Raw genomic sequence first — 144,179 nt, 5'->3', positions numbered from 1 at the left:
GCTAATTTTCAGCAGTGTGTTGATTGCTAAGTAATGTTTGTTATCTCCTTAAACACTTTTTCCTCGACTCCTGTCATATCTATGTGCATTCAGTATAGCAGATGCTTCATTACAGTCCAATGCCCCCAAAGGGGCCTTCTGTGTTCAGTTTTGTCCCAAGTTTGCTAGCGATTCATTTTGATGGTCTTATGAACTGCATTAAGGCAAAGCCTGTTTTGTTGTTGCTGAAAAATGTCCATTTTGTCCTGCTCTTAAGGGCTTTGTCTTTCTTCCATCACTTCCCCTTTTTTGTGAGGCTGTAAACCTGCTAGACTTAGAAACCTCACTTCATGGCACTCCCCTCCCTAGGAGAAGGATACTGAAGTGAGAGTGATGCAAGAAAACAAGAACTTACAGAAGCACATTCTTAAGAACAGATGTATTTTTTTTGTGTTTGGAGCAAAATGACAAAGAATGCTTGAGACTGGTAAAGACCTCTGGAGCTCATCTTGTTTAACCCCTCTGATCAGACAGATTCCAAATAACCATGCCCTTTACTTTTGCATATTTTTTTTCAGATAATCTGTATTAAAATGGAAAGCATACTGACATGTACATAGCAGCTGCAGAAGACCTGGCAAAAAAAAAAATACAGTACTGCACACAAGTAGGGTCAGGTCCTCAAGGCTAAGGTAATGCTTTTGGGAAAATACAGATGAAAATAATTACTTACATTTCCAAGATTCTTTAGTATTACTGAAGAGTTTTTCAAAAGCATATACGCATTGCTTTTCTGGTTTTTCAAGTAGTACTCTAAATCCATGAGCATTTATAACAAATGTATTTTGGGTACCTTAAGTCACAGATGCTTACACATAAAGTGCCCGGAGGCTTAGAGTACAGTGAAGGATGGAATGGGAAGAATGCCATAGCCTAGCCATTAACCTTTCTTAGATCTATCAGCCTTTAAAAAATATGTATACCTCTCCCTCTAAAGCAAGAGACTCCACTTGAGCCTACCAACAATGTTTCTCACTCAGTGAATTTGCTTTCTTATCCTCTTTGCTTTTGTCCTGGCTGCATATGTGGCAGATGTTTCATGAACATTGTAATAATGAGCCTAAATTAATGACATGAACTTCTTGTCTCAGATCTTCACAGTATAGCCTAAGCAATGGTTTGGGCTGGCTGCCCTCAAGTGCTAGCAGTTGAGAATTGGACCTCAGTGAGAAGTGAAAGTTCATTCTTCTTTTACAGTCATCAGTGTAAGGTCCATACCATTAAAACTCAGTTAAAATCTCCGTGAAAAAGCTGAACTGGATATGATCACAGCTGGTCTCATGTAATGTCCATAACTGTTTTGTTGGCATGTTTTTGTTGTTTTATTTTTTGTTTGGTTTGTTGGTTTGGTTTTTGGGGGAGTGTGTGTTTTTTGCTGTTGTTGCTTTGTTTTGTTTTCCAAAAAGAGCTGTATTTTCTTGTATTTTTGTTGTTATTCCCTTTGTTTAGAATATGACTCACTTCTCTGGGCAAGGACAGTGTGATCCCTCAGAAAATGTTTTTCTTCAAATGCTGGATTCCTTGCTGTCACAGTCTGAAGAACAGGCAACTTTTCAGTATTTACACAAAGTAGTCTTAAGTGTCATTCTCAAACAGAGGAAAAATAGCAGCAACGACATGAATGAGAAAAGAACAATGAACTGTTTAGGTTAATGCTGTCCTGAGTACAGGAGCATTGAACTGTTTTGTCAGTTTTGAATTATACAGATGGGAGTCGGCTGACCTCAGCTAGATTTCCCATGTGTCATTGACTGTTGTTTTTACATTTAAATGACTTCTTATCACAGTTTTTTGGGTTACTTTTTACATCTCTAGGCTATGTCAAGAATACTAAGTTGAACTATACCTTGCAAGTACATTGATGTGGGCTCATCTAATTTCCTCTCCAGATGTGAATTGTTGTGGTTTTGTTATAATTTTTATGCACTTCAATATAATGTTCAAAATTCAACTAATTGTTCTATTAGGCTTTATAGAAAAATGAATCAGATAAAAAGTAAGCTAGAATTTCAGAGAGCTTTCAGTCCTGAAAACTAAAACTGCAAGTGAATGAAAACAGTAATGAGATGGGATGAAGGAGTAGGATTACTTGGAAGAATGAAAGGAAGGAATGTGAAAATAAGCCAGTATGATTTCTTAAGTCATACAGACATTTAAATGTGTACTTCATACAAAATATATGAATAGTTTCTGTAAAATCACAATGAAGTGCGTTGCAGGAATGAATCTTACTTGGCAATTTTATAATACAAGTCCCAGAAAATTGATGGTAGAATAATCACTTTTTTTTCCTTTTTCCCCTAGAAGAGAGGTGCTAAACCCCTCCCAGTACAGTGTTGTTGTTTTGTTTTATTTTGTGGTTTTGTTGTTTTTGTGTCTTTGTTTTCCAAGAGCTGAAGTATGATGTAGGTGTTATGATTAGAAATTGGGACTTGAGGTACACAAATTCTATTTCTTGCTTAATTGCAGATTTTCTGTTTGACTATGAGTGTCAGTTATTGGCCAGCACTGCAGGAAATAGGAGACAATTAGAGAAGAAAGTAAAGCTGTTCATATTGCATCACAAAGATGTGTTATTTAAGACTTGCTGAAGACCAAAAGAACCCATGTACAGTAGCAAGACTGCTGCAAAAGAGCCAGCGTCTTTGATCTATGCCTTCACAGCCTTTATTTGAATTTGATGAGGATGATATCAGACACTTCTGTGGTAATTTGTGCCCAGATTTGACTCTGGCTTTGCTGTGGAGACCAGGGGTAGCACTGATGAAATGTAGAAAGAAGGTAAAGGGGAAATACAAGTATTGGAGGGAGTTCTGTTTCCTCTGCACTGTATTTTCTGTCAGAGAGAGTGAGGATGAATAATTCAGGTAGAAAATAAAGAGTGGCCTCCTAGAAAAACAATTAATAGAAATAACTAAGGTTGTGTGATTGTGATATAGTACAAGAAATGGCATCAGGATGCAACTCCTGGTGCAATAACAGAAATTGTCTCCTATCTTCTCCATCTATCTCCAGTTTTTCCATCAGTGGTGGCAACACCCAGAACTTAAGATTTAATGAAGATGAAAATGAAAAATTGGTTATTTTTTAACTGCTGGCTTAAAACTGCTAGCTAAGATTTTTATTCCACTGAGAGCACAAAGGATTTGCTACACAGTCTTTTTATCATTGTTCAAGTTGCCTCTTTGGGAAAGCAGTTTGCTCTATTTTACTTTATTTTATTTCTATTCTGAATGTAAAATCTTGTTGTACAGTACAACCTGTTACTGATTCAGCTCTATAAGAAATAACTATGTTAGTTTCATATCTAACAGCAAATTCCCTTAAGAAGTCATCAAAGCCCTGGGTATTCACTTGATGATGTTTGGTCACGATGACCATTCTATCAGCATTGTCACTGGAATGGACTGCCCAGGGAGGTGGTGGAGTCACTGTCCCAGGAGGTGTTTAAGGAAAGATTTGATGTGGCACTTAGCGACATGGTCTAGTCAATGTAGTGGTGTTAGGTCATAGGCTGGACTTGATGATCTCAGAGGGCTGTTCCAGGCTCAGTAATTCTGTGATTTTGTATTAGTAAGCGCAGCTTGAATATCATTGAAACCTCAAGTTTAAGCACAAAGTCCAATGTCTTTGTTAGAAAGCTGCATAAACTCTCATATAAAAGCAAGAAAATAAATCCAAAATATTTCATCCAACATTGCAATGCAGAAGGGGGAAGAAGGAAAAATCAATTACCAGAAATGATTGTCTGTTCAGGACCGCTTACTTCATTGGCAAGTAAAATGGGCCACATCCAGATGACCAAGTGTGTGGAATATATATCAAACATTACAGCTGACATATTCTATTGTCCTGGTTGATGAGAGCATGTATTTGAACAGAAAGGTCATGCCCAGTCATGTGTGCTAAGTGTTTAGCTGGTAGTGCAAAGTCCACAGTTCTTTTTTTTCTTCTTTCTTTCAGGATATTGACTAGATTTAAAGATTCTGCCACAGAATCTTTAATTTTGAGATTTAAAAAGATTCTGTTTCATAGCAAAATTTTCTTACCGATATGTATTCTTACAGTAGTAAGGAACTTCAATTTGTCAGAAATAGTTTTGCTGATGTAACTCCAGACCGAATAAAAACCTGTGATAAGGGGCAGTAGGTAGTTTTGTATTTCAAATATATTTATGTGCATAATTTGAAGAATCCAGAGCTAGATCCATTTGTGTTACTTGTGCATACAAAAGAGAAGTTGAAAAGCAAGGATGATGCAGGTGAGTGATACTTTGTTCAAATGATGGTGTTAAGATCATATGGGGTTATTAATATTTAATAGGTGGGATGATTAATAAAAACTATGAATAAATTTATTAATAAAAAAATCCCACAGAAAATATTCTAGCCTTTTCAGGTTGGATATTAGGAAGAAGTTCTATACAGAAAGAGTGATTGCCCATTGGAATGGGATGCCCAGGGAGGTGGTGGAGTCGCCATCATTGGAGGTGTTCAGGAGGAGACTTGATGGGGTGCTTGGTGCCATGGGTTAGCTGTTTGGGTGGGTTGGATTGGTTGATGGGTTGGACACGATGATCTTGAAGGTCTCTTCCAACCTGGTTTGGTTTATTCTATTATTCTATTATTAATGAAACCTATTTACTGGTTTGAAATATTTGGTTGCGGAATCGGTACCTTACCAGCAGGAACATGTAACAATTTAAACAATATGAGCAAAAATCCAAACCCAACAAACTGTAAAGAAAAATGAGAACATTGGCAATATGCCAACATGAACAGTTCATGTCAACACAGAATCTCTCATTCTCTCAAGGAACTGTGCGACAAGTGTGCTCAGATTAATCAGTTTGCAGGTTTAAAGTGTGTATACCCTAGTAAGTTGTAGGGGAAGATTTGCCTTGTTCAGAGTAAGGAGACAAGAAACAATCTACAACAATTTTTGGAAGTAGAACTTCATTTTGGAAGTAGAAAGGACTGTCTGCTGAGGAGGAAATGAATGCAAGATGGATTTACTAGACATAAATTGATTCAAAATGACATCTCCAATTGAGGCAAAAAAAAAAACTTTCTCAAAGTTTTCATCAGTAAGTGCCACTAAGCATCCATCATCTTTCAGACAGGAGATTAATACCCAAAGGAAGTACTTAACCTCACAAATTTGTTTGGAAGAGTAAAAAAGAATAATAATAAAAAAGGGATATACATTGTCACTGCAATAAAAGCAGAGGCAAAAATGGTGAAGATGTCTATAGAAGCTACTTGTTTGCTCTGACAGCTTTTCTTTGATTTCTTTGGTAGGTTCATCCTTTTGTTGACAAAACTAAATATTAAATCAGATCTAATTAGCAGTATAATATTCATGCATCAGGAAAGGCCATCTCACAAGCCCACACTTTTCAACTAAAAGGTGAATGTTTGTCCATTTCTGTAGAAAACATATTTTTCAAAGAAAAATAATAAATCCTCAGTCTGCAGTTACTAGAATTATACTGTCTTTTATCAGGTCAAAGGCTAGAAAAGGGAATTCATCAATGACAGGATACAGTAGGTTTTCAAAGTCATCACTGAAAACTAGAATCCTCATTAAAAGAAACAAAATTATTCTCTGCCAGGCAAATACAAGATTTTTGGATTTTTTAATTAAGTTATACAAACATTTCATTTAAAATAAAGGAAGCTAGAGGAAGATTTAAATTCTTTGTTTCTATCTATGCCAATTATGGGCTGTGTTCTGTTACTCATTTGACTTGTATCAGTATTTTTTAATTCATCTCAGTCATTAAATTCAATAGAACTATATAATAAGGCACTTCCCTGCATAGGGGTGATGTATTTTATCCATTGGACTAATCAGCAGGATAGCACACTGATCTTCTGGAAGGGTAGATTAATAAAGGTCTGATGTCAAAAACCTTAGTACCAAGCACAACTATCTGCTAAACCTTGATACACTGACATGCACACAACTTAGGAGGGGCTTTGAAAGCATTCAGTAGTATGTAAAAAGGGGAACACCTTTATGTGTACTTTGAGGCTGCAGCCAAGGACACTAACCAAATAAGACTGTGTTCTAAAACAAATTTTCACTTGATTAATTGATGTCATCTAAACTCCTTAAGCATTTGCTGGTGAGGAACAAATCTCAGCATGCCCATAGTCTGGTGTTGGTGCAGAAAGTATGGAATTCTAGAGCCTCAGAACAAAGATAATTCACAAATTAGATAAGGAATACAAACAGGAATTTGATCTCTGCAGGAACACTTCTCCATGTCTCTAAGTGCTGCTAGAAGCTATTATCTGTCACACATACTGAGAGATGCTTTTTCCATTAGGTGAACTGTGGCCTTTTTAACTGGTACTTCCTATCTTGTGCTGCAGGTATAACTAAATGCTTCAGTCTGTGGATTTTGTAGTTACAAAATTGTTTGCCTATTGATGTTTGGTACGAAATGAGATACTTTCAGCATGGTGATCTGCCGCTTGTTCAGTGAAAATTCTTCCACTGTCTTTAGTCAATGTTGAGTAAATGAAGTGCCTAGACATGCCAATGTTCTTAGAGTGAGCTCATAGTGATATGACTACTGAAGGCAGATGAGAAGAAAAACAAAGTTCACACTATGCTTTATGAATATTGAGATGATGTGTAATTACAGAAAAAGGAATGTCAGCTGATGTCAACAAAAAAGTTCCTTCAATTGACTGAGTCATTCTATCCAAGGTAGGGAAAAAGTATTTTCTAAAAGTATCTGCTTCTTTTTAATAACAAAATGAGACCAGACTAGCAGCTTAACAGTTCAAATCAATGAGTTGAATCCTATATAACTGCTGAAGATGTTGTCAGCTGCTGGGCGTGAAGCCTCACAGGCAGGAGATATGCTAACTTATACATGGATATAAACTGTGTTGAATATGTATTAAAAAGAGCAAAAACATTTAACAAAAAAGTGCAGAACTCATTTCAAAAGTTGAAAGGGTAAAAAAATGCTACAGCTTTTGATAACTGGTAACAGGAGCTTCTTAATAATTCAGCATCTATTGGGAGTGATTAGAAAGGTAATGAACAATAATCAGATGGTTTTGTCCTTCCAACTTTAGAGAAAGGAATGGGAAGAGATTAGACTGGTATTTTGATTTGGCTGAGAAATAAAATCTGATTGTCCTGAGAAATGCTAAGGCCCTTGTTGATTCATCAGTGGGTAAGTTTATATAGGAATTATATAGGAATATTTTTTAACAAAATTAACCAGTAAACTGATGGTATAAATAGAGGAAGGGAACTACCATCTGTTTTCCTGCTTTAAATGACCCCTCTTGTGGATGGTAATAATAAAGTCAAAAGTATCTGTGAGTAATATGAGGAAAGAAAGCAAACAAACAGAAAAATAAATAAACAAGTGAAAAAAAAATCCTTCAAGCAACAGTCTCTCTTGCCGTCTTGACAGAGAAAGAAGTCTGACACGAAGAAAAAGAAGAAAAAAAGAAGACCTGAGAAGACCTGACACTGTCTTTTTTCTTAGTCTCTACTTGTATCTGGTTTTTAAAAGATTATTTTAATTACCTACCTCAGTTATTCTAAGATATATTAACACAGGAAGATTCATTCATCCCACACATTATCCATTCATCTAGTCTAAATTTTCCCCTCCCTATAATATCTTCCAAAAGATGCAGTGTAAATGGGATCTTGGTAATAGAATCTAATAAAATAGTGTGTATTGTGAACAGATTAATTTTCTATTAAATTATCCTTCCATTAGAAGAATATCTGTTGGATATTTTTTTACCTTGGCTTTAATGTGCTCCATGTATTTATTTAATGAAGATATGGATGACAGTGCATTCATTCTAAATTTTAGCTTTTATAATGGAGTGGCCTTTTCAGACCTCAGCAGAACACATAGTTTCCTGTGCTGAGGGCTGTACAAACATACAAAAAAGGAGATTGCTCTTCCTCTGATTAATTTATTATCTAACAGATAAGACAAATGTAGGATACACCTGCATGGGCTCCTGCCCTCTGAGCAGACATGAGCTCATTCTATTTGCATCCAAAGCAGATGGAAATTTTCTCTGCCTGTGTTGCACATTAACTTGTGAATACAAATAACATGGTGTTTAGTGCTGATGTAAGATGCTGCATCTTAACTTGCACTTAGGGTATCCTACTGCATTTGCTCAGGAGTATGGATAAAATAAGATCTGGTCTTTCTGAGAAATATTGTACAGATATTTTGGAAGACTGGAAGATGTCAATATAGAAGAAGGTGATACAATTTTTACAGATCTTTGGCTGGTCAAGATAAATGATAGAAGTAGCAATTTCTTGTCAAACTGATGAGTAAATGTGGGTTCAAATACTATGCCCAGTCTAAGGCAGAGTCAATGTGCCTGAGTCTACTAGAGTTAATCATGACTGAGAGTCATTTAACTCTTGGATTAAGCATTTAACTGTCTAATAATTAGCTTTATTAACTCAGCTACTCATTTGTGTTACCTCTAGAGTGAATGGAGAAAAACAGACACTCCTGGACAATCTACCTGACCAGTCGTCTCAGACACTTAAATTATGATGGACTGCGTCATTGATGGACAATGCTTTTTTCTCCCTTCTTACTACTGGGGGAAAAAAGATAAAAAAAAAAAAAAAAAAAAGAAGGAAAAAAAAAAAAAAGACTGAAAGACTTCATTTCTCATTTGTAGGTTACAGAAGTATTTCCCCATGATTTTGGAATGTTTGATGTTTCCTTGAACTTGCAATGTCTCTGTTCTGACCCTCAAGTCATCACTCAGCTACTGCAGGGTATCATTTTTATGCTGCTTCCTTCAATAACTTGGTTTCCTGGATTTTTTTTCCCCTCTATTTTCTGCTGCTCTGCTCTGTAGTCACCAACCCCATTTCTAAGGATGGGGGGGAAAATTAAAATATCATATAAGGATGGTAAGAAAAATAAAAGTGATTACAAATCCATTTAACACTCACCCTCACTCCAAGCTGAAATTATCCTGTTCACTGAGGCACAGGTGGTGATTTTCCTAACTTGATTTGGTCATTAAAAATCCTCTAGCTGCTTCAATACTTTCTCCCCGAGGCCCCTATCAGCAGTCTCTTCTCCAGTGATTAGAACAGAGCCGATTGGCCTTCTGAACTTATTACAACCCTTTTTCTAATGATCTCATAATGACTGCAAACCTGAGCCTTGCAAACTGACAGATAATGATGTCAATTATGCAAAACAGAAATGATGGCTTTGAATCTAATATACTGTATTTTGAGCTGAGGAGGGGGGCAGAGAGGGAGGCTTATTTATAGTTTCACTGGCTAACTGTCATATTTCAAAATGTCAGTAAAACTTAATCAGGGGAGGTTGGGGAACACACACAAAGATGCTGATTATAGGGCCCTTGATAGAACTTTTAAAAGGGTTAGTTCTTTTTTTATCCTATTCTTCCCTAAAGAACTTCTGGGAGTCTTTGACTCCTATGCTACTCTAGTGATGTTTTACACCATTAGTTCCTTCTTTTTGTTTTCCAAAAGAATTCATATGGGAGACCCTAAGGCTTGTAGGCATGTCAGCAGTCAATGTAAATGAATTTGTTTTTAATGACAACTTATTAGTAAAATCTCTTTGCATTCATTGAACTATTAAGACTCTTAACTCTATAGCAATATTATTAGTAGTTTTTCTTAGTTATTATTTCAATATATTCAAATGACACAAGAAATTACCACCTTGTTCTTGGTTGTATACAACAACCTCAACTCCGTAGTAAGATGTTTCATCATATCAGCAGTTATGAATTAAAATATGAGCAAGTATTTCAGGAAAAACCTATAAAAAATTCACTTTCAGCCTTGAATACACCAAAGCTTATTCAGCTTTCTTGGAAAACTCCTGTAAATTCACCTGAGAGTGATGCTTATACCAGCTGTGTGATAAAGCTCAACGTAAGTTAGGACATCACATCACACTGCCAGCGACAAAAGTGGAATCCATGACCCAGCCCAGTTTTCTCTACTAATCTGCATTGTCCTAGTCCCAGTTATTTCCACCATTTCATGGACCCCAGCTTCTTTGCTCTTAATTTTTGGAGTAGTTTGAAAAGCTCCAAATAAATTGTTCTTTTTTAGACCTCAAAAGTTATGTTCCACAGTTCTAAAATTTGATACATTTTTATCACAATAGGAATCTGTCCCACAGTAGCTAAAGAAGTCACAGTTTCAGGACATGTTGTGTGATTGCTTAGTGTGAGAAAACGAAACTTGAGACCTGTACAAAGGAAACTTCAGTCTTAGAGATGCAAAGTCAATGATACAGACAGGGACAAATATGTGATGTGAATAATGGCATTAGGAAAGAAGGAATGGGCATTGCAATAGTGTTTTAGTATAAGACTGGACCTGGAAGATGTGGAAATTACATCTGAGAATTCTTACCTGAGGCAACCAGAAGGCAATAATCTTTCAAATTGACATGCTACATTGCCCTTTCTAAAAATCAGCAATAATACTGCAGCCAGTTCCAGCAGTGGGAATAAAAGTGCCTGTAATCAATGTAAATAGATGCATAATATTCTGCAGGACTGATCCAGTACATAATGCAATTGACAGAAGAACTCTTATTGATTTCCATAACATTAGACCAAACCTCAGGTGGAAGAGGTGTATCCCATAAGATGATTCAAACTTTATTATTTTTTCTCGCATTATGAAAAAATAAATGCATGGATTTCTCAAAATCAGATACTTTTCACAGGGATTTAAGATCCAATAATTTGTAGTGCATCATAAACACTATATATAATTTATAAGAACGCATTTTCAGATTAATATTTAAATGGCGATATTTGTAGTAGCATAGGAAATTTAACGATCTCAGTATTTTCAGGTAGAAAAAGATGGTGAGAAATCCTATGCAGGGGTAAATTCAGAAATCAGAACTGGAAAAAATAAAATGATTGAACAATCCAACTGTTATGTCACCATAAATGCTGGATTTTTCTTTATGTTGGTGATACTGTGTTATATGGGTTTTAGCACGAAGGGTGACAGTTTCCGTCACTGCTACACACAATTCCTAACATACTACCTGCTCTGCAGATAAGTATTTCTGCTCTGGATGATCATATGGCCTGCATTAGGAATAGTGTGGCCAGCAGGAGCAGGGAAGTCATTGTGCCCCTGTACTCTGCTTTGGTTAGGCTGCACCTTGAGTACTGTGTCCAGTTCTGGGCCCCTCAGTTTAAGAAGGACATTGAAACACTTGAGCGTGTCCAGAGAAGGGCAACAAGGCTGGTGAGAGGCCTTGAACACAAGCCCTATGAGGAGAGGCTGAGGGAGCTGGGATTGTTTAGCCTGGAGAATAGGAGGCTCAGGGGTGACCTCATTGCCCTCTACAACTACCTGAGGGGTGGTTGTGGCCGGGAAGGGGTTGGTCTCTTCTCCCAGGCAACCAGCACCAGAACAAGGGGACACAGTCTCAAGCTGCGCCAGGGGAGGTTTAGACGCGAGGTGAGGAGGAAGTTCTTCACCGAGTGAGTCGTTCGTCATTGGAATGGGCTGCCCAGGGAGGTGGTGGAGTCACCGTCCCTGGAGGCGTTCAAGAGGGGATTGGACGTGGCACTCGGTGCCATGGTCTAGTCATGGGGTCTGTGTTTATAGGTTGGACTTGATGATCCTTGAGGTCTCTTCCAACCTAAGTTATACTGTGATACTGTGATACTGTGATATTTGTCCTCCATGCCAGCCTCACCTTATGATGCTGAGTAGAATCCTTAGGGAGATTAACAGAATACCAAAACACACAAAAACCTAGAGGATAAAAAAGAGAGAGAAGAGATTGAACATGTGAACACATAACTCATGGAATTTTTATATGTTGCACATAAGTTTTCTAATAATAAAGCAAACAAACAAATTAAATGTAATTCATTCTTTTGCTACACAAATTACATTTAGATGAAGGTAATAACATGGTATTTTTATCTAAAAACATTTCTTTGCTATTAGCTCTCTTTACACTGAGTATTCTTACCCATTACTGCATCTCTGTAGTTACTCCATTTTCCATACAATGATAGCTCCAGCAAGACTTGGATATTTGTTGAATGTCCTGGGATCAAGAAAGTGAATTTACCACTTACTAGTGGCAGAAGAGGGACAGGTGACAATTATTGAAGAATGCATTTTCAAAGATGAGTAGTCATTAAAAAAAAAAAAAATTGAAAGAGGGATGTAGATTTGTTGTATAGCTTTTTTTGTGAGGCAGTTTTCAACATCTAAACCCATTTGATTTATTTATATGAATTTACTGGTTTGGTTTCTTTGATATTTGCAATTGGAGATAAGATTCTAGGCATAGTCTGGGTCAGAATCAACCAACATAGTGGTGTTGGACTTGATGATCTTAGAAGTCTTTTCCAGCAGAGGCTATTCTAAATTCTAAAATCTAAACTTACCACTCATATTTTTCTTACTGCAGCCCTAGCAGAGTGCTACCAAAAGCTCTTTTTTGTTGTGGTGTGTTCATGTCTAATTTGTTCTACACTACCACTTTTTAGTGTTCTGCTATAATAAGAGCAGTCATTTAGATACAAAGCTGAGATGCAGTGCTTTGAATATTATAAAATCTTTAAATGTTGCAAGAAAAACTACTATTTTGGTGAGAAGTTCCACTTTAAAATACTTTTTTTTTTTTTTTTTTTGGTAATACTTCAGTGCAATGAAGATGCACAGCACATGTAATAAGTGTTGTAGCAGTCCAAAGGCAAGGAGATTTAACTTCTTACATTTAATTGATTGTTTAATATTAGCACTTATTGCTGAAGGGTATATTGGAAGTAGAACCAAAGATACATCTGTAATACCAGTGCTTTTATTTTCTTTACATGCAGTTATGTCTTGTGTGATGGACAGAAGAATTGCTCATTCTGTCCAGAGGAAAAGCTATATAGCAATAGTTACTAAACAGCAACAGAGGAAATAGGCATCACATACTAAACATGTCTGACACTCATATTGTGGGAAAGAAAAACAACATCTTAGGTACCAGGTGTAACTAACGCTCCAGCTCAGCTTCTGTACCCACTTTGCTTAATATTTCATTTCCAGATGTAATAGCTTTTTTATTTTGAAAACTACAAAGAGCTATTTGTTTTCCTATAAGCCATAAATCCTATCAAATTTGGGAACAGGCTTTTGCATCTCTGAGAATGTGGTTAACCCAGACATTGGTTGATTAATATTTATTATTCTCTACATGTCAAATAGTACAAGTCCAGCACAACTCTTAAAATAAATGACTTATGTGTTTGGCACTTTAGAAATACATGTCAAAAGAAATCCTATCCCAAAGAAACTGTGATGCAAAGATAAAACATAACACATCAGGAAAATATGACAGACAGATGGTGGAACACAAGGTACCAAGAGGACAATCATTACCGGTGTCATAAGCAGCAGTCATGACCCACCAGCTGCCTACCTGCTGTCAGGAGCTTCAGAGACACCCTTACAGAGATCAGAAGAGGAAAAGAAGTGAGGTGGCTAGAAATATGACAAAACGACTTCAGTGGGAGTTTTGAGTTGCTGTATCTAATGGCTTGGCAAAGCCCTCAGGGATCAGGGTGAATATGATTGTGTATTCACCCTTCCCAAGACTTTTTATGTTGTAAGCTTTTATTAATTTTGTTTTGATTTGTTTTTCTTGCCTCCTAATAAAACAGCACCATTTATAAAGGATATGGGCATTAGAAATCTACCTCACTGGTTTCTTAGTTTGCAGTTATATGAATAAGTTCTGGGCCATGAGGAGATGGAGATCTTGTAACCAGCAGCAGATACAACCATGAAACTTGTATGTTACCTTCACTGTTGTTCAGCCACTTCATGGTCTTTGTCATCTACTATCCATGACAAATCCATACCTGCCTCTGTGTAAAAAAAAAAAAATCATCTGGGACTTCACAGATACCAGGGGACTTCAGAGAACACAAATTTGTGCAGCTGCTTACACAGTGTCAGTGTAGCTTTGATCCTGGCTGGGAAGTCTCAGTGACACTCCAGCATTCAGTTCATCATGCAATCCTCCAGGATGACCTGTGAGACTTGGAGAATGTGTATAGGACTTGAAACAATTTGTAACTAAGAGTATCTCCTTCCATTTGTCAATGATGACAATGAATTTCCTTCCCACAGGCTTGCCAGCAGCTAATTATTTCCTCCCTCCACCAGTCCACAGTAAGCAATGATACCTTAAGCCACAAATAACAGCAGTTTATTAATACAAAAGGGAAGCTGGTGACCACAGCAGGTTCTTGTGTGGCTTAGTGGGATGATGATTTTTGGAGGCAAGCTGCTCTCTAAAGGCTGGTCTTCATGAAAGGTAAATATTTAGTGAAGGGAAGGAGAAAATATTAGGGAAATATTGTTATAATTAATTCACTAAAATTGCTTGGGAGGAAACACTAGAGGCCCTTTAATTCAATTTGGGTGGGTCTGCTGTTGTTACTGGGTTGACAAAGTGTTACCTAGCCAGATTTGGAAGATTTCCCAGGAGGGAGATCCCACAAGGATTGTTGCTTGATTTGAGCAGCTGATGGCAGTTATGTTCTTATTTTCATAATCACAGCTACCACAGAAATATAATATGGGACTATGTGCACTCTCAGCATGATCTAATGTGACTTATTCACACATTTTCATACTGTGGTGTGGTTTTTTTTGTTGTTGTTGTTCTTTCCCCCCACCATTGATAACATTGATAGCAATGGATTCTTACATCACAGAAGACAGTCATATCGTAGCCAAAGCTGAGCCAACCAGTGGCATTGGTAACACTTCTGTGATAACATGTTTAAATAAGTACAGAAAAGGCTGTGCAACAGAAGATAGGAGTGAGAGAAACAGCTCTGCAGGCATCAATGACACTGAGGAAGGGGAAGGAGGTGCTCCAGGCATGGAGCAGAGATTCCCCAGCAGCTTGTCATGAAGAGCATGGTGAGGCAGGCTGTGCTCCTGCAGCCCATGAATGTTCATAGTGGAGCGAATATCCAACCTTCAGCCCATGTAGGATCTTGTGCCAGAGCAAGTGTTCTGAAGGAACCTACAGGTTTTCTATCAGGACCTGTGACCCCATGAAAAGGATCTTCAGGAGCAGTTTATGAAGAATTGCAGCCCATGGGTAGAACTCATATTAGAGCAGTCCGTGAAAGACTGTAACTCATGGGAAAGACCTCACACTGGAGCAGAGTAAGAGTATGAGGAAGGAGAGGTGGAGATGAAGCATTATACACTGACACCCATTCCCAATCTTTCTGCATCACTCAGAGGAGGGAGATACAGGATTTGGGCGCAAAGTTGACCCTGGGAAGAAGGAAGAGATGAAGGAAAGGTGTTCTCAAATTTATTCTTATTTGTCAATAACCTACACTGATTTTCATTGGCAATAAATCTACTCAATCTTCCTCGTTTTGAGTCTGTTTTGCCCATGATGGTAACTGGTCAATAATCTCCCTGTACTTGTATCGACCCACAAGCTTTTTGTCATATTTTTACCCCCTGTCTTATTGATGGAAGAGGAGTTATAGAGTGCCTTAGTGGATCTCTGTGGCCAGCCAAGGTTAACCCACCACAGAACCTAACTGCAGATCACTACTCCCAGTGCTCTTAAAAAGTAGCTAATAATCTGAACTTTTTAATTTACTTATTTATTGGTTGTTATATAATTAGTTTTTTTTTAAACACTGAATTCTTCAAAGGAAAACCCAAATGATCCCAAAAACAGTCTAAAAAGAAAACAGACAAAGCCACCCCTAACAATAATAAGCCAACATTTCCTGTGCTGTGCATATTTGGCAGTGGGACTGAGACAAATGGATCCTTCAGCTAAATGAAAAAATGCATGGTTTGCTGCACCTGTGAATTAGCTGCATAAAGATAACTGAGGCAGGTAAATGCTGAATAAAACTGGATGATGCACATTAAAGAATCAAATGCATCTCTTAGCAAATAGTCTTTATATTAGGGTGTCCATTAAACACTGATGCCAAGATAGCACTTGAAATGAATGGCTGCAGATTCTAATTTCATAACTGGTATAGATATGCTGCAAGCAATGGAAATACATTGATTTGGACTACTTAGCAAAGAATAACTGATGCCTTAAAACAGAACACTATCCTGTAAATGCTGAACATCTGTGTTCTCCCTATGACTGCTACAAGTGAGATGAGATTTTTTTAAATATAGTTTGCAGGATGTATTTAAATTGGGAAATTAGGCCTTCCGTGGACTCCACATATATCTAAACCTTGAACTTCTGAACTTACAGCTTTTTAGATAGTCAAGGTTATCTACACTCAGACAGGTTTTCAGCACAATATTTTGTCCAAATTAAAGGAGCTTTGGGGGAATGGCTTTGCCATTTTAAGTCAGATATCCTAAATGAAATTATATCATAGGTGATGTGTGGTGGTTTAGGCTGGGTGCTGGCCTGGATACCACTGCACAGAACACACCTGGGAGGTCCCTATGGGTGGGCCCAGCCCAGGGGGTGGTCACAGGCAGGTATTCCATTTCCCATAATGCCCTGCTCCCCTATAAAATGCCCATGTGGGGTCTCCACTTTCTCTTTCGTCCCCAGCTGCAGCCTAGGCAAAATGGCATGAGCCGCCTCCCTTGGGCCTGCCCAGGCCCGAGGCTGGGTTGGGGGGGAGGAAAGAGCCCGGGGTGGGGGGTTGGGTGTACCCCCAGGTGGGGATGGGATGTTCTTGGGCATGTTCTGGGATTTCTCTCTTTGTCACGGTGCTTGTGGTTCTCTGTAAAGCTTTCATTGTTGTTTGTTCTTAAATTGTTTTTTCCTATTTAAACTTTCCATCACTTTTGCAATCCCTTTGTCTGAGTCGTTGTTTCTGCCCTGTGGTGGGGAGGGGGTCTGCCCCAACCCATTACAGTGATGTCATTGCTCTTTGCCCTCAAAAACATGCTATGGTGACAGGAGAGAGTCCATAACACAAGCATACACACGTTCATGCCTTTAGATTAACTCCACTGCAAGGCTGTGAGAAGCCTGACTCCATTTTCTTGATCCTCGTTATGATTTCCTGAGAGACTGCTGTTAGGTCTTCAGAGCTATCCCTTCTTCAGGCTGAAGAAGCTCCAGTACCTTAGCCTATCCTCACTAGGCAATTGTTCTAACTCAGTCCATCACAGTGCTCCCCAATGGATTTATTTCAGTTTGTAGATATTTTTCTTGTGTCATGGAAGACAAAACTGGACACAATATTCTAATGTATCCTAAAGTGTGGACTGGTTCTACATATTTGATCAATTGAAAATGTGATATTAGTCTAAAACTCATCAATAGGATGAGCTTCTTGCTCATCATAAGAAGCAAACTGACAAATAACAGATCACCTATATTGGATGCATCTGTTAAAACCTTGTTTCTCCATTGACTGTAGAGAGCAGTAGAGGCTGTAAAGTCTAGTGGTTTAGGTTAATATGTATGGTAAAATATTCAGTGCTTAAAGATAAAGAAGATGAATATCATACTTGTAGACTGCTCTGTAATGTCCAGTCAAAATTGATTCTTCAAGTGCACAGTTGAGGCAGCATCTGAAGGCTCATAATGGCACATTTTGTGCTTGGTGTGTTGTGAGGATAACTGGAGGCTATTAGTTTACAGGGCTGTCAAGCCATGAACCTTTCACTAAGATGAAATTGACTTGAAAACAAAAAGGATATTTTAGCTTTTTTTTTCTTCAACAAAGGGACTTTCTCTTTCAATCATGAAACACAAAGGACTTTGGGTCTCCAGCGACAGTAAGGGATAGAAGGAAAACCCAGATTAACAAAATATCATTCATGATTTATACCATCTTTTTCACTAGCCTACAGGTGTCCTTCATAAAACAGAAAGAAAATGAAAGAAAGAAAATGAAAGCTGAGATTTTATGAGGTAAGAGAGATCTTTGCAGGAAGTGAACACTGTATACAACTGAGCTACAGATATGGAGTATCTCAGTCTAAATCCCTCACACTATCTCTTCCCAACAAACCTTTGTCTTGCATTCTTCTTGTTCTTTGTTTGGTTGTGGGTTTTGTTTTGTTTTGTTTGGTTTGGTTTTCTTCACTTTCTGCTCCTGTCCAAGAATGCATATTCAATCACTTCTCAAATACAACCACCATCAGCTCATTAGACATAAAGAACACTGTCAGCCCTCAAAACCTCATACACTTTTCTATAGATACTAGGTTCCATGAACCACCAGGGGACTACTTGCCCATGTTTCTTGAACTACTAACACCCTTTAAATTACAGCTGGGGAAACAGTACTCTGTTTCATTGTCTCTTCAATTACATGTAGCCCTGATTTAGCAAATATTTCAAAATAAGTTTATTTTGTTTAGGCTTTGTTTGATTTCAGTGGGGTTTAAAATAGTTTTTAAGGTGGAGTTGTTTGCTTAATAATTGTCCTGGTTTTGTGCTGTTTTGTTTTTCATTTCACTTGAATGTTGTTGTTTAAAAAATTTCTTTCAGCCTTTGCAAGTAGAAGACATAGAGAATAAATTGGTATTATAAAGTTAATGATGACTTAATTCCACAGTTCACAGAAAAAAACTTTTCCAAACTTGGGGTGCAAGTGATACAATAACCTATATCTTATTAAAAGGCTTGAAATCTACAATTAAACATATGGAAACCTCTGAATATTTAGTGATTTTATGGAACAAAGGACATAGGATATATTCCTGTTCATCCATTTCATGCTTAATAAAAGAACTTTGGCTCTTGTATCATTTAAGCGTGTTTTGAAAGTACAAATTCATCTGTTAAAAAAAGTATCCTATAAACTCTTCCTGGAGACTTTTCTTCTAATCTGCTCTTTGTAGTCTTTTCTATTCTTATGTATCAGTATTTAGGCTTTTTGCTCAAGCTTACATTCTTCCTAGTCTTGACTCATCTTTACTCCTCTTTTCTTTCCAATCCAGAACAAAAGCACACCCAGCAATACCTGGAGTTCTAGATGAATGCTGCAATTCTTAACGCTGAGTTTGTTCACTCTTAAGACAATCAAACTCACTCATCTCTAAAAATCATCACTCTGAAGTAGCGAGGGTGTTAATTACTGCCAGTGTTTGTTGGAGGCAATTAAGAAATTAATAAGTTAAACTTGATCCTGTTTCCTGGAAATGCTACACTGCTGATTAACTACTTGTTAAAATGAAGAATATATATGGACGATTTTCACATAATTGCTATTTTCTATTCTTTATTTCTTCCCTATTTATTGAATAAGGGTTGGTTGGATGAGCCAGGGAATTACAGGCCTGTCAGCCTGACCTCAGTGCCAGGCAAGGTTATGGAACAGATCATCCTGAGTGCAATCACACAGCACTTGCAGGATGGCCAAGGGCTCAGGTCCAGCCAAATGAATTTAGGAAGAGTAGGTCCTGCCTCTCCAAACTGATAGAATAGAATAGAATAGAATAGAATAGAATAGAATAGAATAGAATAGAATAGAATAGAATAGAACATAATAGAATAGAATAGAATAGAATAGAATAGAATAGAATAGAATAGAATAGAATAGAATAGAATAGAATAGAATAGACCAGATTGGAAGAGACCTTCAAGATCATCGCGTCCAACCCATCAACCAATCCAACCCACCTAAACAACTAAACCGTGGCATCAAGCATCCCACCAAGTCTCCTCCTGAACACCTCCAATGATGATGACTCCACCACCTCCCTGGGCAGCCCATTCCAATGGGCAATGACTCTCTCTGTATAGAACTTCTTCCTAACATCCAACCTAAACCTCCCCTGGTGCAGCCTGAGACTGTGTCCTCTTGTTCTGGTACTGGCTGCCTGGGAGAAGAGGCCAACATCTGCCTGTCTACAACCTCCCTTCAGGTAGTTGCAGAGAGCAATAAGGTCACCCCTGAGACTCCTTCTCTCCAGGCATCTCCTTCTATGATCAGATGACTGCCCGGTAGATGTGGGGAAGGCTGTGGATGTAGTCTACCTGGACCTCAGCAAGGCCTTAGATACTGTCCCCCACAGCAAACTCCTTGCCAAGCTGTCAGCCCATGGCTTGGACAGGAGCACTCTGAGGTAGGTTAGGAACTGACTGGGGGGCTGAGCGCAGAGAGTGATGGTGAATGGTGCCATATCCAGCTGGCAGCCAGTCATTAGTGGTGTCTCCCAAGGATCAGTGCTGCACCCCATGCTCTTTAATATCTTTATTAATGATCTGGATGAAGGTATTGAGTCCATCATCAGTAAATTTGAAGACAACACCAAGCTGGGGAAAGGTTTTGATCTGTTAGAGGGTAGGAGAGCTCTGCAGAGGGACCTTGACAGGCTAGACAGAGGGGCGGAGTGCAAGAACATGAGATTTAACACATCCAAGTGCCTCGTTCTACACATTGGCCACAGCAACCCCATGCAGTGCTACAGGCTGGGGTCAGAGTGGCTGGAGAGCAGCCAGGCAGAGAGGGACCTGGGGGTGCTGGTTGATGGTAGGCTGAACATGAGCCTGCAGTGTGCCCAGGCAGCCAAGAGGGCCGATGGCATCCTGGCCTGTATCAGGAACACTGTGGCCAGCAGGAGCAGGCCACACCTGTACTCAGCACTGGTTAGGCCACACCTTGAGTACTGTGTCCAGTTCTGGACCCCTCAGTTTAGGAAAGATATTGACTTGCTGGAACGAGTCCAGAGAAGGGCAACGAAGTTGGTGAGGGGTTTGAAACACAAGCCCTATGAGGAGAGGCTGAGTGAGCTGGGGTTGCTTAGCCTGAAGAAGAGGAGGCTCAGATCTGGGAGACCTTATTACTGTCTACAACTACCTGAAGGGAGGTTGTAGACAGGTGGGGGCTGGTCTCTTCTCCCAGGCAGCCAGCAACAGAACAAGAGGGCACAGTCTCAAGCTGAGCCAGGGGGGGTTTAGGCTGGATGTCAGGAAGAAATTCTTCATAGAGAGTGATTGCCCATTGGAATGGACTGCCTGGGGAGGTTGTGGAGTCACCATCACTGGAGGTGTTTAGGAAGAGACTGGATGGGGTGCTTGATGCCATGGTTTAGTTGATTAGATAGTATTGGATGATCATTTGGACACAATGATCTCAAACGTCTCTTCCAACTTGGTCCTATTCTATTCTATTCTATTCTATTCTATTCTATTCTATCCTATCCTATCCTATCCTATCCTATCCTATCCTATCCTATCCTATCCTATCCTATTCTAATTTGTCCTCTAAGACATGCTTTTGAGAAAACAGGACTTATGCCCAGAAACAGTAATAGCACAATCTTCTGAACTCTGCTAAGCCTTTTCACTGTAGGACTGTTATATGTATATCTTTTTGACATGTTGTAGTGAGAAGATTGGGGAACTCAGGATTAGTCATGTTTTATTTGCAAGAAGAGTTTGTGGGTTGGTGTAAGCTATTCAGCCTAGAAATATAGGGTGGCAAACAGTTTTGGATGAAGTCAGATGCCCACCCACACAAACTACCTTCACTGAAGCTTCACTGCACTTCAGTATCTAAGTTCAGTCAAGCAAAAACCAGCACATAACACACTTATCTCAGCTGTACACTTAACTCCATAAGAAAATGAGGCTGTTCTCATGAACATTTGATATTAGCCATTAAGAATTCTAACTGTTCTGAAACAGGGCAGAACTTTTGGATTTGCCTAATTCTCACTTAATCTTTGAGAAAGATTTGTTTACAGGGAGGAAATGATGGTTTGGTTCCCAGTCTTGTCATATTCTTATTCAACTTATGAGGAAAAAAAAAAGCAAAAGCAGTGTAAGAATACTTGCTGGCAAGCTTTGCTACCAGCTAATAGCAGCCTGGTTATGGCCTAGTGACTCAAAGTGATATATTGAGAGGTCTTAGATCCTCTGTCAAGCTTCATTTACAGTGAAAATAAGCCAATGACTCTTGTCTATTTTCCTTCCCAGGCTATCAGAGCAGCCATTTCCTGACCATGTTTCTTATCCCTAGGGAAGAGCACAATTATGCTGATAATCACTTTCTTGATTCAGTCTGACATACAATTTCTCTTCTGCTCCAAATCCAACAAGTACTTTTTAAAACACCCTTCTTCCAAAACATACTTAAATATTAGATCTCCTACAGAGAGACAGACATTACCTGACTGATCCTGGAGATCATGAATAGTCCATTGAACTGAGGAAAATAACATAAAGTAAGTCTGACCCTCTGTAAGATAGTAGCATAACTTTATAATTTAATTGTGCTCTCTCCATTTATTTCCACATTCTTACTTTTGTTGGGGAATTGCCTGTTTTAAATAGCAGCCACTCATGGCAAGGCTGATTCACTTCCCACAATTCTAAAAAGCACCTAGACAGCTGGAGTGGTAACAATAATAGCTAAGTAATAACAACTAATGAGCACTGCTGGTGTGGGAGTTTTGTTACTGAGCAAGCTTTAATAAATAGAAGTTGAAAATTGTTCTGCAGAAATGATTTTTGAGAGAATTTTTTTTTTTCTGTGACAGAAGGGATATTTTCATGGAATCGTACTGCTTTCTGTGAGAAAACAAACAAACAAAACCAAGCAAACAAACAAGCCACCAAAACCAAATATAAAACCAAAATCAAACAAACACAAACAAAAAAAAAATATAATCCAAACCACAAAAAACCCCACCAAAACAAAACAGAAGCAGAACCTTTTAGTTCCTGCAGAACTGATTCCTAAAAAGCCCTCTCTGACATCTTTACATTTTCAACCAAAACTGTATACACAGAGAGATAAATATGTACCTGCACAATTCTTTCTTTCTTTCTTGGAGCAAGAAAGAAAGATTTTGGGGAGGTTAAGTAAGCCCCCTGATTTTTACTGAAATGGTTTGCTGCAGAAAATGTTAATGTTCTGTTCCGCTGAGATGCTAAATGCTTTTGCATTGCTTTCTCTATTTGTGCATAGTAGTATATATTCCTCTATTTCAGTGTAGTTGTGTATATATATGTGTGTGTGCATACGTATATGTCTCTGTGTGTGTATATGTGTATTTGTACATGCCCAGGATACAGTGGAGTTAAATTTCTTTGGTTTTCCACTAATACATCTGCATACATGCACAGGTAAAATACCAACTCTTAGGACCCCCATCCATTCTCTCATAATAGTTTGAAATCTTATCTACGCTGGACCAGGAAGGAGGGAATTCTTGCACTTATACAGTTGAATATTGCCCCATAGCTTGTTCAGAGGTGTTGGTTCCAGCCTACACCATCAATTCTGGACTGTATTAAGCCTCACTCTGCAAGAAAAACTTAAGTGAATTCTAAAGCCCAAAGGAAGACTTATCTGACGCTACAGAGATTTCACTTGGTTTTTAAGTGAAAGCCATGCTAAACCACCTCTGTTTTGAATGGTGAATGAGTATGCATTCACTTTGAATTTATTTAAATCCTGCACCATTACAGCTCTGCAAAGATTCGTTCGTATGTAAGGTGAATGTGGTTTTAATTAATTATTTTTTTTTTTCCCAATCAAAATAAACAACTTGGGAAAATTTTGCCAAAAATTGTTGGCTTACATCTGAGAGGATGTACGTAGTCCTAAAACTACACATTCCACTTTTTCTTTCACTTTAAATTACCAGAGCAGATACACATGAAATCGTTATACTTCTGTTTTTTCCTCTTCCTACCTTTCTGCGCGAGAGAAGCAGCTGTGTTGAGGGAAATTTTTGTCTGTCTAATTTAAGTTGTTTATGAAGCACATATCAAAACTTAATTTCTACCTCAGTGCTTTGTAGAAAATCTATTTTATGGAGATGACAGTTTATTTCAAGACTCAAAGGTGCTATAAGGGATACACAATCTTCGAAGTCCAGGCTCTGAAGGAAAGACTTATAAATGGTTTGTAACCAACAGTTTTGCTCACAATTCAGACCATTTAACAGCTCGGGATGAAAAAGCCATGTAGTAAGGCCAGGGATAATTTATGGCAAAGGCCCAAGATTAAAATTTTGATTTATGAAATACACCTTTTCTCAGTTGCTCCTACAGGACTGCTAACTATTGTAAATGTGCCTTTCTGGATTAGGTTGTAATGATTAACATTATGTCTTCCACTGAAAGTAAGTGTTTAACACTGAATATGAAATAATGTACTTAAAATTTTCAGTACAAAAAAATGCAATGATAATCACACTTTACAGCATAAAACTACAGGGCCCGATTAAGTTTGACGTTAGTGAGAACTCTAACAAGACATTACCAAGAAAAATAACACACTCAAATCATACAATTCAGCTCTTACCACATTAAGGAAGTAACAAGCTTCTAATATCTCTAGTGCAAGACAAGATAAAAATAGAAAAGTATCTTTCCTGTCAGATGTCTTAACAGAAAATCTAAACAGAGTAAAAAAGAGAGGAAATTTAGCTTAAGCAAAGCAAGAGCAGCCAGAGGCTGACCTACATTTGGAAAAAATAAAAGAACCCAACAGCAGTGCTTGCCACTGCTCTAAATGCAATTTCAAGTATTTTCCATGACTTCCTATGAAATGGTGATGGTCTAAGTCTGAATCAGTGCAGCAGCTGGTGCAATGATCTACAGGAATTATCAGTAATAAGTCTCAGAGGAGGTTGAAAATGTGCACTGTGAGCAGCTGAATCCTTCTCATCTCCTGCTGGACAGCAGTTCCTTCTTACTCTGACCCACATGCGAGGCATACCAGAGGGCAATACAGTTGCCTTGTTATTTTCCTAGTCTGTGAGCAACATTATTTTATAATGAACCTCAATCAGACTTGATGATTTTTGCAAGTCTATTAGTCAGAGAACTTGCTTCATCTTGCCCCCTTGTAATGGGATTTGCAAAGCAATTATACATCCCCGTCTCACCTGACATGCCTCAGACTAAAACCTTACACATGACTGCATTAGTTTATCACAGTAACACATACACTCTATAGCACACCTCTGCTACCTCTCAAAACAGTCAAAGAAATTAAAGAAAAAAAAAAAAAAAAGAAATCTAAGAAGATTCTAACTGTTGCTGTAATTATTTTACTAGTGTCAGTTAATTTCCTTTAAGGCTGACAATATCCTGTTTTCATCCACAGATCTTCAAGTGCATTTGAAAGGTTAGGATATGTTGATTCTTCTTTACAGAAGAACTGAGGTGAAATAAAGGTTTTCTGATCAAACAAATGAATTCTGCACTCTTCTGGGCAAGCACAGAGACAGCGCAGGGTGTTGCAGAGCAGTGGAGATATGGGAGAAAAAAAACTGTCTGTATGAATGGGTTTTTAAGCAGAGTATCTTTGCACACTAAAATAGTCAAGAAACATAGCTTTGTTGAGTAGTTGTTAGTCTGAGACTCTTGGCAAACTAAAGTGGAAGGGGTGCTGACTAAACTGATGATGGGTAGTATGACTGTACATGAAAATAGACACAAGGGTTGAAATGTACCTTAAAGATTTCTCATCAATCCATATTCCTTTCAACATACACATTCATCCAGTTCAACAAAGTGTCTGCTGAGCAGGTTGCTGAGGTCTGTAGTTATCAGAGGAGAACACCACCGAAGGCAATATAATATAAGAAAGATGGACAGAGCTGCTGAGTTCCAGATGGTAGCCTCTAAAATAGGAAAGAGCTAAACAAGATGAGATACTGTTCCTGAGTTTATTATACTTGGAGACTCTGAATCATAAAACAGATCAGAATTGTTTAAGTTGGAAAAGACCTCAAGATCATCAAATCTAACGGTTAACCTAGCACTGTTAATTCCACCCCTAAACCATGTCCTTAGGTACCACATCTTTTACATAACATCTAACTTGGAGTATAATGCTTTTTGAAATGTATGCCCCCTCCCTTTATTTTTCTTCCAGGAGAATGGAGAGGATGCTCTTATAATATTTAAAGGTCCAGATGTGACAGCTTCACAGCCAATATATTTATCCCAGCATTTTACCTTACTCTCTCTCTGTTGATGTCTTCTGATGATACAGTACATCTGTGGCTATTTTCACTGCAAGCCAGCAGGATTTGTTTCTTTTCAAATATAGTGAGTTAAAAAATAAATTATATTGCATTGTATTTAAAATGCAATCTCATGAGACTAGCCCTATCTTAAGGAAGTAATTTTGGGGGGATTTGTTTGGTTTTTGGTGTTTTTTTCTTCATATACCAGATACTCTAAGATGGTATTAATTTGCAGCTAGAACCACAATTGACACCTGGCAGTGTACTAAACAATACAGGGCTTTCAATCTACATCATTAGTTGCCCATGCTTTGCTGAATCTCTGCTCATTACACTCCAAATCCTTTCTCTAGTGGAGCCTCAGCATCTTGTTGGCCACTGGAGAGCTCCTTCTGAAATAGATAGGGGCACTGTACAAATGCCACAGAAATGGAGGACTGGAGAAGCTATCCAGATGCCCATGCCTCTGGCTTCATCTATTCTGGCAGAAAAGCTGGATGACAGGCATGATGGTGGACCCATTATTGTACTTCCCCCTTCCCTCATTTTCGTTAAATGTCTGATGCATGTTGGTAGATTCAGTCTTTAAAGACAAGTTGGAGATACCCATTGCAAACATAGCATCCTCTAATCAGCAGAAACATTAACAGTGATGCAGAAATATCTATCACTTCCCACAGAGATAAGGACCAATGGGAGATACTTCCAAAGTTGTAAAACCCACGTAATATGAAGGTGAACCATAAAGCCATACAAATGTAGTTCTGGAATCAAGCAGCTGCAGAAATTTGTTTTCCTGCCTTATTGCTTTACAAATTAGCTGTAAAGATATCTGTGACTCAGATCTCAATCACAGGACAAATCTGAGTGATGATCATAGATGCTGACACTGTTTCTGTTCATGTTTGTGGATGTGGAAACAAGCAGGTGTCATTTAATTGGAAAGTGAACCCCCCTGCTAGGTAATCTTAGTTAACTTTGTGGTCTAGTATTTGTCACTGGTGATTGTTTCTAAGAGCAGACCTTTGCAGGAACATTGAATCATTTATCCCAGATGAGACAGACTATTGGCTTAGTCAAGAGGTAACGTTGCCTTGACTCATTCAGCAGTTTCTGAATCAGCAAGCTGTGTTGCTAGATTAAGTCTTACGTGAGGCAACATAAAAAAGCTGCTTATGTAATAATCATCTGTGGGCTAAGAAACTCATTTCCAGCTTAAGCTCTCTGGTGTTGTGTACCACTGGGCAGATACAACAGAAGTGATAGCAGAAGTAAAATTTGATACAATTCATATAATGTGCTAAAGTAATTCATGTTCACAGTACAGAAAGTAGTTGCAAAAAAACCCAACCCAAACCAAACCAACCACCACCAACAACAAAAACCCACAAAAAAAACCCCAAAACAACAAAAATGTATTAAATAGAATTCTGAATGCAGAGAGAGGAAGTTTTGAAAGTCCTTTCAGAAGCAATGGAGTTACTTGAGGACTAGAGAACAGCTACAGATTCTACACTGGTCACCTTCAGCCTTGTAAAACTAACCTTTGCAGCAAGGAAGACACTGGTGATGTTAACTGGAGACAGTTGTCCATGGACATGTTTTAGCCTGATATTTGTTCACCTGTGCTTAAGCTCCTCCACTTTATTGTTTAATGGACAGTACATATAGCAAGTTGAATGGGATTCAGGAGAGAATGAGGACACTGTAGAGTGTCCTGCCTGAGAAAATCTTAACAGGCAAATTTCCAGTGATGAAGAGCTGTAAACTATAGATAACCAAACATAAGGCAGCCAATATAAGTAACTACTGCTTTGAGCTGATAAAGTGTAAGTTTTCTTCACTGCAGCTTGTATGGTACTGTGGGCTGAGCTGCCTATTTAGGTTAAATGACAACAGTAAACAAGTAATACTAAAGAAAACAATGAAGTAGAACTTCTGCTAGGACTGAGTAGAGATGTTTTACTTGTATGGTCTCCCTTTGATCTTCTTTTGTTTCCATCAGTTTCCCATTCAGCTAGAAATGACCCAGTATGAACAACAGCTGTAGACTCCCCAGATAAATATGTGTTAAATAAAGAGGTAATTTAGAAAGCCAGTGAGAACTCTGCTGTATTGTCTTTGAGTATCATGACCAGAATGATGGCCTCATGCTGATGCAATATGAATAATATTTTGATTTTTTGTAAGTTTTCCATTTAGCCTATAGAAATCAACCAGAACCAGGAAAGGCAGTATAGTGTTCTACTCAGATTCCCGGGTGTATGTGTCAGGCTACTATAAGCACTTATTTTTCATTTTTCCATAACAAGAGTTTTTTTCTGCTACGTCTGTGAAAGATTCTTCCTTTCTAATAACTCTGTGAATCATTGAAAGGTAAAAAACAGTCACACACAGTCATGTGAAGTCTGTTAAAGAAAACATTCATAAGGAATGTAGTTCATTAAAGCACTTGGTTGTCTGCTTTCTTTATCCAGCTTTGAAACTGCTGCAGATAACAGTTTTGCATTTGAAAAAGAGTGGCTTGTAAAGAAGGTGCTTTAGTTCAGGGTGAGAAACCTATCAGCCTTCTTCACTTAGGAATGTATTCAATCCAATATTTTATCTTTTTTTTTTTTTTTTTTTTTTTCCTCTGCCATTCAAGTTCCAGAAGATGCTATTAAATCTTTAGCAACAGAAATGAAACACCAAGAAACAGAAAATAATTTAATATTAAACTCATTGAAATTGCCTGACTATCATTCTGCCACTGATCCTGGTGGCATGGGCTCTATGATCACTGCAAAATGTATTTCTTGTGATTTTTTATCTCAGCCTTGCCCTGTGGGTAGCTACACAAAAGTCCTTTTGAAGCTCTTCTATGGAGTTTGGACATAATAACAAATAACTGAGATTTTGCCACTTGTGTGTCAGTATACAAGGTACAATAGCATACCTGCTTCTGCAACCATTAAATCAGAAGGCTTCCTTAGCATGAGTAGCTGTTTTCTGTCCCTGCAATAGGCTTTAATCATATGCCTCTTACTGTAACCTCTATCTACTTCTTCAGGAACCCTCTTAGCAATAAGATCAATATCATCCCATAATTCTTCTTTAAAGACTCATCTTTGCCTGCATTAATGTCCCTCAGTTTGCATTCTTGTTCATCCTACCTTCAATGCAGTTTTAGAGTAGTTTCATATTTTGTTATTTCTTTGTAATGACAGTGTAGGTAGACTAAGCTGAGGTGAAGTAACTGGACATCCTGCACAATATTAACATGATTTTTAAGTTAGCTGACTCTGTAGGATCATTTTCTTTTTATCTGTATATTCCTTTCATCTGTTGACATCATAATACTTTATCCTTGGAACACAAGAACCATCAGAGTGTATATATTTGGTCTGAGGTTGTTTTGGTTTGAAGTATTGCTGTTTGTTTTTGTTTGTTTGTTTGTTTTGTTTTGTTTTGTTTTAAGTTGGAGAAATTGAGGTAGATAAGTAAGGAAAGAGGAGTAAGTGACCCAGAAAGCCTTGCACTTCGATCTAAATTTGGTCCTAAGGCTGCCAGGGCAGAAAGGTCCCTTTTCTCTCTTTGCATAGGTCTATTAAGACCGAGATTAATTTGTGCACCGTGGAAATACAGCAGCAGCTTTTCCCTTACTGTTTCTTCACATACACTTTATCCATTGTGCAATCAAAATAGTTTCTTGTCTTCCACAAGTCTCAAAATCTTCTACAGTTACTTACCTAAGTTTATACATCTGAACGAAATCCTTGATTATCTGTCAAAATGTGTCCCTTTCTTTAATATTTTGCTTAATTGGCCCACTCTAATATTTTTATCACAGCATTCTTATAGGTCAGGAATCAGCAAATTACCTTAATCATGGGCTCATATTATCAGTATTTGGCTCAGTTTCTACATACTCAGTGAGACATGAGTATACACTTCAAGTTAAGGACATACTCAAAAAAACTTTCCTAAATCAGGGACACTGTTAATAAAGTTATTTCACTTTCAGTGTTTAAAACAACTTTTTTCATATGTTCTGTGATTAGACAATAGCAGAATTCCTTTTTAAATAATTGGAAAACCAAGGGCAGTTTCTTTAAAAAAGAATATTTTGTTTCTTTCTTTCTTTCTTTCTTTGCTTTCTGTACCACTTGTTTTACATGTAGAACACTTTCTTTGTAACTGAAGAAATTAATTACTACAGAGACATTGATCCTACTTAATTTTCCTTCAGGTTCAACACAACACTTTGTTCATTATGCAAATATCTCCTTTGAGTTTTGAAATGGCACATTCATTGATGTCATACTGCCACTGTTCTTGAAATCACTGCAGTGTTTTTTGGGTCCTTGGCCTTGGACATTTCTATGGATACTGCATTAGGTTATCATTTTAACATTTGAACTACTTACCTCATAAGAGGCATCATGATCTAAGAACAGGGAATATTCTCACTGTGCATAAACAGTTGTATATTCTCACAGGCAACCAGCACCAGAACAAGAGGACGCAATATCAAGCTGTGCCAAGGGAGGTTTACGCTGGATGTTAGGAAGAAAGTCTTCATAGAGAGTGATTGCCCATTGGAATGGGCTGCCCAGGGAGGTGGTGGAGTGGCCATCACTCAAGGTGTTTAGGAGACCTGATGGGGTGCTTGGTGCCATGGCTTAGTTGATCAGATAGTGTTGGATGATAGGTTGGACATGATGATCTCAAAGGTCTTTTCCAACCTGGTCTATTCTATTCTATTCTATTCTATTCTATTCTATTCTATTCTATTCTATTCTATTCTATTCTATTCCATTCCATTCCATTCCGTTCCGTTCCGTTCCGTTCCGTTCCGTTCCGTTCCATTCCATTCCATTCCATTCCATTCCATTCCATTCATCTCACACTAAGCATCTGTGCAAGCACAATCACCTTAGGGTACTTGAATAATTATTTTTTATTGTTTTTGTTTTGCTTTCACAAAGAAAATCACCATACTTAAAATGCATAATTTAAAAATAATAATAATGCAATTCTGCTGCCAGAACTTGATTGGCAACAAGAGCTGCTTTCTAATGTGAAGAAATCACTTTTAACACAGTCATTAGAGCCTCCACATACAAACATGAGAAAACTAAAATAAGATTTCTGATGCTCAATGATCTAGTTTTCCCCAGTCCAATGATTAATTAGTTTAAGAAACAATATTGGTATTAAGTGGAGAAAATAAACTGCCAACAAAGCAGATAAGCAAGGCAACATGCAGTACCTAATTCATAAACACTAACTGCAATATTTTCAGTTGTTCTCTCTGGGGAAGCAACTATTAGCCAATTCTGCAGTTCTTAGGTTTTCCACTACACAGGACATCTATAGGGATCTTCTTGGAAGAATCGCATGGGAAACAGTCATGGATAATGGAAGGATCCAGGAGCATTGGCTGATTTTTAAGCATCACTCCTCCAAACTCGAGAGTAGTGCGTCGTGATTTACAGGAAGGTAAGCAAAGGCAGCAGGAGTCCTGTGCAGATGAAGAAGGAGGTCCTGACTAAAGTCTAGCACAAAAAGAATTGTACAAGAGCTGTAAGGAGAGACAGGTCGCACAGTAGGAATGTTAGAGGCACTGGTCGATCATGCAAGGGTGGTGTTAGGAAAATTAGTTGGAGTTGAATCTGGTAAATTTTATGGAGGATGACACGAAAGATTTCTACAGCTACATCTGCAGTAAAAAGAAGAATCGTGAAAATATGGATCTGCTGCTAATGGAGCAGGATACTTAATGACAAAGCATATGGAAAAGGCCAAGTAAATCAGTGACTTTTCTGCCCCATCTTTTACTGACTAGACCAATGTTCAGGTACCTCTGACCACTGAGAGCCAAATGAAAGTCTGATCCAAGCAGTACATGAAGCAGCAGGCAATTGTGGCAATGTTCAGAGGGGCTTTGACAAGCCAGAGGAAAAGGCTGATGAGAGCCAACAGGAAATGCACAGTCGTGCACCTGAGAGTACCTATGCAGGAGTTTAATTGCTACGGTTGGTTCCTCCAAACACCCGTATTCTGCTTGTGAAGCTAGAAGCTTTTAGATAGGAATACAAATGAAGTAAGGAGAGAGGGATTTGCTGCCTGAAGGCTTTACATAACAGAATTCTCCATATTGGCTGATTTGAACTAAGTCTTGTAGCCTTATCATTGACTTTAAATTAGCCAGCTGTTGTTTCCTGTTGAATGCTACCAGAAAGTAGCTGATTGCTTAGTAAATCCAGATTTCCTCTGAATAGGTTTAAAGAGATTGAGACATTCAATTGCAAAGTTGGCTGTATGTTTGACAACTAATTGGTAGAACTTATTAATTGAGCTTACTATCACAGAAAGAAACAACTTCCTCTATGTCTGGTTGTGCTGCAACTTTCTTGTCTCATTTCTTTGTTACCCCATCAGGCAAAGAATAAAGAGGGTACAGATTTCTGTTTGCTCCATCAAAAAGCAGAAAGCAAAAAACACTGAGGCACTTCAAATAAACAGGGAGACATTGTTTGAAGGGCTAGCTTTATGATATCTATTTGTGTGTATCTATAAATTCTATAGCAGAAAACAATAATAGTCTAGAAATGTTGTAGCTTTCAGTGCTCTTGAAAGTGGTGGCAGAATTCTGTTGGATTCTCTGTATCCATAATGACATCCATTGACAGCAAAAAGAAGCACAAATTTCCTTCTCGTTTGCTCATAAGGGTCAATATGCAAATAGACATGTAAAGACATAAATGATTAATTGACATTTTCTTTCAGCCTCGCATTTCACAACCCGAAAAAGATCTCCTTCCTCCCCAAACATGTTGTATTGATTTATCCTCATCTTAATAAATTTTAAACTAGTACATATTAGTATATGAGAATGTAACAAGCCTTGGGCTACATCCAATAAAAGATGTAGGTATGATAAAAAGGATTTGGTTAGAATTTAGGCACCTATGGCAAGTACTGTGAACCAAAGAGCCCTGCTGGTGTTTTCTCCTCATCATCCACGCTTCCCTTGTTCAGATCTTATTTTGATTTTTACTGTTTTACTGATAAATTCCCAAACTGGTTTTCTAAGTTACAGTCTGAGGCAACATGTGAAATTAGTCATTCAACTAGCTGTGTAAGCTTCCTCCTAAAGAAACTTTGTTCCAAGTTAAGACAGTTATATAATTAATTATTTTATCAACCATTTTTGTTTTGTGATTTGGTTGGTTTGGTTGGTTTGGTTTTGGTTATTTTTTTTTTCTGTTTCATTGACTTTATTTTAACTGTTTGATTTTTGAGGTAGTCTCCTGTCTACAGTGCTCGGAATTAATTTATACTCTTATGAATACTTAAAAAAATAATTAAAGACACCAACAATATAAAAGAAAATTTATTTTTAAACATACATTTTCCTGTCTTGTCCATAGGGAAACTTAAACAGTGCAAGTCACAGTTTCTCCATTTTAAACTGAAATTTGCTCTGACTACAACATGGCTGTGTCTCTCCCCACCATTCCTTAACAGCAAGTGATTTTCTGAAGACATTTCCTATGTCAATGTACTTTGGCTATTGAAATTTTGCTATGATGCCTACAACATAATTGTCAAGGGCTACAGCTCTGTTATGTGGAGAATAAACAATGAAGGAATTAATGTTCTTGTTTTTGTCATTGTTGCTGCTGTTGTTCTTCTTGTGTTCTTTCTTTTGGAAACTGTTTCTTAACTTGTGTCTTAGACACTCTTCTTGTCCAGCACTGGTAGGACATAAAATGCCATCACAACTTAGCAGAAAAGGTGGCTATGTAAATAACATTGAATAAACTTATTAAAAATATGGTTTAATTAAAATACGTTTTTGTTATCATCAAGGTTCTTTAGAAAATAGCTGTGTGGTGCTAGTAATGAATTACCACACCTTACAAATACAGAAGAGAAAGAGCGTAGGACTGTAGTTAATGATAATTATTGAACACTGTAAGTTGCATTTTCCCAGAGGAGTCTACAAATATTGCATGGTACCCACAGCTGTAACCCATTACCTGTTGATCTTTCTGATGCTCTATATTTCCACCATTCCTTCTAAGGATTCCTGACAATGCCTCCTCCTGTGCACTGGCTTTGATGTGCAATGTATTTATTAAACCGCTTTGAAATTTGCCTTCTCTGTAATGTAATAGGTTACTTTCTTGTCAGATGTAGTTAGCTTTCCACCTTTATGAGATCTGTGGCTTAGCTGACAAACTGCACTTTAGCACCTACCTTTTCATCTCATATTTGTTGTTTGTTTGTTTTTTTTGTCTGGGTACAATGACATTCATCTGGGATGGAGCTTATTTAACCTCATTGTGCTAGTTGGGCTTCACTCTTCCTTTGTACTAGTTTGGATTCACTTCTATCTTTCCCTGTACTTATTTTAACAGTTATATTTATTATTGTGTCTCATAGACATTTTTTATGCACTTCAGAAGACGGTGATGCTAATTTTAGCACAATATTTGTTAGTTCGTCTAGACTCCAATATTATGTGAAGTTTTCCCCTTACTAAGGGTTGTTCTATATTTGCAAGGAAAGACCTTGGCTTAGATGGCAAAATGTGATGGCTTCTTTGTCACACTGCTCTTCTCTGATCAAGATTTCCTTGTTCTTGTGCTGACTGGATTTTTTGCAGTACATTTGTTTGTTCAGTGGCTTATAAATAAGTCATGATTTCTTAAGTATGGATCACTTTGCCAAGGCCTGATTTTGCAGCAAAGTGAATTTCTGTATTCAAATTGCTTTGGAATTGATAGCATTGTTTGAGCAAAGCATACATAAAATATGTCTTCCACTTTAATGTCCATGTGGAACACAAGGGCACAACTCCTTGTATTTGGGACTGAGAGATCAGCTGTAATGCACAAATTTGCCACTTGGGGATTGGGAGAAATGATGTGCCAAGTGACTTAATGCCAGAAGCAGCACATAAATATTGGATTTGGGTCAATAATATCTGCAGCTGTTATTTTAAAGGCCATGGCGAATTTGTAAGGGCAGAGAAGAACAACTATAGAGCTGATTAAAGGAAATGTTTGTCTAGCCTATGAAATTCATGCCCACAATAGAAAGCAAGGGTTTCCAATTAAAATTAAGGAGCTCAATTTTTGGTCAGAAAAGAGACAACTGAAAGTTGTGTTTCCTTCTTCATGACACTGGTAGAAACTATTTTCTCAGTTTACTTTTCCAGGTTTCCAAGAGTATAATACATTTCTGTTTGCTTTCTTCAATCCTTAAGGCACAGCTTCTAAGAGCTTTTTTATCCTATGTTTCCATTTAAATCCAGGTTTCAAACCAATGGGTCTTTCTTCCATTCTTTCTTTCTTTTTCATGTCACCAAATCTTCCATAACCCTCAGATTCAGTAAAGACATATTATTGTCCATAAAAATATCATTAAATTAATGCACTTGGAATATCTATGCTGAACAAAATTTAGTAACAAGTAATTGAAGAATGGTATTACCTCTCTACAGTATGATGCTGTATAGGATTGGTGGATTGAAGCACAACACTACAAGTGAGAGCTCAGAGTTATAAATGCCCCTCTGCTCTCTGTTCTGAAAAGAACATTTTTTTCTTGTGCTGGAAGGAGATCAGGGAGGAGACTTCCATAAAATACAGACATAAAACAAGATCTAAAGAGATCCTTTCAAGAGTGTGCCATGAATGGGAACAGTTGCTTGTGTGATACATTCTCATAAATATCTATCTAGGAGGCTCTGGCCAGCCTGATCTAGTGTGGGGTTTGGAACTAGATGATCCTTGTGGTCCCTTCCAACCCTGACTGATACTATGACACTATGATACTATGATAATGTTGCCAGCTAGACAAGGGCTCAATAAAATACGTGGTCAAATCTCTAATTCCTCAATGCTATTTTGTGTGTGTGTGTTTGAGTCAACACAATCAAGATCTTTATTTCTTCAATAATAAAATATATAGAGAGATAAATTTCTGCTTGTGAGAAAAAAAATACATACAATGGACTTTTATTGATTAGTCTGATACATCAGTCTCGAAGGAAGAAAGACCTTACCTTTTGTCTTCTCCTTGTCGTATTTTTGTTGACATGGGTTGAAATATTTATTATTTCTGGCTTATGCAATAAATAATTGATATTGTGATGCCATAAGCAGTAAATATCTTTTCTTATATTGAAATATCTTATTTTTTTCAGCCCAAAGATTCTTTTGATGGTCTGTTTTTCTCTGTTTTAATAGTTAAAAAATCTTTATATGTATTCTTATTTCAAACTATCAAGAACTCTAAAATAATGTGAATTTCTAAATTACTCGAGAATATGTGGAAGGAAAAAACAGTAGCTGATTTACTTTAAATATGAGTTACGCTTATTTTGTTATAGCTCTTGTGATTGGGTTTCTAAGATAGATCTCAAAACATCTGGAGAAAAATTTGATCCAACAGCTTTATCAGTCTTACCACAGTCACTAAGAAAGTTGTGGAATGAATCCTTCAGGAGGCTATCACAGGACAGATAAAGGATGTGACTGAGAAGAGTTAACACAGATTCACCAAGGGCAAATTGCTCTTGACAAACCTGATTGCCTTTTATGACAAAGTAGCCTACTTGTCTGACATGGAGTTAGTGGTGGACATTGCCTACCTGAGGAAGTTTACTGGTGATACCAAACTGAGTGGGGAAGTGGACACTTCAGGAGAGCTGCCCTGAAGGAATTTCTACTTAGGTTGCAAGAGTCAACAAGAACCTTATGAAGTTCAGCAAGGCCAGTGTGAGGTCTTGCACCTGAGGAAACATAATCCAAGAATGCAGCATAAACTAGGATTTACCTGTCTGGAAAGCAGCACTATGGAAAGGGATGTGGGGTTCCTAGTGAACAACAACTGCAATAACCTCTCCAAAGAAGTGGTGAATTCCTTAATATAGGACCCCTTTAAGATTCCAATGAAGAGGATGCTAGGTGATCTTGCATAGACCATGATTTTACTAAGAAAGGTTGGACCAGATGATCCTTGTGGTCTTTTCCAACCTGATAGACTATGATTCTATGATAATGGAAAACATCTGGTTGAGTCCCAGCCCATATACTACCCCAGCATTAAGTGCATGTCAGGTCAATGAGGAAACCTACCTTGCCTCTGTACACAGCAGATAAGAAAACATTTTCTTAGGGAAAAGATTAAGATACTGGCACTTCAGGAAAGGCACATCAGATGGTTTAAAGTGTTACAATCACTCTTTGGCTGGTTGCTACTTTCTAGAGGGAGTCCAGGTGTCCCTGAAAAGATGGCATCTGTACTGCAAGTTCTGAAAAGGGAAACAGATTGAAAAAACTACCAAGGAAAAATGAAAAAGTAAGAAGTTTGCAGCACAGAAATGAGAAAAACAAAACAAAATTCACACGAAGGACAAGATCCCGTATTGTCATACTATTTCTGAACTATATTTTCCCAGCCTAGGCTTAAAAATCTAATTATTATGATTACACATGAATATTCCAGTACTTAACTTCTTACCCTTCTTTCTCCTAACCAGAGCAGACATGGCCAAGCTTTATGTTCTCTATATTCCCTCTTATATTCCAAGTGTGTTCGTCTATCAGTCATCATTCTTCTAAACTAAGCAGTCATGACTTTTTCAGTCTATACTCACAGTTCATATTCTCAGGGTCTCTGGTTATTATTTTTGCTCACCTCAGTCCACTGTTCAACAGTCCAACAATCTTCCTGAATTATTTTGAGCAAAGTAAGGCACACAAACAAGGACTCACCATGTGAATTTCATTTTACAGATAAGGAATTATCAAACCCCCACATAACCTAGCAGTGTTAAATTCAGTTACCCACACAAAGGTGGCTAGAACCAGGTTGGCCAAACTTGGTTGTGAAGAGATCAGATAATGTCAAATAGATGCTCCATGCACTACCCTAAGAGTAAATTTTCTCATAACGTAAATTAGCATAGCTCCATTAAAATAACTTATTCAGTAAACCAGCTTCAATTTATAGCAGTTGAACAGTTTAATCACAACATCTTTTGGCTTCTCTCATCTTTACACTGGCTTGGGAAGTGTAAATAGGTCACCCAAACTAAATCCCAGATGAAAGAAATTTGGCAGGAGTGTTCAGAATGACAGAGATCCCACTTTTATTTTGGCAGTGTCCTTCAAAACATTTAAAGAACTGCTTCATGTCGGAAATTCCATTATGAACTCCAATTCTTGTGTTCAAGACCATAGCTGTTTCAAATTGCCTGTTTTTTGAAACCTGAAATATATATGTCAGTCTGTATGAAACTTTTTTTTTTAATTTTACAAAAAATGTTTTCAATCAGTCTTTGAAGAGTGCCAGGAACTCTTTATGTTTGCTGAAAGTGGGTTTAAGACATTTGCCTTGTTATAGCCTAGATCAATAATAGTCTTTCACCGTTAGGTAAATTATAGAGGAAGTAAGCCCTTAATCCCTTTCTAGTTCTTACATTTTCTTCCAGTCAGTCACACAGGAGAAAGAAAAGGAAAAAAAAATAAAAGAAAGGAGGGGAAAAAAAAAAAAAACAACTCAATAACAACTTTTGACAGTGTTCAGAGGGTAATGACTATTGCACTTTTGTACATTATTACTGCAACATCTGAGAAGCACAGACTTCAACATCTTCAGATATGGAACTTTTGATGCTTGGAGATCTTCAAACATGTCGAGAGTTGTCCAGTAAGTTCCTTATCAAGTAGATGAATATGGTGATGTCTCTGCTGTGTGAGTACGTCCAAGCTACGGCATTCAAAGCTATACTCTATAATGTGGGAGCCAGAGTGTAAAGCATAAGATGGTCATTGGCCCAAGCAATGTGGACTAACATATGTCTATACAAGTCTTGAATATCCCTACCAGGGAAGCTAATTATTATATACACAATATAGGTGATAAGTAGAGAAGGTTCACTGCGTAAGACGAGTGCCTTTTGGGATGCAGCTCTTTCTGTTGTGCAAACCAATGTCACCCTACTATAGTCAAGAAAAGCTAAATGGTTTTACACAATATAAATAGCTGCCCCCAAACATTGGCATTTAGTAACATATATTATTGATGACTACTTGTACTTACTATTTCTGTAATCAAGTGTTTCCTGTGCATTTTTCCCAGAGAAGGCCACACTGCTTGATCTGTGACCACAGAAACTTACAGGCTGATCTGTAATTACTAAAAAATGGTGAGCTCTGGCAAGAGCTAATTTTATGCAGGAGGCACCGTAGTGTCCAAACAGCTTCATGAAAGGGAGGCAACAGAGACTGGAAAATGACTAATCCTGAACAATTGTGTATTTCATTCCTAAAATGAAGTTGTCCAGTTGTTGTGTGCGTGGCAAAAAGATTGCAAAGTGCATAGAGAAATAATTTTATCAACTCTTTTGTGAATGTTTTGTTTGTTTTGGGTTTTTTGCTTGAACATATACTACTTGTCATTTGGAAAAGCATAGCACTCTGTGTTTGCTAGTATACCCATCAGCAATCCACCTTATTCTAAGCTTCACAAAACAATGTGAGAGAAGCAGAGTTGTACTTGGCCCTAGATACCTTACTTTGATCCTCTGCCTAAAGAATAATGGATCTGTGCTCTTATGCCATTGCTGCCAGAGTAAAATCCATGACAGTCTGCAAAGATCACTTGAGATACTTATGGCATTTCCCAAACTGTGACATTGGATGGGGGAAAAAAGCAGGACACAGCTTTTCTAAATCAACCTAGCCCTTTTGAGGACATTCTAGTTAAAGGGGGACAGAATCTGTGCTAACAGCCCAGTCTTCATTAATTCACTTGCTTGTGATAGAAGTAAACATACATAGGTATAAAAATGTTTGGGTTTCTTTGTAATAAAGGCAGAATTCAGGTTACCAGTCTATGGGCTAACCATTCAAACTAATGCAGGAGCATGCTAAAGTATGAGAATTAAAACAGCAACACAGGCAATCGTGGATGGTCTGAATGTACTAACTGATGGTTTATAGCAATTGATTATTCTCTAATTTCTAGAAATTTGGTCTCATTGTATTTCAACTGTTCAAATATGTAAAAATAAAAAACTATCCAGTCACATATGTCATTATATAAGATGACAAAACCAGTAATTTATTTGGGCCTGAATGAAAACAAAGGATCATCAGCCAGCTTAAGTAAACTCTGTTTAATGAGGTCACACACAATGCATTGTCTGGTTTCATTTTTCTCTCACTCCTCACATATAAATACAAAGACATGTAAATTGAGCCAAAGTCTTGATTACCACAGATTGAGTATTGTAAACAAAGATGTGGGACAGCGCAAACCCAAGGCATGGATGATACTGTGACACAGATGAGAGTTTTACAAGGAAAAAGTTAAAATACTGAAACACCAAATTCACTTGCATTCCTTCATGACAAGGACATTTAAATATAGCCAGCTAGGTTAGCAATATTGCAATTTGGAAAGTGAAATCACAGTATGAGGATGCACATAAGCAAGGTAGGAAATTATGAGATTAAGTAAATTACAGGAATCTCCCTTCTTTATAACAGGAAGCTTGGCAAGCAAAGTTATAAGCAATTTATTCATCCCCCATACAATATATATTGATTTGTTACTTTGTTTTATTTAATCTGACAATAAATTAATGTATCTCAAATAATTGGAACAGTCTAGGATCTCACTTACTCCTACTTGTCTATACAAAATTGCTGGCTTAACAAATAGATCTTATATCTCCATTCTATAAATAAGGAACTTGGCCAGAGAAAGTTGAAATATGAGCTTATACTGCTGCCAAATGCCCAACACAAGCTTAAGTATTTCTATTTAACCTAATTTTGGTCTAGCAGAATACAAACTACTTCTGTCATATTTGCATAGCTTTAGACTATAGCATAAGCCAATCTGGAGATTTATGACAGAAGTTGCCTGCAAAACTTCAATCATCTAAAAATCAGACATTTACTGTAAGCTTATCATCACTGAAGAGAGACATCATTATATTTCAAGTACTAGTTATTTCCTTCTAAATGACCATGAGCTTGTACTTTGATAGCAGTGTTACCTACATTTTGCATGCCTTAAATTTGTTATCTTCCCTCCCCTAGGAGTTTAATTTATCTTTTCTAACTACTTTCATGAGTAAATTGTCTCATTGTATCTTCTGGTGACAAGCCTTCTAACACACTGTCATTCTCTATATTAATTATGTTTTGAGGCTGACTGAAATTTCAGAAGGAGGGTTGTCATATAGTGCTGCTGTGGCTGCCTTGTTATATCAACATGGCTTATATCATGTGGCCCTATCAAAGGAACTTCCATACTTTTGGTTCCTGTCCTTTCCAATTACAATAGGGTTTGCAGCATCCAGCAAGACAAAGGGAAGACTACTGTGGAAGGTGTAAAGCATGAGTTAACTGGGGTGCGGGGGGTGGGGGGGAAGGCCTAGTCTGCCCATGAACTCTTTGTCTTCAGTACTTTGATGACAATGTGCAAATTTTAAATGTATAAAAGTCAATAGAATCATGCAATCATAGAATGTTGTGAGCTGGAAGAGATCCTTAAAGGTCATCTAGTTCACCCACCCTGTAGTGAGAAGCAATATCTTTCAACAGAACATCACTCTGAGCCCTGTCCAAACTCACCTCAAATGCCTCCAGGTATGGGGCTTCTACCAACTCTCTGGGCAACATATTTTCATGTTTCATCATCCTCACTGAAAAAAAAAACAAAAACAAAAACACCACAACAATTTAAAAACAACAATTTTAGCTCATGCTAAAAACATTGTCCCCATTTTTCTTATATGCCCCCTTTAAGAATTGAAAGGCTACAATGACATCTCCTGAAGCCTTCTCTTTTCCAGGCTTGAACATACCTAGTACTCTCAGCCCTTATTCAGAGGAAAGGTGTTCCAGGTCTCTAACAGTTTTTGTAGCCCTACTCTGGACCTGCTCCAAAAGGTCTGTCTTTCCTGCGCTGAGGACTTTCTTTCCAGCTGGACATAAGACTCCAGGTGAAGTTTCACCATGGCTGAATAAAGGGGCAGAATCATCTCTCTTGATCTGTTTGGCCACATTCTTTTGACACAGCTCAGATTATGGTTTACTTTCTAGAGTGCAAGTGCACGTTGACAGCTCATGTCCAGTTCATAGTCCTCCCAAATGTTGAGTACAAGCAAATACTCTATTAATTTAGTTTTATTTGAGACTGCATTTGTGAAATACCACAAATCATTGCTTTCCTCTGTACTCCCATTCCTGGCCACTACCAAAGTGTGGTGAGGCAAAAGTCAGGCTCTCCTTTGTCTGTTAACAGAAGTCCAGTCTGTCTGTTAACCATCTCGGATTTGGACACCTACTTGCACATTCTTAAAGTCAGGTGAAATAAATTCCATTTTAGAGCTTGATTCAACTGTCAAAAGGCACATGTCTAACACCCTGGAGTACTTGGAATACCAGTTAGAGGGCTGGCAATTGTCCCTCCTGATGTTACCCGGAAGTTCCCTAGGGAAGGTGGCTGAATAGTTTGTATGGATACACATGATACAGAACATTCCAGAGTGTCAGCTAGAGTCCAGAAAGGGTGTTTTTGAACTTCCATGTCTGTATCTAGGTAATCCCAGTTCTGGTACTCAGCAAGTCAGGGATATGATTCCTTTAACAAAATATTAGTATTTACATTAAGGTAGGACAACTTGTATTACAAATATTATTGTCATTATTGACACCAACTCTTCACCAAGTAAAAGGGAAGTCAACAGGGGCTTGCAGACTACTACACTGTAGAGGTCCACATTTAGCCAGTGAAATGAATCCCATTTTAGCTATTTAAGACAAAAGGCAGAAGCCCAAAACACAAACCCTGTGGTCAAAATAGGAGGAACATGTTCATTAGTGTGATGTTCTGAGGACATAACTCTTATCTTATAGTTCTCAGCCCTGTTTCCATCAAATATTAGTTGAATTTCAGTGACTCTCAAATATGTCTAGGCTTCTACTTACCTGCACTGCTAGTGTTGTGAGTAAAGCAATCTGGATGTGCAGTCAATTTACTTGAAAGAATTTATTCCCCTTTTTCTTTGCAGTTTCCTAATGAAAGACAAAAGGCATGCATCAAACAAGACTAATGGAATTCTTTCAGCAGATTTCAGCAGTTACTTGTTAAGGTATGGGTAAAGGATAGATCCAGGACACCTGAACAGAGTTTGAGTGGAGGCTTCAATATACATCTGAATTATCATTTGATTAAAGACTGATCTCTTTCAGAAGATAAAAAGAAAGGCACTTACAGCACAGTGCACTTCTATTTTAAAAGCCCTAAAGAAGGCTGAGAGGTGTCAGTAGATGTTTATGTCCTGCTTCTGCAAGAATTCACATACAGATGGACAGGACTTTATTGTGTATGAATAGGAAACCTTCAGCTTCCCTCTTGCAAATCAGAGCAGTCAGGCACATGCTAATGCACAGTATCCAGGGTCTGTGAGGTGTGAGGATGAGAGTGGAGTGCTGCAGCCTTAAAGGTCAAAAACAAAGGGGCAATATGTAGGGAAAATGGACACACATCTCAAATTGAAAACAAAAACTTATGGCATATTCATTAGCATGCTTGTTCCCCCAAAGTCTTCTCTTCTCCAGACTGAAGAACCCCAGCTCCCTCAGCATGTCCTCACAACAGAGGTGCTGCAACCCTTGGACTATCTTTGTAGCCCTTCTCTGGACATGCTCCAACAGCTTTGCATCCTTCTTATGATGGAAACACTAAAGCAGGATCTCAGTCCCCTCTCTTGCACTGCTGCCCACACTCCTCTGGATGCAGCCAGCACACAGTTGCCTTCTGGGCTACGTGACAGCACTACTGACTCCTGGGGATCTTTTCATTAGTCAATACCTACAAGTCTCTCTCTTCAGGGCTTCTTTCACCCCACTCTACACACAGCCTAGATTGGTACCACCACCCTTCACCTGCCCCAAGAAGCTCCTGTCCTTCCCTCACCATCCTCCACCCTACCTAAACAGCATTTTTACACCCATCCAAGAGCCTAGGGCAAGACACTCAGCCAGCCAAAATACCACACAGGGGAGCTCAGATCCAGTAAGGAGGCCCAGCCAGCGTCTATAGATGATGTTGGAGTAACCATCAACCCTGTTCCTACCTAACCAGGGGGCCACCAGGCCCCCCGGCCTTTGTCCTCCACCCAATCACCCAGTGTGCACCATGGGGACTCACCAGCAATGACAGGCAAAAGATCTCTCAGCCCAGATAGGCTCAGCTTGGGGCTTCTGCCTTTCCTGAGAGCGATTAAAAAGGGGAGTGGAGAGGGAAGGGAAAGTGGCCACACCTGGGGTGGGAGGAGACTCCAACAGAGCCCAGGTGCTCTGGGATTTTTAGACTGGATATTAGGGGAAAAAAATAAAAAAATCACAGAAAGAGTGGTCAGGAATTGGAATGTGCTGCCCAGAGAGGTGGTTGAGTCACTGACCCTGGATGTGTTTAAAGGTCATTTAGATGTGGTGCTTGGGAATATGGTTTAGGAGTGAACTTTGTTGAACAGGGTTATCAAGTGGGACTTGGTGATCCTGAGGGTCTTTTCCAACCTGAATGTTTCTGTAATTCTTGTGATTCTGTGATTCCTGTAATGTACTTACCAGAGGAAGACAGAAATGCACTATATGAATATAGCTTATGTGCATGTATATACCGATACATTAAATGTGTCTGCATATACATGGATACATTGTACTCATTTTCTCAAACATCTATTTTTTCAACGAACATGGTTAACATCTTGATTAGCAAGTCTGACAACAATTTCTCTTCCATGCACTGTCTAGAGACTGCCTCTAACCAGAATTGCATTTTAAATAATAAACAGGAACTTTCCACTCTAATAACTAAAGCACATTAATTTTTACATGATCTATTTTAAGAAACTGGGCCTATGTAATTCACACATTTTTTATTAGCTTAGGATTTTCTCTAAGAAGTGTTATGCAAAGATTACTCTCTGACAGATAATCTGTGTTTATAGTATAAATTAGTATGAGTATGTTAGTTGAAATTATACACCTTTGAAAGAGAAAATTGTGAAAGATAAATTTTGGCATGCACTGTTTGTTTTTTAACAAAAAAGTTTTTGGAGTAGAGAGTAGAAATTTGGGGACTGGTGAAAGTTATAATTGCTATTAAAAATATCTTAATAATATACTTATTCTGTAATTATACAGACCTCATACATTTTCTGTTATGTGGCAAATGATGCTGCTGCTGCTGATTATGTTGATTAACTTTTAGAAGACACTGTGGGCTGTCTGTCATTACAAGGAATTGCAATTTACTCCGAGAGTAAGTTTGGTGATTTTATTGTGACTGCTCAAAACCTAAAGCAATATGGTTTCTGAGACAGACTCACTGTTGGTTGATTACTTAGCTGCAACCTATAGTCTGAGACTATGACTTTAGCTCCAGGCTGTGTTTAAACAGCTTAAAATCATAAATAGCTATTGAACATTTGAAGCAGTTTCTTGCACTTTCAGGACATGGTGCAAAAGCAAAGAAGGCTGACTAGGAGAGCAGTGATCTCATTCATCATCATGGGAGTTTGTGCAATCCGCATATTAAAGAAAGTTTCAAACTTCTTTCTCCTCTATTTTTTTGGCAAGAAAACCAGGCAGCAAATTATGCTTTAAGTATCATCATGCTGTTGCTCTCATTGCTGACCAGGTCTGCAGCAGAAGCAACGCTGAGACTGCAATCAATTCTGGAAACTCATGAGTGAATCTGTCATTTTACTAATAGCTAGGTGTTTGGCTTAGCTCCAGCAGCACTTACAGTGCCTATATATGATGCAAAGAAGATTGAGATTTTTTTTTGCATCAAGTTTCTCTTTACTGTCTTCCCCAGGAACATTAAAGTCTTCAAGAAAAGAATAATGTGGCTGAAACTCAGATGGATTCTCCAAGCATTTTTGCTCCTTTTACACATTGGAATATTTATTTCTTTAAAGATTGTCTCACTCTTACTTTCACTCTTACTTGCACACCCAAATCTGAAATGATAATGATAATTTGCCCTATGGTATTTTCTACTATAAAAAATAGCCATACCCCTGTCATCATGTACAGTATTTTCTTTAGTTTCTTTATCAGTTTTTAACAGCTAGATTTCATGAAGTTTGAAAAAACAATTTCCTCTTCAAATGCCTTCTTTAGAACTATCAGACTGTACCGGTACCATCTTTGAAGTGCCTGTTGGGAAAAAGATGAAGACATCTTCCTAATGTATTATTTTGTAAGAGTAGCAGTGAAGGTGTTAAATGTGTAAAAACATGTGGAAAGAGCATGTCAAAGTGCCAATGTGATTAATCACCATTGCACATTTGAATGATTTTGTCAGAAAATGCTAGTAAGCTATTTCTATCCAATATCAAGAAGTAACAATAGTTATGTTGCATATTAACATGAGTTACTGTGTCAGGAATTAGTATACACCATATTCCATTAAATATATATTCATATATTCCAAATCATTGAAAGATCTTCTAAAAATCTAAATAAGAAAAGGCCAGCTCCACAAGGGCTGACATCACAAAACTGTGGTGACAAAGTGTGCTGTTTCCAAAAACTCTGATCATTTTAAATCACCGTTTCAACATACTCTTTTCTTTAAACACGCTTTACTGAGGACATGGCACTTTTGTCACAGATGGTTCTAATGGACCTGAAGAAAAGAAAATGCAGACCACAGTATTTCAGACTTTCTAACAGTTGAAGGGAATTTTAATCTGAAGTCCAAGCTTTAAATCCTGATTCCACTGAAGCTAATGACTAAATTCTTATTGTCTTTAGGAAAGCAGAAACTGTGAATTTTGTGTGAGTTCCCCCTGGAATAAAAAGACATTTTTGTACTTCTTTCTTTGACTTCTATGTATTTGAATTATAATCATTCACAGATCTGGAAGATTTGGTTTGGCTATGTGTTCTTTGTTTCCAGGTAAGGCAGAAGATAATGGGTGTGGTGTTTGGGTCTGCAAAACATCAGCAGCATTTTGTGTTACATTCCTTTGTGCTTCTAAGACACTCATCACTCTGGCACACCAGCTGTCACTTGCTGGTAGTCTGATTTTTTTATTTTTTTTTTATTAAGAGCTAAATGCTACATGTCATCATTCCAGATTTGCTATTGTATGTCTCACAGAATGAAAGCCCACAAATAATTCACTCCTCAAAGGCGAGCTTTTAGCAGCTGAGGTCATTTAAGAAAGCTACATTTTAAGGGGACTTTTTGTTGTTTTATTCCCAGTGAGAGGCTGTTGAAATGAAGCATATTTGCTTCCAGAGAAATCCTGCCAAAGCAAAATTACAGTACGGCTCACTTTTAAATTTTGCAGTAAAGTAGCACTTAAGGCTTATTGCAGTGCATTAGATTTAAAACCAATTAAGTACAATGCTAAATCAGTGTAAACCACATTTCTGAATTTATCTACAGCATAATGAATAACATCTGCATCTGCAAAGAGAAGATTTATACTGAGCAGCAAACCAAAATGTGTTGACAATTTGAGCAGTTTTCATTCCCTTATGTCATATGTCTTCATTATTTGGTAAAGCTTTACTATAATCCTTCATTGTTAGAGCAGTAAAAGGTGAAAACCACCCAGATCACAACAGCTTTACATAGTTTCTTCCACAGTTCATTTCCTTTTCTTAGATAAGGTACATTTTATTTAGGTCATGAGCTTTCTCCATTTGAAATCTGTTCAGGATTTTCCAAGGATCAAGTTTCTTCAGGCATGTTGGAGGATCAAAAATTATCTTCTGACCTCCCATGGACATTTCTAGTACTGCTCTCTCCAGAAAACTAACATTCAGTAAAGCCACCCTGCTCCTTTATTCTTCCTAGTTGACAATGGGCAGAAGGTATGACAATGGGAACCAAAATGCTCCAGTGCTCTTTCATGGGATAGATACCACCTTCAGCAGAGCTGAACATCCTTGCTAAGTCTGCCTGAATTTCCACATGTACCCTTTAACAAATAATGTATCTACTAAGCTGGATGGAGTTTGCACAAATATGTTTTATGGGATGGCTCCTTCTTGTGGCTCCTTCTTATTACAGACACGTGCAGCATGTAAATCAATGGAAAGGGAGCTTGGTCTGGGTGTTTGTGCCTTGTGTTCAAAGAGTAATTATTTCATGTTTATGACTGGTTTATGAATGTCCTACTGATGATATTGATAATGTACATATAATAATACATAGTAAAACAGCAGAAGCTTCCACTGCTGCTGCCTTTCAGCTCTTTGGCAGCAACATATTTCTTTGGGTAAAACACTCTTACTCCCATTTAATTTTTAATGTCTTTCAAGATGGAAAGCATATAAGGAGAACTGTTCTTAATGGTGATATGTTCTGTGAGTCAGAATTGTTGTCCACAGAAAGGTCACTAACAAGAAAATATTAGGGATACCTCTATATTTAAGGATTAGACTTTTGTGTTCATAAATCAGAGTCATCAATTCAATCTCAAAGAGGCTTTAGATTAATATTGTCCTTATTTATTTCCCAAGTTGGGTCCCTTGCCCTTATTATGGGCCTGTGTTACTCTCATACATCTAGAAAACACATTGTTTGTTGATGATATTTGAGTTGCATGAGGATTGACTGAAATGGATGTGAAATGCTTTTGTGAAGCTGAAGTCTTTCATCCTTGGTTACTCCTACATCTTGGGTTTTTATTCTTCAGGACTGAGATGTAGCTTAAACTACACAGCAGGGATTTGATTTTTTTTTTGGTGTGAAGCAGAAGATGTAATGTTGCTAGGAGGTTTGTTTAGCAGTCTGTTCCTACTGGATGGCATTATGTACTGCAAACAGACGACCAAAGGAAAAAGAGACTATGGCACATCTGAAACACAGGGTGGTTTCTGAATATCCAGGGTAAGGGGCTGGGAAGGAGGTGAGAGGGTAGGGGTGGAGGAAATGGGGGAGACCAACAAATGGAAATATCAGAAATGGATTTGAAAAAGAAAACAAAACAAACAAAAACAAACAAGAAAACAAAGAAACAAAACCTTACCATATGGCACTGATCATAGTACGACAGAGAATGTTCTGCTCTACTTTTTGAGTGATGGCATATGTGGCTTTCATCGTAAGGCCACTGGTCAGACACTCCTGTTTTCTTCAAACATCCATTTTGATAACATTAGATGCTACGCAGACAGTACCTCTGCAGATCCAAGAGCGGAAATTAATATTTTTGCCACATGCTTTATTGTGCTTCAGGGATGGTAAAAGCTTATTCAGACTTATCCCAGCTTGCACTGAATGGAGTAGAACTACCACCCTGTGAGTAATCATTATGGACTGGTTATAAAACAGTATAAATGATGAAAGACAAATCTATAGAAATATACTTCTGGTTCTCATATATCCCAGGAGCTCACTGATGTTAAGGAATTTATCCTATGGAATATGAGGGAGTTTAAAGCCATTTCACTAGTAAGGAAAAAGAGGGAAGTAAGGTCTCAGAATAAAAGCTGATTAATGTGCTTGTCTATCAGGGATGTAACATTCTTCTATAAAGTTAATGTTTTCCTCTGCTGCATAATATTTTGCTGTAAATATTTTGACTGGCATGCTTAAAATGTGAACACTAGTGATTTCAGTCCTAGTCTGCACACTGATTTATGCCAGATTAGCCAAAAAACCTGCCTGAGTTGGATTTCCTCATAGTATACTGCTGTGGAGGAAGCACAGAAAAAAAAAAAGCACAGTCCCTCTTTTGAAAAGGCTGTTTTAGCTGTTCATGCTGCTGTACTGGTTTGTGCTTTTTGCTGTGGAATCATGTTTGCAAAGCAAGCTCATATGAAAAGATATATTTTGTGCTTATTGTCTGCAAACGTGCAGTCATGCCGTTGGCCAAGAAATACTTTTTTCTTCCATACCTCAAATGATCTCCTGTGGCCTGTGAACAGGTCTGACTTTCTCTACTAATCTGTTGTAAGCCTTACTAGGAACATTAATTATTCACTAAGTTTGAGCAGGAATTTACTTTTGCCAGTGACTTTTTTCTTTTTTCTTTTTCTTTTTTTTTTTTTTTTATTTTTAATTACCCAGTGTTTTATATCACTGGGGCTTAAGGATAGCTTCATTTACCAATATCAGGTAATTGCTACAGTAGCAATTTGCTACCAGAGAACTGAGCAGCTGGAAGGTATTGATGTCTTGATAAAAGGTTGTTATTTGTGTTATTTTTTCCTCCCTCATTTTCATTTTTGGCCAGACAAACATGGTATCATGTGCCATTGTTAATGGGTATGTTACCTGAAGCTGTTACAAAAGTCCATGCCAAGTTCATCCCAATGAATTGAGGAGTAATGTAGTTTTAATTTTAACTCCAATTTTATCTAGAAAGATTAATTGTTGGGGGCAAATCCTTGTGTGGGGCCAAAAGGGAGTTATAAATCATTCAGTTAGATGATCAGATAATTTTCATGCTCCCATGGGTTTCAGAAAATGGACAAGAATAGCTTAAATCTGTCTCTTTCAGAAAGAACCAGTAGCTTGTGATAAATTGGAATCTGTCTTTTTCCCCTCTCCAGTGATCTCCATGGATGTGGGTGAAATGTCCACTATTGCTAATTTTATTGCAAGTGGAACCCTCCACTGCCTGCAAGTAATTCACATTTTTCAACAGCAGGTAATGGCAATAGTGAGTGTCTCCTTGCTGTCAGGTCATTTTATTTTTAAGTCAATGACAATGAAACTATTATGTACCATCTGATGAGAGTTTAATTTGTTTAAGTATAGAAGAGGATTTATTAGCAGTAATATGCCAGCATTACTATAGCACTCTACTCATACCTCTTACATATGCATTAGACAATTTCCCCTAATCTAAGCAAATCTAAACTAATCTAGGTAGATGCATAAGTATGAACTTCATTTCCCTTTCACTGAGACAAGTGTTAATCAGAAGGCACTCAACGGACCTAAAGCAAAGTAACTTAGCAGAGAATCAGGTCTCATATATTTTGTCAAATCTTAATATTGCATGAATATGGTCATGGTTTTAGTTGTAATTAGGGTCACAGAATATGATTAATTGCTTCTATGAAAGTGAGTTTACCCCTTAGCAAGGCATGCATCTGTGTCAGCTGCTAAACAGCAGTACTGTAGAGCATCTCTGACTAAGCCTCTCTATACTACTGCATAAATAATTCACATTTCCCCTCAGTACAAATTAAACAGAACCTAGGAAAATCTAGAAAGTTTGAGATGGGTGTTGTGATCAGTCCATCACAGTGCTTCTCAGCCACTCCTCCCTCCTCACCCCTCCCTTCTCCAGCATCGGCCCTCCCCAACTGGGCTCTCCATGGACACAGCTTCTACAGGAAATATCTCCTTGCCGTGGCCTGGGGCCTTCCCTGGGATGCAGGGTGAGTCTTGGCTCTAGAAGGGTCTCTCACTTTTGTCACTGGGACTAAATGTTCCTCTAACATTTCCTGATTATTTCTTTTTTAAACTAAAAAGGTGACAGATGAGTGGGAAAACAGAGATTCTTTGGAGCACAGAAAGCTCTCATAAATGTCCCCACCCTCCAGATCATAAGAACTAGGGATTTGAAAGGAAATACTGAACAGTTTTGCCTTCTTCAGAAGGGAGTAGATCAGTGTGTTTTGACAGTTTATACTTCTGAATCTTATTCAAATCCATTTGTTTGAAATTTGATAGTTTTTTCTAGACAGATTAGTTGAATTATAGATTTTTTTTGGTTGGAAAAGACCACTAAGATCATCGAGCCCAACCATTCACTGAACGCCACTGTAGACATTAAGCTATGTCCCAAAGTCCCATGTCCACATGTTTCTTGAATACCTCCAGGGATGGTTACGCCAGCACTTCCCTGGGTAGCCTGTTCTGATCACTCCTTCAGTAAAGAAACTGTTCCTAATATCCAAACTAAACCTCCCCTGCTGCAACTTGACGACATTTCTTATTGTTCTATCACTTGTTACTATGGGGAACAGACCGACCCATACCTCACTACAACCTCTTTTCAGGTAGTAAAACGGATTTAAGATGGTATTGGGAATCTCATTGTCTGTTTTGGTTCTAGTCCTCTGTTAACAAAATTGGAGCAGTTATAGTGATGATTAAAATATGCATGTTTATGCATTTATGTATTCATTTAAAAATACTTTTACCCAACTGGATGAAAATATACATCTTTTGTGGTGAATATTTTGTTATATGGTTTTTTTTTTTCACCTCAGAATGAAGGTTCATTTTAAGTGTTGAAAACCAGCTTCTAATGGATCTATTTTTCTTGAAAAGTAATTGAGAGAAGATACTAAGAAATTCCTGTGGTTGGTTTGTCTGTCAATGGCTGATGACTGATGCAGAATCGGGGGCTACAGTCTAATATAATTTGCTCTTCACTGAAGCTGCTGGAATTATGACTAGTTACTCTGCCAAAGATAAGGTCAGATCAGATCTACATCCAGATTCTCTTGGCAATGGATATTTTAGCCTTTTTGCTTTTGAAGTTACAAACTTCTGGATTTTGTAACATTGACAAGATAAGTAAAAATCAGACAGTACAGAAGTTACCAGTTTGAAAAGCAGTCTAGTAATTTCAAATTGACATCTTTATTTAACAAGTTCGAATGAGAAAGGAGTAGAGTGTAATAAAAATTGTTCTAAATATTTTTGGTTTTACCCTGTGGATAATTTGATTAATCATTAAGTACAGATGAGTCCCTGCTTCAAATCATCTTGATACATGTAAATGGCTTCCTAGTTACAGACAGATATTCATAAATAAAAGCATGAGAACCCTAAGATTGTAGTGTTTAACTAAAAGCCAATATTCCATACTCATTTGATAGCCTGTTTTCCTTTATCTTTTTAGCTTTGCCAATGATTTCCTTGTTCAATCACCTGATCTTTGAAGTATCCGATTTCAAGTAGAGAGGGAAAAATCTGCACCTGAACACAATAAAACAAGAATACTTTGCATACAGATCCCTCTCTTAAAGCAAATTGGCCAAAGGAAAACACTAGTTTTCACATGCCAGAGAATTACATTGTTCCCTAACCAATGGTTATAGATGGTTATAGATGACACAACCTGAGTCCATGGACCCTGAGTCTAAGTTCAATTTTCTTTTCTTTTACTACTCAAGCTTTTCCCTTCTTCTTTCCCCTTCCCCTTCCCCTTCCCCTTCCCCTTCCCCTTCCCCTTCCCCTTCCCCTTCCCTGAAAAGCACCAACCACCTGAAAATATTTATTTCTCTTTAATTCACCAGTTAAAGAACTAAAATTGTGTGGAATGTTTTGTGCACTGTGTTGCTTCACAGAGATGTTATTAAAAACCTTTTTTATCCATAAAAAAAAAAAAAAAAAAAAAAAAAGTTTAAGTAGCTGCTACTTGGTTTTGTTGGTTTTTTTTTTTTTTTTCCTTCTTTCCATATGTATAAATTTGTTCATATTTATATACGGACCATCCTCGACTGTCAGCGTCAGCGTTCCATGGGTAACACAGTGCAAAACTGGAATAGATAGTAAGTCTTGAGACTTCCTCTTCATGTTGTTCTCAATTACTATTTCTGTTGTGGTTGGTTTTTTTTTGTGTTGTTTTTTTCTTTGGGGGGGGTGGGGTGTTGTTTTTTGTTTTTTTTGTTTTGTTTTGTTTTGTTTTGTTTTCCTGTTTGGTTTGGTTTTGGGTTTGGTTTTGCTTGTTTTGTTTTGTTTTGATTTAGAATAGAGTAGAATAGAATAGAATAGAATAGAATAGAATAGAATAGAATAGAATAGAATAGAATAGAATAGAATAGAATAGAAGAGAAGAGAAGAATAGTAGTAGACCAGGCTGGAAAAGACCTTCGAGATCATTGAGTCCAACCCATCATTCAACATCACATCATCAACTACATCATGGCACAAGCAACCCATCAAGTCTCTTCCTAAACACCTCCAGTGATGGTGACTCCACAACTTCCCCGGGCAGTCCATTCTTCCTAACAAAAATCCTCCCCTGGTGCAGCTTGAGACTGTGTCCTCTTGTTCTGGTTCTGGTTGCCTGGGAGAAGAGATCAGCCCCCATCTGGCCACAGTCTCCCTTCAGGTAGTTGTAGACAGCAATAAGGTCTCCCAGATCTAATTCTCCTCTTTTCCAATCTAAGCAACCCCAGCTCCCTCAGCCTCATAGGGCTTGTGTTCCAAACCCCTCCCCAGCTTTGTTGTGCTTCTCTGGACATGTTCCAGCAAGTAACATCCTTCTTAAACTGAGGGGCCCAGAACTGGACACAGTACTCAAGGTGTGGCCTACCCTGTGTGGTGTACAGGGGAAGGATGACCTCCCTACTCCTACTGGCCACACTGTTCCTGGTACAGGCCAGGATGCCATTGGCCTTCTTGGCCACCTGGGCACACTGCAGGCTCATGTTCAGCCTCCTGTCAACCAGTACCACCAGGTCCCTTTCTGCCTGGCCGCTCTCCGGCCACTCTGACCCCAGCCTGTAGCACTGTATGGGGTTGTTGTGGCCAACGTGTAGAACCTGGCACTTGGATGTGTAAAATCTCATGCCCTTGGACTCTGCCCGTCTGCTGTGTTTTGTTTTGTTTTGTTTTATTTTAATTCCTGTGTTATTTCATGGTCACTCTTAGATCAAGGCTGCTTATTTTTCAGAAAATGAGTTGCAAATAATCACATCTGTGAGAAATTCTGTTACTTCCCTCCAGTGCCCTCCAGCCCAGGAATACCAGTGAGACAAAGTGCATGAAGGTAAAATAATAAATAAGTAAATAAATAAATAAATAAATAAATAAATAAATAAATAAATAAACCCCACGAAAGAGCAGAGCTCCCTGTTTGGGATAGCATTGGATTGATATATATATTATAATCCTCTTTGGAGCTGGACAAAACATGGCATATATCTAATAGAGAAAGATAGAATATGAAAGCTTTTTAAAGGGATTAAACTGATACACTAAAATGCTAAGAGTTTCCTCAAGCACAGCTCATATTTGCAAGCATTGCAATTTCACACACAAGTCCCTGCTTACATGTGAGTGAAGGGAGTCAGTCCTGATCCTGATTAGAAAGCTCTGACACATGTTTAGGATATCATCCTTCTCACTCACGAGATGCCAGAAATGGTTCATAGGCAGTATTATGAGATTGAATGAGCAAGTCCCAATTTTTAAAAGCAGAGAGCCACCATTTGAACATCTTTGGCCAGTAAAAAGAATATGCTCTTTTTAGCATTTCTGCTCAGTAACTTTTAACATGCATTCTCTTCAAGTTGTATCAAAGTTTGTAATAATTTGACCCTGACAAGATGTACATATAGATGAGAATTAAATGTGGGAAGGATACTTGATTTTCCTTTGAAAACACACCACTTAGATTTTTCTTCCACAGCAGCTTAAAAAGCTTCAGTAATAATGTTTACATAATTTTCTTTGGAAAATGAACCAACAGAACAGACTTTGTTTTAATCGTTTTTCCCTCTGCTCTTTATCCTGAGTTAAATAATTCTGATTTCTCATTAGTAAGATGATACTTTTAAGGCTATCCTCTTATCAATGCTTTTTAGTCTTCATTTATCCTCTTTCTGAACATTTAATCCTTTATTTAAAAAGCAAGCAAACAAACAAAAAACAAGCCATGAAATTAACAGACATCACAGGGAAATGGTACTTTTAAAAGGTCTATCCCTTTTACATGACAGAGCGTGTCATACATCCTCTGATTTTAAGCAGATTTGAACTTTTATGTCCCTGGCTTCCATTCATTTTCTTTTTTCCTTTCTTTCATTGCTTTTTCTTTTAGGTTCCACTTTACAAATTTCCTTTTGTAGCAATCTTTTGTAGCAACAGGCATTTTCAGTTTATTCACACAGTCTCCATCCAGTCCATTCTGTCTAAGGTTGATAAGCTCCAGGTGTGTGTGTGGCTTTTTGGTTGGTTGGTTGGTTGGTTTTGGGTTGTTGGTTGGTTTTAGGCTTTTTTTGTTTGTTTGTTTCTTTTCTTTTCTGTTTGGAAACAATTAGTACTTAACTGGAAACTCCTGTTCTCCTCCAAACTGATTCAAATCTAACGCGAAGAGTGAGGCTTAAAGTGGAAAACTACTTCACCTGAGAGCCAAGAATATGCCAGTGGCAGAAGATGTTATTCTTTTGCAGACCACGTTCACATTTGTGTCAGCTATTATTTACTTCATAGGTTAGAAACAGAGTGTGTTCATCAGCATGTAAAGTTATATCACTGTGGTGTGGCTTTTTTTGTTTATTTATTTATGTACTTACTATTTTTATCTCAACAATAATTATGAGGACTTCAAGGAAAGAGAACTGTTTTTATTGGAACCAAGGAAAATTTGGTAACTAACTGCATTAATATCATTGTAACATTTCTGAATGTCAGCCTCCAGTATTTGCAAGGTTTCATTTTTTTTTTTTTATTCATTATGCCAGTCCTGGTGACCTTGATGAAATGTTTGACTTGTTGCAGTTTGCATTCATTCTGTGGAGCTATAGCTATAAAGCCACATGCCTTTGTTTTGTAGTAACCTACAATAAAGACTAAAGTTGCATACCTTTTCTCTTTACATATATCCACCCTACATGGCTCTGGGGAAATCCTTTCCATTTTGAAAAACTAATTCTTCCTTTGAGATGTTGGTGAAACACAGCTCTAAAGGTAATCCTGTCCTATTCACAATTGTGGAAAAGTTTCCATTTTTCATTTGCTGTCCTACACGTGCAGAAAAAGTTGTACAGCATCCATCTTATCTTTTTAATAATTGTATTTTAAATTATGGTTATTTGTCAAATATTCTTAAACCTGTAGCTGCAGATCTATAAGTACCATGACCTGTCTCTACTGGAAAGGGCTGATGTAATTAGAAAAAGGCCTTTATCAATCACTGAGATAATGGGTGTTCTCTCTTTCTTTTTCTCTACCCTTGCCCTCTCTCTCATCATCAATTACCTTGACTTTTTTAGACAAAAAATCAAGCAAACTTACTTTCTTTTAGCTACAGTGTTGCCATCACTATTAATGGAATTTTAAATCTTCTGTTAGACAAAAGGTTCCTAGGGAGACTATTTTGCAACTGCCAATTAGGGAAAGTCTAATTTATGTAATCTCACAGAACTAACAATGGATTTAACAATGTAGTAAGAGTTGACATGCCTGGTACAGAGGGATTCTTCTGCAATTAGCTATCTGAATTAAGAGTATTTCCCATTTAGTCGCATTGTGACTCGTATTAAACATCATGCATCAAAATGAAAGTATAATGTTACAATAGCCACTGCTATTGCTATTATTCCTTTAAAGTTTCTAAAGATGTTGAAAACAGGCCTGGCAAGGTACTGAATATCTCCTACTATTGACAGGAGATGCCCTACTTTCATTAGTTACTAGAAAGGACTCTTTAACTAACATCTCCCATTTATTGGTCGTTAGAAGCATGATAGTATAATAAAACTTAGTCCTTTGCAGAATAGTAACAAATCTAAGCATAATTCTAAGCATGTTCTTTAGGATACTTAAATTAAAACATGTTTGTCCATGCTCGTGGAGAAACTGGCCTGACTTTTGAGATTAAAGCTGGCATAGCCCTGATATCATTAGTGAGAGAAAACAGGACTATGCTGAGCAGTTTTGATGATGCACATCTTTGAGTTCCTTGAGAACTGAGCTTTGCTGCAAGATATAAAAGGAAAATCTATTGCAGGAAGTTATCAGCTCTCCTGAATATCAAAGGCCAAAGAATTTCGCTCTGGCTTTCACACATCAAGACTAATCACTTATAGATGGATGTCTTACCATTTTTAAAGGAACATAAACCAAATGCAATATAATTTCTGTAATGGCTGTAGCACAGTGCAAAAATGCTTTGCCGCAAAGCTAACAGTCTGGTGAAATAAAAATGTGTGCCAGATCTTACTTTAAAACGTGAGTAGATTTGAATATATGGATACAAGATATCTCATCAGAGTAGGTTTCAGCTCTAGTATACTATGTTCAGTGAGCCTGTGTAGGCTACCCTTAACATTAAAGGTAGTTTATCTGGAGGTAACCCAGAAAATGAAGAAATAATTGCCTTCAGTGGTTCTTCAGGGAAAAATTGTGTGTATCCAGTGGATGAGAAGAGATTACAACTTACCATTTTTCTCTGAATTCAAAACACTGTCAATGATTAGGCATTTGTATTCTAAGAATATACAATGTTGATTTCTCACTCTCCACATCCACACTTATTTATTTTGCAGGGATGTCCTTATGATTTGTATTGATTCTTGGAATGCTTTTGATGCCGAATTTTGCCCCAAAAGGCGAGAATAACTGCCTAAGAGACTCAGTTTAAGTCAGATAGACAGGAGGTATTTTTATTGGCAACGCGTTGGAGAAATCACTAAATGGATTTCTACCTTTCCCGTAACAAAAGCATGCCTTTTATACAGTTTTGGATGTAGTATTACATCAGATCATATACATAATCATATCTTTGCATGCATATTCATATGGGGCGTGGTGTAGGCGGAGCGTGGGCGGGGACATCTCTTTTGAGGATCTTCTTGGTGGTCATTCCGGTGGCCTTCATCATGGGCAGGGGTCTCCTGATGAGTCTTCCTCCTTAAACTTTTGAACTCCTTTCCTAATTTGGTCAATTCCCGGTGTACTTGGCTTGGTTCCGCTGACTTGACAAGGCTCTTAGGGTCAGTTTGACCTTGTTGGCTCTGAATCATGCTTACCCCAACAGTTCTTATCAGTCTTTATTCCTTATCTCCTTTTTCTGTCACAGTGTCCCATGCCTTAGCCGATTTATTGCTCTATCTGGTTTATGCTTTCTTCAAATGCTTCACATTCTATGTTTTAACCCATTATTTCTCGAAAGCTATCTGTTTTGGGGCTTCACTTTCAATGACATTCATATACAAACAAAGTTTCAGTGAAACTCTTTTTTTTCCCCCAGACAGATTTTCCTTATGCAGAGACCAGGCAAATAAATAAATGTATCCCTGCATTTCTCTGTCTTGAGTTGTCATTTCCTCAACAATGGTCAGATGATAAATGGCTTTAGCCTCTTGGCCTATGCTAACTCCAATGGTGAGGCAAAACAATCCTTTGACAATGATATAGGCCAATTCCTCACACTCTAAGGAGTACAGGTGTCCTACAGCTGCATCATTTTCCAAGAGTGATTTATTTATTGGTGAAGCAGTGCTTTACTGTTGTTCTTATCTTTCAAAAGTGTTACACATTGGTAGCAGTCTGTCCAGGCATGCAGAGAAATGCAAAAAATACAAAAAATACTTGGAGCAGAAGGCTTCTGAAACTTGGTATTTCAGCCTTTGCCAGCCAAATGTTGCTTATCTCTTCCTGATAATGAGTACATTTGTTATCAAACTGCACAAAGGCCGTGTTATAAAACACACTGAAGATGTGTCAGAAATTTGCAATTTGTGGTTTAGTCTGTTGACCTTTTACCACTTTGATATTTTGAATATTTTCTCCAAGTTTAGTGCTGCTGCTGGTGGATTGACTAATTTAAAACGGTTTCTTATTTTGTTACTGCTAGGTGTTAACTTTATTTATATGGCATGTAATTACCTTCAAATAGATTTCAAGGCTGATAAAGAATCAGAAGACTCCTTCTGTTTCTCTTCTAAAAACTGTGCATATATGTGTTTCTATATATCTGTGTGAGCTTTTTTTTCAGTATCTCCTGCCATTTAATAGGTTAGAAAAAGTGCAGCTGACTGTAATGAACAAAAACAAGCCAAGGGGAAATATGTGGTGATCATGATCTAGTTCATACTGAAATTTTTTATTAATAATGATATTTATAATAGCTTCTCAGGATCATGGATTGGATTCATTTAGCAATGAATGTGAAATCCCCTGCTAGGCTTCATCTTGCAAAGATGGTCAGTGGAAAACTTTTATTTGAACAATCCTAGAAGAATTTATTGGTTTTGAGACCACTGAGGACAGAGTTGGCTATAACTTTAAGTCTTAAAGACATTGGCATGGTGAAATCATTCACTGCATACTGGAAAATGACATTTCTGATAAATTCCAACTTGGCTTTTTGTTCACTCTCATCACAGAAACTGTTCTTGTCTAGATTTTTGTAATGGTTTATTAATGCACTTTGACTCTGGACATTGGAGTGTTTTGATGTTGCTTGATCTGAGTGCTGCTTTTTACACTTGACTATGATGGCATCCCATTCGATCATATCTAGGGGTCTCTGGGCTTAGCTGGCTCTACATTTTGAGTTAGTGTCAGTCCTATTTATCTAAAACATCAGGAGGGTTTGTTTGTTTGTTTGTTTGTTTTCTGTTCTGTTTTCATTGTGGCTTTTCTTTTTTTGTGTGTCTGTGGGTTATATTTTTGTTTTGCCATTAGGAGAGTTCTCATGGCCTCCTTTATTTGGAAGCTATTTGTGGAAAGGTTCTTTTGCCAGTTCAGTTTGTAGTACTGTTTCTGCACAAAGGCTGCTACTAAAAGCAAAGTTGAAGGGAAAGGCTGGAAGTTTCTAAAGAAACAAAAGAAAAGTATGTGTCTTTTTTGCAGATTTCCCTCTTGACATTTCACTTTGAGTCCACCAACTTTAACAAACACTTGGATTTACTTTGCATTGTAATAGAATACATTAAAATAAGTCATACTCTTAATTAATATTCTACTTTCTGTGTCATGACTACTTGACTGTTTCCTCGTGAAATAAAATAGCGCGCTATGGATATAAAAAACATCTGTCCTTAGAAAACTCCTAACAACTAGGAAATACAAGAGAATTGAAAAAACACACTAACAAGAACAACAAAACAAACAAAAAGACTTGACAAGACTGAAGATTTCTTTGAGTGAGACAGCAGGAAACAAAGTTTTCATACAACAAGAAGGGCAGTATATCATTCCTGATATGAGTGACAAAAAAATATAGAAACAGAGGTTTTCCTAACAGGTAAATCACATCTATATCTTCCTGTTAAGGAGCAGGAGACAGTGCTTATACTTGGACTTAGGCCCAGGAGACTAAGGAGAAAGGAATGGACACTCTTCCCTGCCAGACAAATATATGGCTTATTGCTGTGCAGAACTCTGTAAGTTGCATTACAGCCCTCTATGCTGACCATCAACCATATTGATGATTTTCTCCTAAAGAGATGTGGGGAAAGCAAAGAGAAATAAATTAATGACTTCTAAAGGGGCAAGAGAGAAGGATATACTTTGTTTTGGGTAAAAAGGAGGAAGAAAAATAAAAAGCATTTTACTAGAAGGACTATAAAATTAATCAAATTCCATGTAGTAGAAAATTAAACTTGTGGCCTTTAACCATGAGAAAATAATCCAAAGGTTCCAAGGCATATTAAAAACTGACCCATGAAACAACTTCAGTTTCAAAAAAATTAATCAATAGGCAGAAGGAATGTCAGAAAATTCAAAGCCAATATATGAGACAGCCAGAGTGAACCTTACCTTTTGAACTGTACTGCATCATGAAGACATCAGATGCTAGCAAGCTGAACTTTCAAAAGAGATTAAATCAATGTGATTTGATCAGTCCTTTGAATCTTTTGAGGTCTTTCTGCCTTCTCTTAAAGCATTGTCCACACCACAGCAATGATGAATCCATTTATTTTGATGAATTTGACATTGCTGTGTTCCAGCTTTAATCTTCCTTAACATGTTAAAGTTTAGGCTGGGGCAAACCTTTTATTCCCCTGAACAGAAATAGGAAAGACCACACTGCAGCTCCAAGCAAATCCATGTAAAGTTGTGAGAAGATGTGACAGCAGAAATCAGGAGGAAAAAAAAAACAACATTCACAACATGGGACAGGCAGCTGATTGTATCTGGCAGTCCATATAGGCTCTTATATGAGTAGTATACAAAGGTAATATTGGGGACCTAAAGGTATAATTAAAGAAGCAAAATTGTCAAAGAATAAAATGTAGCAGATGAATATCTGCTACATCCAATGTAGCAGATGAACACAAGACATAATAATATGTCTTATGATAATATTTGTGCAGGAACTTAATTTTTTAAAAGTGGTACTGAAAGTTCTATTATTACAAATATGGATCATAGTATCATAGAATGATTTGGGTTGGAAAGAACCTTCAAAAGTCATCTAGCCCATCCCACCCTGCAGTCTGCAGGGAGACCTTGAACTAGATCAGGTTGCTCAGAGCCATGTCTGGCCTGACCTTGGGGCATCCATCACCTCTCTGGACAACCTGTTCTAGTGTTCGCCATCCTCATTATAAAAATTTCTTCCTTCTGTCTAGTCTATATCTACTCTCTTTTAGTTTAAAGCCATTAATCTTTGACCAGTCACAACAGACCCTGTTAAGAAGTCTCTCTCCATCTTTCTTGTAAGCTCTTATACAACAGAACTTACAAGAAGGCCTGTATTGAATGGCTGCAAGAAGTTATCCCGGGAGACTTCTCTTCTCCAGGATGAATAACCCCATCTGTCTCAGCCATTCTTCATAGTAGAGATGTTCTGTCCCTCTTTTAGACACACTCCAATAGGTTCATATCCTTCTTGAGCAGAGGGCTCCAGAGCTGAACACAGTAATCCAGGTAGATTCTCACTAGAGCAGAGAAGAGGTGGAGAATCATCTCCCTTGATCTGCTGGCCCCACTTCTTTTGATGTGTAGCCCAAGATAGCGCTGGCCTTCTGGACTGCAAACACACATTGCTGGCTCAGGTCCAGCTTGTTTGTGTGTTGTTTTCAGACATTCCATTGTGGATTGACCTCTCCTCTCCTCTCCTCTCCTCTCCTCTCCTCTCCTCTCCTCTCCTCTCCTCTCCTCTCCTCTCCTCTCCTCTCCTCTCCTCTCCTCTCCTCTCCTCTCCTCTCCTTGAGTCTCCTCTCCTTGAGTCTCCTCTCCTTGAGTCTCCTCTCCTCTCCTTGAGTCTCCTCTCCTCTCCTCTCCTCTCCTCTCCTCTCCTCTCCTCTCCTCTCCTCTCCTCTCCTCTCCTCTCCTTGAGTCTCCTCTCCTCTCCTCTCCTCTCCTCTCCTCTCCTCTCCTCTCCTCTCCTCTCCTCTCCTCTCCTCTCCTCTCCTCTCCTCTCCTCTCCTCTCCTCTCCTCTCCTCTCCTCTCCTCTCCTCTCCTCTCCTCTCCTCTCCTCTCCTCTCCTCTCCTCTCCTCTCCTCTCCTCTCCTCTCCTCTCCTCTCCTCTCCTCTCCTCTCCTCTCCCCTCCCCTCCCCTCCCCTCCCCTCCCCTCCTCTCCCCTCCCCTCCCCTCCCCTCCCCTCCCCTCTCCTCCCCTCCCCTCCCCTCCCCTCCCCTCCCCTCCCCTCCCCTCCCCTCCCCTCCCCTTCCCTCCCCTTCCCTTCCCTTCCCTTCCCTTCCCTTCCCTTCCCTTCCCTTCCCTTCCCTTCCCTTCCCTTCCCTTCCCTTCCCTTCCCTTCCCTTCCCTTCCCTTCCCTTCCCTTCCCTTCCCTTCCCTTCCCTTCCCTTCCCTTCCCAGCAGGGAATATCATACTCCCTAGGAGCTGCTGGCACCAGCTCTATCTAAATGTGAATACTGCTTTGAGCTTGCCTGTCATGCCAATTAGCAGAGGGAACATATCCAACCCACTCAGTTCAGCTCTAAAGGGAAAGGAGATCTGCAAGTGTGAGCAAAAATTTACTCTGGCTGACTCCCACCCAGAGCCTCAATTAACTCACAGCAGCTTCAGGACATTAAATTTGCTTGCCACCTACTTGCAAAACTTCAATGAGAAAGACCAACCATTTCTTGCACATCACTACCAAGAATTCTGGATGCTGGTGGGTAAACAAGTGCATACCCTAGTGTTGTTCTATCCATTAGCATTTTTAGATCAGGACCTTCCCCTGTCTTCTTAGGTTCCTGGGTGTTGTGTTGAACTAATCTCTACCATGTTGTCAGAGGAGCTTAGTCTGTTGTGGACAATGGATCCTCCTCCATCTTTCCTCCTACATGCTGCAGTTTTCAAACTACAGCTGTCTTGTTTATGATATCTTAAAAGAAAGTAATTCATTAATTATTATGAGGATTTTATGTTTTTCCACAGTTTCTTGCCTGTCAGATGTCCAGGCAGGTTTTTTTTGGGTCAACAGCCCTCTTATGCACTGGTGCCTCTCACCAGTTATGTAAAGCACTGTAGTGCAATGTAAAGCAATTAACTTCACACTGCTCTGCAAGAGATGTGGAGGGAAATTCCATCTATGATGAAAATCATCGTTGTCATCATCTGGGGAGAACAAAGAATCCACTACAAGACTTTGCTCATCACTAGGTCAATATGAAATACCTAAACCACAAAACTCACTGCTCAAGACAGCAAAGAACAGACACCTTCCATGCTTACCAGGAAGCCATATTAACCACAGACCAAAACATGTTCATAAACCAATGATATTCTTTAGATGTGAGCATAAGCCCAAAGCAGAGTATTTGGATCCATTTTGATACAAAAAATTATGTCTGAAATATATCAATGTATAATATACAATGGCTTTTTTAATAGAATAACATAGAATAACATAACATAGCATAGCATAGCATAGCACAGAATAGAAATAGGAATAGGAATAGGAATAGGAATAGGAATAGGAATAGGAATAGGAATAAGAATAGAATAGAATAGAATAGAATAGAATAGAATAGAATAGAATAGAATAGAATAGAATAGAATTAACCAGGTTGGAAGATACCTTTGAGATCATCAAGTCCAACTATCATCCAACACCATCTAATCAACTAAACCATGGCAACAAGCACTCCATCCAGTCTCTTCCTAAACACCTCCAGTGATGGTGACTCCACCACCTTCCTAAATCAGGAAGAATTTTGAAGAACATCTGTAAAATGGATGTGAGGAGGAAGTTCTTCACCATGAGAGTGGTGAAGCCCTGGAATGGGTTGTCCAGGGAGGTGGTTGAGGCCCTGTCCCTGCAGGTGTTTAAGACCAGGCTGGATGAGGCTCTGGCCAGCCTGATCTAGTGTGGGGTGTCCCTGCCCATGGCAGGGGGGTTGGAGCTAGATGATCCTTGTGGTCCCTTCCAACCCTGACTGATTCTATGATACTATACTATGAAAATCAAGACATTTCAAAAAAAGTTTCAAGAATGTAGTTTTAAGAAATAGCAAATATATATATATATATATATATATATATATATATATATATATATATATATATAAACAAGGCATCACATGTGCATAAACCAGTATGGTCACTGTCAAATATATTGGTGTTTGTACTATTTTTTGCTATATGCTGGAAGATTCATTCTAGATGCTTTTATCTTCATCAATCAGTTTGACTTTAACTCCCAAATATATGAAGTGGGGTTTGGTGCCAGCATCTGAGAAAAAAAGTACTTCATAATAGAAGGGAAAAAAATAATCTGTGTTGCTTATCATAAACTACTGGTGGAGCTACTGAGGACAGAGATAGACATTTCTGATAGTAGCTGAATTACATAAATGATGCCGCATTTCATTTTTAAAATAGTAATATATGTCTGTGGATCTGTTTGTGCTTATGCACAGGAAAATATTTAAGAGGATAATTATTGATGTGTCTCCATTTGATGCCTCTCACAGAACAGCTAAGAGATCCAGAAGCAAAATTCCGTTTGCTAAATAATTACGAACTTCAGGGATAGCTATATTAAATAACTAAAGAGCAATTCAGACCTTTCTAATTCAGGAAACTGACGATGTCTTCAAAGAGCTGTCTCCACAGGGAAGGGGTAGTAATGAAATTATATAATTATCAGAAAGATTAATGTGATTTCAAGAAGATATTCTTGGCCATCAGCTTAATATAAAGACATAGAACTGGAAAGCTGTCATCTCACTCCAGAAATAGCTACCAGCTTTATCGGAAACTATAACATGTCAGCCATGGAACAGAATGGCAAAGTCTTGGAGAAAGGTAAGTGAAAGAAACCAAAAAAGCTACACATTTTGTAGTAGTGGATGACTACTCTCCATGGCCAGAAGTGATAAACATGGCAGCAATCTGATGCAAAAAAAAAAAAAAAAAAAAAGAAAAGGGCAATTTGAAGGGATTTGTAAAACACATTTCCTTCAGGTTACCTGTTACTTTATTCCAGCTAAATGCTTGTAGCTTGTCTTTGAGATGTTGTCAACATTGCTAGAGGAATTCGTAGTCACACATTGGGGCATCTCCCTATCACCGACTAGCAAATATACAGGCAGAACAGTCTGTGCTGACAGGGAGATAAGCAATAGTACAACAGGAGAAAGCATTGCTGTTTGTATAAAGTCCAGCTCCTCGTATTACTATTGCAACGACTGAAGAGTATAAACCCCTAAATTTTATCTTAATATATAGATAAAACTCAGCTTGCTCAGAATTATAACAAAATGAAACAGGAAGAGGATAGGTGCAAGAAGGAGTTTTAATCTTTAATACCTTTCAGAGAAGTCAAAGGGGAAGTGATTTAAAGACCTCTGATAGTTTCAGGCTATACCTTAAAAATTAGCTGCAGGTCTTCAAGCAAGACTTGTGAAGAAGTACAAACAAATCCACAGTTGGGTGTAAAAAGGAAAACAAGAGATTATTCTAAATGAAATTCATTGGTCAGATGTAAGATGTACCCCTAGTAATATGTCACATTCCACTTCTTTCTTTTTCTTCTGACTGATGGCTGATCCCTTTGCTGGAAGGGATTTCTTATCTAATAACATCTCTTTCTCTTTTCTTCTAATTAACCAGAGGAAAAGGGGGAGGGAGAGGTTAGGAGGGAAGTGGGGCAGTTTCCCCCTGGACAAGGGAGTTTCCATGCTGTTTTCTGCCTGTAAATACCTGTATAATATTGTAAACACTGCATATTTGTGCATATTCATTGCATTCCATTGTACAGTGTAGTTTTGCTTTGTAAATACAACTTTCATTTGCTTCTTCAACTGAGTTAGCTGAGTTTTTGTTAATGCTGGTGGGCTAAACCATCATGAGACCAAAAAATCACCTGGTTTTCAATAAAATCTCAGCATGTGTGCTGCTTTCACTTTCAAAGTTTAAAAAAATAGCTGTGGTTTCAAAGACAAAAGTTCTTCCCTGCAGAAATGCTGTCCAACTGGTGGTAGTAAGGGTTGAAAGGAAAGAAGTCAGTTCTTCCTGAAGCACCACCACTGATGGAGTCAGGTTCATTGAACATGCACACTATGTGACTACTGGGGTAATAGTGGTTGTGTTTGAGGAATGTCTTAATGGCTATTATTTAAGAAGAATTTGGAAAAAGGTATGCTGCATGGGAAAGATTGGTTATTGCCTTACATCTTATACAGCTTCCAGTGTTGCACTTGTGGACAATTGAGCTCAAAAAAGTCATATAGTCAGGAGAAATTATTTGTGTTGTATATTCCTGAACCATTGTAAAGTTTGCTTTTATATTTTTTTTTCTCTTTCTCCTTAGATTATGTTTTGTATAAACAGAAATATGGAAGTTACTGCTCTGCATTCCAAGGAAGTAAAACATTATTTTGCTGTTTTATTATATCACTGCTTCTCTGCATATTGCAAAACCGTAACACTATGTCGAGTAGCTTACCTTTATTTATGGCATCATGGACTTGCTATTATTTCAATAACCAGAGAAGTTGGTATATAAGGTATTCATCTGCCTGCCCTCGTTGTGGATTTATCAGCTTTATTTAAGGCAATTGAGATGCAAAGGTGAGGGCTGTTTCTACAGACGCTTTCTCTGTTTCAAATGAGACATACAAGCCAAAATTCTCAAAGCAGCCAACTTGCAGGTTTGAAATGCATGGCACTCATGAACTTCATGGGAAAATGCACAGCTACACTATAAATTCTGTTGAAAGGTGAAAGCAGAAACTCCTGTATATGATAAGATAGTGTTAGAAAAGCCCTCATATTAGATTTTTGTCTGGGCCTTTGAAGTTAAATGCAGTCTGATCTCTACCTCCAAGTCAGGTTTATGTTTACCTCTTACAGGCTCTTTTTTCTTTCTTTCTTTTTTTTCTCCTGCTGTTTTTTCAAATATCATCATTTGCCTTTACTCCATCCATGACAGAAGGTTGTGCATTAGTGAGACAAGCTATTAATCTTATCTACAAAGACTGTTACATTTGGAAGGGAAAAAAAAATGAAAAGAAATGGTTTAATTTGGCCAAGTTTCCTTGAACATGCTACCCCTGTTTTTGGCTTAACGGTGTTGCTACCAAACAAGTGTTTTTCATTAAGTTTAAATGTGTCCCACCAGGAAGAATAGGAGCATACCTTTTTACTATTTTTTTTAAAGCATCAAAATCCATGCTTAATTTACAGTATCTTCATCTTGAGAAAACTGTCAGATATTTCACCTAATATGGTGTTAACAAATACCTAAGAAAATGCTTTCATAACTGTTCTGTGAAGCAGGGTTGAGCTGATGGTGCCATGGGAGACTTTAAATCAGGACTTGATTGCTTTAGTTGGTTTGGATTGGTATCTAGATTTTATTAGAGTCTAGCTCCTTGTGTGTTATAAACAAAGATTATAGCTGTACAAAACTCAGCTTTTACAGCATTTATAGAAAAAGGTTTTATTTTTTTTTCTTTCCTTATTTGTGCATTCTCTGCTTCCCCAGATTTGCTTTCTGTCTAAAAATATGCAACTAGGCTTCAACTGATAGGATAATCATAGAGAGCTGAACCAAGTCTTAAGCACTTTAGCTAAGGAAATTACATGGCCACTAAGAACTTGTAGATGACTGGATCAATTGCTATAGACACCCAAGAGGTAAAAATACAGTCACATGTTCCAGGCCTATTAGGTCTGGTTTCAGTAGAGACTGGGTAGGGTTTTTCTTTTTTTCAAGAAAATGGTGAGTTTCAGAAATTGCTTTTTTTGCTGGTCAGAAGTGTGACTTTCCTCCAAAAATTCCAACTTGTCATCCAGCTCATCTAACTTGGAAGAATTTCAGGGAAAGAAAAGCTTGCCATAGGAAGAGAAGGGAAGACTAACAGATAATGAAATACTTTCCTCAGAAAAATTAAGGGGAAAAGAAATAGTCTTCCCTTTCTTAGCTTTTGCTCACACTGGTGTACAGTTCCCAGTTCATTCTCTCTCCATAACCCTGGATCTCATTTATTTGCAGTTGTGCCCTGTGGATGGCAAGAACACACAGACTTCTTTGGGCAGATTAAATCAAAAAGTTGTCAAAATTATACTATTTAATTGCTTAACAGATTCTTTAAATGTCTCCTGCCTGCCTGTGGAAAGGAGGTCAGTTTAGAAATGGAAGCAAATCAGCAAAAGAGTAAAATCCTGGTTGGCTTAATGAATATTTCAGAGATGCATCTAGTTCTCATGATTTTCCTCAAGGCATTGTTATTCCTTCCCAGGCTTTTAAAGGAGGATGTCCTCTCCTTTGCTTTGTTTAAATGATTGCAATTCCATTATAGCCTAATACATTTAGTGATTACAGTCACATAAAAAATTGTATATAAAACACTCACTGTACACGTGGTAACTTGTATGATGGTCATTTAAATTCAGAATACTTTGTGGTTTTTTTGGTTCTTTGAATAGCTGAGAAACACTCCAAGTGCAACAGACACATGGAGCACTCAAACTTAACCTAGCACCTTATATTGTCATATTGTCATTATTTATGATGCCTTATTTCAACAAATGACCTTTTTTTCTGCAGTGGATCCCAGTTTACCAGGCATATCTGAATTACATCAGAAACTCAATTCTAGATTTTTTAGCTGTGGTCACAGATTTTTAGGAGAGTGATTAGGAACAGATTTTTTTGTCCTGTTTTATGAAAATGCTGCTTAATTTCTTTCCATGTATCTGCCAAATAACTGTCTGAGGGTTTGACTACAGGTTCTGCTCTTGTGCAGACTTTCAATATAATGCTGCAGCAAGCCATTGTGTTCTGTTCTGAATCTCCAGTTAATGGCTCTATTCTGTTTCATTCCTGTTTTGGAGACAGAAACCGTTAACTTTATTAGGTGCTCAAATATTGTGCTAACAAGGACCAATAAACGTTTCAGTTTTAGCACTGTGCAAGACTAGTAGGTCAAACCACAACAGAGGAGGATGGTAATGATTTTTTATGTCTATACAGGGCTAGAGGAGTCAAAGAAATGCTTTCCATAGACATCCCTTATGCTATATACTCCTGATTAGCAGGTGAACCATGTTCCTGAAGACATCATAATGAAGAACAGAGCTAACATGAAACCATGTAGGTATCCAAAAGCTAATCCTCCTTTCTCTCTCTGTCCTATTTCAAAACAGATGGGCTCACATATAAAGAGACCTTACAAGATTTTCTTTTTCTTTTTTTTTTTTTTTTTTTTCCCCTTAAAAATGGATATGTAGCCCAGCAAATTCTTCTAGCAGACTACACATTTATTCTTGTTTTTGACAGTATAAAGAGCTTGGTTATTTTTGGAGGAAAATTCATTGGGTTTGCCTGTTGAACATGAAGGAGATGTTTAAAGAGGTTGATTTTGCTTGTTTCTCATGTGCAGCATGATATACCTTTTATACCTAAGCAGATATGTCAGCACATGTAAAAACAGTCTGATAGGTCACTTTTTTCCACAGCTTCTTGCAGGTTATAAGGCTGTCAGATGTAGAATTCCACAAATAAGATTTTGGAAACCCCTGTGCTAAGCCCAGATAATAAAATTATGCAAATAAGTCATTGATGAATGTGTTCAGAGTGATTTAGCCACTTATTTAGAAAGCAGGAGAAATTAATTATAAACAACTCATAGGGTCCTACTCTGACCACCAGGCTAACAAATGGCACAGTCCTGAAATAGCATTCTTTCAGTGCAGGGAAGAGTATAATACTGACAGAGAGAAAAGAGAAGGGAAAAAAAAGAAAAAAAAATGCTTCAACCTGAGGGTCACAAAAGAAAACATTCATGGTTTGGACATTAGTAGGAAGTTAGTTAGCTGTTTTAATGAATACTAAAACTGTTCTTCAGAAGAACCATGTACATAGTATCTTCCTAAAAGAGAGGAACAGAGCAGCTGCCTTGTAAAAACAAGAACTACGTAAACAATTGTCCATCAAGAATAATTGTCCTACAAGAGAGGAAAAATGAGTACAAGAGGAATGTGCAAGAATAAAAGTATACTATTCTCTGGGACAGAAGCTAAGTCACTGGCTGTTGGTGATCTTGTGTGGGGATCTTCTCCTTCAAAAATATTGAAAAGGAGGGTGGATAGTATGCATACAGACTGGGTATATGAGAGTGTGGTGCCTGTGTGGGTAATTGCAAACAGTCACTGAGGCAACAAGAACGGACCTCTTCACAAGAAAGTCAAGAAGAAGGCGTTGCAACCCTTCTTACTAAAGTGAGCCATCCCAGAATAAATGTGATTGATTAGAGCTGTGGACAAGTTAAATAGCTTCCATTTTGAAGAGCTAGCTTAAGTGTATCTGTTCAGATCTGCATTGTACATGTATCTGCTGATACCAACACAGGTGAAAAGAAAGCAGGTTATGCTCTGCTGAACACCCCCAGAATGGGTTACTTTGATGTTACATGTTCTTTACTTGCAAATATTTTGAAAAGCTCCAGAAGAAAAGACTTTGCTACATTTGTTCCATACTCCTGCCACTGTTGTGCTTGGCTGCAGTGCATTCAATCATATCACAGCTTTTAAAAGTCAGAGCATAAGCTATAGCTTAAATATAGACTAGGCAACCAGGAAACTGCTGAAACATATTCAGTCATCTCTCCCAAATTCAGACCTTCACACCTGTTGTTAAGAGAAGCCTAATTGGTTTGGTGTTAAGAAAAATGGGGTTCTTCTGACTCCTTTGAATGATTCCCTCAACAGTCCTTGTGACGGGTTAAACTTGTCTGGCTGTCAGGTGCCCACCAAACTTCTCTCCAACTCTTCCTTCTCCTCAGCAGGACAGGGGGAGAATGTACAATCAAAAAAACTTGTGGGTTGAGATAAGGACAGGGAAATGGCTCCTCAATTACTGTCATGGCCAAAGCAGACATGACTTCAGGAAGATTAATTTATTTTATTGCTAAATAATAAGTAGGAAAAAATAAATTACCAATTAAGTAGGAAAAATAAATATATAGAAATCATCATATCATTGTTCCCCTTAATTTCTTCCTAGGTTCAACTTCACTCTAGATTCTTCTGCGTCTCTTTAGGAGGTGTGTATGAAATCTCCAGTCAAAGGATAAACATCATACTGAGAAGAAATTGATCCACCAGTCAGGTGTTATTAGTATCCTTACTAGTTACTCTGTCACTTCCCATCCATGAGACTAACTGTCCTGTGGCTATCCTTGGACAGTTATCAACAATCAATGTATGACAACTATTCCTTTGTGAATTTTCTAAGTTTCTTGAATCAGTCTTTAAGAAACAGAGCTTCCAAAATCAGGTCCACTGGATTTGTAGTCCCTGAAATCAGCAGAGTAAAATATAATCATGTGGTATTTTTATATGATTATTCAAAATAACAAATGATTATTCAAAATAACAAGTAGTTGTTAAGAAGAAAGAAACAACTAATTGTTAAGAATAAAGAAAATTTAAATCTAAACAATACTAGAACTTCATAATAGAGTCATATGATCAAACATGTAAATAAACATGCTAATTTGCATATATGTGCACAAAAAGTTTCATATGCAAATAAGTGGCCCAAAGCATCTGCCCATCTTTATGTTCCCAAGAAACAGAATTCATATGAGCCACACTCGCATTCAACAATGGAGGACTCAGGACAGAGACCACCAAAAAAGACAATAGGAAGTCAAATGTCAAGACTGCTGTTAGAGACTGATGTGTGTTAGGAAGAAATGAGATAACTCATGTGTTAAAAGTGCAAATTTGTTTATAATGATCATGTTTAAAGAAGTGTACATAGTTACAAATTAAGCATTGAAATTTCTATTTATTTTTTTGTGAAGTTGCTTTATTAAACAATATTAATCATGTTCATATATTATTTCATCTGTAAGGGAAATGTTTAATTCCAGAGTCATGAGTCTCCTATCCTTATTCTCTTTATCAGTAATTATCTTCAAGAAGTCCCCTTGGCTTCTTGGACCAGTCCTGAAACCTCCACAAGGAATGTTGGCAAACACATTCAGGAGAGTAGGCTTACTCTTCTTTTTTTGTAGGTATGTGTATTTGAGTAGCTTCAACTAGGCTACCTTCCCCTATTTTAACTAAAGTTCCACATTCATAACAGCTCTCCAGTCTGAATAAACTTCCAGGCAACTTAAGGAGTGGAGGCAGGAAACGATTTCTAAATCGTGAAGAAGTAAATGCAAGATGAAAATAAGAGATTGCTCCATGGAAACAAGTATCTAAATTTGCACGAGGGGGCAAGTAGAGTAGCTGTATACAATGGTGCAATTTAACTGAAAAGCTTTGATGAAAATAATGTCCTGGGTGTTTCTTCTAACACTATGTTAGAAGCTGTCTGCCTTATAAAACACTTATGAAAGGTAATTAGTGTTTCAATTAATGATCTATCATTGTTCTGCAACACACACAAATGGTCTTTCTTTCCTCTATTTCATAATTGTTCAATTGTACATTTTCAGAAGCTGTAACATCTGAAACAATAGAACATATGTCAAATAGATTTGGTAACTACCTCTTTTTATTTCTTAATTATTATTTTTGTGCTTTTTATTCAGCTACGTTTTATAAATTCAGCTGTTACTTCACCTTCATGGACTTAAATCATCTGGAGAACTGTCCTAAGAATCAGAGATATTACACAGAATCACAGAATACATCCAATTGGAAGTGACCTCAAAGATCACCCAGTCCAACCCTCAACTCAGGACTCAAAGGTCAACACTAAGCCATGTCCCTAAGTGACAGGTCTACACACTGCTTCAAAACGCAGGGATGGTGACACCACCACAGCCCTGGGCAGACAATTCCAATGTTTGATAACCCTTTCAGTGAATAAATATTTCCTAATATCCAGCCTAAACCTCCCCTGGCACAGATTGAAACAAATTCCTCTAGTCCTGTCTCTTTCTACCAAGGAGAAGAGGCTGGCCCTCCTCACTGCAACCTCAACAGAGCTGATTTTGTATTGCAGGTGCACTTTGAGCACACTGGGAGTCAATGCTAGGCTAGTGATAAAACAGAACTTTCCATATTGTCAAGATCATACAAGAAATAAATTCTTTCTCCCCTGTGACCTTTCAAAGGGCCTTCACAAATATTACAGATGATATTGTTTGCTGTAGAAGGTACTGAGTACTAAGCAAACTTAGAATCTAACACAATGGCTTAAAAAAAGCTGTGGAAGGACACCACCAACTGACCTATAGCTGAAATGGTTCAGCCAGCTACTCCATCTCAGGCTCTCTGAAACTTCAGCTCTTAATAGATTGGTTCCTCAGTGCAAAGGTGAGATTTTATTCAATTAATCATAGCTGCCTAAAATTCAGGCTTTCAGAGTAAGCAAATTCCATGGTCTTTTCTATAGTTAATGAAGCTACAGAAATATTTTAAAAATAATAATTGCTTCTTTTACCAGGTGCAAGTAAGCAAGGTGCCTTTGGAGCTACCTATTTGCATCTCTTATGTGCAAAGTCAGCAGCACTAGTTTAGACCAGCTTCTAGATGAGAGAAATCCCATGTCTGTTACAATGAACGTTCAAGCATGGCAAAACCTGTGTTAACTCTCTTTTGTGATGCCTCTTGTCCATGTACTCCTGACCAGTGAGAGGACAGATATTGCTCTTTTCCTTGAGCTTCCATTTTCTCTTCCAACTGTGTAGTATAATTCTTCCTTCAGTGATATATCTCCTCCACATTGTAAGAAAATTTTGAGTTCACTTAGCAAATTAATTAACAAACCTGGTGAAAAAATAACAACACAAAAGAAGGGCAAAAAAACAGACAGACCAAAGAAATAGAACCTCCTTCCAAACAACATTTTGTCATTTCTAACTTAAGATAAAGATTTTTTTCCTGTCATTTTTTAATTGATTTCTCATTCCTTATACTAAGGTTTACATTATGCATTTTAGCAGTTTGTCTCTGCTAAAAGTGTGTTATAATTGTGAATATAATTAGATTTATTCCACACAATTGCTTATAAATGTAATTCTAACATGTTTTTAGAACTCCTCTATTCCTTATTGATGGATTAGAACCAGGGTCTTTTTAGAAATGATACTTTTCTCTGAGGTAATGCTGTTCAGCAATCCCAGTCCTCTTATTTCTGCTACAGTTCTGCCCAGCATTTGCTAAAACCAGGAGCATTGGTAAGTGGCTGCCTTGGCAACTGATAGCAGATTAACTTTTGGTTAGCCTACAAGGCGTGTTTATTCTGGGGCTTTCAACTTTAAATGAAAGCATGGATCATCGGAAATGTGTTTCTTGGATATAGACGAATGAACAGCTGTTTCATGCTCCTTCTTTTAAATCTCTGAGAGCTGGAGCTCTGATTGTAGGTAGCTTTAAATAACATTTGAGGACGGAGGCAATAGCAGCCTGCTAGTCTACTGTGATCCGCTTGCAGAACTGATCTAAGATGATGGAGGTTTAAATGAGCTCTGCAGCCTTTTAACTCAATGGAGGGAATTCTGAGTATTTTTATTTGTCTTTGTATAAATGATATACAAACTTTAACCTTGATTTTTTTTTCTCCCATCTCTATCATAAAATCATATGTGGTTCATTATAAGCCAGAGTTCTTTTCTTTTTTTCTTTTTCTTTTTGGAATGAGTGACAGATACTGACTTATTTTCTTCCCTCCTCCCCCCCCTCCCCCCCCCCCCCCCCCCGCCTTTTAATTGTGTGTGTGTGTTTTTGTTTGCTTATTTGCTTGTTTGTTTGTAATAACAAACAAAATCTTAACATCTAGAAATTAAAGACACATCTCTGCAAAATCAGACCTTGCATGTGCCGAGAATGAGTTGTGGACTGAATGACTGATGGCTTGATGTTTGTTAATCCAAAAAGCCTAAAAATTATATGCTCTGATAGGTTTGGATTTACATCCAGTCTCTAAAAATGGCCCTACCTATCCAGCAAAAGTTTAAATTTCCATAGTTTTATCTATTTTCCCTGCCAGCAACATTCAAGGAAAAATATAGTAAGGTAATCCAGGCAGATCAATGAAGCCAAAAACTTTCAGACCTTTCTGAAGCCTTACTGAAAAAATGTGCTGCATGAATTGAAACAAGTACCAAGACATCTCTCCTGACCCATCATCTTCAGTAATTTTCAGAGTGATGTTTTAAGAAGCACTAAGATCAGTGTCCTCGGTGTCCCTGCCCATGGTAGGGGGGTTGGAACTAGATGATCCTTGTGGTACCTTCCAACCCTGAGTGATACTATGATACTATGAATCTGAACCATAGCAAAGCCGTATCCATGCAAAGATTCTTGGACTTCAATGTCAAGCTGTAGTCTGGTTTATACAGAACACATCTAAGAGTATGGAAGCCTGATCTCTCCTTCTTGTCTACTAAAGTTTTAATATGTTGATAAACTGGTTATAAAATATAAACATAATCAACACAGTGTGATATTTCATATTTAGTTCATATCCTATGTGGACATCCTAACTTGAAGAAGCTCTTGCTTATCTTTTTGTTTGCTTGTTTGTTTTCGTCTTTTATTTTTTTCCTCTTCACTTCTGGTTGTTCAGTAGCCCAGCTTTAGTAACCTGGGAAAAATTTTCATCAGTCCCTTCTGAAGAGCTGAGATGTGAAAATCAGTGTAAGGCTTCCCTGAAACCCATACATCTGACCCAATGGAAATAAATTTTTAAAAATGTTCTAATTGCTTATTTAATTGCATTTTAATGGAAATAGTCTATGCAAGTGGTTTAGAAAAACAAATAATTAAAATTTGACTTTTTAGGGCTCTCTGTTTTAAAGACTCTGAAATCTATAGATAAAGTGTCTCTGTGTCAGGTCAGCAAAGATGGAGTGTAAAGTATTAGATCTGAAGAAGATAACAGCTGAAATCGTCCTTGCTGTCTCAGATAAATATTAGGATGACCTTTTGGAGTTTTTTTCCAGAGAACAATTTCCCCTAAACTGCATTTTGGCTTCTTTAGCATTTCTTTTCTCTAGCCCTTAGTTCTTGGAAACACAGACATATTAGAGTGTTGAATGCAGGGGTGTTTTTGAAAGAAGAATTTGAGAGCAGACACAAAGAGTAGCTGATTTGACTGTGTCTTCTTCATGAGTCAGAAAATTCTAATGTATGCCATGCAGTATAACAATGTGGAATAAATGTCTGTGTGCAGCTTCATGAAGGAGTGCAATAATACTCTATTTGACATTCATACCACATTCATTCATTCAGTCTCTGAGTACTGCACAAGAACGTAAAATTGCTTGTCTAGTGTTTTTCTTATCTTAACAATATTTTTCAGTCAATGGTGCAAAATTATCTGACAACTACGAAGAAATACAACAATAGTATTGGTCACCAGTAATTAAACTTCTATGCAGTTATTACTGTAACACAAATGGACCTTTTATTTTCAAAGGAAGTTAATTGTTTTGTTTTGGTTTTTAAAGTTTAATAAAATCTAAACTAATTATATAAGCATTTCTATTTCTTTAATAACATTGAATGAAAGAATGACATTGAATGAAAGAATAACATTGAATTCTTCCCATACCACCCACCACCCACAATATAGAACATTTCCTTGAGCACAAGCCCTATAAGAAGAGGCTGAGGAAGCTGGGATTGTTTAGCCTGGAGAAGAGGAGGCTCAGGGGAGACCTTATCACTGTCTACAACTACCTGAAGGGTGGTTGTAGCCAGGAAGGGTTTGGTCTCTTCTCCCAGACAACCAGCACACAACAAGAGAACAGTCTCAAGCTGCGCCAGGGGAAGTTTAGGCTTGAGGTGAGGAGAAAGTTCTTCACAGAGAGAGTTGTTAGCCATTGGAATGGGCTGCCCAGGAAGGTGGTGGAGTCACCGTCCCTGGAGGTGTTCAGGAGGGGACTGGACATGGCACTTGGTGCCATGGTTTAGTAGTCATGAGGTCTGTGGTGACAGGTTGGACTTAATGATCTTTAAGGTCTTTTCCAACCTTATTGATTCTATGATTCTATGAAAAGGAAAAAGGAAAAGGAAAAGGAAAAGGAAAAGGAAAAGGAAAAGGAAAAGGAAAAGGAAAAGGAAAAGGAAAAGGAAAAGGAAAAGGAAAAGGAAAAGGAAAAGGAAAAGGAAAAGGAAAAGGAAAATAAGGCAAGACCAGACCTGAAAAAAATAAACAGATGAAACAAAACATTGTCTTGATAGTCTTGCTTGCTGTTTCTTATCCCAGAGTTCCTTGTTATCGGGATTCACATTAAGTTGAAAAGTGCCTCTTTACTTTTGTATGCATTCAGTAATTCTTTCCACTGTTGTTTCTTTGTTGTTTATTTGTTTTAATCTTCATCTCTTCTTTTATCAACTCTTGTCATAAACATGTAATAACTAATGAACACTTTGTAATTTCAATAACTGCATTACATCTTGCTTTCTTTCCTTTTTTCTCCTGACAGCACTACAAATGATCTCCAAGCACAAAATCTACATAATTCTCTGTCAATGTTTTATATTTTATTTTGAAGAGTCCAAATAAGCAAATAACTAGTCTGTAAGCACGTTATAATTACAGATTACAGACTAATTAGTGAGTTATTTATGCCTTAAGATTACATACTAATTATACATGAAGTTATTATGGAAAAACTGGCAAGTGCTATAAAAGCAATTACTATAACATTATAAGTAGATGTCATTTGATTTTATGATCATTTGTAACATATGAAATGCAAGTTGCAAAAAATCTGACCAGGCTGTTTTGTTGCCTATGATATTTTTGACTCTTTAACACCATTAAGTCTCCAAGTACATCAACAAATTACAATTGCTCTGCAAAGACACAGGCATCTGAGTACTTTCCCATAGTACATTAAGTACCATGACAAACAGCTGCTCCATGGAGTTTGTTCCACTCTGAACTTTTCCCAGGGGAAACTGCAAGTATTGTCGTCTTTCAGTCAGGTTTCTTCTTCTTTTCCTTTTTTCTTTTTCCTTTTTTCCTTTCCTAATTGCTGTTCTAATGTGCCCTCTGGATTGTGCTGGTCAGAAATAGCACGTTGTTTTTTTTCAACTGGGAATGGAAGTAGCGATGCTTGTGACAAGCCCAGGATCCTGCTGGAGTTCATTTCACAGGCTGAACACCAGCCAAGCAAATGACTGTTTCCTGCACAAGTGTCTGAAAGTGTCCTTTTGCCTGAGGAGATACACAGCCAACTATGGTTTTCAATCTCAAGTTTTAAAAGCCTCTCAAAGGAGCCAGACATTCATCCGTTGAGAACATTTTGAATAAACAAAGGTCAAAAAAGGCCTAAGACATTACATTTTATTAAATAAAACTTTTAGGTATAATTAACTATGTCTCCTAAATTAGAAAAAGCTAATTTCAGTGGGACACTGAATAAATTCTTCTGTTGTTTCAGTGCTGAGCCAAGAACAAATAAACGAAAGTGTTCATGGCATCCAAAACTAAAGTGCATGTGTGCGTGCATGAATATGTGTTTTCCTGCCAAATTTGTAATATTTGAATGAAGGAAAGTATTTTTTACAGCTGAAAGTGAAGTAGTGAATAGGTGAACAGTTGTAGTAAAAATCAGAAGAAAAGGTTGATTATTAAATATGCTAGTGGTCTAGGATGTTCTTCTTAAGACACTTTTTAAAGCAAGTGAGAAATCCAGTTCTCATTGTTCTGATAAGAAAGTCAGCCTCACCATCTCAAATGATGATGAAGATGTTGAATAAGTTTCTGACTTGATTAGGGTTTAAATATTTCATAGCAAATGAGACAATCATTAGAAGATACTTAGGGACACTCAAACAGTTCAGAAGGTTTTATAATGACACAAGAAAGCTTGTTTCATGCAATTTTGCAGGTTCGGATGGAAGAGTTGGAGAGTACTGTTCCAAGGAGACTCCAAACCCATAAAGTAGAGATATTTTAGAAAGGGTGTTCTCAGTCTTTCCTGTCAGAGTTATTCTGCTTTGTATATTCATAATAAGAAGGACATGAAATGGCTGGATTGGGTCACATAAGAGGGCCACAAAGATGGTCAGAAGGATGGAGCACCTCCCCTATCAGGACAGGCTATGAGATTTGGGCCTGTTCAGCCTGAAGAAGATTCCGAGAAGAATTTAACAGGCTTCCAGTATCTGAAAGCGGCTTAAAAGAAAGCTGGGAAGGGACTTTTTGCAAAGGTTTGTAATGACAGGATGAGAGGGGAGGAATTGAAGCTTAAGGAGGGTAGGTTTAGACTAGATATTAGAAAGAAATTCTTTACAGTGAGGGTGGTGAGACACTGGAACAAGTTACTCAAGAAGGTTGTGAATGCCCCCTCCCTGGAGGTGTTCAAGGCCAGGTTGTATGAAGTCTTCAACAACCTGGGCTAATGGAAGGTGTCCCTGCCCATGGCAGGGCCCTGGAACTAGGTGATGTCCAAGGTTCCTTCCAACCCAAACCATTCTGTGATTTTGCCATGTATGTTGGTGATCAAGACACCATTCTGAAAAGACAAACTTCTTAGATCCCAGTCCCTTTTTCAGTTAATGTTTCATGCAAAAGAAGAAGCCTTGGAAACATAAATAAAAGCATAGTGTTTGGAGCACTCTCCTTAGGGATAATGGGAGAATGAGGTTCACAGACAACTAGGACTACTCCCTCACAGGTTGATCAGTGCTCATTTAGTCACTGGGTAAGAGAATCAATGTCTGCTTCATTTTCTTTTGTGAATTCAGCTGGGAAGTCTGGTTTTGTTTTCCCCCTACATCTGGTTGAAATTCTTCAGTGAATTAAGGTCAAATAATCAAAGAGGTTTTATGATGGCTATAACATTATTGACAGTGAAAAATTTAGACTCAAAAAAGAAGTGTTCATGTGTATATTTAAGAGACTTAATTCACATCTGTTTAAAAAGCTTGCTGTCTCCCTAATTCCAAGGACACAGGGGAATAGTGTTACCTAACTGTAAAAGGCAACTTCCTATTGGTTGTTTTTTTTTCTCACATTTAAGATGTTTAAAACACTCTAATATGTTATTCATCATGGGAGAACTGATTATTGTCTTTTGTGTTACACAATAATTATCTCTGGAGTTTGTCACTGATTCAAATGTATAAACTTGTTAAGAAGTATTCATTAATTTTCATAGTTTCTATAATTTAGCATTCAATATTAAACTGTTTTAAAAGCTTTTTGCACAAGTTTCTTCTGCTTATACCTTCAAGGCTGCAATTTTTATATTTTTTAAAAGGATAACACATTATTTTTTTATGTAATCATAGTTATTATTTTTCTTGACATTGTTTTTACAGTAAAATTGTTTATAACATAAGGCCATGCTTAGAGAGGTAGAGGTGCCTACCGTTATTTCCACAACCAATTAATAAGGTTCAGACAGAGCCTCATGGGAACTAGTTATTTTTACAGTGGTTGGTGCATGCAGTACCATTTCCTTTTCTAGTATTTTGGACTTCTCACTGTAACCCCTAAGTGGCACTCACCATCATTAAAAGAATTAAGGAGAGAGTATATTTATCGTGTCTGAGCTCTGTATGGAAGTCCCCCTATATGCTAGTACAGAGGAAACCGTGTTGACTGCAGTCCTGATACTTTGACAGAGGGGAATTATGGTGCTCATTTTCTCTGTATCTAGTGGTCATTAATGTTTTATGAAGGGAAAAGGAACATTTTGACATTTGTTAAGGACAATTTCTAATTAAGAAGGATTCAATGAAGCACTTAAGTTCTAATAGGACTTACACTCATGCCTGACTGGAAACCTGCCCTGAGATGTCCCAGATTTTCCATCTAATCACAAAGCTGAAGGGTCAGGTTCTTTCTTATGCACTACTGTTCTGAACCCACAAGCTTCTCTCACAGCAGCCTATCTCACAAGGCAGTCTCAAAGACTCTTGGTATTCAGAATACATTGTCAGGTCATGTTGTACACAATCTACACTACAGGTACCTAACACAGTTAGCATAGAAAACAAGAAAGAGTGGACTAAGTGGTAAGACCAAATTACTCACTGAGGGCAGGTTTTCTTTACTTACTGGGGAAATTTATCAGCATCTAGGTTGTAGGCTCAGCCTTGCAGGCAGTGTAAATACACATATGGGCCTTTGGCTGACAATGCTTAAATCAGAGAAGGTGCTTTCTGTTACAAAACATATTCAGCTACCAATTGAAATTAACTATTTAAAATTATAGCACTGATTACATTATTCCTACACAGTCAGAGTAAGATAGATGTGGAAAATTATTTAAAAAAACAACCACAGCAGATTGTCTGCAAGTAAGCTGTCCTGTCTAGCTGTGTAGCTTTCCCTAGTGAGAGTAATGCTGAGCATATATTTCTGGTGCTCAGCATGGAAGATGAATAATGTTTGAGGATGTCTTTAGGTAACCTCAGTTGCAAGTGTGAAATATGGTATATTGCAGTTGTATAGAATGAGAATCAAGTTTCATTGTCTTTCGATGCTGGAAGATTGCAATGCCCTGTTTACTCTTCAGGGTGCTTTATGTGAACATTTTCCATGCTCTATTCTGTAACTGAAACAAAACAAAACAACACAAACCCAAACCAAAGAAACGAACAAAAGCCACACACACAAAACCAAACCAAACCAAAATGAAAAAAAAACACAGCAACAACAAAACAACCAAACCAAGCAAAAAAAACCCCAAAAAAACAAAACACAGAGATTGGAGTGAGTCCTGTTAACGTGGTAAGGCATACTCACCTAGTTTCAGGGAAAGAGTGAAATAGAGGACATGGCTTGAGACAGACTATCACAAAGCTGAACAATGGTACTGTTGTTTACTGATGTGTTTGAGGGACAAGAGTGAAACTTGCTCAGCCCTTTGGAGAAGTTGTTGCTGGTATATACCTAAGGGCATTGTACTGCAGAGATTAGAGTAGGTATTTGTGGCTGCTGTGTAAGTTTAAGAAAGTTTACACTTTCAGACCAATCATTTGGCTGTGTTTTCCATTGTCTGGCTTGTTGTAACTCTTCCCTCAAAATAAAATTATTTTTGAATAGACACTTAGATGTAATTTGTTTTTCCTTAAACAGAAACAAGAAGCTCTTCAGAGAGCTCCAATTAATTGTCTATCAGCCTGCTGTCTAAACCTAGCTTTTATAGTGTTTAATGGCAGTGTTGCTTTTTAATTTAAATATGTTTGAACTGTTGCACACTGCTTAATTATAATATCTCTCCTTGATTTCCAGTCCTAAGGCCAGTTATTTTTAATGTTTCTTTAGTCTTTTGCCATTTCAGAACTATTAATAGATCTGAGATTTGATTCCATGATTATTTCATGGACAAATATCTTTGTTATAGTAGTTAAAAATATAGTACAATAAAGTACTCTCCACTGTCTCTGTGTTAAGAGACATTCTACAGCCATATGTTTACAGAGTTAATAGAAATGTGTGGGGAGGTTACTGATTCATTTTTATGTAATTGAAGCTCTCAGAAGAAAAGAAAAAAAAAGGCCAGACAATGTAAACAATCTAACTACTCTAAGACATTGCACTGTCCTAAATTAGTCTTAGACATCTAATGTTAGAAATGCATCATGTTTCCCAAAATGTGAGGATCTATACTTCAAAGACATCTAGTAGTTGGGACAAGAAGGAGAAGTCAAAGAAGAGCTTGCAGAATGTGCCATGTGTTCAGGAATTGCTAAGCAAAAGTTTTCTGAAAATGCTTCCCCTTAAAGAAATATCTACCTCAAATCTTCAAATTAGGGAGGTAATGATGAGACATTGAAATCAACATTTGCCTTCTATTCTTTGAGGTGAATCATGGCCTTTAAAGCCACTTTAATTATTCTCATTAGAGAGAGCTAATATTTGAAACAATTCACAGAATGATTTGGGTTGTAAGGGACCTTAAAGATCACCAAATTCCAAGCTCTATGCCATGAGCAGAGACACATTTCACTAGAGCAGGCTGCTCAAGCCTTCATGCGATCTGGACTTAGAGTTATGAGGAGGAATTCATGCTGCAATATTTTATTTTTATTTTATAAATCTGACTGTTTCATCTGAAACACTACACAGAATTGTCCTTTGGTAAGTTTCAAATTCTGTATGTCAAAGTCATAGCTTTAACTCTTATTGTAAATGTCACTGCCTTCAGAGGAGTCTGAAGCAAAATCATAGCTTTCCCAGCAGGTAAACAGATAGTATCTTACAAATTTGTGTTCTAAAGTCTTCTGCTTCTGTAGGAATGATATTTTTGTCTGTATCCCATTCATTCATTACTGTGTTCTGCTCAAAAGACTACTATGTACTTTGCATACATACCACAATGGCAAGCTGTAGCTCTTTCTTTTTTTAAACCTAGAAGTGGCTAATAAAACTGAATTTTTTTTTCATCCAACATAAAATGTGAATTATCTGGGTATCTTCACTAGGGAAAAAATACCCACAACAACAAACAAAACAAACCCTAAACCCCCAAATCATACATGTAACCTTAATGTTGTAAATTACTGTGTCTTCAAGGTGTTTATGCCTGCTGTAGCTCTTCAGCTATAGTTAAAAGAGTTTTCGGTCACCCTGTCTGCATATTTAATCCCTACAGCTTCAAGGTGTTCATCATATGGGAAGATTTTGTGATGAGAGAGAATTCAACACTTAATGTACCTTGTTATCACCAACTGTAGCCTCAATCTAGGCAGGAGTCATGTGAATAAATTTGAAAGTTCACAGTGCAAGTACTTTCACAAGAAAAAATTCACAGTAATTCCCTTTTAGAGTGAAGAGTACCCTGGCCAGCAGAGACAAAGAAATTGAGGATTGTTCTGAAATATGTTTTTCATCCAGGGAATCACATTCTAAATTGCAGATATTGCATTGACTAAACTTCTAGATCTCCTTCTAATACAGTGGAACTCAGGGTGGCAAACTTACGTAAAGAAAAATTGATGGGGAGAAATGTATGTCCCTACAGTGGCATCTAGTGCCACTTTTGTGGTTTAGACATACCTATGTGCCCACTATCTGCTGCTCCAGAATAATGTAGCTCTGAACTGTCTAGGGCAATGCAGAGATGTTGGATTTCCTAACTTAACTAAGGTTAACTTAGGTGAAGTCCCTTAATTTAGGAAAAGGGAGTTTGTCATTTTATGCCAAGAAACATGCCCACACTTCCACGCACTCTTTATATCTTTTAAAAGAATGTTTCTGGAAGACAGAAGAACACTTCTTTTGAGAATTTCTACTCCCCCCATTTTCCCAGTGTATTGTGATAATTTTATTTTACTTAATTGCAAAACCAACCAACCAACTAAACAAACAAACAAAAAAAACTAAACAAAAACCCCCATAAACCCAAACTGTGGTAACATAAGGGCAAAATATGTTTACAATGGGCACAGATGATCTAACATAATTTTGTGACATTAAAAAGAGTTTTATCTGCCCTAAAGGAAGAGATCTGTAGAAAAGAAACACATAAACACTGCCAAAAATAACCTCTTGATTATAGCCATTCAAAAAATAAATGTACCATTTCTTTCTGCTTAATAGGACACCCCAGAAAACCAAACATTAAGAGCTGAGAAAAGGAGACAACAATGGTAGCTGCTGGAGCTTCAAAACTCAATTTCTTGATTGACAGCAGGCTGTACTCAAACCCAAGGCAAGAAAACTGAGTTTGAAGAAGGATTTGATGCAGTATACAAGAGCAGGGTGAAAAGACCGAGGTGGACAAGATGTATATACATAGGGGAAAAGAATTAAACAATAGCCTCCCAAAACCCAAATAAAGAAGATGAAGAAAAGGGGAAGAAATTATACATCTTCATAGTCATTTAAGTGCACTGGAGGTGAATGCGTCAGTGCAATTCATAGAATCATAGAATGCATTGGGTTGGAAGGGACCTTTGAAAGCTATCTAGTCCAACCTTGCTGCAACAAGCAGGGACATCCTCAGATAGATCCAGTTGTTCAAAGCCTCATCAAACCTGACCATGAATGTCTCCAGGGATGGGGCCTCCATCACATCCCTGGGCTATGTCTTCCAGTGTTTCACCATTCTCAGTAAAGAACTTCTTCCTTATGTCCAATCTAAATCCACTTCTCCAATTAAAATCATTGCACCTTGTCCTAGTACTACATGTCTTTGTAAACAGTCCCTTCCCAGGTTTCTTGCAGGCCTCCTTCTGGTACTGTAACATCTTCCTGAAGTTGTCTCTTCTCTATGCTGAACAATATTCTCCAGCTGAGAACATTGTTTGAAGGACAGTCCTTGAAGGATCTACAAAAGGACCTTTCTCCAAATTATTTCACTGTCTAAATGTTCATTCACAGTAAAAACTGTGACAGCAGAATAAAATATCATTGTTTATAAATACGCCATTTATTTCAAAGTCCCTATTTACAACAGTTAGGAACTACAGTATGTGGTTATGCCGTTATGATTTTGAAACACATAGAAACATTAACCAATACTCAAAATGTCACTGAGCTGTAAGCAACTTCAAGCACCCCTCTTTTATCATGGGAAATGAGGAGCAAAGAGGAGACAGCCTTTTTCTGAAGTTACAAAGCAAATTTTGAAGACAATGGAAGGAAAAGTGAGCACAAAGGTTAGAACATGGAGCCAGGATTAAATAACTTGGAGGGATTTAAATGACCTTGATTTACCATTTTGGAGAAACTTGATTGATGAAAGGTTGGGTTGGAGTCAGATTTCCAATACTCAAAATTGTACTGAGAATTCCCACTTCGGTTGTCTAACTGGTCCATGTTGTGAAGCTTGCCACGCCAGGAATTGCTTTAGCAAGACTAAAGATGTCAAGCTGCCTAATTGAGTAAATATTTGCTTATGGAGGAGTGAAACACACCTCTTTCTGCACAAGGAGCTTTCCCAAAAATTTTAGAATCTTTATTACTAATAGATATTAACAAGTTGTCATCCTGGAATCTCTTTGTCCACTATGGATAAGGTGTTCACATAGAGCATTTGGCCTTCTGGATGTATGACAGTGACTGGAATTCAAGCAGAAAATTTCCCTCTTTTCATATCCCTGCTTTCAAGCTGGTCAGTGGTACAGTTTGGTGTTTTTTTTTTTAAGAGAGGGGGAGAGGAGGGTTGCAATTTCTATGGCCTAAAAATAACAGCTTTTAAATTGACACTGAGGAGGTGGAAAGATATGACAATAGAACACAAGTGAATACTCTGTAAGAAACTGGAAACTGAAATGGAGAGATATGACCTGACGTACAGAATCAGCACAACTGGCACATGACTTATTGATTATGGCCTGTCATATGAGAGGGCCTCAGCTAGCTGAAAAGCACAAAGCAAAGTAGTATTTTTCTCTCTAAAGAATTTGGCATTTGGAAATTGCATACACTTTACCTTTACCGTGATTACTCTCACCACACAAAGGAATATGTGGCTTTGCTTTGAAGACAGGCAATGTGCAAACTGTGTGATTTTTTTTTAGCTGTCAGCACAAAAGCTGTGGATTAAACTGTTGAATCACACAGATAACTCGGAGAGACAGAAAAATACTTGATGGGGAGCAAATGTGTACAAAATCTGAAGACATTTTTTAATATAGAATGAAATATTTCAAGAATACTCAAAAAAAAACCCCAAAACAAACAAATAAATAAACACCACAAACAAAAATACCTTTTTACCTTCTTTGACTGTACTACTTTTGTCTGTGCAAACTTCTGAGCCACTTTTTTGTAATTCTACCTTCTTTCATGAGTCAGACAGTAACTTGTACAATCTGTACTTCTAAACTGAGAAATTACTTTGAGCCAACATAGTTCTAGCAAAATAGCCCAAAAGAAAATATTCTCACTGTGAGTAACCCATTTGAAGTGAATGGATATTTGACTCTCAGAATCTTTGATTTAACACCAATAAGCTGCTTCTGTAAGCTCTGCAGAGGCCACCAAGGTACTTGGGCCTGGAACACACAGCCTGAGAGCAGAGGCTGAGGTTCAAATACTTGTTTAGCGGGCAGAGATGACACTTAGCTGTAGTCCCCAGTACACTGTAGGGACATCATCAAGAAGATAGTGCTGGAGGGTAGAACACTGAGAGGCAGTACACATAAGTTAGGGGGAAAAACAGTAATATTCAGGTTGGCTATAAGAATAATAATTTATTTTTTTTTTTCCCCTTGAGAACAATCAGAGAGTAAAGTTGTAGTGGACTAGAGAGGTTGTGTTGCCTCCATCCTTGAGGTTTTCAAAACCAGATGACATAGTGCCCTGAATAACTTGATATGATCTTATAACTGACCCTCTTTGAGAAAGAATTTGAGCTAGGGACCTCCTGAGGTTCCTTCACACCTGAGTTATTCTATAATCTTCATACATGAGTGCTTCAAGAACTCATGTGAGCTCAAGGACATGTTAGTCATATACATACTTACTAGAATACTAAATATAGAGATTACTTTAAAAAAAAAAATCTATACGGGATTTTTGTTTTGGTTTTCCTAGGAGAGAAGATGATTATCCTAACAAATAATCCAGTTTTTCACAGAATAAGTGAAACTGGGAGATGTTAGTGCTTGGACACCTGTGTGCACATGGGCTAAAATGAACACTGCACTCTCCTACTTATAGTAGTGAAGCTTTCATATACATAAGTGATATCCTAGAAACTATTGCAAACTGACTGTTATATATCACTTATAAGGAAACTAAAACATTGTTTACAGTTACTTATTTTTTAAAAGTTTTCTTTTATTCCAGGACAAAAATGTGAATTCCAAATTTTTGAAGAGGATTTTAAAAATCATTCCAGACTAAGTATTCCTTGAAGTGCAGTGGAATGTGCACTTCACAAATGCAGAAACACTGCAAACTCAGAATAAACACCTCTGAATTAACTTGAAAGATACTATAGATTTCCTTGTAAGCTGCTAAGGGGCCTGACTTCTGATATGCAATTTGTGTGCTTAGAACAAGAAAGGGTAGCTACAATGCACTACAGAATTAGCCAAAGACACCTGTCGGGGCCACAATATGTCACTTCTGGGTTCAGGATGTTCTTCTTTGCTTGGCTAGTGTTGTTAGATAAACAAATAGCCTAAGTATCAAATATGTGAAGCAAAAAGTATCATTTGCTTTCTTAGGAGCTCAAACACCATTTTAATGGAGTCTAATTAAGACTACAAATATAATCAGCAGGGATGTATTACACAGAACACTTATCCTATTAAGTACTGGTAATAGTTTCTTTTTTTCTTTTTAATTTATTTTTTATTCACCATAATTTCTACTTACATATCCCTAGAGGACATTTTTTTCCTTTATCTCCTCTTGAATGATGTAGACCTGGCTTCAGTATCTACTATTAGTCTGGAGGCTCTCTGTTCATAAGTGATTTAATGGCAAGATCATCTGAAGCTGAACCCTATCTCATATAGCTGACAAATCTTAAATTCTGGGCTTCGAAATTTAGTGCCTACTTTTCTAGCCAGACCTGCAGACAGCTACTGAAATGATTTCTTAGGAACAGTTCTAAAGGATAACCCTTAGCTCCAGAAAGCTATTTCAAGATGATGCAATTGCACACCACTAAGTCTTGACAGAGAAAAGTTAATGAAAAGCCATGAGGAAGTGATAACATTTCCCCAGCATTTTCTCAGGAAAGTAAAATGGAGAATAATAGGAGTCATAGACTCAGCACTGACTGATCATTTTTGCTGTATAGTTAATCAAAGGATCAAACAGACCCATTAATTACTGTATTCTTAGCATTTTGAATCATTAACTCACAGGAATTCTAGACAAGCAAGAAGAAACAACACATCAGCTTCTTCATCCTTGGTATGAAGAAGTATTCAGTCTTATTATCTTCCATCTCCACCTCTTCCTTTATCTTGGTAACCCATGTACGTATTTCAGAGGACATTCTCTTCCTTTCCATCATCTGTTGATTAAAGGGTTAGAACAGCGTCAAACAGAGTCCTGTAAATCACACAGGTTTTATAACATGAGTTTATGTTTTTTCCATTCCATATTTGTTTTGTATTCAATTTCAAGACTGGGCAAAGATTACTTAGTTTCAAGGGTGTGATGTATTTGGCACAGCATGGCTTAGACTAGCTAGACGTTGCCTCTGCCTATTTCAGCTGCAATTTTCTGCAATGAACTACTGAGTTCTTACTAGGGTCCTTAAACTAGTAGAACTGCTCTGCAGTGAGAATAATAAAAGCACTGATGCAGATTCTGAACTAACTGAGAATCACAGGGTACAATCTGAAAGCAGTATTAAAAATGATAAATTTCCATGCTCCCCCTGCTAGCAGCCAGCCAGCAGTCCCTTCCATCAAACATCAAAAACAGAGGCATGGCCTATCACAGACATAAATAAAGGCAACAGACAAATTCTAAATGTTTTCTTAAACTTTGTTTCCTTACAGGGCTTTAAGAATATAAATATTTGTTTCAAGAAATGGCAAAACAAAAAAATACATTAGAATTTTGCCTCTTTGGTCACTTGTATGTTGTTGTGGGTTAAAATAGTTGTGTGCTTTCAGAACATCAGCTTGAAAGCAAAATGACAGTGTAGTTTCAGAATTTCCACCACAATTTAAAAACAATGAATAATGTGAGAAAATTCACAATTAGAAACAAATATGCAGCTCTAGTCTGGGCTAAAACTGCAAGTTTCACTCATTGAACTGTCAGAACTAGTGGGTCAGTGACTGTGTGCTCTGAGAATAATATATATGATCTCCTGATGATATCTTGCCTGTCACTGATGTCTCCCCTCAAAATATTAATTAAATCCACAATCCAGATGAAATCATATTTGTTAAAAAGTGGCAGAGTGTAAAGATACTAACTACTGGAGATATTATGGAAAAAAGTGTTTGAAATATGTCATTGAGACGAATCTGGACGATCAACCTTTATTTGGCATCAAGGGGACAAAGTTTGAATCTCTCAGCTTCAGACAGACATCTTTATAAATGCCAGCAAGGACACAAAGCCATGGGAAATCAAAGATCCATTTGTTCCAGTGTTTGTGTGTAGGTTTGCATGCCATAAAGAAGAGAAAAATAGGCTGAAGCAAATATGTGTGTTTCTTCTGGCCAGTCTACTTTGAAGCAGAAGGAAATGAGGTTCGTATGTCACATAATTGAGAGGGCATAATCATGCATTTTAATAGCATTTTATTGCAGAAACTTTAGATGATCTCAGAGGCCATTCCAACCAAAACAATTGCATGATTAGGCACTGCATGAATACATAGTTTAAGATATTCTCTGCCTGCAAGTTCTTGAAAAATAAATAAAAATGGCAGAAAGGGCAATGTTAAGTAGAGGGTAGAGATCAAGAGGTAGAGAGGGACAAGGTTGCAGTTAGTGCACTATTAAATATTGTTTGTTTTGTAGTAAAAAAAAGGAACTTAAAATATAATCATTACAACTGATTAACAGGAAAGAAACTGAATCTCATAAAGACAGACAAAACTTGAGGAAGAAATCTGTACAAAACTAGCAACTTGTTCTCAAATGCCCAACTCTGGCTTTAAAAATATATCTGTTAGCAAATGTATATGTTTCAGCTAGAGATGTAAGGTTTTTCTAAGCGCTCAGACTCTGGATGAGTATTGGTTCATTAAACCAGCATGTTTATTCAGATTAAGCTTTCAGAATTCATAACATTCCTGCCACAATCACTAAATTCACTATAACATTTTATTAAAATGGTATAGAAAGATATGTCTACATAACTGCAGAAGGCTGGAATCTAAGGAAGATGCCCCTGTCCACATGATCTGGCAACTGTATCATTACATACACACCTTCAATTCAATGCGCAGCCTGCTGAAAACAAAGGGGGAAAAAACAGGGCATGTTAGCCTTTCAGAAAAACCTTCCCCAAAGAAAGAAAGAAAGAAAAAAAAAACCAATATCATAGTGAGTTTTATTTTATAAGTCTGAAACCATAAACACCAGCCAGTAGATGGTATGCTAGCTGAATCAAAGACTTCAATTGCTTTAGCAATTTAGTGATTTCCTCAAAGATTTTCTCTCAGCAGTACAGCTATGCTTCCCTGCAATATCATCTTGATAGTTTTTTTTATCCTGTTTCTAGTGCTTAATCATAGATGGCCTGACTAACCTAAGACAAATAACTTTAAATATCAGCCTTAAATAATTTCAATATCATGTTGTGGTTTTCACTCTGTAGTTTGCTGGAAGTCTGACCTTGCATAAATGCTGGTAATGGAACCCCTCTAGAAAAGAATGATAGCCTCATATGTACAGCTGAGCTATGTCCTGGCTTGTTACTTACAAAATATCAGGGTAGGTGGAGCAGAAGAGCTACAGTTACAAATAGTTTTGATTCCTCAAGAATGAGTTTTCAGAATGATCTAGGCTCTTGCCATAATCTCTTCAGTGTCCTAGATTGCACACTCAGAGAAGCATCTAGAAACATACTGTAAAAGCATTTCTAGAAAAATATGGGGTTTTCCCCTCCTACCACTTATCTCCTCCTGTTTCAGTAGACGCTGAAGTTACACTCTAGAGCACAGTAGCAAAGTGTTTTTCTTCAGATAAGCAAGTTTTACCTGTACAGTTGTGAATTAGTTACCGTATTTGACTTCATACTGCAAAAAGAGGCTAATTCACAGATACATTTCACTTCACAGATCGCTATTGAGATTCTAATTGTAGCTGCATATGATTTAGGGTCAGTCTTATGAAAAAGTTTTAACCTCATGTGATTTTGAAAGGCAATGAGCAGGTCTTAAAAAACTGTCCAGTGAACATATTGCAGTTTCTTCCACATTCTCAGATGGTGTAAATTGGAATGATGACACTGATATGAAGAACTAAATTGACATCTACTGAGGGCATTTTCCTTGTAATTTGCTCTTTGTTCCCTACTGTATGGAGGCTTTCCCAGGTGTGCAATTCACCAGTTTATCTCTAGTTATAGAATGATCAATAAAAGACTAGAAAATGCCATCTCCACTGCACAGCTCTGAAACTTCAACCACTTCCTTCCACATATACATATAAGGAAAACCTAGAGATGGATATTCTGAAAATATACCTTACAACAGGTAAAAGGTATCTTAATGAAATTAATTTCATTAAAACTGTGATAGTGATTACATTATAAAAAAAAGTACTTTACACCTGGAAAACTATCAATTGTATAAATGAGATAAGAATTGATTCTGTGAGAAGCTGGAACAGTTATCACTTAATAGACTCTATCTGAGTGAATTGAACTGAGTTTGACTTAATTTGCAGTACATTCACCAAAACCTATCATATCTTGGCTGTTATGGAAGTGCTTTTATCACAAGACATAATACAGTGAAAATGAAGAATTAAGAGAAATAAGGTGAAGGAGATATTTTGACACACACACTGGCATACATTCCAAGGAAAAAAAAAGGTGTCAACAGCAATTTTACTGAATTGGTACCAATAATTTGTCATAAAACATGATGTCTCCATACAGAATTGAGGCTTTGTTGTTCTAGATACTATGCACATAGATTTCCAGAAAATGGTCAGTACCCTAGGAACTTTAAAAGTTTAATTTATGATAGAAACAACAGTCAGATAAGAGAAAAAAAGAAAGAAAGATAACAAGAGTACAATCTGGTTTATTTATTGGAAAATACTGCAGCAATCCAACTGAGAAACAACTTGATTGTGGTTCATAAATACCCCTAGAGGGGCGACAAAGAAGGTACTGAAGTAGCCCACCATGTAGCAAAGAAAAATATAACAAGGAGCAATTGTTGGAAGTGAAATCCAAACAAATGCAAATGAGGAATCAATCATAAAATCTTTATAGAGGTGATTAGCCCAATAAACAAAATAGGTTCATTATCTATTCAAACTTTCCAGATAAATCTGAAAGGCAATAACAAGGTTTGGTCATACACCAATTAGGTCACTTTTTGGCCACCTATTTTTGCAGGTAGGTGTAGTTTGTGGTATGGAATGTAACCTGGAAGCAGTGCATCTGTATTGAAAGTCATTTGCCCAGTCTAACATAGCACACCTCTCAAACTCTGACTGCAGTAAGCTTATATCTGTGCAAAACATCATGTGGAGTCACTGATACAAGTGTTTTGAGATGGGATTTTACTATAGGAGTTAGATAGGAGCCAGACCACAGGGCATCTGGAACAAAATAAACAAACTAATAAACAAATAAACAAAAACCCCAAACAAAACTCAAAAAAAACACCCAAACAACAAAACCCTACAAATAAGCAGTCGTATTAGCAGCATTAACAAGGGTTATCAACTACTCATTTGCAACCAATGTGAAACAAAGTTGAAAAGACGTGTTTCAGCTATTTTGGTCCTCATGAGCAGATATATTTTTGTGCTTAGAAGATAAATCTTTTAAAGGAAAGCGGCGAGTTTGTAAACTGGCTTGCATCTGTCTTTGATAAGTTTTATTTTTTTTTTTCCAAAAGTTACAAGACTGAACATCTTGTCTGATTTCAGGAACAAACCTCAACACAGTCATATTCTTTTTTTCTGTTTGGCTATGCTGACATTAGTATTGTTTAATTTTCCTTAGTCTTGGTATGTAGCAAGAGATGTCCCAAGATATCAGTTAAAATACTAGTGGTATGTTCTCAGTTTCACAAATTCTCTTGTTAGAAACACTTTCCCAGTTGTGCTGCTCAGAAGTCTAGTACATGGCAACTTCAAAGCATAATAGTTTCTGGAAGAATGTGAGGACATTTCTGCCATAACATTGTCCTCCTTGACATCTCGGAAAATTCACACAGGAAAATTCAATTTTCCTTTGTTTTCAATGCAAACCTTTAAGATTTCCTTTTGCCCATATATTTATCTATCTTTCTAGACTATCTTTGAGGTGTCTTACATTGTCCCTTTCTGAATGATTTTTAAATATTTGCAAAAGGGTTTGGGAGAAACTTGTGCCAAAAGCAAACCAAAAAACCCCAAAACAAGCCCCTACCAAAAATTACGACCCTGCCTGCAATTTCACAGTCTGAAGTTCTACACCTGACGTTACCGATGCCATGTAGGTAAATAAAATACTTTCTCTATGCCTTTCTTTGTATTTCCTTCATCTTTCTTTGCTGCTACTATTCATATCTCTTCCATTCATATTTCATTCAATGTATTTGGAATTAGCACTTTAAAATTTATTCCTAAATGGTAACTGAAGATCATAATTTTTTTAACAGATTGTTTTCTTCATTGTTTACCTCAAAGGTCACATCTTTTAGAATATGAAAAGCATGGGAAATCAACATTGAAAATTGTTCTAAATGGGACCACATGCACTTCCCAAAATTTTTCATTTGGAAATTACAGACAAAAAAATAGATCTCTGCATTTGAAAATAGTAATATTAAAAAGAAACCATCAATTTGCTACCATTTTCTACTTCATACGAAGAAAGTGTGGCCATTAAAATAAACTAAACTGAACCTAAAACGACTTTTTCCAAAAATAGCTGGGAAAATAAAATTATAATTAAAAAATAAACAAACAAACAAACAAAAAAAAACAAAACCAAAACCCAATCTGAAACAAAACATTAACAACAACTAGATTTGGTTTCTTTTCCATGCCAAATTACCTGATATAGGCTTTGGAGTATCAGCTGTGTCCAAAGATGTTCAGGGTATGGCTGCATCACCCTCAAGGTGAAATATTTGTCATGACATGATAGGGTCACAGCTTTTGAAAAGTCAGAAATAGGTATTACTTGTGGGATGCAGATTTCAGGCCTATGTCTACATCTCACTACCTAGATTCCTGTTTACTATTGGTGCAGTTTCATGAGAAGCTTTCTTGCTAGAGGCAAAAGCTTCATCTCACACTCCTGAGAGTACAGATGTGGAAGGAGATTACAGCTTTTAGTGCTATCAGCAATTTTAACCTCTGTGTGTGCTAAGAAATTAAGTTATGTCAGTTTCCATCCCAAACAGCAGTTTGCCAGAGGACACTTTGCTTTACTCATGTGGGCATGGCCCATGCATGCATAGGTTGCTATGCATGTCTGAGTTCCTTACAGGTGCAAGCAACAACTTTAAGCCTAATTCCCTAAACGGAAGGAAGTCTACCAGCCTCTCATGGACAGAGGAGGAAGAATACTTTTTAATTTAAATTGTTTCCTTTTCCCACTCTTTCCTCCCACCCCTTATAATATGTCCTCCAACAAAGGGTTGTAACAACTGTGTAGTTAGGTCCAGGAACAAAAATACAACAGAAGGGAAATCACACATCAGAGAAACAGATACAGGTCACCATTTCTGTGCAGAAAACAATTTCACAAATTCCTTAACACATTTCTCAAGTGGCTTTCATGGTTAATGTTTAATTTGATACCTAATTGAATCTTAACTAATCAAGGAGACTAGTACTGAACATAGAGAGTCAAAAGATTGGCAGACAATTGTAGTAAAACATTATGATAAACATCTCAGCTTGATCCTTCTCTCTTTTGTTCAGGTGGCACTCAGGAGCAACTCCACATAGCCATACTGGAGTAAAACTGGTGTAAACAAAAGTAGATCCTTGATGAAGCAATTTCAGACTTGGCACTAAATTCTGATAAACATGCTACAGTGCAGCTGTATATTAAATAACCAATTTAGAACAAAAACAAGCCACTAATGGTTACATTTTTCTTCAGACTAATAGGTGGCTGAAATACAGCATTTCTGAAATAAATGACAGGGAATATTAGCTTTTGAAACATGTTTTCTTCTGTTGTCTGTAATAACAGTTGAAAATAAAGGAAAAAATGCTGTAGATTCACAGAAAATAATGTGCTTTTATGCAAAAGAGACATCAGACCCTGATGTATACAAGGAATTTGAGATGTCTGTACTGAGACACATAAACATGTTCAGATATCAAACCTCTGCTATGGAACACCTAAACCCAGATTGGGGATTAGGGCAAGGAGACTACAGGAGCATTTGAGTGGGATATCCATGCCCTGAGCTGTAGTTCTGTTTTGGAAGAGGACAAATTAAAAAAATAAAAAAGTAGCAGGGGAAGGTAATTTTGTCTGTGCCCTTGGGACAAAACCCTACAGTAACTAAAACACTAAGTGCATGCCAAGATCATGAATCAGAGTTTTGGGCTGTGAAGTTCGATTTTATCTGAAAACAAAAGGAAATTAGCTACAGATACGAAAAAGTGAAAGAATCATACAGAAAAGTTCTTTTTCCTGTCACATGTCTTTGGGAGATTGATTCATTTTTACAGATTGGTCTCAAGCTAAGACTTCCAAGGACTTACTAAACAAACTGTCTGGTCTTCTATGAAAATTTCTCTCTTACCTCTGAGTTGCAGCCATGATTAGACACTGGGAAGGTACAAGGTGCAGTCTCGCCTTTCTCCCTATACCTTGGGTGCACCTTTGGACCATTGTTTCAACCTTGTCTGCTTTTGTTCTATCTGCTTTAGCTCTCGACTGGGCTCACTGAATGGATCCCAGATCTAGTTCATCACTTTCTGTGTCTACCACTGCTACTGGACCATGTTACCAGCAGTTTTGACTCTTGTCTCCATGTCATTATGGTACAGACTTTGTTGCTATCTAACAGGATGATCTTGTTCAAAGTTACATGAATTGCCATCTCCTATGCTGGTTATGGCAGTAATGTGTGAGCTGTGATCTGAGCAAGCCTAGCAAAACAGGCCCTTACCGATTTAGGCATTTATATTTCCAGATGGCCTTAGGCAGATTCAACTCCACCCAAAAGGTGGTAACTTAGTGTCAGATAACAGCAGGGTGTTAGGTATCTATAGGAAACAGCCCCTGAAAATAGAGCCCCTAAAAATAGTAAAGCTGGAGCAGTCCAGTCTCAGCAATCTTCAGAGCACACTGATAAACATATTCTGTGTGTCCAGCAATTAGATAAATAAAGACTCACTTTCATCTGGAGTTCTCTAAGCACTGTGTTAAGAGGATATAATCATCCTGGCAACGGTGATGATGTATAAGTGTTGCATTCAGTCTGACTAACGACTTTTACAAGGACCTGGAGCACCACTTCAGTTTTCTATGTCTCCTACTTCTACACTAGCAAGAGGAAAATAATATTTATAAGTGCTACAGAATAACACATGATAACAAAGCTTTCTGAGCATAATCTATCACACAAGGTATATATTTTACAAAGAAAATATTCCTAGAAGTATGACCCCTCAGTTTACTTTCTGTTTTAGCATTTTCATCGAGAAAGGGGGAGTTGCATCTGTACAGACATTCATATTCACATATAAATCAACACCTATTTAGGACCAGAATTTTCAATCTGAAGGGCAAGAGAAATCTGGTACAAGTGACAGAATCTGATCTTCTCTCTTTATCTCACAGCTGCTGGAGGAATTTGCAATGTGAAAGCCACAGGCGTCAAGTAGGTTGGTATCTTTGGGATTCAGCATTTCATTTAAGGCCTGCTTCCAGAACTGCTGTCATGATAGGGGTGAATGTTGATTTCTATTAAATACATTACAAATATGTATGACATGTTCTATTCTTGGCAAGATGCCACTATGAAGAGATATGCAGCTGAATTGCCAGAGAATTCAAGCCTGATGGGGAGCAGAGGGAGGAAGGAAGGAAGGCACAAAGAACAAAATGTCTCCATAGCCACCCACGAGGACAAACTCCTAGTGAGATATGAATCAGCAACAGCCAAGGAAGCCCTGATGCCTAAAGGGGATTATGTAAGAATCTGAGATAAGTGGTGTCACTAGCATCTTTGGTTATTTCTATGGCATTTAACTGTGTCATCTAACCTGACAATAGATACCCTGAGCTCTCTTCTAGTCTATGTAGAAAGCTAAGCAGCTGCTGAGGGTGATAACATTAATCAGGAGTCTAGAGCAGGCAGACCTGTGAATTAGGCATCTCAGGTAAATTCTCGATGGGTGTGCTAAATGGAAACCTTAAGCTTAAATCTTCTGTTTAGACACTTTGTGAACAGCTCTTTGCTATTCAGCCTCATAGATCATTGGGAAAAATTTGCTTATTTATCAAAAAGACAAACAAATGACTACATTTGGTAAAATGCAGAGAAATTTCAGTGAAGAAAGGAACAGGAAGAAAATACACACATAGGAGCATCAAAGAAAGAAGTCTAACATTAAAGTCTGACTTCATATGGGCAATTGTGTCTCATGTTGTACAAGGTGTGATGTGAGGTTTTGCACAGTGATTATACATATGCAATATTATATCAGCTTAATGCCCCGAAAATGGCTGATTTTTATACAACAGAAATGATATGTCTCAGAGAGAAGGATTTCTCATTTATGATTTTCTATACTCAAACTCTTGTCAATGTGCAGAAAGGTTATATACAAATTAAGTTTTTCAACACAAGAGAGAACACGGAATTTATATTGTTTGATTCTTTATTCTCAAACAACTTTTTATTTATTATTCAGTACTTTGATCCCAACACTTCTAAACTTTCAATGTATAATAAGCTTCAATTCTTTGTTTAGTTGCGTCCAAAGACTCACAAGGTAAGGCAAAATGAGATTTCTGGATTTTTAATAACTCTTCACTTAATTAGTGTATGTTTTAGTGGTTGTCTTACTGTGGATTTAACCAGATATTTGGTAAAAGCTAAAAATCTACATTTCTAGTTTGTATTTTATTTAGGGCCTAGCCAGAAAATAGTGTTCAGGCAATTAAAACCATGTCAAATGAGAAGTCATTAGGCTGAAAATACTGAGAGCTGTACTCATTTCATGGTTAGTACTGTAATTCCTTTCATATGATAGTCAAGACTTTAGCCTTTCTCAGTTTCCTGAAATCAAAGAGCTATTTACAGAAAGCACATTTTTCTGACTTTTCTTGTTATTCTGTGTGTTCCTGTATCAACACCAAAGTTTGTTTGAAATGGGAAGTTCAAAGCTACTTGTAAACCCATTTAATTTTAGTTTTTAAATATATCATCAACCACTCAGCATGGTTTCAGAAATCCACAGCAAATATCCTCCCTACAGCATCCATCCTCCATTTCTTGTAGTTTGCTATAATCTTGTGTATAAAGCTTCCAAAAGTTGTGGAACAGCCTATTTTGAGAGAAGTTGTAAGCAGGAACACATTAATGAGTATCAGGTGCAGCTATGAATTTAATGAATGGTTTGTTGGAACTCACATTAAATAGCAACATCCGTCTGCAGATGAGCTCTGCAATGTCCTTATTTCAAGCCCAGGCAGATGGAGGATTTGCAATGTGCTTGCTGTTTTCTGGTTCATGCAGCATTGCTTGCTTGTAAATACATTCATAATCATGCTTGACTGTCCAGCCTTTTATTTTTGCAGCTTCCTCTTCTAAGTAATGAGTGTAGGAAGAATGCAATAAGGTTCATCATGAGAATCAAACTTGTTGAGGATTTTTGTCCTGCTCAAAAAACCCCAAACAAACAACTTTTTTATTTTTTTTTTTCTTTTTTCCCTTTTATAATTTTTTTCTCTCAAACAGACTTTGCCTAAAAACATGGAGGTGAAAGGGAAACTGTCAAGTTCTTTTAAAAACTGTCATTTCTTTCTGATGTTGAAGTAAATTTAGAAGTTTCATATTTAGGAACCAAACAGGTTGTTATCAAGACCAGTGACACTTGCTGACATACAGTAAGACACATCATACAGTTCCTTGAGAGCATTTCTGTGACTTCATTTTGATATTCAAAACATTCCAATTTATTTCCATTTTCAGCCATTTGCAATCCAAATGCTTCCTACAGTATTTATGTATGTCTGTCTGCCATGGAAAGAAGAGGTGAAAGTACTTCAAGAGGAAAGCATACATGCTTATACTGGAGAAGCAGGTACTACTTTCTTCCCTTGGCCCTCCCCAAGGATATGAATGGAGTGAATCCCTCATATACTGTGTGAGATGCAGGCTTTTCCCCCCGCTATGAATCAAATAAAATGGTCACAGGAAAAATAAGAGCGTACTGAATATTCATTATTGTCTCAAGCATAAAGAAGCCTATTTTAGGATTTTATACCAAAAAAAAAAAAAAAAAAAAAGGGGGGAAAGAAAGAAAAAAGACTGTTTATTAATTGTATCCTGATCCTAAATGGCTTCTGAAAGTTGCTGATCAGTTACAGGACCAAATTTAACCTCCTACATATAACTGTCTCAAGCTGCATCAGGAGAAGTTTAGGCTCAAGGTGAAGAGAAAGTTCTTCACTGAGTCATTCGCTATTGGAGTGGGCTGCCCAGGGAGGTGGTGGAGTCACCATCCCTGGAGGTGTTCAAGAGGGGATTGGACATGGCACTTGGTGTCATGGTTTAGTCATGAGGTCTGTGGTGACAGGTTGGACTCGATGATCTTTGAGGTCTCTTCCAACCTTGGTGATTCAGTGATTCTGTGATTCTGTCTTCTTTTTTTTCACTAGACAGATAATTTAGATCAAGATTTTTAAGGACTGGATTACTGGTTGGTGAGACAAGATTTCAGAGACATACAAAAGCCTTAGAAAGTGGTGAAAACATTAATTGATAAAATTATACTGGTTACAACACAGAATTAAAAAAAATATATTTCTATAAAATGCAGTTTCAGGTAGGGAAAAATATAGTTTATTCCCAATCTCACTCCTACCATGTTAACACAGCTTCATTGACTTCAGAGCTACTCCCAGTAGACAAATAATATACAACACTTTTGAAGTCAGCGGGTCTCTGATGACTCACATCAGTTGGAGCTGCAGTTCAGCTTGTTGTTTGCAGAGATTTCCAAACTAGGAAACTCTTTCTCACATTTCTAGCAAAGTCAAAATAGGTCTTTGTGAAATAACTGCAGCAAACAGTAAATGATGTATGAAATGAAATATCTCATCCATCCCATACATGAAGAATGTGAAGAGGAAGCTTTGCTGCTTTCACCACTCAGTTTCAAATAAGCCCCTGATGGAGAACCATCATTTGTGTGGAGTAATGGGAGGAAAGGGATGATGCTGTCATTCTTGTCTGCTGTCATGTATGCCACTTCCTTATAGAGATTCAGATTTTCTGCCTTCTGCCATTTGTGTAATAAATACTGTCTTATATTCTCTCAAGCAACTTCTGTTGAGTTCTATGGGAGCTGAGCCCACAGTACTGGGATTCTATTCATGTCTATAAAAATATTTTATATCAAGTTATTTTTTTCTGTATAACAGATCTGATCTCTTGGCATATGTCTGCACTACAAAGTGAAGTGATGTGTTAAAGACCTCTAAGATTTTCTGCCCCTAAAGAGAAAAAAAAGTTCTAATAACATCTGAACCATAAAAAAAGGCTACTGTATGTCTGGGAAGCCTCTGAAAAGGAACCTTGTGTTTCAAAACTTTGCTCACTTTTAGTGGCATAAGTCTTCATGCCCTAATATCACAGGCAAATGGACTTAGTAGTATACTTAGGATTTTGAAAACCCAAATCTGTAAATATTTGACTTGTTTTTTGTTGTTGTTGTTTCCACCTTTGCTATGACAACCATATCTGATCCACACAGAACAGAAGTTTAACTGGGATCATATAGGTTCTCTGACTATCTCAGGAAGATTGTCTCATAGTAATATTATAGAAGGGCACAGACTCTGTGGTGGCTGTGTGGGGACTGCATTCCAATAGCACTCAAGCAGTCAGCAAAGCAGCTCATATTCAAAGTTAGGATGTTTAAGCATCTCTAAAATTCATGTTGTTTTGGTACATCACATCTCTAAATTCTTAGCCTCCTGTATTATTCATTTGACTGTGAAAGTCTGCTTGGCAGAGATGTGGTAGGAAATTTAGCCATCAGGCTTGGGGTGCATCTGAGTTCCAGTGTATCTTTCTGAAGCTTTGTCAGAAATGGTTTGCTTGTCTCTGAAAGCAGGGTGATTTGATCACTCTTGGCAGTCACAGTTTCCCCCTCATATTTTGTTTTGTTCCAAGAATGCCAAGAAAATGTTCTTTCTTTTGGAAAATAGTCTTCTCCCTGCTGAATTCATATTAAGATATCCTCAGAGGGCTTGGCTGTCACCTTCTGTAGGTTAAAACAACAGGATGTACCCGCTTCCTCCCCCTAACTTTGAAGAACATCACATTGGGTTGCCTTTCAAAGCTTTTGAGATACAGTCTGTTATCTACATGCAGTCAGCATCATGCCAAAGTGCAGCATCTAAGAACAAGGAAACTGCATTAGCTTTTCAGTAGAAGAGAATCAACATGCAGATTTATTAGTTATCCTCATTCTCTACCATTCTAAGATATGAGAATGTGGCAGCTGCTTCTGTGACTTTGCTACACTATAGACACATCCAAGTTAATGAGAAACTAGCTTGCTAAGGCAGAAGCAACCAGTTAGCCTGTCCATTCTCAAATGTCACATGATTCTCTGTACTGTTTGGTCCAGCATACTTGGGTCACAAGCCAGCTTATTCCAAAGCAGTTCATGTGTATTTTTAATAGATGATAGATGCAGTGGTGCAGATAAGATTCGTGACACTAGGTAAGAAATGTAGTATTACTGTATCTCATGTTACTTAACTACCTCAAGAATGCACACCTATATACTACCAAAAGGGATGGAGGCGTTGACAAGCTTATTCTAACATGAGTATCAACTGGCCAGAGCAAGTGCTCCAGAGGAAGTAGCATGAAGTTAGAGATCAGATGAGCATAAGGGAAAAGCACAGTGACACAGTATGATCAAACAAAGCGTGTAGTTCTCCATCCCCAGAGCAGGCCATGACAAAAAGGCAACTACATATTAACTACTCATGGTGAATGGCATGTGCTTTGACTTCACATAAGTCTATTTTGTTGAATGATAGAAGGTGTGAAATTAATTTTGCTGCTTTGGTTTGAGAGTGAAGATCTATTTTAGACTATTGGATGAGAAGTTTCACTTAGGAATCTCTCATTTATTTTCATAACCAAAACCAGATCATGAGCTATGGTCACTGTGAGTAGTGAACAGATAATGTACATCCTCTCATTGCTTAGTGATAATTATTTCCTGACCCAGCAGCCAAAGCATCTCTTTCCCTATCTTGCATGCACTGGTAGGCACACATGGACACTGTTGCCAGCTTGGATCTCTTCTCAGTCAACATTTAATATCACCTCAAATACCTGCCTAAGAAGATAGGAAAATAAGGACAAGATTGCTACTGCTACCAAATACACTACAATAATAGATATATTATATTTTCCATGTCATCCAGACATAGAAAAATGAGAAAAAGCATATGTAAGATACATACTTTCTTACAACTTACAACAAATGAAGAGAGGGGGAGTGAAGAGAGAACAGTATTTTGTTTTGAATTGTCATTTTCAGAGAAATTGCCCCTACAGTCAAAGCATTGACCCAATTTGGCAATGTTTAGATGTTACAAAGGAAGTCAGAGCAATCAAAATTGGGTTGTTTTGTGGGGTTTGTTTGTTATTTAAAAAAAAAAAAAAGGAGGAAAAAAGACCAAGTATTAATAAATTCAGAACAAAAGAAAATAGTTTAAAAAAAGAGCCACAGTGGATTCCTAAGAGAAATGTTAAAACCCCAAAACATTCAATGTGCAATACTTGTTTTTCTGGACAGAGCAGAAAATACGCTTTGGAGAAGAATTCTTCACTGTCAGGGGAATTATGTATGTTTCCTACCACATCATTTCTATCTCAAGCTTCTAAGAATATGTGAGATAAGGCAATGGGAGAAAGCTGTGTTAGTGCTCTATTGCAGCAGAACAATAAGGTTAATATAATTCTGTTACTAAAGACCTGAAGACTAAAGACTTGTGTAATTTATTTTTTTTCCTCCAGATGATGAAATAATTCTAGGTGACACTGAGCTTGGGGGGGGTGGGGGGGGTGGGGGAAGGGCAGAAAGGAATATTACTTTTGTTGTAACTGCTGATTCTAATCCCACCACAAAACATCAGGTCTCTGTGACTATAGCCAGAATATCTGTACTCTAGGAAATGTGCCTCCTTAATGTGCCTCCTTTTGCTAGGCATCAGCACAGGTTTGTATTTCTTTGTAACGTCACTGTGGACATTAATCTTTGTATTCTGGTTAAATACCTTCAAGGCATTCCCTCTCTGATACTTATGACTACATTCCTATTAAATCTGGCATTTTGCTGTTGTTTCAAAGAGATTGAACATAGATTGTTTTATACATAGATTGAACCTTTGATATTTGCATCCAAGTGTGTTCAAGGAAAATAACTGCATAGTTACAGAAATATCCTATATAACAAACATCCTGTAAGAAAGAAATGAACACATGGATCAACATCTTTTATCCTCCGAATAGATATTTTGCTTTTAATACAATCTTTTCCTTGTTTGCTTAAAAGGTTTTCAGTCTTACCTCATTTCAGAAGAAACAATAATTCAGAGGAGCTGGTCACTCCTGACAGTAAAAGGATATTTTATGGGGTCCTTCATAGATTTGTCTTATCTCTATTCTGTCGCAAAGAGAAATAAACAAAACCATCCAGGTCCAGCCACATGAATTTTGTCTCATCAGAGAGGTTTGGAGGAAAGCAATAGGTTATCAATAGGAAACAGTATAAAAAAAGACAGAAAAAAATTACAACATATTATCCAGGCAGCCACACTGAGAGTATAAATGAAAGATTAATAGTTCATATGTTTTTCATTGTGGTACATTGACATCTTTGACCAAAGGGAGAGAAAACAGGCTTCTGCTAGAATTAAATAGTGACATCTCAGTCAGTCAGCTGCACTAGATTCTTAAATGGGTTAGCAATCAGAGAGAGATCAAGACCTACTTTTTTTTCTGGAGTCTGCTATGCAATCACTTCCATAGTGCAAAATAAGTCTGAGGAAGCAATTACATGTCTAAATCCTTCTATGCACATGAACACAGGCTTTCTTCATTAAAACAGTAGTTCCATGGAGTTATTGGTGTGTTTTACTGTTGCAATAGAGATTTTGAACTAGATAATCATATAATTAATTTTGTGTTACCTTATAAGTTTATAAGTTATAAGCCTATAAGTTTTATTTTATTTTAATAGATCTGGTTATGTCTGTGAAGTATGCAGTTCAGTGGCATATTTTTTAAATGGCTTAGGACCAGATTCACTCACAGCATTTTCAAGGGTTTCTTGTTTTATTTACAAGGGAAAATATTGGTGTTGTAAAACCAGGGTGCAAACAATCAGTATTGCACTTCTATAAACAGCAAGACATGATCCTGTGCATATAGGAGTAATTGTGCCCTCTCCCATTTGCCCACAGTGATTTATCAAACCTCTCTTACACACACACAGGGCTGCAATACAGATGAACATTTCCCTAGACATGGGGTTTCCCTGGGAAGACACTGTTCTGAGTCAGAACTGATTGTACACTTTGCAGCTCAGGTGGTCTACAGACAATCTGGGTGTAACAGACTCCTTGTAATCATGAGGTATCAGGTACAATCCCGTTTTGGAGAACACCTGGATTCCTGTCTCTGACAATAGTCTGCAAAAAGGTCACTGTGTGCTTACAGTTATCAGTTCCTCTGTCTGCATCATGCAGCAAAACTAGCACCAAGTTCACTGTTGAAGATCACAGAAGCACAGAAGCATTGAGGTTGGAAAAGGCCCTCAGGATCACCAAGTCCAACTCAGAACCCTATTCTACAAGATTCACCCCTAAACCATATCCCCAAGCACCACGTCCAAATGACCCTTAAATACATCCAGGGTTGGCAAATCAACCACCTCACTGGGCAACCTATTCCAATGCCTGATCACTCTTGCTGTGATTTTTTTTTCCTAATGTCCAGTCTAAACCAACCCAGTTGCAGTTTGAGGCCATTCCCTCTTGTTGTATCACTAATTACCTGTGAGAAGAGACCAGCACCAGCCTCTCTACAATGGTCTTTCAGGTAGTCATAGACAGTGATGAGGTCTCCCCACAGCCTTCTCTTTTTCAGACTAAATATCTCCAGCTCCTTCAGTCGTTCTTCATTAGATTTATCCTCCAGACCCTTCACCAGCTTTGTTTCCCTCCTCTGCACTGGCTCCAGCATGCCCACATTTCTCTTCTATTAAGGTACTCAAAACTGGACACAATACTCAAGGTGTGGCTTGAGCTCAATACAAGGGGACAATCACTTCCCTACTCCTGCTGGACACAGCGTTTCTAATTCAAACCAGGATGCGACTGTCTTTCCTGGCCACCTGGGCACACTGTATGTTCATATTGAGTGGCTTATTGATTTGAACCCCCAAGTCTCTTTCTGCCAGACAGCTTTCCAATCACACATCCCCAGACCTATAGCATTATTTGGGGTTGTTGTGACCCAAGTGCAAGACCTGGCATTTGGCCTTGGTGAAACTCATCCTGTTAACATTGGTCCATTGATCCAATCTATCCAAGTCCCTCTGTAGAGCCTTCCTACCCTCATGCAGATCAACACTCCCACCTAACTTGGTGTCATCTGCAAACTTACTGATGACACAATGTCATCATCAAGGTCATCAATAAAGATGTTAAACAGAAGTGGCCCCAACACTGAGCCCTGAGATGGGAGGGAAAAATGGGCCAGAATAGCACAACATCCACTTTGTGATGCTAGATTCAGTCCACAAGGCTCTCAATGGAAAGTTCTGTTGGTTTTCACAGGCTAATTCTTGGCAGGAATCTGGAGGCTTCTCCAAACTCTGGAGACTCTACCTCTCTGCCAGAGTTATTCTGACCCTGTGACACTCCCACACCTTGTTTAAACTAATAGGAGACAAGTTTGGATATACAGGAGATAAGAACCCTGCACCATCTATGTTCCACTACATCTCAGAAACAAGGTTCTAACACACACAAAGTTTTCCTTTCTAAGTATCATCTAAGAAAAATATAACATCAATGTATTTGAACCTAAGCATGAAGTATTGTGTAGTTTTCAAGTATACAGTTGTACTTGTCTGCCACTGATATCTATCCACAAATTATATTGATTCTGGGTGAAGAACAAAACTCTCTACATCAATGTATAAAGTCACTATATAAAAGAAACCTCTCTGTGACCCTAACATCACTGTCTGTATCTGTGGATCTATGTTTTTGCATTTCTCTACATAATGATTCATCCCCCCATAATGATGTTCCTCTTGTGGAGTGTCAATATATAATTAAAGGCGTGTGTTTTTGTGGCACTGTGTTAGTCTTGCTACAAGACATGAAGGTTCAAATCCACTCCTGTACACCGGCAAAGCTCGATTGAAGTCAATAAAGCCGCAGTGATCTGATATTCATGTGTATCTTCACTTCATTATTTTCTTCCTTTCATGTAAAACAAATTACTATTTTCTCAGAGAACTTGTTTTTCTTAAATTTACCCACCAAAATGTTAGACTTCTACAGAAATAAATAATTACAGAGAATAGTTGCAGTTAATATTAGGAAGATTAAATATAGAATTTCATGCCAGAGTGCAAAAAAAGAAAACTGCTGTGACATTCCACTCTAATTAAAGTATGTTAATTATGGGAACAGATTTATTCAAATTATACTTTCTATGTGTAATTGCAATGTACAACAGATTTTAAAATATTTCTGTGAGGATGAAAATAAGATAGTTGAAATCCTATACCTTATGCTTCAGTTAGAGTAATCCAATTCCCATTTTCTAATGAAGTGTATGAAACACTGTTTTAGAAATAGAAAACTAAGAAAAAAAGCTAAGTTACTGATTTTAATTTAGAAGAATGTTTTTATTGTTATGAAACCAACAAGAACAATGGCTGTTTTCTGATTTGGGAGATTTCCAGAGAAGCTGAACTGAAAGAGAGCTTTAGTCATTTGTATTCTCTTGGGCATCATCTCCACTTAAACCAGCTCTGCTATGGGTGTGTGAGGGATGATAGGTTACGGAAGTTGGGTAGGGATAGTATCGAGGCATTAATTTTAGAGTCATGTCACATTGCCACAAATTTTGCCTGAAGTAGTCCTTGCATGCATGGATGTCAATGGACTTACAGACTGCCAGGACTCAATTCAGTTTAAACTTGGGCATCCAGTGTCATTTAAAATGTGCTTGGGTATCTGAGACCTCTAAGTATTACTAGTCAGTAGGAACCCTTGATTTTCAGGAGTGACAGCTGAATCTAGACTTGTGAGATCCCCTCAGGCACAGCAAATGGCACTAAGTGCTTGTGTTTCAGCAACTGAATCAAATACGCAGAGCTGAGTTCATTTTCCATAATTGGACTTACATCATGTATGTTTCTACATCTGAGTTAGTCTCCCCGACAATCCTTTCCAAGCCAGAACAGATATAATACATACATATTGGAATGAGATGTTTTGTCCCCATTTACCTTCAACAGCTCTAAAATAACTCAGAAAACTCAGTTATTGGCATTTTAGAATCATAGAATCAACAAGGTTGGAAAAGACCTCGGAGATCATCAAGTCCAACCTGTCACCCAACACCTCATGACTGCTAGACCATGGCTTCAAGTGCCACGTCCAGTCCCCTCTTGAACACCTCCAGGGATGGTGACTCTACCACCTCCCTGGGCAGCCCATTCCAGTGGCCAACAACTCTTTCTGTGAAGTTCTCCATACCTTGAGCCTAAACTTCCTCTGGTGCAGCTTGAGACTGTCCCCTCTTGTTCTGGTGCTGGTTGCCTGGGAAAAGAGATCAACCCCCACCTGGCTACGACCTCCTTTCAGGTAGTTGTAGCCAGCAATGAGGTCTCCCCTGAGCCTCCTCTTCTGCAGGTTTTGACTGTGGAAACCTTGTTTTGATGCAGTGCTCTATATGCAGACCTGTTTGTATCTGAGTTTCCTAGCAGTCACATTAGTGCCCATTTCATAACACTTGTTTCACCTGTAGAATGCCTTTGCATGCTGTGTATATATCTGCTTGCATGATTGGTGTCCAGTAAATCAATCAAAGTGGAATTTTATGGCAAATTCAGACCTTTGACTCTATAATTGTGAATACTACTAAGTCTGGATACACACTGTCCCTGATACTTAGTCAGACTCCTCTACAGGAGGAAGATCCTTGCAGTTCCTCCATTTCATACCTTCTTACTTCTGTCTGAAAAGAAGAAAGGGGTAGTGGTATGGTAAGACATTAATTTTAGTTAGCAAGATGGTAACTGGAAGCTTTCCACTAACTTTAATGAACTCTGTACTGGAATCATAAAGACAAAATCTCAGCAAACACCTTCACTGAGAAAGTGACTTGCTATTATAAGTTATACAAGGCTGATCAATGACTTCACACTGCTCACCTGACCCTGTGTGCCTTCACGTGTCTCAGCATGATGCAGTCACTTCATACTATCCTATAGCTATGGGGTGTTTGACTGTGCCTTGATTTGATTTGCACTGTGAATCTGCATAGCTCTGAAGTAAAGGTCTGCTGTGGGTTGGCCTTGGCTAGCAGCCATGCACCCACACAGCCACTTGCTCACTCTCCTTTTCCTTCCGCCTCCCTGCAGAATGGAGGAGAAATTAAGAACAAAAGTGAGAAAACCTGTGGGTCGAGATAATGACAGTTTAATGAATTGAGGAAAAAATTAAAAAAGAAAGAAAAACAAAAGATGCAAAAGGAATCATTTATCACCTCCCACCAGCAGACCAATACCCAGCTACTCTCTCAGCAGCAGCCACCTTGGCAATCAAGTGTCTACCTCTTGCACCGCTTTCTTCCTTTACCCTCTTTTTTTATTTCTGAGCATGGCACTATATGGCATGGAATAGACCTTTGGCCAGTTCCGGTCAGCTTTGCCATCTCTTGCCCACCCCCAGCCTACTTGCTCAAGAGGCAATGGAAAAAGGAAGCCTTTGCCACTGTGCAACTGTGCCATTCAGCAGCAGCCAAAACACTGGTGTGTCATCAACACTGTTTTAGCCACAAATCCAAAACACAGCACCACATGGGCTGCCAAAAAGAAAATTTACAGCATTACAGTCAGACCCAGTACAAGGTCTAATGTCATTGCCTTCTGAGGCATGAGGCAAAGCCAGGACAACTGAAGCACAGTATGGTTTACCTACATGGTGCCACCTACTGAAGGCTGGACAGAGTAAGGGCTGAAGGGATGAGGGCAGTGGAGCTCTTCCATAGCAGAGTAAACATCACATCTGCCTGTAGCTCCCAAAGCAATTCAGCTCTTGTTACTGAGGGATAACTGTTGATTTGCTGCATGGATAGTCTAAATGGAAAAGCAGTCAGATACTTCTTTTTGTCACTCCAGATCAGGTGCTAAAGGGCAAAATGAAGGTTGCATTGGATTATTTTTATATTGCCATTTTTTGGCCCTACTTAAGCAACATCATGAGTTTCATTTTAAAGGGAATATAGAAATAACTATATAGGTTTACATATTAAAATGCATAAAATTTTCACTGTGCAGTCTAAGCCTTTTAACAGGCAAGCATGATTTTTCTACTTGTCTTGTATCTGTTAGATCCCTCCCCTCTTTGATTGCACATCCTTTCCCTCCTGCTCTAAATAGAACTGCATTTTACTGATCATTTGCCAGGAGAAAGTGCTGGGGTTTATGGGGATGTTGGAAACATCACAAAATATAGGCTATACAGCAAACACTCAGCTTTCAAATTAATTTAGAATTTTTCCCACCCCCTGGAAGCTGCCATATTGATGCACAAGATATCTTTCTGTGGCTCTTTGTGTGGAACAAACATTTAGTAACAAACTGGTGTGCGGTCCATCAGTAGTCAAAGTTCTTGTTATCAAACCATTCAAGTAATGGCCATGTCAACTGTCCCAAATATTGTTTTACTTGCAGCCTCAACTGTCACTTAATTATTGTCTCATTTCATTTAAACTACATGCTGTAAGAACATCTTTGTACTCTAAGCAAAAGAGAACAGTTGAGAACACTTTTATCACTTATAAAGTGATAAAGTCAGAAAGTGAGACTCAAAAAGATAGGGGCACTTGGAAGCATTTTTCCTTTTATATATTTTCAAGTTAATTATATTACTTAATAAGAAAGATTATGCACAAAACCTTTGGATACAGACAGGAAATTTGTATATAATAACCAGTTTTTCAAAATATATTGATTGCCTACTGATAGTTGAGAATTTTCTTTGGGGATAAGGAAATACCTGGAACTATATATTATTTTTTATAAAATATCATTTAATCATTGCTTGCATGATGACAGTCAGTCAGAGGCTGTAAATGGAATCTAGTGTGAACCAATTTGGCCAGTGTTTCCCTTAATTATATAGACCGAGCCAAATACTGGATTGAGACTATATTTTTTGTGGTTTTGAAATCCTCACTGCTGTGCACATTTCAACAAATTGTCACCCTCAGAAACTTTAGTGAGGTCAGTGGAGAAAAAAAAAATAATAATTGTGGACAAGCATGAGTTCATCTCAACTGATTTAAAGCAATTGTCTGGAACATCAGGTCTTTCATGACAGCTTTAAGACAATCCTCCTGCTTTTCCCAGACAGTATATATCATGCAACAAGAACTCCATGATGACTTTGAGTGGGTCACCATGCCCACATAGCACTGTGCATTACTGGGAGGAGGTGTTAACTTGTTCTCTTAACAAGTTGTGGGTGCATAAACAGGAGATGGTGACTGAACCAATAATCCTTCCCTCAAAGCATTGTCAATGAGAGTACCATACTAACAAGATATGGTTTAATTCCAGTTTGCTGAAGCAAAGTCCTGAGGAGGTTTCACTGAGTTCTTTAGACTTGTCTTTTTTTTTTTTTCTCTCATCTTTCTGTTCTTGGGGAAAAAATGTTTCTATTTTGTCCTTTTTGTTTGTTTGTATGTTGTTTTTAATCCAGGTCTCCCATCGATTTGTCACAAGACATACAGGCTGACAATGCACTGACCTAGAATACAGAAAGTGTTCTTCCCCTTCCTGATGAAGAAACAGCAGATGAAAAATAAACATAGAAATAGAAGTGGGGGAGGAGAGACAAAAATATTCAACTTATTAACAAAAAAAATAAAGGATTCATAGACGAAAATTTATTCCTTAGAAAATGCTGAAGTTTCACAAGGGATACACTTCTCCCAGGAGGAATAACAGATTGGATTGTAATCCTTGATATGAAAGAATTATTATTACCATCATATGATATATTGATGAAGTATGACTGAGAAAATAAAAACCAAAAGCAAAATATAGATAAATAAATGAATATTTTCATCTTAAGAAATAAGACTACATTTGTTACACAGGGGTTTTATACATTTTTTTGTTTCTCTTCTAGATCTTTTATTGTCTGCATTAAGGACAAAATGAAGGAATGTCTGTTTTATTTTTATGTGGGATGTGTCTCAGTGAACAGAGCACAGTGGTCACTTGAATTTTCATAGTTCAATTTATTAGAATGTGATCAAAAAGCTTGACATCATTTGGACAAGAAAGGTCATTCCCATGCCTTGTATCTATTAATGAAGTACTGCAGAGCTCAAAAGAGAGATAATTATGCTGTTCTGTGAGAGGTTCATGAAATTTCATTAGCAAAGTTTTTTACCAGCTCACATACAAAGTAAAATAAATTAAAATTAAAGTCATTTGGTAACTATTTATTTTTTTTTTTTAAATGTATACAGTCTTTTTAGAAAGAAGGACAACTAAAAATTATAAAGCATGTCAGCAACTCTAGGAAGAATTTCCCAGGAGCCTAGAAAAACAGAGATCGAAATAAAAATGTATAAATATTTTTAGAGTGTAGAAGATGCTCCATATAAAATGGAATTAAAATGAGACCTCATTGTTTAAGCTGTTTGAACATGTGAATGGCAAAGGTTTAGTGATATGTCTTTGTGCTAGCTTTCAGTACAACTAATGTGTGTCTATGCATTATACTGCAGTACTTCTACTCTCAGGACTGTGTTCCTGTAAGGTGTTTAAAATAAAGCTAATGTTACACTATTTTTGATCCTGAGAGAAGCTCAGATTCAGGGGTGAGATTACCTGGTCTTGGTTGACAGAGACAAAATATGTGAAATAAGGGATTCCTGAATTATTTCTAAATCAGTGACAGAGCCAAAAAGAATCGTGCCCAGTTTTTACTCAGTTTTCTCATGTGACATTTAGTCTTTATATTCCCTTTTGCCAATGCATTAGTTTATAGGAGAATGCATGGATATTTTTTCCCAAAGGCAGAAATCACACCAAATACTTCCCTAACATAATGTAATTTACTAATGTATTGCTCTCCATCAGAAATATCTCTACTTGTTTTGTATAATTCTAGCTGGATTCATATTTATCAGAAATATAAACAGCTGCAAAAAGATTTGCTTTCCTAAGACCTCTGTGTCTCATTATGACAGTGAAGATGTCCTGATGGATTTCATGATCTCACAGGATACAGGCCAAGCAGAAACCAGTAACATGGTCCTGAATCCTAGTAAACTTTTAATTGTTTAAAGAACTAGCAGATGGGTCCTCCTGGGAAACTGTCCTCAGGGAAAAAGAATCAAAAAAGAGGTGGCAGCCATTTAAAGACATTTTCCTTAGAGCACAAAAACTCTTGATTCCTGCTTATAAGAAATACGGTAAGGAAGGCATGAGACTAGGATCTGCTGGTCAAAATGAAACTTCGAAATGCATTGCCTTTGGAAGCAGAGAGATGCATTCTACCAAAACATGGGATACTGCCTGTGAGAGTAAGGATGGGACCAGGATAGCTAAAGCTGAAGCTAAATTTGGCAAGTGATGAGAGGAGTAAGAGGAACTTCTACAGATACATTAGTCAGAAAAAGAAGGTGAAAGAAATTGTGCCCTTGGGATAAATGCGATGGACAATCTGGTGACAACTGACACAGAGAGGACAAGTTACTGAGCAAGGTTTTTCCTTCATTTTTCAATTGTTATTGCTCTTTCCACAGCTCACGAGTGGACTGAGAGAATGAAGTCCCTACCCATCATAGGAGAAGTTCACATCTGAGACCACTTGAGCAGGCTGCGTAAATCCATAAGAACCAATCAGATGCATCCCAGGATCCTGAGAAATCTTGGTAGATGTTACTATTCCACTCTCCATCATATTTCAAGAGTCATGGCAGTCAGGTGAAGTCCTGCAGTGCCTGGTAAAAGGGAAACATCATGTCCTTTTTTTAAAAAAGGAAGACCCTGGGGACTACCAGCCAGTCAGCCTTACCTCTGTGCCTGGTAATATCATAGAAGAGATCCTACTAGCAGCCATGTCAAGGCATGTGGGTGATAGGTATGTGTTTAGAGACAGCCAACGCAGCTTCACCAAGGGAAAATCTTGCTTGACTATTCTGTTGGCATGTTAGAGCTGACTGTGTTGGTGAGTAGTGGAAGATGTACAGATGACATTCACCTCAGATTCTGCAAGGCTTTGAATACAGCTCCTCCAACACTGTTGCTGCTAAATCAAAGAGATGTAACAGGCTGCCCAGAGAAGTTGTGGAGTCTCTTTCTCTGGGGACATCCAAAACCTTCCTGCTTGTGTGTCTGTGTGGCCTGCCCTAGGTGATCCTGCTTTGGTGGGGTTGATTGGACTTGATGATCTCTGGAGGTCTCTTTGAATCTCTAACATTCTGTGATTCTGTTATTCTGTCATTCTATGATGAGAGTTTGAAAGATGTACTTTCAAGTGGAAAAGGAATTGTGGGCTGAGCACAGTCAAAATGTTACAGTCCACAGCTCAATATCCAGACAGAGATCAGTGATAAGTTGTGTTCCTTGGGGTCCACACTGAGACTGGTATTGTTTAATATATTCATCAGTTGTATAGACAGTGGAATTGAGTGAACACTCAACAGCTTTGCTGATAACACCAGGTTGAGTGTTGCAGTTGCTCCACTTGGGAAAGGATATCATCAAAGTCACTTTTATAGGCTTGAGGAGTGGGCCCATGTAAACCTCATGAGTTTCAGCAAGGTCCAGTGTAAGGTCCTGCACCTGGGTTTGTTCAATCATCAGTATCAATTCAGGCTGGCTGATGAATTGATTGAGCACAGCCCTAGAAAGAAGTACTTGGTCATATTGATAGATAAAAGGTTGGACATGAGCAGGCACTGAATCCAGAAAGCCAATTGTATGCTGGGCTGCATAAAATTAAAAAGACTGGCAGACTTAGGGAGGTTATCTCTGCTCTGCTGTGCTGGGATCCCATCTAGATCATTGCCTCCAGCCCTGGGGGTTCTCCTCACAAGAAAGATATTAAACTGTTAGACCAGGTCCAGAGGAGGCCACAAAAGTCATCATGGGTATGGAACACCTCTCCTATGAAGAAAGGCTGAGACAATTGTGATTTTTCAGCCTGGAGAAGCAAAGGTTATAGTGAAAACTTGTTGTGGCCTTTCAATAATTAAATGGACCCTATAAGAATGAGAGAGACATTTTCCCAAGGTCTGTAGTGACAGGATAAAGAGCAAAACTTTAAAGAGGGTGGGTTTAGATTAAATATAAGGAAGAGGATCTTTATAATGAGGGTTGTGAATGCTCCAGCACTGAAAGTTTTCACAGCTAGGTTAGATGGTGCTTTGAGCAACCCTCATATAGTAATATATGTTCCTGTTCATGGCAGGGACATCGGACTAAATAATCTTTAAAGGCCGCTTCCAACCCAAGCCATTCTGTGATTCTATGACCATGCAGTTAACTATTCTTTGTGTCTGCCCTCCTTTGAGCAGTCCATCATAAATTTAGTATTGTATATGAAACCTCTTATACAGCACAACTTCTATGCATTAATAATAACACAGTGCACTGTGTCTGGAGGGCTGTCTCTGAAGGGGGTTGGGAAGTGACTCATTAACCTGTCTGGAGGATGCTGAGTATGGGCAACTTTAAATTGCTGAACTTACCAAGAAGAATACAATATCACAGTGCTGAATTAAGTCATCTTCAGGGCATCTTGTCAATGCCAGCAGATCCTCAGGTGACAACTTTTCCCACTTTCTGACTGTTCTTACTAAGAAGTTTGGTTCTATTAATGAAGCAGTAACTTTGAATTTATGAGTTCTAGATTAATTTCTTGTACCTCTGTAGATTTTTGTTGCAACCTTGGACAGACCTTTTACAAAAAGATTTTTAAAAGTATTGAACATCTGCAGCTGTAAAGACGTGCCTAGTGTTTTAAATGGGACACAGACATCTTTGAAAATGTCACAGAATACCAAATATTTTATTCTCAAATCTCCCTTTTATTCTTTTCATTCCTCAGTTGCTCATCAGTAGATTTGAGATGAGCACTCTCCTGTCTCATGGGATACAAATCCTTTAGAATTGTGATATTTTTTCGTATACCTAGATGAAAAAATAAGAGGTTGGAAAGTTTTAATGTGTTAGGTAGCAGAAGTGTACATCATTCTTAGTTATCTCAAAAAATCACACATTACAATACTTATTTTATCACAGTAGGACAACTTTGAAATCTCCAAGCTCTGTATTTATCAAAAAAATATACTGCATAAAAAGGACTTTTCTGTACGCTGAAAACACTATTTATGACAGCAGTTCTCAAAAAAGCAGATGTATTCATATAAGTATATATATATATACACTAAATGGCACACTATAAAACCATAGGTATGTAAAAGGAAATTACCAATAAAATTATATCAGAAATTGATAGTGGCATTTAGTAGCACAGGTCTAAGGACAAAACAACCAAATACAGATGAAATATTCTGTTTCTGCAAAAAGGGTATTTGCATGATCTTTCTGGCTTGGAGCATGATGAAGCAACAGATCAATATCTTCTTCTGCCAAAGATTACAAATCCTTGTGACAGTGAAATCCTTTTTCCAAGAGATGACAATAATTATGTTTTTGCGTAATTGGTTCTAGTGATGCTTGTGCAATTGCAGTGTGCCTTTGTAATCATTATCTTTTCATGAGCAGAACGGAGCAATATGTGGAAAGGTTAGTGAAAAAGGCTGTTTTGTAGGATAATAGCATATCAGAGCATCTGAACTTGAAAGCAATGCCCTTTGATGCAGAAAGAGTTATCTGTCTAAGTCTGTCATAATCATAACTATCTCCATCCTTTTCATTTGCACTAAGTGCTTAGCAGAAAGCATCTCTTCCACACTCTGCATTTCTGTGTGTATTTGTAGTTTTTGTTCTTTGCTCAATTGTTTTGCTACTTAAGTGTCAGCTTAATCCATATTTGTTGACTAGGCTTTGTGTATGTTTGTGTCTAAGTGCACTGTTATTTAGTTAAAGTGAAGTGAGGCTCTCCTACAGAGTGAGGTTATTCTGCAAGTAGGAGAAGAATTCACCACATCTTCTCTTCCTACCTCCATATAATTCCTTTCCAAGACCACATGTTGGCTATTGATGGAGAATACAAGAACAGCTAGGCAGGAGATTCAGTGGACTGTATAAACCTTAGCTTCTGCCTTCAACAAGGACAAATGTGAGGCCCTGTGCCTGTTCTGGGGCAATCCCTGGTATCAGTACAGGCTGGGAAACGAAGACATTAAGAGCAGCCCTCTGGAGAAATACTTGTAGATACTGATGAATGAAAAATGGGACATGAACCAGCAATATGTTCTCACAGCCCAGGAAGCCATATCCCGGGCTGCATCAAAGAAATGTGTCCAGTAGTCTGAGGGAGGTGATGTTCCTGCTCTGCTCTACTGAGACCCCACCTGGAGTACTGTGTGCAGCTCTGGAGCTCTCTGCATGAGAAAGACAACATCCTGTTAGGTTGGCTCAGAGGAAGGACATAAAAATGGTCAGAGGGGTGGAACCCTTCTATGAAGAAAACCTGAAAGAGCTGGTGTTCAGCCTGAAGAAAAGAAGGCTCTGGGTACACCTTTCACTATACAAAGAGGGTTTACAAGAAAGATGGAGAGAGATTTCTTACCAGGTCCTGTGCAACAGGACAATGGGTGATGGTTTTAAACTTACAAATAGAGTAGCCTTTGGACTAGATATAAGGAAGAAATTTTATACAGTGAGGGTGGTGAAACATTGGCACAGGTTTCTCAGGGAGGTAATGGAGGCCCCATCCCTGGAAATGTCCAAGATCAGCTTGGACAGGGCTCTGAGCAATCTGACCTAGTCAAAGATGTCCCTGCTCACGGCAGGGGGGGTTGGAATAGATGACCTTTAAAGGTCACTTCCAACCCAAAACATTCTATAATTCTGTGTCAAAACATTGAGTAAGTTGCTCAGTTTGCTGAACTGACTGAAAGCCAACCCAGAAAAAGTACCAACAACAACAACAAAATAGTTTTCTTTTAAATCAAATTAGTGAGTTAGTTATCTCACAGGAGTCTTACCACTGGAGCCCCATAAAAGACAGGGCTGGTGTGCATGTGTAAGGAAGAAAGAGAGAGCAGAAATAGCCTTTTTTGGAGTTAGTTCCTATTATAGATTGATTCAGCTGGCTGTAAAACTACAGAATTAGGTCAGACTTCACTTAAGCATAATTTTGTGTTCTCTTTGTAGTAAGCAACAAAGGGAGTAGGATATTTTTTATTAAAATATACTTAAGCATATATTTTTTAAATACAAGAATTTTAAGCAGATTTCTCTTTAGAACTTCTTGGTATTCCACTTATTATAATACTTTATAAGCTACTCCCAATGGTTGTATTCATGAATAAGGGCCACTAGAGATTAAAAGAAAAGCTCCTGAAGGGAAGACATTCCACATAACGGGCAGGCTGGGCTAATACTAGAATACATGTTCTGACCTGGACAGAAATGTGATTGAGGTTTTACAAATTGCTTTCCCTTTCTTATATCTTAGCTCTGACAGCTGTAAAGCGGAAATAATTATATAGGCTTCCTCTGAAACAACATCCAGATTTGTGAGAACAAAGAGTGCTTTTGTAGAGATGTGTATGACTAACAGTAATTAAGCCTTGCTGAGGGTAATGGAAGGAAAAGGACCTAGGAATGAGCTGCGGTTGAATCCCTTTTCTTTTTATTTTTTTTTTCCCCCAGTACAACACTTCCTTTTGCTTATCACTGATGAAATATGGAAGAAAAACATAGTTTAGGCAACTGGAGTGCTTAATCCCATGTCCAGTTTTAGAGATATAAGAGGTTCTACTGTTGTTATTGACATGGTCTGCATGGTAAGGTCACATGTCAGCAAAGACTGATGGATGAGTTGATGATGAAAAGCTGTCTTTGAAGTGAGTTGGCAATCATTTTTTTTTTTTTTTTTGGTGGTTAGAATGTGGCCAACAACAGCTTGCCCTATATTGTGTTCCTTAAAAGAAAAGTCAGCCTTAAAATTCTGTCTTGTAACCTCCTATCACTGTCCATCTCACTGAACAAGATGCGCATTCAACTGAACACACAGGAAAACTGAGTAACAAACAATAAAGCTAACAGTACATAAAGCAGTTTGTGGCAGTAATAAAGCTGATAGGATTTGATGTAAATAGCACCGAGTTTGCAGCATATATGATGAGAGTTTGCTTACATCAGATGTCTTGAGTATCCATTAAATGCACAAGACCCTTTTCAGACAGCTATGCCAATTCATGCCAGAACAAAAGAACAAAAACACTGTGGATTCTGGAAAAAAGTTGAGGATTATGAAATGAAATTCTAGTAGATTTGATCTGTTGAGTGTTCTGTTATATATTTTTTAAGATTGATTGCAAAATTTTGATGAATTCTGACATGTTTATTTGTTCCTTCCTCAGCACAACTAAAATAACCAATAAACACAAAAAAATTCTCCTGCAGAGCCTGTGCTATTATTTTTCTTCCAGGTTTTGAAAGCCTGGCTTTTGGATGCACAATTCATTATTTATTTTATGGGTGATAGTAAAAATAAGTAACTAACTAACTAGGTATGTGTCCTCTCAACCTCAGCACGAATAGACCTGCAGGCATTAGTTTATTTGAAAAATGTTTATGGCTTTTGTAAGGCACTTTTGGGTAAACTTTACAATGGTCGTTGAAAGGACACTGAAAAACTGTTACATTACGACAATATTATAGCGATGTTCCTGCATTGCAATGACTGGAATTTCAGGTAAATCCTACTTTGGTTTTGTTAGCAGGTCTTTTAAACTAGAATATCTCCATTCTGGTAAATTAGCATCATGTGTATATAATGGCTAATTCACTTGTCTCCCTACAGTGACTGTATTTATGTGATGAAAACATATGCAACATCTAACTAGAGCAGGCCTATAAGAGAAAAAATCATTTTGTCAGCATTTCAACACATAACACCACATTTGCTGGGGTACTTAAAGAGCTCCTGCATTATGTTTGTGGTATGCTTCATAAACTGCATTTAGTAAAGCAGTAAAGAATAATGGTAAACAGATTAGGTTGCTATGGAGTATGAGTCGATTCAAAATTATTTTATATAATGGGATAGAGAAGATGATCCAAAGAAAGGAGTGGATTCTGTTGGTACGTGAAGTGTGCAGTGTGATGTGGAATAGAAAACAATAAGATGGCTGAACAGGTCCACCCCAAGAGCATGCACACCAATAATCTCAGTGTTAGGAGTTGGATGGGACTTCTGGAGATCATCTAGTCCAGCCTCCCTGCCAGATCAGATTCACCTAGAGCAGGTTGCACAGGATGGCACTCAGATGGATTTTCAATTACTCCAGAGATGGAGACTCCACCATATCTCTAGGCAGCCTACTCTAGTGCTTTAGCACCCTCAGAGCAAAAAAACCCCAAAAAATAAATTCTTCTCATGTTTAGGTGGAACTTCCCATGTACAGCTTTGTGCACATTGTGTCTTGTCCTATCACTGGGCACCTCTGAAAAAAGACTGGCCCCATCCTTCTGACACCCATCCTTTGTGTATTTATAAACATTGATAAGATGCTCTGCCAGTCTTCTCTCCAGGTTAAAGAGACTCAAGTGCCTCAGTCATTCATCATAAAACAGATATTCCAGTCCTCTAATAATTTTTCTTGTCCTTTGCTGTGCCCTCTCAAGCAGTTCCCTGTCTTTCTTGAGCCAGGGATCCCAGAACTGGACACAGTATTCCATATGAGCTCTCACCAGGGCAGGGTAGAGGGGGAGGAGAAACTCCCTTGATCTGCTGGTCACACTCTTCTTGATACACGACAGGATTCCATTGACTTTCATGGCCACAAGGGCACATTTCTGGCTCATGGTCATCCTATTGCCCACCAGGAGTCCCAGGACTTTTTCCACAATGCTGTTTTTCCAGCAGATCATCCCCTAACCTGTACCGATATGTGGTGTTATTCTTCTCTAGGTTCAGGACCCTACACTTGTCCTTGTTGAATTTCATAAGGTTACTCTGCCCGACACTCCAGCCTGTCCAGGTCACACTGGATGACATCACAGCCTTCTGGTGTGTCAGCCACCCCTTTCAGTTTTGTGTCATCAGCAAACTTGCTGAGGGTACGCTCTGTATCTTCATCTAGGTTGTTGATGAATATTGAACTAGACTGAGCCCAGTACTTACCTCTGGGGTATACTACTATTATGGAGCTTCAACTAGACTGTGCCACTGACCACCACCATCTGAGTGCTATCTTTCACCCAGTTTTCAATCCACTCTGTTGTCCATTCATCTAACTCACCCTTTCTTATCTTTCCTGTGAAGATGCTATGGGAAATGGTGTCAAAAGCCTTACTGAAGTCAAGGTAGACTATGTCCCTTGCCTTCCCCTCATCTGTCTATCCAGTCATGACTTCCTAGGAGGCTATCTGATTAGTCAGGCATTACTTCCCCTTGGAGAATCCATGTTGACTACTTGTCCTCCACATGGTTTGAGATGACACCCAGAACAAGCTGCTGTTCACCTTTCCAGGGATGGAGGTGAGGCTGACTGGCCTGTAGTTTCCTGCACCTTTCTTCTTGCCTTTTTTGAAGACTGGAGAGACATTTGCTTTCTTCCAGTCCTCAGGCACCTCACCTGTTCTCCAGGACCTTTCAAAGATGATGGAGATCAACCCAGCAATGACTTCTGCTTCCTCAGCAGTCACAGGTGAATCCCATCAGGACCCATGAAGTGCCTAAGGGACATAAATGAGGGGGAAGTTCTCATAACTTTTCAGGAAAATGTTAATGACTGGGGATCCATCTGAAGTCCTGCATGCTAATTAATGCTTGGAGAACGATGACTGATGTCATGACAAGGCTAATCTTGATTGTCTTTAAAGGTCATTATGATCGAGGGACATTCTTGAGGACTAGAACAAGAATCACTCCTAAATCTACCCTCTGTCAAACTGTACTTAATCCCACTGTGTCAGTTGTGGATGAAGACATTAAAGAGTTTCAGTCCCTGTACAGACCCTTGAGGGACACAACTCATTACTGATTTCCCCTTGGACATTGAACCTTTGACTGTAACTCTTCAGAAAGAGACATCCAGCCAATTCATTATCCATTTAAGAGTCCATTCATTAAACCTTTATCTCTACATTCTAGTGGTAAGAATGTTGCATGAGACTATACAAAAGGCCTTACAGAAGTCCAAGCAGATGACATCAGCGCTCTTCCCTTGTTCACTGATGCAGTCACTTCATCATACATTAGTCAGACACAATTTGCACTTGTTAAAGATCAAGGGATGTGATACTGTCTCTCTGCTTTAGTGGGATAGATCTAGCATGCTGTGTCCAGGGCTCATGGTGGGACCTTAAAATCTCTAGCAGTCCCTTCCAACTTCAACTATTCTGTAAACCCATGGTAATTTAATGGAATCTTTTATTCAAAATTGTCCTATATAAACATAATTTTGTGTGGAAAACTATCCACAGGAATCATGAAAACTGCATAATGATCAATTTCAACATCACAAGAACATGATTAGAAGAGTGCTGATATGCTAGAGTTCTTTTGTAGAAACTGTAGTGATTATGCAAAGATGATTTTACAGGAACTTATGAAAAATTCAACACAAAGAGATCTTGGAAGCATCAGTAAGGCAGAAAAGAAAAAGCAAGAAGTCAAAGGAAATAATGTTGCATTTGCCTTGGGACAATGCAAGTTAATAAATGTAAGGAAAATAATATTTTAAAAGGAGAGAAAACACTATCAGATAAAACCAAGATAATTGTTATAGATATCAGAAGCAATGATGCAACTAAATAGGAAAGAATTATGTGAGATTATGCCGCTTTCTCTGAGACCTTGCATCACAAAAGAAAGACACCTGGTGAGATAACATCTGGCACACTCACAGATATATGGATTTCAAGGTCACTTTTATCGTTTAGTCTGATCATACTCCACAAGAAACTTTGAGTTCTAACATCCAATTTCTTGTCATGCAAGTTTCCTCTTGAAAGCTTCTTGGAAGTTCAAATTTCAATATTGCACTGAACTTGTTAGGACATGAGACAGAACCACCAGTTAGGAAGCTGAACATATGTTGTGATTTTGCTCTTAACTCGCTAGATTCAGAAAACAAAGGGCTTAACATCTGGAAATAAGTGGTGCCAAAAATACATGTGTAGGGGGAAAGAAATACAAGGTCCATAAAGATGAAGGTCATAGTACCACAGTACATTAGAGACTGGAAGGGACCTCAAAGAGATCATTGAGTCCAACCTCCCTGCCAAAGCAAGATCACTTAAGGTAGTCTGCACAGGAAAGCATCCAGGTGGTTTTTAAATGTGTCCAGAGAAGGAGACTCCACAACCTCCCCAGGCAGCCTGTTCCAGTGATCCATCACCCTCACTGTAGAGAAGTTTCTTCTCATGTTGAGTTGAAATCTTCTATGTTCAAGCTTGATCCCACTGTTTCTTGCATTGTTACTGTGCACCACTGAAAAGAGCTTGGCCCACGAGATGAAGGAAATATCCTAGGTGAAGGAAATATCCTAGAAGTGAGAAGAGGTCTGAGACATGGAAGAGGTGCAAGAAGAGGAATCCATGAGGGACCTCATTGAGTAGCATTTGTGACTTGTGACTGTGAGTAGCAACACAGCTTGGGCCAACACGACTTTGTGCTTGAGCATTGTGGGCCAGCAGTGCAGAGAAATTAAGACTTGTGAACATAGCATTGTAGGGAAGAGTGAGTGAGTTACATAATCGAGTTGTGAAAAAATCCAACCTCCTAGCTTTTTAAATAAACCCCATAGTACATGATCACTATATTTGAATTTAGGGAAAAACAAAACAAACCAAACAAAATCTATTTTGCATGAAGTAGATTTCTCCTTGAGTTACATGAGTGGAAACCAAAAACATACTTATGGTCATTGTTTTAAACTAAAATTGTAAGAGATATAAGAATATCAACAAAACATAAAACCTGTATAATGATCAATAGGGGAAGGAGAAGATGCAGAGACTTCAAGCATCCACCAGAACCATTGTCTTACTCCGAAGTACAAACATAATAGATATTTTCTCTTCCAAAAGTGAAATTGCATTATCAAATGTATAGAAGGATATCTAATCTCCATTAAAAAAAGCTATAAAGAGACTATCAAGGACCAAGCTCAAGCTTTTACCCACTGACAACATGTAATGCCACAGTTAGCCCTCTACAGAAATTCAGCCCAGCTTTGGAAGCTGCTTTTAACTTCTGGGTGTGAGTTTCATCTTCTATGTTTAAAAATCCTTCAGAACACTTTGAGCTTGTTTTTGTGTGCCCTAAATCCACAAAGTTGTCTAATTACAACCCTGTAAGAGTTGTGTGTTTGTCCTCTGTGCATAGAGAAAGACCCAGAAAGTGTGATTAATTCCGTGGACTGGGATATAACTTGATAATTTTTAGACACAGTGCAGATACCTGCATTTGAGTTAGTTGTATGGGCTCCAAAAGAAGATAACCAGAAACTGTAGGTTTGCAGTTAATTTGATATATACTAGAGTTTTCCTTTAGTAATGAATCATGAGCTACTTATTTATAGCCATTAAAATAAAGGGAAACCAGAAAAGTAGGTTTATATGAAATATTTACCTTGGGAATATATCAGTATGAACTTTATATTGTAGTGGTTTAAGATTCATAAGCAAATGATACAATATGGATCATCCTGGTGCAGAGTACAAGAAGTGACTTCAGTATGCACCAGGAGCTCACAGTGCTCCAGTTCACTGAGGATCACCTTGAGGTACATCCCTGTATTTCTGTACAAGACTGTAATGTACATGGATGTACTCAAACCTCTCCTAGAACTAGCCCCTCTGACCTCACTGTCTTCTTTGTAAACTATTGCAGTGCTTGATTACTCTAATTGCTTTGAAACTGTGCTTTATAACCTCTGTTTTCAACTTAGGGATGTATAATTCTAATTTGGTCTCACTGTTCACTGAATCCTGTTAAAAATCTTTCTCTGCACTCACCTCATTATTAGATGCAGTGCCAAACAGAATTTCTTTAATAAGCTGAATAGACTGAACTCCTAAAGATTTTCAAGATAAAATATGATGCATAGACCATTTTTGCTGCTGTCCTTCTGCCATCTCCCTTCGTGCATGAGTATTTTTCTACATCCTTTTAAAATCTGAAGTGCAGAACTGCAGAACTGTTGGGGATCTTGGCAAAGCAATTGTCAAGAGGCAATTGTGTATGAAGACAAGGCAATTTCTTTATTTTTGTTCAACAGCTCTGCTTTTCTTACTTCTGAGAATGATTTTAGTCCTTTCTATTACAGCACTTCACTGCTAGCATATCGAGATGATACTCTGTTGTTGAACAAAAGAGACTTTTTCCTCTGGCTTGCTGCTTTCCACTGTAAGGTGGCTTATCAAGTAAGTTCAGCATGGATATCCTGATCTTGCATATGTTACTGAGCAGCTGATTATCAGGAAAGAAATTTAAGAAACTTTAGGATATCCTATTGAAGAAGCATGTCTTATTTATGTCAATTGGTTTTGGTTTGCTTAGTTGTTTGCAGTTGTTGTTTGTTTTTTTCTTATTTGTAAATATTTGATATAATTACTGAGAACTTTACTGTAAGCACTGCAGCTTGGTCAGTTCGTGGATGAATCTTCTTTAGCAGCTGCTACAATAAGTGAAGTTAATCCATTTGGTGTTTTGTTTGTTCCATATAAAGTAAACCATTGTGTAGTATTTTCTCAAATGCCCTGCAGAAATTCAAGTGTGCTGCATCAGTATGTTTATCTTGATCAGATGGATGAACAATAGCAGCATAGAATGGGAAGAGACATTTGATATAATTGAATACACTTTTATTTTAACAGAAATTATGATATTATGTAATATTTTACAGACTGCTTTATAAGAAAACATGTGTGCCTGACTACTACAATTAGGCTGGTGTATCATAAGTTCATTACTGTTATGATTAAAAGACTTCTAAGTTCTAATCTGCTTATTAATTGTAGTAATTCTTTCTGGTTCCACAGCTTAAATGGTTCCTCTGTCAGATATAGTATAGCCCTAGATAGTGTGATATTCAGTTCCAAACATATTTCTAAAGAGAAAATTGTTTTGATTTTCATCCCAAGTAAAAGAAAACCAATCCCTTTGTTCTTTGGATATTGAAATAGTCTCATTGGTTTGGGATTTTTATAGATTTTTTTTTTTCAACATTTATACTATCATCAGGAAAATGACAGGTTTATATGATGAGTCACATGCACAACCATTAATCATGAGTTCTGCTCACTTGTGTATTGGATAACCAATTTATCATTGCATTATTTTCTCTGGTATTTAAGTCAGGGTAAGACGACTTCAGCATTTGCAAGGGCTGTCTGTCTTAAAAATATAAACTACAGTGGTGAACTTTTCAGTAAAAAAGTCTGTAATTGTACCTGCCTATTTATTTACTTAAAACCTTTTCTTATTCAGGAAGCTCCACGAAATAGTTCTTTGAAGAAAATGTAGAATTTCAACAAACCCTACTTATAACCATCTTTATTAGAAATGTTATGCTTTCTCTTTTTTTCACACCATCATGTAAAGGAAAAATATATACTGAACATTTTTCCTTGTTATGTATCCTTACATTCTGCATTTCCATTCAAATGTGACAGTGAGTGCATACATTGCTCAGGAGCTCACTTTCACTCTAATATGCCTATTTACTTGGCCATGACCCCCGTTTTTTGCTGGGCCATTTAAACTTCAGTCATTGTTTTGCTTTCTTTGTCAGCTGTCTACATACATTTTCTATTTGAATTCATTATGTTCAAGCGGTTCTTTGTCCATATCACATTGTCTATTAAAGTAACTTTCATCTCTTTTTTAATCAAGATATTTTTTTATACATAATGAAAGATTCTTTATGCAATCATGGCTTCTTGTGCATCCAGTGAAATGTCTTTGAAGAATTTAAAATGTCCATTAACACTCATTTAAAAAAAAATATCACTTTATATAAAATATCATTAAGTATTAGGATTAAATTTATCACTTAATATAAAACATCATTAGTGTTAGGATGTTAATATGAATATAATCTTGAATTCAGAATAAGACTTGCCAGTGCTTGTTGTAGGTGATTATAATTGATGAACAAATCCTAAGAGTTCCATGAGCTTAACGATGTTCAAAAGTCCAGATTATTTTTGCAGCATCCTTACCAATGTAGGAACTGCTGATATAGGTGACTAATCCCACCAGTCTCCTCCAGCAACTGGACTCTGTCTGTTAATTCAGATTCAGCTCTCTAATTTGCCAGTGTTCCCAGACTACTCATTGCTACTTAGAAGTGGCTTCACAAATTTTTTTTTCAATAAGTTCTGTTAGTTTTTATTTTAAACCTGCTGCCTCCTTGAACATACAATTTGATTTGTGCTGCAAAAACCCAGCTGCTCATGAAAAGACACACCTCTTTGGTAAGGGCCAAATCTCTGCAGAAGAATCACAGAATCACGGAATCACCAAGGTTGGAAAAGACCTTAAAGATCATCAAGTCCAACCTGTCACCCAAGACTTCATGACTAAACCATGGCACCAAGTGCCATGTCCAATCCCCTCTTGAACACCTCCAGGGATAGTGATTCCACCACCTCCCTGGGCAGCCCATTCCAATGGTGAATGACTCTCTCAGGGAAGAACTTTCTCCTCACCTCCGGTCTAAACTTCCCCTGGCGCAGCTTGAGACTGTGTCCTCTTGGTCTGGTGCTGGTTGTCTGGGAGGAGACTAACCCCCTCCTGGATACAACCACCCTTCAGGTAGCTGTAGACAGCAATGAGGACTCCCCTGAGCCTCCTCTTCTCCAGGCTAAGCAACCCCAGCTCCCTCAGCCTCTCCTTGTAGGGCTTGTGCTCGAGGCCTCTCAACAGCCTTGTTGCCCTACTGAAGGAGGGAAGGTAGCCTGAATATGGCCTTCCTCACGGTAAGGCAGGATGTTGCTACAGAATGTAGTAAGGGCACAGTTAGGGTTCAGCAAAGTCTAGGAGGTTGTTGACAGAGTAAGAGGGAATAGAAAAACACCCAGTCTTTTCTGCAGGAACAAACAAGTTTGTACTGTTCAGGAAAAAACACAAGGAACTAACAGATCAAGATGAATCAAAATATGAGCTGAATGCACATAATGATGCCCAGAAGGTATGTTATTTCCTTACCAAGCTGTTACAAGAGAAAAAAAAACATTCTTGTTAAATGAAAAAGCTTAAATTAATGAATGGGGGTGGGGGGTGGGGATGGGGGGAAGCTATTCTTTACTGTGATGAAAATGCATAGTATCACTTATGTTTTAAGAGAAGTCTGAAAGTCATTTCATCCAACTCCATTCTCAACAGTACCACCTACAGATGGTGTCCAGGCAATTTTTGCATATATCCAATGATGGAGATGCCAAAAGCTCCCTTGACAACCTGTGCCAGTACTCAGTCACCCTCATGGGGACACAGAAAAAAAAAATAAAGACGTTTTCTCATGTTCAGAAGAAATCTTCTGTGTTTCTGTTTGTGCTCATTGCCTTGCATCATGTCTCTAGGCACAGCTGAAAAGAGCCTGGTTCCATCCTTTTTTCACATTCCCTTTAAATATTTATAGCACATTAATTAATATGATGTCCTTTGAGCCTTCTTTTCTCTGGGCTCAACAATCCTGCCTTTCCTCATAGGAGAGATCTCCAGTCCTTTCAACAGAGCTCCTGAGGGGTCTTGCCAGTACCTTTTTGTGGTGGCAGTGCTCTTCCTAATGGAGCCCAAGAGATTGTTAGGCACTTTTATTGTGTGGGCATGTTGCTGGATCATATAAAACATTGTCCAGCAGGACATCCAGGACCTTTCCTGCAAAGTTGCTTTGCAGCTGATATTGCTGCATGGGGTTATTCCTCCCTAGGAGAAGGACTCGGCTTTTTCCTTTTTTGACCTCTATAATGTTCCCATCAGCTCAGCTCTACATCTTGTGGAGATGCTGCCAAATGGCAGCACAGTGTGTGAATATGATAATTCATTGGTCTGAAACAGGAGGGGAGGTATTTCTGCCCATAGCCCATCAGACCATATGACTCATACATATTTCACCTCTGTCATTTTTCTTCATCCAGTGATTCCATTTTCAGACACTAAAACTAAGATATTGCCATGAAAGCCTTCCATTTGACAAGCTATGCTTTCTAATATTTAACAGCACATTTTACAGCTTCCAGCTTCTGCATTCTTTTCAGGTAATCCCTACACACTGCATAGGTGCAGAATGAAAGACAGCTATACTCCTAGTTATAGTAAACAAACTAAGGGAAAGAACATACATTACTGCTTAAACCTGTAGAGAAATTTCTAGATTCAAGGCCATAAGTCAAGAAAAGCATTAGTTCTTCAAAGCAGGCATTGAGGCAGTGTGAGGAGAACTTGAAGGAATACCATGATAATTACTCCATCTGGTGACAAACACTCTGTAATTTGCTGTCCTAATAAAGAACACAGTAATTAAATATGGCTAAGCACTCAGGCTAGCTATGATTTTTTTTTAATTAAAAGGAAAGTAAATAGTTTTGATTTTTTTATTGTAGGAAAAAAAGATGTATTGTCAACCCTTGTGCACAGATGCAATTCAATTCAAATTCTGACTAAGCCTCTGAAGCAGAGAATAAAACCCAGCATGGTCTTGTTTGGGCTTCACTTTTTTTTCAGAAATACAGAGACACCTGTAATCAAATGCATTTGCTAATGGGTGGCATTTTATGAAGAAATACTTCGGTCTTATTTGTATTAGTTTTGAAATTAACCATGCAATGTCATATTGACAGGTCCTTTAAATATACTACAGGTTGGATAACACAGTCCTGACTGAGTCAGATCCTGGGAAGAAGGAAAAGTTTCAGATGTTGAGGGGTGTTTGAGGGCTCTGTTGGTCTATATACTTGCAAAATTTCTCATTCACTGTAAGAACCAAGTGATGTTTTTTTTCTTTATTTTTAAATCTATTTTCTACTAGAGAAGGATACTATGGTAGAATGGACTTTTGGGGTGAAACTCACACTCCTCTTCATAGAAATGTGTGAAGGAAAAAAAGTAATAGCAATGCACAAACCCAGAGAATTGTGCATGTAATTGAGCCGTAGAATCAGTTAACAGCTGTGTCAAAGCATCGTGCCTGTTTAAAATGATCCAGTTTGGTGCCAGAGCTCCTTAAAATGATAGAACCTCTTCTGCTGATTTCAACCAGATAAGTAAAAATGCATTATGTGAAATATAATACCTACTTATTAGTTAACACAACCCTTTGTTATTAACCAACATCAGGAGTACAAGTAACTGGTTTCAGCTCCAGCAACATCTTTTGCCCCAGTAATTATAGGCCACACATACTACAAGGTAAGTGGTACTCAAAATGTCTTATTATCTCAAGTGTCTACTATCTATGTGAAATAAGTTTGTGGATCAGATCTACTATCTGTATTTCATTCACAGTCCTGATCTTTTTCCAAGCACAGCATCTGAACATAGTGTAGTTAGAATTCAATGTTCCTTTATCTACACCAGGATCTTTCACCATACTCTCACAGAAACATGGAAGCAGCAAAGTACTCTGTGTCTAGCCTGAGACAGTTTTTAAGAAGCATTATATTAATTCAGCAAACAGAAAAAATAACGTATGTATTTAAAAAGAGAGAGCAAGGCAAGATAAGAGAAGGTTGTCAATACTAAAATATGTCTGTTTATCCTGTGGCAGTATCCTGAGATGTTTTTCACATTGGTTGCTGTACTCAGTTAATCCTGTTAACCGTAAATGATGAGTCAAGTTGACAGTTTGGTCCCTATTTATGCTTGTATTTTCTTTATGCTCAAAGTTTAAATAAATGTAGTTTGATGGGGATGAATAAACCCCTCAGGCTTTTTGCCAAAAGAACTCAGGAAGAGACTATTTAAAATGAAAATAAAAGACGGCAAATCAGAATTACCTGAGAGCAAATTAGCAGGACAGTTCTGAAATCCTGCACAACCTACCTACCAAGTAAAGAATGAAACTAAAAAAACCCCTATAATAATCAGTCCATTGTCTAATAATTACAGCTTGGTCAGCATCACAAAGGAAATGGTCAGGAAAATACGGATATTTCTTTAATAAGGCAAAATGTTTGTTAGAGAGGATGTAGTAACAATGGAAAATATTCCCCTCCCCAACTGCATATAGTCCTGAAAAACTTATGCTACCTGACTCTGCTTTGAGCAGGAGGTAGGACTAACTGATCTACTGAGGTGCCTTCCCACCTCAGACAGTGTGATTATGCGAAGAAGCTTCAGTAACTCCTTCATGAGATAGAGTGAATAACACACAGACATAAATATGTGTCTCCTTTGAGACAAATTCTTTGAATTATCAGTCAAGAGACAACATAGAAACAGAACAAGTCTTTGGAAAACAAATCTGTGTAATCTTAAGAATTAAGGCTGGAATCAGGAAATCCACCGGAGACATACTATGCAAATCATTTTATTCAGAGAGATGGTGAGACAAAGCATAGTGACAGATTGTCATATCAAGAAATAATGAAATATATGATAACCAGTGATCCCAACACACCACTAATCCATCTCATTTTCTGACTTTTAAAGGAAAAAGAGAAGAAAAAGCTTGGCTTTGCACACAGCTCCTTTCAGACATGAAAGGACACTCAGGTGAAAGCAAACATACACATCATCCAACAGTGGGTAGGAGCTTGGTGTTACATGGTATGGCAAACTATGAACTGTGAGTGCAGTCCTAAGTATAAGGTCCAACTTCTCGAAGTCTTATTTATTATTTACATAATTGTTCACCAACTGAGTTGCAGGTGTTACATGACTTGTATTTGGAAAGAACATAATGATTTCAAATGCTGTACTTGGGACAATACTCAAGCCTCTGCCCTGCCTATGCTTATGCCCCTCAGAAAGTCAAGAGGATTAGAGCCACTGGGCTGCACCTTGAGTTTCTTCCCGAGTAGTGTTCTGACAAAAACATCTGTGAGCACATCTGAGTATGAACAGCATGACTGGAGGAAATACAGGGTAGGGCCTTGCCTAAACTGACAGCACAGCCACAACTGCCTTGTGCTGATGTGAAAGTGAGATTTGAGAATGTAGTGGGGAGGAAAGAGAGTAGAAGGGTAGAGGACTCTGCAAAGAAGGAAATAATCTTTGTTACTGTCAGAAAGGTTGCAGAGTGTCTATGACTCCTGGAGGATTCAGTTCTTTTGAGATGCATTTAATGTGATACATTGCTTGAGACTGTCGAGACACCAATGCAGACCAAGGAGGTTTCTGTTAGAGCAGCATGATACAATTCTTGTCAGACTGACATTCATTCTCACTTGTCTCCCCCTTCCCTCAGCTGAGAAACAGATTTCAGCAGCAAACTGGAATCTTAGAGGGGAAAAAAAGAAAAAGAAAAGAAAAGAAAAGATAAGATAAAAAAAAAAAAAAAGGAAAGAAATACAAAGCTTTCACAGAATCATTCTGTGCAGATGTTAATGTCTTAGGGATATTCATAAACATTCACATAGTCACAAAACCTCCAGTTGAAAGGTAGATGACATCTAGTCTAATAAGCACTGGTCTCTAAACAGACATTCATTGATTTTAACCTTGTTAAATCTTGTTCTAGTTACTCAAAGACATAAAGGAGGAAAGAAATCCAAACCACAAGTCAGCAATAACCAAGTTCCCTGGGAGGTTACAACAACAATTTTACTGACTTGTCAGGCTAAGGAACAGGAGTTTAACAGAATGTGAACAATAGGTAATGAAAGCTGTCGTGTTGGACAGTGTGGTAACACTATAAAAATAAGTATCTGCAAAAAATGTAGATTTTTTTTAAAGGCAAAATGTAGAAATGACCTTGAAACAGGAGTCAGAAAAGATATTCCAGTGACATCCAAGGTCTCATGAAATCCATTTGCTCATAAAAAATTTGATGCTGTCTTTGTGTTTAAAGTATGCTTATGAGATGTTTTGTAAGGCTGATATTGCCATCTATACTCCAAACATTAAGTTTTCAGTCAAAAAAGATTTTTTTACATTTTTTCAGAGAGAATACACAATGGCCTAGTCCTAAAGCAGAAATAAATCTTTGCACTTAGTTTCAGCTCCTGAAATGTGCCAAACAGCAGATGTAACCAGGTGCCTAACTATTCATGGATATTTTGGGGTTTATTTGTTTGTTTTTGTTTGTTTGGGGTTTTTAATCCTTTTTTTCTTCTTGAGTCTTTGTTTTGGTGTTTTGTTGGTTTTGGTTTGTTTTTTTCTTTTTTGCCTTTATTTTACTAAAAGGTTAAACATGATTTTACATAGCACAGAAAATGTACTTACTATGTGGTAAGCCATCACTTACAAAGAGAGGGAGAGCCAGAGACTGGCAGTGTGTGTCAGGTTCCCATTCTTGCCACTGATGTAAGGAGAAGTTCAGGGTAAACACGTCTTTCTGTTTGCTCCCTTTGTAAAATCACAGCATCACCAACATGCTTAGGGCTTTAAGCCATCTAAAGTGACATCATTCCTATCCGGAGAGATAGAAAGCAATAAGATCATTGAGTTAAACTCGCAGGAATTTTCACTTGTTCCTCACAGCATTTCTTACCCAGCTGGGTAGCAGCTTTAACCCTGATAAACTACACTGACTTCAGATGAACATCAGTGCATCACAAGGTCTTCTCGTTTTGATCCTGGGCTGAAGGAATGATGTGATACGGAACGTATTTGCTGAGAAATTACCCTGCTACTTACATGTCTCTCCATTTTTGTGGCAGTGGCCACTGGCATTTCAGAGCTTCTCTCTTCTCCTGGAGCCAGTTAGTCAGCACTTGGGTATTACAAAAGGAATACCTCCTGACACATGTGGCTTTGCCCTTAATAGCGAGGAATTCACTGAAGTTTCCTCAGTTGGCAATTCAATGGCCAATATTTTTTAGGACAAGCCTGACAATCCTTTACTGCTTTTATCTATGTTGGAAATAATCTGGAAAAATTCTCTCCAGACAACTAGAAAAGACTGTTCAACCTGTCTGTACATCTCAGTCATATCTAATACTATACTACTATGTCAGATGCATATGGTACGACTACATCCTGGGTTAAACATGATATAATTTAACTTGATGATCTGGCCCAAACAACACACCTTCTAGCACAAGAGTTGGAGCCTTGATTCAGCCTGGTCAGACATAAACAGAAAACCCTGTACTTCAAGAAGTTATTCCTTGTGCTGACCCTGGATTACTGTGGAATACATACATGCATTTAAAAAGATGCTGCATATGGCTTTAAGGTTATAGGCATTCCTCTAGTCCAGTGACTGATGCTGAGAACGGAGCTTTTTCCAATACAGCCCACCAAATAAGCAGATGTTTATAGGGTTACATTGTGAAGTTTATAGAAGTCTTGCTATGGCATAGAAAAGTTAATAAATACTAAAAAACAGCAACAACAATAACAACAATAAAACACCAAAATACCCAACAAAAAAATAACCAAATAAAAAATGCTTTCAGCACACAAGCATGACTCCTTCCATAGTGTCCTTTTGTATTATTTTACATAACAAACCCAAAAAGTAAAAAGTTGTGGTAGATACACATGAAGTCAAAATTTTGCTGAGTAAAGAAAAATATCCTCTCTCACATGAGTCAGCTGCTTGTGCATGTTCAGAGATCTGCTATGTCTCATCTGAGAAGTTGTTTTGATAGTTTGCAGCTTCCGTATTATTTCCAGATCCTTGATCCCTGTATTTCTTTTTTTGTTTGTGCTTGCTCAGAGAATAGGGATTGTCTGAAAGTGCACACCTCAGTGACCTAAGTAGAAATCATCTGTCAGTGAAGGGTGGTAATCACCCACCAAAAAAATAAGCATCTAATCCTTTTCTTCACTCTCCTTCCTTCCATTTTTCCTCTCAAGTGAGCAGCTCAGTCATTCCCAGAGCACAATAATAGCAGGAATGAAAGACATGGGAATTTCATCTGCATTTATAGGGGGTGGATTTTCATCTGGTGAAGATGTGGCATGAACACTTGCAACTTGTGTAATAGGCATTCAATTTGATTTGTAAATGTACAAATAGCTGTCATTTTGCTGCAGAACTGTCAGGGGAAAACCTACCCCAATCCTGGCTGTTTCTCTTGTCATTGCAGAGAGTGAAATTACTGCTTTCCTTCACCTCAAGAGTTGTCAGGGGGCAGGTAGAACTGTCTAACATCTTCAGATGGGGAAAATAATGCTATCTGCTGCACACACTCAACTGCCTTTATCTATGTAAATTATGCATTAAAATTGGTGTTTTTTTTTCAAACATTATGATTTGGATAAATGGTCATTTCAGTAATGCAGAGTTAAAGATAGAGTTCATTGGAATGGAATGGAATGGAATGGAATGGAATGGAATGGAATGGAATGGAATGGAATGGAGTGGAATGGAATGGAATGGAGTGGAGTGGAATGGAATGGAATGGAATGGAATGGTTCAGTTGGAAGGCACCTACATTTTCAGTGGCTAAGGTCTGTCAGTCTCCTTTCTGACATTCACCATGTCTGTTTTCATGCTCACTGTCAAGCACTGGCAGTGGTTAACCTTGTTTTTCAGGATTAGGTTTCGACTTTGCAGTATTTCCTTCCCTCCTGTGAGTATATGTGCAGGAATGGCAAAGCACAAGTTCTGTTTCAGGAAAACTGTCAGAAGATCACTGCTTGACATTTTAACATTGTTTACTCTGAATCCTACTGGCATGTTTGTGCCTGCCACATAGTAACAGGAACATGAATATGAGTGCACAGGCAATGCAGGATCTCAAATACATGTGTTTTCTTACTGAACGTAAGTACTTGCGTGAATCTGTTCTGCAAATTCACTGCTGTAATCTGCAGTAGGAGACGCTGACACACATTAGATGATTTCCAGAGCCTTTAATGGACAAGCCCCATATATTTGGTGTCAGAGAGCAGAGAAAGTGTGCTGCTATGTTCGTGAAGAAGAGCCATAGCCACAGGGCACAGCAAGGCAGACAGGACAGTGTTCTTACAGACAAGGGGTATGATTTCACAGTACCCAAACCAGAAGAGCAGAACATGTCTGGTGACAGTAATCAGAAGCATCTTAATCTTAATGATGAGTCAGGTCTGAGTTCACATCAGCAAGTCAGGATCTGCAGGGTGCAGAAGGCATGGACATACCTGCAGCATAGCTCAGTCAAAGACCAAGTGCAAGGGTTGGAGCTAAAAATGAAACTTTTAAACAGGGTGGAGGGTGAAAACATGAACGAAGGCCATAGATAAGGCTTCCTGTAGGGCTTTCTCAAAGTTTAGTTGTGTCCACCACAGTTTGTTCTAAGGTTATACAACAGCATCATGTGAATGCTGACCCTGAACACAAATGGCTAAATCCCTAGCCTGAAAGAGAAGAGAAAGACTTTGTGAAGGAGGATTACAGAATATGTTTTCAGGCTGTCCGCAGCAATCAGATTGTGCTGGTTCATTCAGGGCCCTGACACTCAGTGCTTCACTTCTGACCTCTGAAAACCCATGTTAACAATATCCTCAATTTATTAGAGCATGAATCCTCACTACAGCATACAAAACCAGGCTGTAAGGGTAGTAACATTAAACTGTATCTTAACATTTCCATTAGGGATTGAGACAGCTGCTGCACTTAATACCTGATCCATCTGCAGAGACTGGCAGATGTGGCAGAGGACTTGCAGAAAACCTGCAGCAGGAGGTCAAGCATGGTGCAATTAGACATTTAAAATGCTGCTAGAGACTTAAGTTTGGGCAGCTGAATGAAGCAGTTTATCAGGATCACCAAGACAATTTTACCTTTGTTTAATTAGATGATAACTTTTTCTGCAGATTGGCATGCATAATGTTCCCTGTGAAGTAGAAAAGCAAGTCTTCTGAAAATGTGCTGTGTTAAGCAAGCTGTTAGGGATAATTGTAAATGGTAATGCCTCTGACACTTTATATGACCCATTAGCTTGTCTGGCAGAATAAAACCCTAATGTCAAATCGAGCATGTGTTATTAAGAAAGCATTTTTCCCATGGTTCTGGACTCAATGCCCCATAGTGAAAAAGAATAAAAAATTGATATCCTACTATTACAGATATGCAGAGAGGTTGTGACATTTGAGATAAAGAACTATCTATACATCAGTGGTATTGTTCCCCTTAATTATTACCACAACCCTGTTGATTTTGATACTTAGAATCCTACTGATAAAACCTATTACCCCATTTAACAACTGAGACTGACAGATAATCAGAAGAAACAAATAATAATGAAGAGCTCTAGAAGAAATTCACCTAGCTAAGCATGAAAGTAGTTACTAATGAATGCTAGAATAACGAATGTGAAGTTGCTCTATTTGAAGGAGAGTCTAAGATGATGATTTGCAGAGGAAAATCACGTCCTATTCCTCCACACTGTAACAGATGTGGATCAAATAATTGTGTAAACATCCTCCTCCACCTCCTTTTTTCTGCACACATTTATGTATAAGTAATGAACAAGGAAGTCTGAACATTTTCATGGAGGAAATTCAAACACAGTCTCCATTTCCTTTAACTTGCACATCAGTATTTGGCAGGTATATGTCTCATTAAGTCTCTCTGAAACCAGCATCAGCGCAGGAGGCAACTCTTCCTTCTCATTATATACTTACAGCAGCCTTATAGTCTGTGCCTCTCTTGGTAGAGATTTGTGTGTTTGTCACATCTTGTAAACACTAATGTAAATAGCTTTCAAGTTTTTGCTTACACATCATCCACTGTTCAGACATAAAGCAATGTATCTGAGTTGGTAAGGGACAACATATTTTATCTTACTGGAGTAGCTTGTGACATGGACTATAGATATAAAGAAAAAAAATTGAAAACTGGATAAAAGATTGGATAAAATGCAGTAATTATTGCAGTCCATAAAGCAAGATGGATTTTTTAGGACGTGAGAGTATATGAAACAGGCACAGACTGAATAAATGCCTCAGAAATAAAAATGTTAAAAATGGAAGAAATTTGGAATAGTTAAACATGTCAAACAAGTAACATAATTCAGAAAAAGGTCTACACAGCCATCAACTAACCTCTGACATTTGCTAGTGTGGGAGGTTGTCAAGTCCAATATATTGGATAGAGTTATATTTATATCTATTTCTGTTTTAAATGGCATGCATTATTATGAACCTAAAGATGCAGTTGGAGAATCATTTGGTTTAGCAACTCAAATTGCTTCTGCTTACCTCTCCATTCAGTCTAATTATTGGCATATCAATCTCCTTTCTGTGCATGCACATGGAAGTGTACATCTAATACAGGAAGTGTGAACACAGTTGGAAGACTCATTCAAGTTAAAAATGAACTTACTTGTCTGGGAAGTTATTTGGTTAGATGTATTTTGAGACTTAATCATAATATAGATCATAAAGAGGGGCCAAACAGAAAGAAGAATGGATGTTAAAGAGTAGATCTAGTGATCTGGCACCATGATTGCCAAAAATAATGCTTCTTGAAAGACTCCTTAACAGAAAAGCAGTCAGAAACTTCACTCTAACTGCTTAAATTATTATTCTTCATTTATTTAAGGGCATTGACTTTCACACGGACAACAGTGATTATAAGTTCAGTGTAATTCTTACTCTCTTTTCTGGAGTTACCAGAGAAAAACAATGTTTTTAAACTGACACTCAAGAGGCCTGGTGACTGAAATACCATTTAAATAGATATGTTCTTGCATTCTCTGATCAGGCATTGAGGTTGCTTAAGAAGTTGTGGTCCTTTAACTTCTTTCTGTTGCCTCCCTGCTATGCATTATTACAAGAATAATAAAGCTGGCAAGTTATGACATGGACTTGGAGTTTAGCTACTTCATTTCATAGAACATTTTATATATTCTGAGTATTCTGAGCATCATCTCTGAAAACCTGGCTAGTAAATTCCATCCTTCCATCTGACCACCTAATTCCTGTCTTACATTTTGATGCACAAAACTTTAAAATTATATAATGATATTTAGTGTTCTTTCCAGCAGTATTCAAAACATTTTTTTTGTTAAAAAAGAAAAAATAAAATATTTGTTTCCTCCCTTCCCACTTACATGAATATTCCTGCAGTGTGAGGTCCTCTTTAAACAGAAAAAGTGACATTTATTTCGTCCTTGAAATCTTAAGAGTGTATGCTGTTTATTAGACCGCAGTCTGGGGCAGTCAGTACAAGAGACATTGCCTCCAAAATTATATATTCAGTAAAGAGAAAAACTTACAGGAACAAATCAGACAAGGAAGTGGTCCTTGCACAAACTCTTATGTGAAGCTTGTGTTGCACATCAAGCATCTTTATCCTCAATCTCCACTGAGGAGACCAGTCAGTGATGCTTCAAACTGCCTGCAGCCCATAAGCTTTTTTCATTAAGATGTGGACAACAAAAGGATAATAAAGATGCCAGAACTGGGGCACAAATTGCTGAGATCTGGCTGCTGCTTTTTTAGTTCATCTAGATCTCTTAATCCTCCTCTCTGGCATTTTCAGTCACCAGAGGTGTGGGCCAGAAGGATATAATTCTTGATGATTTTCTTTGAATAACCTTTCCATGGGTCAGCCTTAGCAGAGATAAGACTGTCTCTCTCTAGAGAGAGACAGCCACTGATGTATTTGGATACTTAGCAAGCGTGCTGTCTGAAGCACCTGTCACTGATAGCAGTGGAACAACACTGGTGCAGAGCTGTTCAAATTATCTCAGGTTCAGAGTGATTTTTCAGTGCTACACACTCAGCTGTTTTTTTCTCAAAAGGCTTTTCAAATGTCATATCATCCCTAATCTATAGCACAATAGTCTTTATGTTAAAACTAGCAGTAAAAAATCAGCAAGCTTTACTGGAGAATGCAGGCTGTGCATATTTCACAGGGGGGCAATACAAAATTCAAAGCACTCAGCTACACTCTTGTTGTGGTAGTGAGAGACTATTATTTACTTTTAACAACACAGGCAAACTAAATGACAAAAATATCTTCAAGGGGAAAATAAAGTTTTCATGTCTGCTGGCTATTTAAATGAAAACAATCTGTGGTATAAAAATCTATTTTTAGTCTTTATTGTACAGTGGTTTGTATTAGAATAGAATAGAATAGAATAGAATAGAATAGAATAGAATAGAATAGAATAGAATAGAATAGAATAGAATAGAATAGAATAGAATAGATGTCAGACTTTATAGATTGACTAGATCAGCACATCCTGATGAACTATATCTTAAGGCTAAGTGCAACACAGAAGTAAATATCACAAAAGATAGGACCTGTACAGCCTAGGTGTTTTTTAGCCTCTAGAACTGCCTGGAGAGCATTGAAACAGTCAGTCTGGGTCTTTGTGTAGGTAGATTTGAAGGTCTTAAATTGACACCCTTCAGGACTTGAGAAGCCAAGACTAGAGAAAGACAACGGGAAATACCAATTTAAACATTATTTTAAACTGATATCAAGGGCATATAACTCATACAGTCCAAAACTGATATCTCAAACTGAAGCAAAACTAGCACAGGATTGTCCTCCTAAGGGCCAATGTCTCCTTCTGCCTTTCCAGAATGAAAACAGACTTCATCCTCCTGTAGAAGAGCTCCATGATTTGGTGAATCATTTGGGATGTGTGACAGGATGAAGTTGAACTGAAAGGGTCTCAAGCACTACACTCACATGTCCCCAGAGACTGTCTTAACCATTGATCAATTTGTATCTGTCACTGATTGAACTTAAGGCACTTGAGAGTGCCACACTGTTGAACCAATAAGAACAGGGAACATAAGAGGATCAACCCTTATGTTAGGTCCTTCTGAGACCAAGGTACTAATTAACTAGTAGAGTTTAATGAAAAAAATAAAAAGATACAAAACCACAACAAACATGAAAAAGTCCCAGCTTATTCACATCAGTATTTAGTACCCTGTGAAGCTGCCCTGTAAGTCACATAGTTCCTGCCTTTTGATGATCATCCCAAACTCCTTCACTGCTACATCTCAGTGAAAAGCCTCCTCAGAAACAGGAACAATCTTCACATGCAGAACCAGACTAATTCAGGGATCTGAACTCCATGCTGTTGGGGATAAATAGGTCAGCTTCTCTAAGGCCACTTATCCTGTGAATATCTGAAAACCCATTTCTGCAGTGTTCTCAGCTGAACATCTTTTAAAACCATAAGAAAATTAGATATTTATTTTTTTTTTACCTGTGGACTGCAGCATAGTTTTGCATGCCCAAGTAGTGGGCAGTTCATAGTCTGAGTGTTTTTTGGAAAAAAAAGAAGAAAACAAAGAATTATCCTCTGAGTCCTTGTTTGGCATCATTGGTATCTCACTATGAGACTGTGGTATTTTTTTATTCCAATGCCCAAGTTCCAATGTCTGTTAGTAAGGACAGTGTTTCATCTGTAGGGAATTATGATATTGGTTTACATGAGTTTTTCTAAGCTTTATGCTGAACCATAGATTTTTTTACTTCATAAATATGTTCATACCATTTTCTTCAAAGGTAGACTATAATCCAAAGGGAAAACAAAACCTCTTGCCATGATATTTTCTTTTAAGGGAAGTTGTCTTCTTGGGCCTATTCAAATAATCACAGAATAAGATATTGTATGGCAGAATATAAAATCATATAAATTGTTATGCCTGTGTAGGGAAAAGTAAGAACCAAGGCCTCAGAAAGAACGGGGGAAAAGTAACTTTTGTTCCTTTCAATATAAACATCCTGAATTGTTTTTTCTCTTTATTGATGAACATATCTCCCAAGAATATCATGGGAAGATTTGACAGAATATGCTTGGATTCTTCTGGGATATAAAATATATTCATGAAAAGATAAGTCTGTCTGTATTAGTAAGCATGATTCTACCCAGTTGAATCTTCTGTATGATGTGTAAATCTATTGTAAATAGATATGGCATTGACATTCCTATAGAGGTTCCAGTTCTTCTAAGTTAAGCAAATGCAACTTCCTTCTGCATTTGTTTACATTCATAAAGATACCTCAGTGAATTAATACTGAATACTGAATTTCTGAAGTTCCTCACAGCTAACAGGGTGCATTGCAAGGGTATATGTGATTTAGCTGGTGGTAAAATAATCCCTCTCTTGTTCATTTAAAAAAATGTATTTTCCTCTAATGTGGTTCCATCAGCTTCTACTGTGAATAAATTATCATATGGCAAAGTACAGTCATCTTCTTGTTCCTGTTCTTTTTGTTCCTAATTGGTCATTAATACAGAAACAATTTCTGTGTAGAACATTTTCAGGGTATTTAATCATAAGAACAGAGGAGATGTTAAAAATTATCAGATACTGCTGATTTTTTGCCAAGGGTTCTGAAACTCACAATGATCTGCCCCAGACCCCTGGTCTTTAGAAGTAGATGTGTGACATCATGTCTTTCTAAGGTGAGCAGAATTTGAAGGCACTCAAATTTTCACTGAGTTAGGGTCTTACACTACACACAAAAAAAACCCCAAAACACACCAAACAAAGCTCTATTGCATGTGTACCTTCTGTTCATATCTATGTCATGACCAGCAAAAGATCTCCGGGAACTTTTCAGAAAGGGAGATGCACTTTTAAATTAAAAGGAATGTAAGAAGACAGTACTTGAACAGAACAAATAGTGGTGACACCATGTGGTGGTTTGGCCATGGCTGGGGGCCAAATGCCCCCCAAAGCCACTCTATTACTCTCCTTCTTAGATGGACAGGGGAGAGGGGAAAACATAACAAAAGCCAGTAATAAGATAGAAGCAATTTGT

General features: G+C 37.8%; 1 long non-coding RNA gene across 1 annotated transcript; it reads right to left on the bottom strand.

Moving 5' to 3' along the window:
• Window positions 1-41,074: 41,074 nt before the first annotated feature.
• Window positions 41,075-105,786, bottom strand: LOC137449685 (uncharacterized). The gene is made up of 4 exons (XR_010989446.1): window positions 105,480-105,786; window positions 89,900-90,053; window positions 43,038-43,124; window positions 41,075-41,749 (listed from the first exon to the last, which is right to left on the bottom strand). It is a non-coding gene; the product is annotated as an uncharacterized lncRNA (long non-coding RNA).
• Window positions 105,787-144,179: the final 38,393 nt, after the last annotated feature.

Source organism: Melanerpes formicivorus, unplaced genomic scaffold, assembly GCF_026170545.1.
Source record: "Melanerpes formicivorus ecotype bairdi unplaced genomic scaffold, bMelFor1.0.p_v2 SCAF_32, whole genome shotgun sequence".
Taxonomy (NCBI): domain Eukaryota; kingdom Metazoa; phylum Chordata; class Aves; order Piciformes; family Picidae; genus Melanerpes; species Melanerpes formicivorus.
This window is presented reverse-complemented; position numbering and strand designations above follow the sequence as displayed.